The 133,121-nt window shown below is 40.8% G+C and overlaps 1 protein-coding gene and 1 non-coding gene across 3 annotated transcripts; one reads left to right on the top strand and one right to left on the bottom strand.

Annotated features, from left to right (window-relative positions):
• Positions 1 to 31,968: 31,968 nt before the first annotated feature.
• LOC134369643 (tumor necrosis factor receptor superfamily member 10B-like) lies at positions 31,969 to 92,930 on the top strand. 2 transcript variants are annotated; one of them, XM_063086232.1, is made up of 10 exons: positions 31,969 to 32,244; positions 69,429 to 69,507; positions 83,761 to 83,874; positions 84,791 to 84,902; positions 85,895 to 85,968; positions 86,063 to 86,185; positions 86,749 to 87,043; positions 87,339 to 87,413; positions 91,567 to 91,688; positions 92,854 to 92,930. In XM_063086232.1, the coding sequence occupies exons 1-7, from the start codon at positions 32,101 to 32,103 to the stop codon at positions 86,949 to 86,951; spliced, it is 849 nt and encodes a 282-aa protein (XP_062942302.1). In that variant the 5' UTR covers positions 31,969 to 32,100; the 3' UTR covers positions 86,952 to 87,043; positions 87,339 to 87,413; positions 91,567 to 91,688; positions 92,854 to 92,930. The 2 variants fall into 2 exon arrangements, with proteins under 2 accessions (XP_062942302.1, XP_062942301.1); XM_063086231.1 differs by having other exon boundaries at positions 86,749 to 87,413.
• Positions 34,761 to 34,892, bottom strand: LOC134371394 (small nucleolar RNA SNORA51). The gene has a single exon (XR_010022819.1). It is a non-coding gene; the product is annotated as a small nucleolar RNA SNORA51 (small nucleolar RNA).
• Positions 92,931 to 133,121: the final 40,191 nt, after the last annotated feature.

The following is a 133,121-nucleotide window of genomic DNA, read 5'->3' as shown; positions in this document are numbered from 1 at the left end:
CTCTGGCTAGTATTTTCTTTTTCTTTTTTTTTTTTTAAAAGATGACCGGTAAGGGGATCTTAACCCTTGACTTGGTGTTGTCAGCACCACGCTCACCCAGTGAGCTAACCGGCCATCCCTATATGGGATCCGAACCCGTGGCCTTAGTGTTATCAGCACCGCACTCACCCGAGTGAGCCACGGCCCGGCCCCTGGCTAGTATTTTCAATACTATGTTAAAAAGGATTGATGAGAGTGGGCATCCTCATCTTGTTCCCATTCTTAAGCCAAAAGCTTTCAAATTTTCCCCATTCAGGATGATATTGGCAGTAGGTTTGTAATATACTGCTTTTATTGTGCTGAGATACCATCCTTCTATATCTAATTTGCTAAATCTTTATCATAAAGGGATGTTGATTGTGTCAAATGCTTTTTCTGTGTCTATTGAGATAATCATATGGTTTTTGTCCTCAATTTTGTTGATGTGGTGTATCACATTTATTGTCTTTGCAGATGTTGAACCACCTTGCATCACTTGGTTGAATCCCATTTGATGATGGTGTGAAATTTTTTGATATGTTTTTGTATGCTATTTGCTAATATTTTATTGAGGATTTTTGTGTCTATGTTCATCAAAGATATTGGCCAATGGTTTTTTGTTGTTGTATCATTGTCTGGTTTTGGTATCAGGGTGGTGCTGGCCTCATAGAATGTGGTGTATAGTTCTTTTAATGTGCTGTTGTATTCTGTTTACTAGTATTTGGTTGAGGATTTTTGCATCAATATTCATCAGGAATATTGGCCTGTAGTTTTCTTTTCTTGAAATGTCTTTATTTGGCTTGGATATTCACATGTGAAAGAATGAAATTGGCTCCTTACCTTATACCATATACAAAAATTAACTCAATGTTGATCAAGGATCTAAATGTAAGAGTTAAAATTATAAAACTCTTGGGAGAAAAGTGATAAAGCTTCAACCATGTGCTGGATTAGGCAATGATTTCTTGGACATAACAACAAAAACACAGACAACAAAAATAAAAATAGATAAATTAGACCACATCAAAATGAAAAACTTCTTTGCAGCCAAGGACAAAATCAGCAGAATGAAAAGGCAGCCTACCCAATGGGAGAAAAGAAAGGATAAGGGGTTGATATCCAGAATATAGAAAGAATTTCTACAATTAAACAACAAAAAACAAACAACTCAATTCAAAAATGGGAAAGAACTTGAATAAGACATTTCTCCTAAGAATATATATAAATGGCCAATAAGCACGCACAGAAAATATGCTCAGCATCACCAGTCATTAGGGAAATTCAAATCAAAACCATGAGGATATTTCACCTCACACTCATCATAATGGTCAATGAAAAAGCTAGATAACGAGTTCTGATGAAGATGTGGAGAAATTGGAACTCTTGTGCCCTGTTTGTGGATATATAAAGTGTGGCAGATGCTATGGAAAACAGTATAGTGGTTCCTCAGAAAATTCAAAATAGGATTGCCATATGATCTAGCAATTCCACTTCTTGGTATATACCCCAAAGAATTGAAAGCAGAGTCTCAAAGAGATTTTGTACACCCATGTCTATGGCAGCAGTATTTACAATAGCCAAGTGTCAACAAATGAATGGAAAAAACAAATGTCGTATATATATAAAATGGAAAACTATACAGCCTCAAAAAGGAAAAGAATTCTAACACATGGCACAACATGGATGAACCATGAGGATATTATATTAAGTGAAATATACCAGTCACAAAAGATGAATATTGTATGAATTCCATTTATGTGAGGTACCTAGGATAGTCAAATTCATAGAAACAGCATAGAATGGTGGTTGTCAGGGCATGAGTGGGTGTATGGGGAGTTGTTTAGTGGGTACAGACTTTCAGTCTTTCAAGATGAAGAGAGTTCTGGAAATTAGTTGCACAACAGTGTGAATGTACTTAACACTACTGAAGTGTATATTTAAAATGGCTAAGATGGTGAATTTTATGTTATGTGTATTTTACTGCAATTTTTAAAAAGCGCTTGTGTGTGAGAGAGAGACAGAATATTCACACATATGCAGACGACTAGTTGAAGTAAATAAGACAATATATTAATGGGTGCAATTTTTGGTTGAAGGATGCGATTACTTTTATTTTTCTAAAAACTTTCCTATACTTTCCTACTATCTGGGATAAAAGCGTTTTATTTTTTAATAAGAGAAAAGAATAAAGGAGAGTTTTCCAAGTGTGCATTACTTGGCTAATCCAAAAGGCAAAGAAACTAATACAAATACAAACGAATGGTTGAGAGTTTCAGAACTGGGGGAAAGATTCAAGTTCTGTTTAGTTTTGGAGGCTGGGGGTGAGAGAAAAGAATGTGAGAATGACCTTGTGATGGGTGAAATCTAGAAGTCATTTATGCCTGTCCCTGTTTTGTTCCCATAGGTCCTTGCTGAGTCAGTCACAATCACCAGAGTTCACAATCAATCAGCTGCCCTGCAGCAATGGAAGCAAGGCTCCTTAGAAGGATTGTGTCCAACAGGTACGTTCCAAGATTGATCTCTATCCTTTACACCACCGTTTTGCCAAATCCAAATTCATGAAGATTTATCCTCAGGTTTTCTGTTGTTTTGTCATTTTAGCTTTACATTTAGGTATTTGATCCATTGTGAGTGAATTTTTTAATATGGTGTCAGATAAGGGTTCACCTTCATTCTTTTGAAGGTGGCTATCCACTTGTAGTTGTCCCAGCATTGTTTGTTAAAAAGACTTTTCTTTCCCATTGAATGCTCTTGGCACCCATGTCGAAAATCAGTTGACCACAGATAGATGGGCTTATTTTGTACTCTCAATTCTGTTCCTTGATCTGTGTCTGTCCTTTATGCAGGACCAAACTGTCTTGAATACAATTGCTTTCTAGTGAGTTTTGAAATCAGAAAGTGTGAGTCTTCCTGCTTTGTTTTCCTTTTCCAGGATTATTTTGGCTATACTTGGTCCCGTGCAATTCCATATTTTAGAATCAGATTGTCAATTTCTACAAAGAAGTCAGCTGAGTTTCTGATGGGGATTTTGTTGAATCTGTAACTCAGTTTGGAGAGTACTGTCGTCTTAACAATTTTAAGTCGTTTGATCCATGAACATAATATGTTTTTCCATTAATTTAGATCATCTTTAATTTTCTTTATGATTTATACTTTTTAGACTATAAGTTTTGCATTTACATTGTTAAATTTATTCCTAAGTATTTAATACTTTTTGGTGCTATTGTGAATGGAATTTCTTTCTTAATTTAGTATTTGGATTGTTCATTGTGGGTATGTAAAAATTTTTGTTTATTGATCTTGTGTTCTGTAATCCTGAGGAACTTGAATATTATTTTTAATGTTTTTTTAGTGAATTGCTTAGGATTTTCTCTATATAAGATTATGTCATTTGCCAATAGAGATTGTTTTACTTCTTGATTTTCAATCTGGATGTCTTTTATTTCTTTTTCTTGCATAAGTGCCCCAGCTAGAACTTCCAGTACAATGCTGAGTAATAGTGGTGAGAAAACATGTTTTTTGGGGAAAATCTTCCAGTCTTCCACCATTCAGTATGATGTTAGTTGTGGGGTTTTGTAGATGCCTTTAACCAGGTTGAGAAAGTTTACTTCTATTCTTAGTTTATTCAGTGACTTTTATCATGAAGGGATGTTGGGTTTGGTCAAAATCTTTCTCTGCCTATTTTGAGGTGATCATGTGACTTTCGGTTTTTATTTTGTTGATATGACTTTTTACATTAATTTATTTTGGACTGTTGAACCAACTTTGCATTCTTGGGATAAAATCCACTTGGTCATAGTGTATATTTATTTTTGTACATTTCTAGATTCAATTTACTCATATTTTGTTGCAGACTTTTGCATTTATAATCATAAGAATTATTGGTTTATAGTTTTCTTTTCTTGTGATGTCTTTTTCTGTTTTTGGTATTACGGTAATGCTGTCTTCATAAAATGAGTTGGGAGGTGTTCCCTCCTCTACTATTCTTTGGAAGAGTTTGTGAATAATTGGTATTAATTTTTCTTGAAATGTTGGGTAAAATTCACTGGTGAAGCCATCTGAGTCTGGGCTTTCCTTTGAGGGTAGTTTTTGATTATTAAGTCAATCTCTTTACTTGTTATAGGTTTATTCAGATTGTCTATTTCACATTTATCAGTTTCAGTAGTTTCTGTCTTTCTAGAAATTTGTCCATTTCATATGTTACCTAATTTGTTGGCATCTAGAGGTTGATAGAATTCTTTTATAACCCTTTCTTGTTCTGTGAGGTCAGTAGTAATGTCCCCCCTCTCACTTCTTCCTTCCTTCCTTTCATTTTTTTTGTTAAGTATTTTACAGAACTATGATCTCTTTTTCTTTTGCTTTTTGTTTCTTTCTTTTGTGGCTGGCCATAGGGATCAAACCATGCTCTAACCAACTGAGCTATCCAGCCAGCCCTCCCTCTCTCATTTCAGATGCTAATAATTAGAGTCTTTTCCTTATCTTCCTGGCCAGTTAGCTGTGGTCAATTTGTTGATTTTTTTCAAAGAACCAACTTTTGGTTTCATTAACTTTCTCTCTCTTTTTTTTCTCTTTTTCATTACCTTCTGATTTAATCTGTATTATTTCCTTCCTTGTTCTTTAGTTTAGTTGCTTTAGTTCCCTTAGTTTGCTCTTCTTTTTCCAGTGCCTTAAAGTGGAATATTAGGTAATCAATTTGAGATCTTTCTCCTTTTTTAATATAGATATTCACAGCTCTATGTTTCCCTGTAAGCTTCAGCTATGTTAACTGTATCCCATAAGTTTTGTTATGTTCTGTCTTCATTTTTATTCATCCCAAAGTATTTTCTGATTTTCCCTTTGATTTTTTCTTTGACTAAGTGGTTATGTAGGAGAGTGTTGTTTGATTTTTACATAGCTGTGAGGTTCCCCAATTTCTTCCTGCTATTTATTTCTAATTTCATTTCAATATTGTGAGATAGTATACTTAGTATTATTTCCATCCATTTAAGTTTATTGAGGTTTGTTTTATGGCCCAGCACAAAGTCTGTTCTGGAGAATGTTCCATGAGAAAATGCATATTTTGTTGAGGTTGGGTGGAGTATTCTGTAGATTTCTCTTAGATCTAGTTGGTTTATAGTGTTGTTCAAGCCTACTGTTTTATTTTTTATTGTAACATAGTTGATTGTACATATCTGTAGGGCACAGAGTTGAATATCATTACCTATGTGTAATATGTGATGCTCAAACTAGGGTGATTAGTATATTCAACAATGTAATCATTTTTCATGGCTCTTTACCAATTCCTCCCTTACCCCCCTTCTCCTCTCCCCTTCCCACCTCTAGTGACCTCAGTTCTGTTCTCTCCTTTTGAAAGTTCAGTGTATTATTGTAATTGTAGTTTCTTTTTTTCTATTTAACTTATTTGTTAATTTCCTTGCTTCCACTTATGAGTGAGGACATGTGGTATTTCTCTTTCTGTGCCCTGGCTTATTTGATTTAACATAATTGTCTCTAAGTTCATCCATGTTGCTGCAAATGGCAGAATTTTGTTCTTTTTTGTATTCCATATTACCACATTTTCCTTATCCAGTCATCTGACACTGGACATTTAGGTTGGTTCCAACTCTTGGCTATTGTAAACAGAGCTGTGATAAACATGGGGGTGCTGGTATCCCTTTGACACGATGATTTCTATTCATTTGTGTGTCACTCAGAAGTGGAATTGCTAAATTATATGGCAGTTCTATCCGTAGTTGTTTGAGGAAACTTCATACCACTTTCCATAATGGCTGCACCAATTTACAGTCCCACCAGCAGTGAAGGAGGGTTCTCTTTCCTCTCCATCCTTGCCAGCATTGGTTATTCTCTATCTTTTTGATAATGGCCAGTCTAACTGGCATGAGATACTACCTCAATGTGGTTTTGACTTGCATTTCTCTGATGCTGAGTGATGAGCATATTTTTCCATGTGTATGTTGGCCATTCACACATCTTCCTTTGAGAAATGCCTATTCAGTTCCTTTGCCCATTTTTTAATTGGGTTATTTGTTTTTTAGTGTTCAATTGTTTGAATTCCTTTTATATTCTGGATATTAATCCTTTATCAGATGCATAGCTTGCAAATATTTTCTCCCAATTTGTAGTTGTCTTTTTGCACTATTAATTGTTTCTTCTGCTATGCAGAAACTTTTTAGTTTGATATAATCCCATTTGTTTATTTTTCCTTTTGTCGCCTGTGCTTTTGGAGTCATATTTGTAAAGTCTTTGCTCAGTCCTACTTCCTGAAGTGTTCCTCCTATGTTTTCTTCTAGGAATTTTTTAGTAGTTTCAGATCTTATATTTAAGTCTTTAATCCACTTTGAGTTGATTTTGGTATATGGTGCAAGGTACAGGTCTAGTTTGATTTTTCTACATATGGATGTCCAATTTTCCCAGCACCATTTATTGAAGAGGATGTCTTTTCCCCACTGTGTGTTTTTGGTGCCTTTATCAAAGATTAGTTGGCTGTAAGTTTGTGGGTTGATTTTTGGGTTCTCTGTTCTGTTCTATTTGTTCAAGTGGCTGCTTTTATGGCAGTAACATGCTGTTTTTGTTTCTGTAGCTTTGTAGTGTAATTTGTAGTCAGATAGTGTTATGTCCATTGGTTTATTTATGTATTTATTGCTCAGGATTGCTTTGTCTATTTTGGGTCTTTTATTGTTTCATATGAATGTTGGGATTTTCTTTTTCTATTTCTGTGAAGAATGTCATTGATATTTTGATGAGGTCTGCATTGAATCTGTAGATTGATTCAAAATGCTATTGATTTTTATACACCACTTTTCGTATCCTGCAACTTTATTGAAATTGTTTATCAACTCTAGGACTTTTTTTTGTAGAGTCTATAGTCTTTTCTATATACAGGATCATGTCATCTTCAAACAGGGACAATTTGACTTCATCTTTTCCAATCTGGATGCCCTTTATTTCTTTCTCTTGCCTGATTGCTCTGGCTAGTATTTCCAATACTATGTTAAATAGGAGTGGTGAGAGTGGGCATCCCTGTCTTTTCCCCATTCTTAAAGGAAAAACTGAAAGGTTTTCCCCATTCAGTATGATATTGGCAGTGGGCTTGTCATATACATCTTTTATTGTGTTGCGATGTCAAGTCTACTATTTTCCTATTGATCTTTCTAGTTTTTCTTTATGAATCCCTACAGATTAAGGAAATTATTCTCTTTAGTGTGATTCATGTGGCAAGTATTTTCTTGCAGCTTGTTTCTATCGTTGTCATAATTTCTTACATGCAGAATTTTCTTTTTAATATTTATATAGTTGACTTTATGCAAGTTTTATATTTTCTCATGATACTGAGAAAATACTTCCTTCTTTGAACTTGTAAGAAAAAATTTTCATTTGTTTTTGCAGTACTTGTGTGGTTTCATGTTTTACTATTAATCCGTTGATCCACCTAGTTTATTTTCTTATAAGGAGAGCATAAGGAAGAAACTAGGATTTTTCAGCAGTCACCTCAGTTGCCCCAGCACCATTACTGAATAACCACATTTTTATCATTGATAGCAAATGCCATCATCATAATACATTGTTAAGGAAGGTTTTGTAAAAGTTGTGTTTTCTAGAGTATCTTTCAATATTGATAAATATGAATCAGAAGAGAAGGAGAGAGAGATCCTTCAGGGAAGAATGGGGTGACCCAAAAGAGCAAAGCCCTGGAGGTGAAGGTTGAGCCTCAGGACATGGGCTCCTGCTAGTGACAGTTCCTGCACATTGTCACCTCTGCCAGCAGAATGCCTCTTCTCACTTTTTGTGTTATTCTTTGGCTCTCCACAGGTAGGACTCAGTTTTCCTTCCTTTTTCCTCCCATGGCAGATGGCAAGAGCTTTACCCAAAGGCTTGTCACTCACTGTCCCATTACTTCTGCTTCTGTTGTGTCTTCCACTGACCATGAGCTCATTGAAAACAGGAATTAGGACTTTCTTCTATGAGTTTCCAGGGACCAGGTGGTGCTGGCCTCGTGTCTAGGCCCCCATGGCTCTAGAACACTTCAAACATAGCTACTCTGAATTGAGATGGGTTGTGTGTGAAAAACACACTCTGGATTTTGAATAGTAAGTATTAAAAATGTAAAATATCTCCATTTTTTATATTGATTACATGTTGAAGTGATAGTATTTTGGATATTTTAGATCAAAAATACATTGTTAAAATTAATATAACCTCATTCTTTTTACTGTTAATGTGGATACCATGAGTTTGAATTTCATGTGTATCTAGTATTATATTTCTGTCAATAGTGCTGGTGTAAGGTGTGTAGTAGATGCAGAATTGATGAACTGATCAAGCCGGGTGGAATGGATCTCCTTGTTTGGATTCCACTGAGGGCTGACAGAGGAGTCCTCCAGCCTCCATGTCCAGCCTCTGGGAATCCTGTGAAGATTCATTCACCAGCTTTTCTCTCCTTTCTCAGGATCACATGCATCAGAGGACAGCAGAGGTTGTAAGCTGTGCACATCTGGTGTGGGTTACACCAATCATTCCAATGTCCTTCCTTCGTGCATACCCTGCACGGTTTGTGAACAAGCTACAGAACAGATTGACCCCTTACTCAGAGGTGGAGTGGGATTGGTGAGGTGGGAAATGTAGCTGATATGGACCTAAACCTGTTTTCCAGCCCAACTTGGTCTTCATAATACACTGTTCCATGATTATGTCTTTGATTCGATAGCATAAGACTAAAATTAACATTAAATATATAACGCATGTCACTTTGTAGGGAAGCTATTTAAACCTCAGTTGGAAGGGGTAGAATAATAATCTGCCCCTTGTGGAGGAGGCCAGGTTCCATCGGGTGCATTTCCAGGGACGACTGCTGCTGCTTTCACTATCCCTTGATTTGTAAACTCAGCAAACATTTGCTGAGCACCTACCACAGGATACACAGAGAGTGCACTGGGGCTGGCTATGAAAAGGACGTTTCCTTAGAGGCAGACGTGAACTAGAAGTAGAACCAGGCCAAGCTGGCTTTGCAGCATGAGACAGCCTGTAGAAGAGAAGAGGACACTCGGCACAGGGAGTTGGCAAGGTGCAACAGACCAGGACATGTTTGAGCTGGACCTTAAAGAATGAATAACAGGATTTCAAGTGGTAGAGGGAGAACATTTCCTGCTGAAGGTCCAGAATGGAGGATTAAAAGGGTCTCCTCCATTCAGGAAAGTATCTGATTCAACTCTGGGTCTACAATGAGTCTTGTGGATCCTACTAGGGAGTTTAGGCCCATTGACAGATTTGAGTCACCATGTGATGTGGTCTGCTTTGTGCTGTCCTTACAAGTCAGCAGTCCACACCTATGATAACCCATAAAGCCATTAACCCTTTATTCCATGACTGGATTAATCCATTCATGAGGATACAGTCCTCACAATCCAGTCACCCCTTAAAGGCTCCACATTTCAAATACCATAATCAGATTTCCCACATCTTAAGAGTGTTACAATGAGGATTAACTTTCCAATACATTAACTTTTGGGGGACACATTCAACCCATTGCACAGGGTCTCTCAGGTGATGCCCCTGCACCTCCCTTGCTACTGACCTTGTGATCCAAAAGATTCTTCCTCCTTAATCTGGGGTAATAAATAACAAATCATGTTCCTTTTTTATGACTCTCTGTGTTGGTGACAGTGTGGCTGTCCTCCATATGCCCCATGTGTATTGACACAGAAACTGCCCTCAGATCTGCTTGGTGAACTGAGCTAAGCTGAGGGTGAGGGGATTTTTGTTGTGAAGGTTATAGAGAGACCAGGAAACACATCCCCAAACCTTATCCTTTGTCTGCAGATGAAGAGGAGAAAAGTCCTTGCAACACGACCAGAGACACAGTGTGCCAGTGCAAGCCTGGCACTTTCTGAGGAAAAGATTCCCCTGAGATGTGCCAGAAGTGCAGCACTAGGTAAGACACAGGAGCCAAGGGGACCCCCAACAGCTCAAGGGAACCCCCAGAAGACCTGAGTTTCCTTGCACCCCATCCTTGCCCCTGATCCCATGGAGGTTCCGCCTCCACAGGACGTCCCAGTGACTGTGGTCTTCTGATCCTGCAGGACCCCTCCTGGTCCATCTGCAGGTCCCAGCCCTGCCCCTACAGTGGCCCCTTCCCACCCCTTCTCAGCACGTTTTCCCCTTGGCCAGGCCGACCTGCTCAGTGGGCACAGGAGGCCAAGACTTTGGGCCATGATACTTTTAGGAGCCCATGAACTGTTATAATTTATTTTGAAACCATAAGAAAAAGAATTGCATAGAATCCAGCCTAGGTTACATTCATCTTTAAACAACTGAGTCCTAAGATGTAACTTTTAATATTTTTTTTTTCAAGAAGGGGCCCATGAAGACAAAAGTGCCCATGGCACACAAAATCATAATGAACCTGAGCATGTAGCTCCTTCTAGATTCTCATAAAGACCTGATCCAGCTCAGGCAGCCTCACCCCTGGCTCCCGATCCCTCAATAAGTCCTGTCCTTTTCCCCCGTTTTGCTATCAGAGAACAATAGTTAAGTGACTGTTTTCTGACCCCCTAGTATTTGCTGTGATTGTAGGAATGGTCAGACAGGTGGAAGACAAGAGCTTAGTTATATTTAAAGTTGACTGCAGGACATGGCTCAGCTCATGGCTACATGGGCTTTTGACTGTCACCTAACATGGGGCCTCCCCTGCGGCCCAGGGAAGCTCAGCATGTGCCCTGCAGAGAAGGCTTCTGAAAGCTCCAGCTCTGACCACTGAGCAGGGGGCCCATGGAGCTTGGGTCCTCCCACAGACTCAAAAATGGCAGTGGGGGGACCCCTGGAGACACAAGGAGCCTGTCCTTCCTCTGACAGCTTCTCAGGGATGTTGGGCAGGGAGGGGGCTCCCTCTCTAATCCCATCTGGCAGCTTCCCTCACAGAACTTGTCACTTCCCCTGTGTGTTCCCAGGTGCCCCAGTGGGATGGTTGAGAAGAGTCCCTGTTCCTCCTGAAATGACCTCGAGTGTGTCGACCCTCAAATCAGTTACAAAGGCCACTGTGGAAGCCCCAACCACTGGACATCCTGTGAACACCAGCCTGGGGACTCCTGCCCCTGCCACTCTTTTCTCAAACAATTTAACCATCTTAATTTAACCGTATTCATAGTCTTAGTTGCGGTTGTCTTTTTTTCTATACTATGGAAGAAAAATCATCTTTTTATGAAGTGGAAGTGCATCCATCCAGGTGAGTGTTGGATGAGGGAAGAGGTCTGGCACTCTCCATCCAATCCCGTCCCACTCTGTTCCCACAGACAGAAATGTCTCCCCTGTCTCCCAAATCCTAGTGTCTTCCTGGCCTGGCTCTGTCTTCTTCCCTGTCATTGCACCTCCACCGCCCACCTCATGAGCACCCTTCGGGGACCAGGGTCTCACCAGCCCCTCTCTGGGGGTCACCTCATCTCCCGGCCAGTTCCTACATCTTCAGGGCACATCCAGGGCAGAGGGGCAGGCAGCTCCTGGACTGGGGATGAGGGTCAGGATGAGAAGTGGTCAGGGGGTTTATACAGCTTTGGCCGGAGCAGGACCAGAGATTCTACACGTGATGATTTTTACTCTAGTTCCCATTCTGCTCCCCCTCCCAAGGGTGCCGAGAGTTGGCATGAACTGATCACTGTCCCCAGGCCCTGGGCTCCATGTCCAGTGTCTGAGCCCAGCTCGCCCCTGTCCTGGGAGGGAGATACTGCAGAAGACCCCTGCCCACTTGCTAAGGGGCCGTGCCTTCTCTTGCAGATTGTGGAAGGGACCCCAAGTACATGGACAGAGTAAGTGGGTTTCTTGGGACCAGGGGGCATCAGGTGCTCATGAACTGCTTCCAGCCCGTAGCGGAGCTGAGTGGACCTATTCCCGACTGGCCCTGCTCTGATGCCCAGACTTACTCTCTAAAGTGGTCTGGGGTCTCTGGGTGGACTATAATGGGCAAGGGGCCATTTTGAGCTCCCTTCAGGCTGATGGGCTATGATGTAGCCCTGTCCTTCTTTCTGCCTGGAGACAACCCCAAGTCACAGCCCTGCTCCTGGGGTGGGGGGTCTATCGGGGGGTGACTCCGCCTTAGCACAACACCAGGGTCATGGTGCCAGCAGCAGACCCTGGATGTGCTCAGCCTGTGCCCTCTGGGGAGACCCCATGGGAAGGGGCGGGGATGGCAGGACCTGCAGAACCCTACAGGGTGTCCTGGGTGTGGACTCCTGAGTTGGCTCTTTGCCTTCCCAAGGTCTTTTTCTGGAGCTTGTGTCCCCCAAGAGCTCCTGGGGTTCAGGACAATGCCCACAACGAGATCCTGAGCAGTAGACACTCGCTGTCCACCCCGGCCTCTGAGCAGGAGATGGAAAGCCAGGAGCCAGCAGAGCTGGCAGATGTTACTGTACAGTCCCCAGGGGAGGCTGATCTTCTGCTGGTGAGTTGGGATGGACTGTGTAGAACCCTGGCCCTTCTGCACACCCAGGACTTTGTAGACAGAGGGAGGGTGTGATGCCAGCAGCTGTCCTGGCCCACGGGGAGGTGGAGACTGAAGGAGACAAGGAACTGTAGGTGATGGGATGTGGCAGGAGCAGTTGCCCTGACGTGGAGAACAAGCCAGTCTGCAGAGCGTTCTGCTTCCTAGTGTTTGTCCTGTTCTCACTGTGTCCCCAGAGCCTGGAGCAGCGTAGGCACAGAGTGGGCACTGCAGTGTTTGTTGATGACTGAATGAGAGCTGCATGACAGTCACTGTATGCTTATTGCAGAACCTAGTAAGTCCTTCCTCATAACAGCATGAATTTCAAATTTACTCTAAAATTAGTATTACATTGCACGTATTTGAAAGTAAATCTTTGTCCATTTTTCTGTTCACGTTTATACCTTGGCTTTCTAGGAGAAGACTTTGGGTCAGTGTATACAGAAGTGCTGCTTTGCTCCACACACACACATCCAGTTTGGGTTCATATGAATTCATCAGTTTTGTTAGGACGTTGAGTAGTAGTTAAATCTGTATGGATGCTTAATCTTTCATCTCTTGAAAGCTTAGAAAGTCTTTTTGTGAACATAAAATAAGATGATCTTATATAATTTCTTAGGTAGTTTTTTTTTCTTTTTTTAATGATTTGATTTGTAGCCTAAACTGGTATGATCAAAGTGGGATTTTATTTTGTGCTGCAGTGTTAAGGAGGTGATCCTTGAATTGTTCTGGTCACTGTCTCCTTCTTTTGGTTCCATTTAGCAGCTCATTCTTACACTTCTTTCTGCCTTTGATCTCTTCTTTATCACTTCTCAAACGTTTATCTGACAATGATTTTCCACCTTTTCTGTTCTTTTTCTTCCTTTTATGCCACAACGTTTCTCGAATGAGGAGAAGGCATAAAAGGGTAGCAAAAAAACAAAAAAGGCCAATGATTTTATCATTCTGATTAATCACTATTGACATTTTTTAATTTTTAATTTTTATTTTTTTAAGCAGCTAAAGCACATCTACAGTGAGAAAATTTCAATAGCATGGAAAGGTACTTGGGGAATAGTGAGAGCTTCCTTTATTCCTTTCTCAGCCCCCTGGCTCTTTTTATTTCAGGTCATTACAATACACAATTTCTCATGATTTTTGCTGACCTGTTTATGCATATGCCATCTATATACATAATACACATGTGTATTTTATTTATATAACAAGGATTATATTATATACAACACACTGCCAAAGGAAGCTAAGATGTTTTAATATCTGAGCGAGCAAATACCTCTTCTGTATTTTTTAAAAATTTATTGTTTTATAGTTAAAATTTAGAATTATTTTATAAGATTTTCTCCATCCTCTCCAAAAAAAATCAATAGAATTTTTATTAACTTACCATAAAAATTTTTATTAATGTAAGAATAATCAATGTCTTGTCAATATTCAACATAATCCCTATCAAAGAAGATAGCATTTCAAGTAGGATTTTATTATAATGAAGTTGTGATATGTGTACTTGTTCAGATACATTATTCCTATTTCTTCTCATGGCTGATTGTATTTGATGTATTTGTAACCCTTATGAGTTGGATCCTTTTGTAATTCTATATTCTAATTTATTGCATCTGCTATGTTTTAACATACCTCCAGACATACATTTATATTTCAGTATTTTTTTTTAATTCTTAGGACTTTTAAATATATAATCACATTGAAAAGATTGATTGGTGTGTCTGCCCCATTCCAAGAGTCTTGCCTCTTATTTTTGTTTCCTGTCTTATTGCATAGGCTGGAACTTTCAGTATAATGTTCAGAGATGCTTACAGTCAGCAGGCATTTGAGTCCTGATTTGACTTCACGGGAAGGCTTCCAGTGTGTCCCTGTTGGGAATGATGCTGACTTTTGTTTTCATATAGAAATTCTCATCATTGTGGATGCAGCCTCCTATTTTGAGGTGTTTTGAGAAAATCAGAATTGGTGTTTAATTTTACCCTACCTTTCCAGCCAGCACAGAGACTGATGTTTTCATTTCCTTATTTAGACCTTGATATGGTACGTTATTATGGATGAAAACACCTTCACAGTCTCGGAAAGAATCCTTTCTGTGGATTTTCCTAGATGCCCTATAGTCCTTTATTGAGTCTCATCAAGAGCCCGTGGGGAAGTAACTGTCCCCTGTTGGGTTGGGTGGGAGTTGATTAGAAGGGACAGAAGGGGACTTTCTGAGGTAGTGGGAACATTCTGTGTCTTGATCAGGCGATGGTCACACAGATATGTAAATGTGAAATGGAACACTTAAGAAGTGAGCATTTACTACAAGTAATGTATGCTTCAATGAGCAAACAGGGACACAGAGCCTGTGAGCTCTACAGGGCAGGAGGTCTACCTCCGTCTCCACAGAGACCTGAAAGGGAAAGGGAGGTGCCCAAGTCTCACAGCTGCCAGCTTTTGGGGACAGGCCTGGAACCCAGGACTCCTGACTCTTACCAGGGCGTTCTCCACCGTGTGTTACAGGGACCAGCAAAAGAAGAAGAGTCTCAGATGAGCAGGGAGCTGCTGGATCCAGCCGATAGTGCTGTCTCCATTGAGAGCAAGTGTTTTGTTGGGGGCAACACAGCAGGAGTGGAGGGACTAGGGTCAGCGTCCTCACTGCCGTCCCCACAGCTGACAGGGCTCCTCCAGGGCAGTTGATGCTGGACGCAGAGGGTTTTATGCTGATGTCACTGGACCATTGGGACCCTAAATCCCCCTTTCCCGACACTTTTTCTCCCCCACTCTACCCACCCGTTCTGTCCCCTGACAACATCCCCAACTCCTCTGTCCTTCCCTCTTCCCACATCCTCACTCCTCCCTCGTTGCTCAGGGCCTGGTTCAGCCCCTGAGGCCTCCTGAGGGGCTGCACTGTCCTGCGCGGCACCCACTGGCCCCTGGAGGCTCCTGTGCACTTGACTGTGGTCAGGCTTGATTTGCGGAGCTGCAATATGAACTTCATGCAAGATTTCAAAGATGTGATACAAAACAAGTGGGAAATATCTCACTAACATTTTTGTGTATATTGATTGCATGTTAACATTATATTTTATATCTATTGAGTCAGTACCACATATTTAAAAATTAATATCAATTGTTTGTTTCTTTTTCTTTTATTTAAATGCAGCTGTTAGAAAACAGAACCTGGTATCCCGGCCCCCTCCTATTTCTAGGACGGTGGCATGCAGTGCCAATGTTTCATGCAATCCCATCACAGTCCCGTGAGCTGGGTGGTTGTGCTCTGTCTTAGGGCTGACTCGTCGCTCAGCGTCTGTTGGCCCATCCAGCTCTGCCCCAGCGTCAGGGAGTGAGGCCGAGCTGGATGTGAACCAGAGATTCCCCCACCCAGGCCTTGCCTTTCCACAGATGCAGACGTGGCCGCCCTGGGACCTGCTCTCCTGCCCAGTGCAGCCTATGGGGCTTCCCTTCTCTGAGCTCCTGCTGCGCCCACTCTCTGGGCCTCCCTCTGGCTCCTGCCACATGTCTTTTTCTGCCTCCATCCAGTTCATCTCCCGGTGGACGCCTTGTACGAAATGCTGCTGAAGTGGGTCAACAAAGCCGGGCAGACGCTTCAGTCAACACCCTGCTGGGTGCCTTGGAGATGCTGGGAGAAAGATGTGAGAGGGAGACCACTCAGGACTCAGGACTCAGGACTCTGCAATGTTCGTCTATCAAGAAAGTATGGCAGGTTCTGCAGGGTTCTTAGTGAAAAGAAATCACTTTAGGAAATCAGAACTGTTCCTAGAAAGGGACGTGTTACTGGACACCAGCCCAGAAGAAACAAAGACACAGCCCTGAAGTACTTGACCCATACTTGAACAAACTCTACTACCCAACATGGTGCAGCTGATGAAATGTCCCAGAAGCTTTTCAATGCACTCGGAGTAATTTTTATGAAATATTGGGTGAGATAAGCACACTGTGAAAATTTATGTAGTAAGATTCTTCATGGAGTATAGTTACATGATTGCATGTGTATTGTGAGTGGTTTTCGGACCTCATTATTTTAAATTTTTCCTGCTAATAGAAGTTTCTTCTTTTATTGTATTTCTTATGTTGTAAGCTCCATTGATATCGTTATATGTGCATTTAATTATGTCTCACTACAGATAGTCTTTGACTTAATGATGGTTCAACTTATGCTTTTTTGACCTTACAATGGGTTTATTGGCACATTACACGCATTTCTGACTTAGGATATTTTTCACTTAATGATGGATTTATTGGTATATAATCCCATAAAAAATCGCAGGGCTTCTGTACTTACGATGTTTGACATATGATTTTTTGACTTTATGGTGGATTTATTGGGGTATTGCATTCATTTTCAACTTCTGATATTTTAAACTTCCAGTGGGTTTATCAGCATGTAACTTCAGGTAAATGAAGAATCATCTGAACTTAGATGGTTCAAATTACGATTTTTCAATTTTGTGATAGTGCATCTGGGCCAAAAGGAGAATTGTCTAAACATTTTGGCACATTCAGGGTGTTATGTCCACATACGTTTAGGAGGGGGAGACCCCCTTGGTCTACACCGAAGTGGAAGACACTTCTGTCCTGTGCCCCTGAGCTCCCCATCCACTTCATGGAAGGCACCGGTCATTGCTGCTTCCTGGTCTTTGCTTTTGCTCTGTAGATCGCTCTGCCCTCCTGTCTCAGAGGAAGCCGGTCAGGATCCAGCTCCCTTGTCCCTCTTTCAGAAACTCCTTTAAGGTACATCTAAAGTATCAGCCTCATCAGTGTTTGTCGTGCTTGTTCTTTTAAAGTAAGTGATGTGACAGCACAAAATCATTGGGGTCGTTTTGCTTTATACCCATTACAAACAGCACAGGCACACAATAGGCTCTAAATAAAGTGTTTCATTAGTGGCTGGGGGTCCTTTCGTGCTTCTGCCCAGTGGAAGGTTCGCATTTGAAGAGTGTGTTGATGATATCAAACAATTCACGGAAGGTCATTATGTACAAAATGCTCACGTGTTTATGATTTTATGATCAAAATAAATATGAAAACATAAAAAGAAGTGTGGGCTTTTCATTTGTTTGTTTTTCACCCCATCTCCCATCCTCCCTCTGAAACAGTCCAGGGGTGTGTGTTTCTGCCGTGTGACCAGCTCCTTCCTTCCTCCCCTTTAGGCCTCCTGACTTGCCCTGCCTGGGGGTGTTTCCTGCTCTGACACCCTGGACTCCAAGTGCCAGGTTCATGCGGGACTGGAAGTCAGCACCTCCTCCCCCTCCCTCTCCTGCCTGACCTTTCCTCTGGGGACAGAGACACCAGGCTGGCCTGGCTCACCTAGGTCTCCCAGGGTGTCTTCTCTGGCTGCACCTGGGTTTGGGGGGTGTCTTGTGCAGACTTTCTCTGACAGAGGTATTGGGGAAGGTGGGCCCCTTAGGGTTGAATGGGCCTTCTTTGTTGGGGAGTTCTGTGGCCACTCTCCTGTGTCCCCTCCTACTCTCAGCTGACCTTCATTTTCTGTCCTCACTGACCTTTCTTGCATCCTCATCAGTGGACCCAGGTTACTCAGCCCCACAAGCCCCTGGAAGAACCATTTCCCCTTATCCTTGTTCTCTAGGACCCAGCTCTTGCTCTCACCTACAGTTCCTGCGAGGCTCCCTGATTCAGGTGAGCCTCTACACCATCCTCTTCCCCAGAGGGAAGGTGTGGGTGCTGCACTGTGCTCCCCACCTGCACGCTCCCCTTCTGCCCAAGGACTCCTCAACATCAGCCTTGAAGCCACCGGCTGTGAGCTCAGCTGCAGGAAGACTGACCAGCCAGTAGAGGGCAGCACAGGACTGGCCCCCCCACAGCCACCCTGGAGGACTTGGAGCAGAGGCAGCCAGAGCCTTGCAGGGTTCGGGGCTTGGACAATATGGATGAACCCCAGTACTAGACCTGCTTGCCATGCCACCACCTGCTCTTTCTCTTGATGAGGATTTGATCTCAGCTCTCTAGGTCTTGGCACCACACAACTGTTGCCTTTGTTTCTGGGTTTGCTCTGCCCCAGACCTAACCAGCATTTTGATGGTGGAGCCCACCCCCAGGCCCTGGGACCTGCAGTCAGTCCCTCTCAGGTGAGCTCTGAGCCCTGACCCTACTGTCTCCTGCCTCTGCCCCTCAGCAGTGGCACTGCATCTTTTAAATCCGAAAAACTTTGGGGTGGGCAGGATGAAACATGGACCAGGGTTAGAAAATGAGGAAGGGGTCAGCTGTGGCCCCAGGGGGGCTGCAAGGCCCTGAGTTAATCCTCTAGTCCTCTAGTCTCATCCTTCCTCCTCTCTGGACTATCTCTGCTTTTACTCCTGTTCAATTTTCTCATTTTTCTCCTTACCTTTTCCGAAAAACTATCATTAGATAAAGCTCTAAGTCTTGTGACCCTTCGTTACAGGGGACCCCTATTCAGCAGGTCACTGCCCTTTTGCCTGATCTTTGACTTTTACCCCCGCCCACCCCAGCACACACAATAAATACCCTGTGGGGTCACCCTCTGAAGGTGAGGAGGAGAGCCCACGTTCGCAGGATGGGCTGAGGGCCAAGAATTTGTGAACATATTTGAAAAGAAATCTTTGGCAAATTTCCTGACCAAATTCATGGTGTGGCTTCCTAGGAGGAGTAGAATTACTGGGTTGATGTGCAGAAGCTTTTTTCCCCTGTACACGCCTGTGCGTGCGTACACACACACACACACACACACACACACACACACACACACACACACACACACACACACACACACATACACACACACACTCTTTTGCAAACACACACGTGTACAGTTTTGTTCCAACAATAGTTCATCAGTTTTGATCTGACATCAGTGCTCTTTTGTTTCCACTTTCACAAACCAGGAAAATATTGATTAAATTTGCATTTCTTTGTTTTTTGACGTATATTTAACATGTTTACCAGTTGCTTGGATCTCTTTTCTTCAAATTGACTGCTTGTGACTTTCTTCTTGCTTGTGAAGACATGCTCTTCTCCCACGCACTTTCACAAATGCAGGTAATAGATTCCTACTTTCTTGTTTGCCGTTTAATTTTGTCTTATGTTTTAATGAGCAGACTTTTAAATGTTAAGAAATTAAATTTAATGATATTTTAATTTTGTCACTGCTTATAATCTTATTAAAGTCCTTCCCTGAACAAAAGATAAAATGAAGTTTTAAAATTTTTTAGGGAGGCTTCTTTTCTTTTTCTTTCTTTCTTTTTTTTTTTTTTTGTGACCAGTAAGGGGATCGTAACCCTCAGCACGGTGTGGTCTGCACCACGCTCAGCCAGTGAGCACGCCAGCCAGTCCTATGTAGGATCCGAACCCGCGGCCTTGGCGCTCCCAGCGCCGCACTCTCCCGAGTGAGCCACGGGGTTGGCCCAGGGAGGCTTCTTTTCAATGGTCTGATTTTTAGCGTACACTTATATGATCTCAATGCAATTTACTCTGTGATGTGGTGCAGCCTGAGGAGCTCCTTGAATTGTCTGTCTCACTGTCTTGTTCCTCCAACCCCATCTAGCCACAGAGTCTCCCTCCTACCACTGCTTTTGGTCCTTCCTCTGTTACTTGTCAAATGTTTACATAGACGTTGATTTCTTCCCACCTAGATTATTCTGTTCTCTTACCTTTCTAGCATCATACCACATTAAAAAAATAATAATAACAGAAGCTATATTTTACAAGTCCAATGATACCTCCATTCTTATTTAGAAACAAAGCTAATGAGAAATTTAAATAGTGTAGAAAAGTTCTCAAAAAACAGCAAAAGCCTCCCATGCTGCTGCACAGCCCACAGGCTCTTTTTAATTAGGCTGACTAAGAGAGTTGATTTCTCGTGATTCTTTGCGAAAATCTTCATGCATATACCATCTCTATGAGTATATATAGATGCATATGTTTTCTGTATATTTTATTTACTTGAAAGGGATGATATTATCTACAGTGCTTTTCTAAATATTCTTTATAGCCTATTTCAATATCTGAAGGTACTCCTTACTCTTCCTTTTCCCTATTCCTTTTTAAAAATTTATTTTACCCAGAAAATTTTGGCATTATTTAATAAAAAATTTTACCCTACCAATAAAAAAAAAATCATTGGATGTTTATTGAATTAACCATAAAATAATACATTAATATGGGACAAACTAAAATATTTTCAATTTTTTTATTATTGAAGAAGATAGTTATCAATTTATGTACTTTATTATAACTTAATATTTGTGTTTTTCTTCTAAGTTATTCCTGCTTCTTTTAAAGCCGTATCTTCATATTTTATTCTTTATAGTCATTAGAATGAGATTATCTTACTGTTATGCTGATTGTTGTCAGATCAATGAGACCCTAAATCTTTCTCTTCCACCCTTTTCTTCTCCCCAATACTGTACCTCACCTTGTGCCCCAAGGACATTCTGTACCTCTTTGTCTTTACCCTCTTCTATCCTCCACCTTCCTCCTTCATAGTTCAAAGCCAGGTTCAGCCCACCCTGAGGGCCTCCTGGAGCTGCACTGTTTAGTGTGGCACCCACTGGCCCCCCAAACCAACTGAGAACTTGACCTGTAGCCAGACCTGATTTGATGAGCTGCCTGAGGGTCTTACTTCTGGCCCACCTACATCTGGGAGCTGATGGGACAGATCAATTATAGACTTCTGCCAGCCTGGATGGGAGTGTGGGTACTGCCAATGTCATCTCTCCCAGGTTGCCCCAGGGATAAATCTGTGTTTACAGATTTCCTCTGGAAGGACTTTGTGCACACTTTGAGTGCTCCAACTTTTATAGCTCCTGTTTGAGTGATTGACTCCTGAATGATACAGTTCTGGGAGGTTATAAAGCTCTGCATTATTCAGTCTCTTGAGACCGCAGAGAATAAAAAGGTGGGTTTTAAATGGACACTCTTCCATTGGATATCCCCTCAGACAAACAAAAACTGAGGGAGTTTATTACCACTGGACCTGCCTTACAGGAAATTCTATAGAAGTTCTTCAAGGTGAAATAAAAGGACACTAAACAACCACACATTCTAAAGTATAAAACTCATTGGTAAAGGTAAATATAAAGGCAAAAGAATACTTTATTACTATAACAGAGGTGGGTAAATCAATTGTAATCCTATTATAAAAGCTAAAAGAAAAAAGTTTTAAAAACAGCTATCATGAAATTATCTTAATTAGTACATATTATAAACAGTTCTAAATTGTGACATCAATAGGAAATAATGTCGGGGGAGGAGAGGTAAAAGCAGAGATTCTTGCACATAAGGGAAAAGTTATATCTCTAAGATATTTTATGTAAGCTCCTTAGTAACTGCAAAGAAAATACCTTTAAAGGTATTCAAAATAAAAAGAAAAGGAACTGAAACATAGCAATACACACACACACACACACACACACACACACACACACACACACACTTTTGCAAACACACACGTGTACAGTTTTGTTCCAACAATAGTTCATCAGTTTTGATCTGACATCAGTGCTCTTTTGTTTCCACTTTCACAAACCAGGAAAATATTGATTAAATTTGCATTTCTTTGTTTTTTGACGTATATTTAACATGTTTACCAGTTGCTTGGATCTCTTTTCTTCAAATTGATTGCTTGTGACTTTCTTCTTGCTTGTGAAGACATGCTCTTCTCCCATGCACTTTCACAAATGCAGGTAATAGATTCCTACTTTCTTGTTTGCCGTTTAATTTTGTCTTATGTTTTAATGAGCAGACTTTTAAATGTTAAGAAATTAAATCTAATGATATTTTAATTTTGTCACTGCTTATAATCTTATTAAAGTCCTTCCCTGAACAAAAGATAAAATGAAGTTTTAAAATTTTTTAGGGAGGCTTCTTTTCTTTTTCTTTCTTTCTTTTTTTTTTTTTTGTGACCAGTAAGGGGATCGTAACCCTCAGCACGTTAGATTTATATCAGACAAAAGAGACTTTAAATAAAAATCTGTACTAAGAGACAAAGAAATGCGTTATATAATGATAAAGGGATCTGTAAAGTAAGAGGATAACAATTACACACCCAACACTGGAGCACATATTATATATATAAAGCAAATATTATCAGATCTAAAGGGAGAGATAAATGCAAAAACAATAGCTGGGGACCTTATACTCCCCTCTCAGCATTGGACAGATTATCAAGACATAAAATCAACAAGGAAACATTGGATTTAAATGGCACTGTAGACTAGGTGGACCTAATAAACATATACAGAGCATTTCATCCAACAGTGACAAAATACACATTCTTTTCCTCAGCACATGGATCATTCTTCAGGATTGATCATCTGTTAGGTCACAAAATGAGTCTCAAGAAGTTCAAAAAAACTGAAATCATATCAAGTATTTTTGCTAAACATAATGGAATAAAATAAAATCAATAACATGAGGAACTTGTGAAACTTCTCAAATACATAGAAATTAAACAACATGCTCTTGAGTGAAAAATGGGTCAAAGAAGAGATTAAGAAACAAAAAGTTTCTTCAAACCAACGAAGACAGAAACACAGCATACCAAAACCTATTAAATACAGCCAAGATTCTAAGTATTAAGAGGAAATTCTGTCATTTGTGACAATATGGAAAAACCTGGAGGACATTATGCTAAATGAAATAAGCCAAACACAGAAAGACAAATACCACATGATCCAACTCATAGGTGGAATCAAAAAAAGTTGAACTCATAAAAACAGAGAGTAGAATGGTGGTTACCAGGGGCTGGATCGGGTTGGGACGACTGGGTGTGGGGGAGATATTGGTCAAAGGGTACAACATTTCTGTTAGACAGGACAAATAAATTCAAGAGATCTCCTGTACGACATGATAACTATAATTAGTAACAAAGTATACCTGAAAATTCCAGAGAGTAGAATTTAAAAGTTTTTACCACAAAAAATTATAAGTATGCCAAAAATTATAAGTATGTTGATTAGGTTGATTTAACCATTCTACAATGTATATATATGAGGGTATTTTGAAAAGTTTGTGGAAATTGAATTGAAAGGTTATACAAATCCTTCTGTGAACTTTTTAAAGACCCCCTCATATACTAAAACAAGTTGTACCTCATAAATATATATAATTTTATTTTCAAATCTAAAGATTTTTTTTTTTTTTTTTAAAGAAGTGCCCAGGGATCCTTTCCTGCCCTGAACACTGCACAGGGCCTCCTGGTCTGGGAGGAGCTACCAGGCAGGACCTCCACTCAAGGCAGAGCCTGCTTCTGTCTGGGAAAATTCAGATGCAGGGCTGCAGGGGCAGAGAGCCAGGGGAGCCCTGAAATCTACATGCCAGTGCACTGTGCAGTCAACTTTTGTAAATTATTGCACAATCTCAGGATAAGAAAACCCTGCCAAGATTCCATGGGCTTTCCCTACACTAAGGAATCCCTGTGTGAGGTTAATACTCGTGAAAAGCCAGTTTACTTTATGGAGGTGATAAGAATTGAAAAGAACACTGAATTTATAAAAACTTGAATCATTAAGAAAAGATCAGTGGATTCACAGGTTTACCTTTACTTTAGAAAATTAAAGAGCTTAGAGAGTAAGACAGGCTGCTGGAAACTTTTTGCCCTGGGCATTGTTAAATGAATATTTGTTCATCAATCAGTGGATTCACAGGTTTACCTTTACTCTAGAGAATTAAAGAGCTTAGAGAATAAGACAGGCTGCTACTGGAAACTTTTTGCCCTGGGCATTTTTAAATGAGTATTTGTTCATCAATCACCAGTTTGTCATTGAATTACAAAGAAGACTTTATTTAAAAGCAAACGTAGATCACTGTATTTTCCTGTTGAGAACTCTAGGTTTTAAGGTCTTTAATTATAAGTACTGTACTAGTAAGGGTTCTCCAGAGAAACAGAACCAATAGGAGGTAGATAGACAAATGAGATTTATTAGGGGAATTGACTCACATGATTATAGTGGCTTAGAAATCCCACAACAGGCCATCTGCAAGCTCAAGACACAGGGATGCCAGTAGTATGACTCAGTCCAAGTCCAAAGGCCTCAGACCAGGGGAAGCCAATTGTGCAGTTCTCAGTCTTAAGCCAAAGGCCTCAGAACCCAGGGTGGGCAGTCGGGTAGAGGGTGCTGCTGAGAGGCTGGAGCTCTGATATCCCAGGTCGGGAAAAGAGTGTTCCAGTTCCAGTAGAGAGAGAGGAAATCACCTTTTCTGTGCCTTTTTTGTTCTTCTCAGGCCACCAGCCGATCAAATGGTGCCCACCCACATTGAGAGAAGATCTTCCCCACTCAGTCCACTAGATCATATGCCCGTCTCCGCTGGAAACACCCTCACAGGCACATATAGAAATTACGCTTTGCAAGTTCCCTGGGTCTTCCTTATTGCAGTCAGGTTGACCATCACAGGTACATATTATAGGCAAACAGCTTCTTCTTCACAATCTTCTTTTTTTTTTTTTACTAACTGTAGTGGGATCCAAGAAAAAGAAAGTGGCCTGGCTGTGATTATAGTGAAAATACTTTATTTTATAGATGAGTAACTCAGGTCCTGCTTTATCTTCATGACTCCTTGAATGGTAACAGGGACTGGATTTTATTATCTGGGACCCCATTCCCATCGGGGCAATGCCATCCTAACTGTCACCAGACTTAGAAACATACGTCCAAGTTGTCAGGACCAAATAGTTACCAAATCCTGTCCATCCCCCTCCTCAAGGTTCCCTGCATCTTCCTCTACTTTCCATTTCATCTGTCAGTATCTAGGTTGGGCATACACATCTGCGGGCTGCTGCCAGGGATTCCATATGGCTGTCCTTATCCCTTGTCACTCCTCTCTTCTTCTTGCTGGGTAGGATGGTGGGAGGCAACCTGTCCAGTGATGGGAAAGAATGTGGCAGGTGGCACTGGGATGAAAAGGCAGAATCAGTCCCTGGGTGATTCTGTGGTGCTGGGCTTTGTACCCCACAGAGTGTGTGAGGATTTGATGACACAATGTATGTACAAATATGTTGTTACAAAAGCTCTATCAAGAGTCTATTTTAGATTTGAGAATGCAAAATAAAAAGAAAGATAAGAGCCCTTATTATGAAACCCCTCTCCATGGAAAGGAAAAATCTACTGTTGGTGAGCCAGGTGCAAAGCAGGACTGCGGTTGTGCGGCAGTGAGCCTCAGCCAACATCACTGCCAAAACACACTAATGGGAGGTCTGGTGCCCTGTGTGCTGGCATGCAGGTAGGGGTTCAACGCGTGGAGGAGGGGGACAGCTGTCATGTGGCAGACCATTACAGCGATTCAGCAGGGAGGGTGAGGTGTGATCACAGGGAAGGAGGATGAAGAGATCTGAGAAACAACAGATGCACAATGTGAGATGGTAAAACCTGAATATAAGAAGTCAAAGAAAAAGCATGAAGGTGCCTCCAGATGACAGTCACCTTCAGGACAGGGTGAGTGAAATATCACTTTCCACTGTTGCAGCAATCTTTTCAGAAAATGCACTAAAAAGACCACTAATTGCCCGATCTCAAGATTTTGTGAGTTGTCAATAAAACTAAACAAAATTTTGAACATTTAATGGCATTCCATACAGTGGGCATTTTACATCCAAGCAGTGCAGTGCTGAGCACGCTTGCTATCTTCTTTACTACCTGGGCCAAGCTTTTGGCCTGCCTGATCTTCAATTTTCCTATTATAAGATGGGCGTGGTCATTTCTTTCAGACTTGCTGAATGTTTTAGAGTGAATTCAGGAGTAGTTCCTGGCATAAATGGAATACTGGGCTGGCGGGTGCAGCTATTGTTTTTGGCATCCACTGGTTGCCACATTCCTTATGACTCAGGCTTCCTGTCTAAGGGGCCGTCCTCTTTTGTCTTCTCCACTTTCCTTATTGCAACTATCTTAGTCTCCATTCCTGGCTCCATTTCATTCAAAAGCCTTCTCTGTCCTTGGAATCACAGCAGCTAGTACCCCTACTCCTCACTTGACACAAGGATTACTTACCTTCTATTCTCATTTTCCTTTGGCAGAATGCAAATGTTCTGACTTGACAATCCAGCTAAAGTGATAAATTTATCTTAACTTTAACTCCTCTCTCTTTCTCTCTCTCTCTCTCTCACACACACACAACACACACACACACACACACACACACACACACACCAGATGACTCTTTGTTTCCCAATTGTGTCTTATAGACATTGTCTAACACAAACAGTTTGATCAACAATTGTTTGTAAATCTTGGTCTTGTGGAGACATAAGCTTGGCCCAATACATTGTTTCTTTTTCTGGGACTATTTAAGCTTCCCTAAGGATCATGTTATTTCTAATTGTTCAGGTTCTTGATGAAGCTGGCCAGAGTGGTCGGGGGCAGGGGATGGGGGCAGGCAAATGGGAGACAGGGGCTAGCTCTTTCTAGGAAAAGCCAGGCCAGCATCACTCTGACTGTCTGATCCACTTCCATCCTCTGGCTTCTCTTTTAGGCTATTTATGTTTGAATGTCAGCTATGCAAAAATGAGGGTGAGTAGACCATGTTCCCTAACTTTTCTCCTTCTATTTGAAAACAGTCTGATCAATTTCTGATTAACTTTGAATCTGTCCATTTCCAGGTATTCTGGAGATTCCAAGGAGAGCTAAGTAGGGCTACCCAGCAGAGCCTTTCCCTCTCATCCATTTCTGGCTGGACTCAGGGGAAAAACCTGCCACTCTCACTCCTGTACATAGAATTGATGATAAGTTGCTGCTGCAGATAAGAATTGAGGGCTTAGGAGAGTCCAGAGCTGGCTTTGTTACTGCTGCTTCCTGATCAGTTGCCTTACCTGGAAGGCCTCAGCCTGAGGACCTGCTGTCCTGGCATCCGTATGTAGCAGGACAGCTCTATCCTCGCAGTCAAAGGGAATTCTCAGTGTTCCCAATGACAGTGGACAGTGTTCTGGACCCTCTGTGACAGCGTGCATGTGTTCCTTAGGAATATTCCAAATGTCCATGCCTAAAAGTACGAAAGCAAAGGGATTAGTCCTGTGCTATAGACTTAGGGGATCCAGCCTTTATTGAGTGCCTAATGTTTACCAGACACTGGTGTACATGCTTTACATTCACTGTCTTACTCAATTCTTACAACAGTTCTCTGAGGAGACAGTAGCACCTTATGACTGCAGATGAGGAAAACTGAGGCCCTGAAAGACAATGCAACATGCTCAGGTAAGGTCCCTGACTTTAAATGATGGAGCTGCACCTTGAATGCCTCTGGTCTGATTCCAAATCCTGCTTTATCTGCCCACTTGGTGGTTCACTGAAAAGTTTGCCCAGAGCATATGTCTCAGGCTGCATGCACTTACACGGGACACTGTCGTTTCTGTGTAGGAGGTGCCCCATCTTGTTCAATTGCCTCAGAAACTGAGGAAACCTTGCACAGTGCCTAGCTCACAGTAGGTGCTTGGTATATGTTTGCTGCATGAATGAGTGAATGACCGGCTCAATTCTTGTCTCAAAAGAGACAAGAATTCTCATTTACGTCATTCATTTTCTACTTCTTGGACATATTTAGCAGAATCTGCCATGAGGCTTCTACATACTGCGGTGCCACCTGCCTATATGAGGACAATGTAATCACCTGACATTCAGATTAATGAGAACAAAGGCCATTTGTAAAATCCTATCAATGAGAAGCACCTCATTACTATCAAACAAATAGGAAGAATTAAGTTCTCAATATTTTTTTCATCAAAGAAGGTATTGCAATTCAAGTATTTTATTACAACTAAACTTGTGATTTTCTTAGGAAGTTATTTCTGTTTTTTGTCAAGGCTGTTTCATTGTATGTTATGTGTTCTGTAACCCTCATGAAAAGAATCCTCTTGGAAATACATTTTTTTAAATGTTGTTTCTGCTAACTTTTTTGAACATTCAGTGTGCAATCATATGTAAAATAGTGATTATTTTTCCTTCTCCCTTGTAAGAGTCTTACCTTTCATTTTTGTTCTGTGTCTTGCAGTCTAGTCCTTTCAGTACAATGTTCAATGATGATTAGAGAAAGCAGGTATTTTGGTCTTGGCTTGATTTCTCTGGGGAGGCCTAGAAGACTTTCACATTAGTAAAGATACTGGCTCTTGTTTTCCTATAGAAACAACATCTTATCATTATATGAATATCCTATTCTGATCTGTTTTAAGAATCAAATAAGGGTCTTATTTTGCTAAATGTTTTTTCAGCCTCCATTGAGACTATATGGCATTGTTTTGTTTAGACTCTTGATATGGTACATTATTATTCGTCAGAACACATTCACATTCCGGGAATAAGACCATACTTTAGATTTTCCAAAGTACCCTCATATATAGTCTTCTATTGAGTTTCATAAGCCAGTAAAGGAGGGATTGTCTCTTGTTGCGGTTGGTGGAGATTGCTTAGAAAGGACAGTAGGGGACCTTCCGGAGTGGTGGAAATTTTCCACATCTCATGTGGGTGATGGTTACAGATGAGTATACAGTTGTCAAAGGTGAATGGAGCACTTCAGAACCGAGCATTTTACTGCATCTAACGTATGCCACAATGAGCAAACGGGGACACAGAGCCTGTGAGCTTTGCAAGCGTTGAAGGTTCATCTCAGTCTCCATACAGACCAACAAGGGGCGGTGATGCGCCCCGGGTCTCAAAGCCCACCAGCTGTCGGGGTCAGTCCTGGAGTCCAGGACTCCTGACTCAGATCAAGGGCGAACGCACACACCACCATGTGTTACAGAGACCGGCAGGAGCTTAAGGGTCTCAAAGGAGAAGGGTGAATCCATTGAAATAAATGTCACTAGCTTTCTTTTACTTTTGTAACGGGGCTGTTAGAAAACACAACCTGGTGTCTGGTCCCCTCCTGTTTCTAGGAAGGCTGCGTGCAGTGCACTGCGCGTGCGTCTCGTGCAATCCTGTCACAGTCCCCTGAGCTGGGTGGGTTTGCTCCGTGTCAGGGCTCACTCGCAGCGCAGAGTCTGTTGGCCCATCCAGCTCTGCCCCAGCGTCAGGGAGTGAGGCCGAGCTGGATGTGAACCAGAGATCCCCCAACCAGGCCCTGCCTTTCCATAGATGCAGACGTGGCCGCCCTGGGTCCTGCTCTCCTGCCCAAAGCATACTAAGCGTCTTCCCTCCTCTGAGCTCCGGCCATGCCCACTCTCTGAGCCTCCCTCTGCCTCCTTCCCCACGTTGTTTTCTGCCTCCATCCAGTTTATCTCCTGGAGGACGCCTTGTATGAAACGCTGGCGATGTGGATCAACCAAGTGGGGCAGGCGCCTCAGTCAACACCCTGCTGGGTGCCTTGGAGACGCTGGGGAAAGACACGCCAGGGAGACCGTTGAGGACCAGTTGCTGGGCTTCGGGAAGCTCGTCTATCAAGAAAGTGGGGCAGGCTCTGCTGTGTTCTAAATGTGAAGGAATCTCTTTAAGAAGCCAGAGCTTTCCTCTTAGCTATTAATGTTTAATTATTAATTATGTCCAATAATTTTAAAATATATACTTGTAATGAAATATTACCTTTAAGAGGCATATGTGTCAAATCGCCTGGTTTGTCCTTGAGGTGAGCACTCTGCTTGAGCCACGATCTGTTTCTTTACCTGTTACAAGTCTTGTTGGGGATAAAAGAGGATCAGAGCTGAAGGGTCGGTTGGATGAGATATCAGATCACCAATAGGTTTTATTTCATGTGCCGTTTCAGATTAATCTGAGTGCTTGTGCAGGATACCATGCTCAGACTAAGGCCCTGTACGAGTTACACATTGCTCCTTGAGAAACTACTCTAGAATGGCGACGTCAACACAGTGGTGGACCAGGAATCCCAGGACCTCAGTCTCCCACAGAAACAGCAAGTAAATAACAACATGCTAACCAATATACATAGCTGTGTGTGAACTCTAATGCTAGTTACTAACCTGTAGCAAACAAGCAAATGTCCAACCAAGGAAAAGCCACACTTAAATAGTAGGAAATCTCATAACAGTTTTTGCTCGCTTTTACTCACCCCCTCCAAGGTGTGTTGGGCTCAGGAGGAAGTTGCCCAATTCTTGGCTCCTCCTTCAAAATGGAAAGAAAAGTGGGGAACTTGTCTGCAATGTTCTGGGATGCAGTGGGGTGAGAGGACCAGGTGACTTCACTGGAGAATTCTCCCATGTGTTTAAAGAAGAATTAACACCAATCCTCCCCAAACACTTCCAAAACGTTGAAGAGGAGGGAACACTTCCAAACTCATTCCATGAGTCTAGAATTACCCTTATACTAAAGCCAGAGAATGGCACTATCGGCTGAACATCCCAAATCTGAAAACCTGAAATCCCAAAAGCTCCAAAATTTGATATGACACTCAAAGGAAATGCTCATTGGAGCATTTTGGATTTTGGATTTTCAGTCAAGCTGCGTAGGCCTCTATTCACCCCTCCCTCCATCCACTGAGCCTCAGTGCTAGAACCTATGAGGGCAGCCCAAGTACCTGTGTCCCAGCCACACAAAACTGCTCTTGCCGACTACTGGACTCACACTCAGGTTCCCTTCACTCCTACCTATTCCCAGCCCTTCAGTGGTCCTGTGGACACTGCAAAGGCAGCATCTTGACTCTTGTGCCTTTCGGCATGCTGGACTCCTAGTGCTCTGGGCCCAGCATAGTGCTGGGTGTGCAGGGACAGTTGGAAGAACCGGACCCATGTGGGGACTCACCCGAGGAACCTCAGGTTTCAAGTGGCAGGAAGTCTCCTGCTCTCCTGCTTCCCAAGTGCGTTAAAGAATCTGACAGGGAGGGAAAATCCAGAAAAAAAACAGAACTGGGATCCTCAGGCTTGCCTGTCACCAGGAACAGTTGGGTGGAGATGACAGTTAACTGGCATGGAAACTGGGAATCAAAAGATGGATGATTCACCAGCAAGGTGGTGATGGGGGTGGGGGTGTAGAATCGGTTTGATGACCCTGTTCTCAGACCCTCCTGTCTGCTCAGTGCCCGGCATCACACTACTGACTTGGGAAGATCAAGGCCCTGCTGCAGAAGCCTTGTGCTGAGACACAGCTGCTTGAGAGACTCTGGAGCTGGTGACTTCCTAGCAAGCCTGAATAAGTTCCCCGGGGGATGGGGGGAGGGGGAGAGCGCGCGGTGTGCAGGGGCAGAAGCTGAGATTTGGCAGAAGGCCAGGAGCGTTCTGGGTTTATGAACAGGAGGGCATTGGCCCAAGAAAGGGAGAGGGATCGGGACTGATCTAGATGTGGACTCTGACCCTCACCACCCTGTTTTAGACAGCGGGCACAGTGTCTGGGAGAAGCCTAGGGCCCCCACCCCTTCCCAGTGACGCAAACCAGATCCCAAAACGAGCCAGGGTCCCGGGGAGCCACATTCCAAGATTGGGCAGAGCCATGCGCTGCTGACTCAGGGAACCCAGATGTGACTACATCAAACTGTGGCTAATTTAAATACTGACTCCGATTGGTCCGCTCTGGCGATGCCTACACAAGAGTGCTATAAAAGCAGGGCGGACTGGGGTTCCCAGGAGCAGCGCGTGGGGACAGAAATTAGCCCGGTCCGCGCACCCTGCCGTCTGCGGGGACGTTTCCGCACCCACGAACTACACGGACGGTTCCTGATCGACTTTGGGGGTTGAACCCTCGGGGCCGGGGACAAGGAGCGCTGCCTAACTTATGGGACAGCGGGGACGGAGCACACTGGACGCCTCGGGGTCCCAGGCTGGGAGTGCCCCTGGCCCCAGGTGGTCGCGGAGAGCCAGGTCTCAGCTCCGGGTCCCCAAGACCCTTATGTTCCTCGTCGCCGGTGTCCTGCTGTCGGTGAGTCCCCGCCGCTATTCCTGGCTCGGGAAGAGCGCGCCTGGTGCCGGGAGGGGGTAGGGAGAGTGGGCGACACGGCGGGGGGGCCTGGCCGGGGTCACTGGGCAGGACGAACCGTCGTCGAAGTCGGGGGAAGAAAGGTGTCCCCAGGCCCGGCAGGACGGACCTGAGAGGGAGAGAGCGCGCTCCCCCTCCAGGTCCTCCGCCGCGCTGGCGGCCCTCAGCTGACCCCGGAGTAAATCCCGGAATCAAGGGATGGAGCGTGTCACGTCGGAAACTCCCCAGGAAGCCTGAAGGGACCTGATCCGTGCAGGGAGCTACAGATTGCCCACCCTACCCCCACCCGCACCTCCACCCCCACCTTTCTTTCTTGCCTATGTTTTAAATTCTGAAACGTGCTCAGTGCAAATTGCAGCCAGCGAAAAGTAACTTTCCCTCCTCTGTCTTCCTCTTATTTCAATTTAGCTCCCTGAGGGTGGGCCACGAGAAGTTTCCAACTTCCTTCCAGCCACTTTCTTGCCCAGTGACATGGACTGGGCTTGTATCCCGCCTCAATCACGCAGCTCACGCCCTCTTCGGGAGGTAGCAGGGTGTAAAGTTCTGGTGATTTCACGTTTGAAAGAGAAACAGCCAGTGGTGGGCACTGAAAGTCAGTGTGGAAATTCTTCGAATTCTTTAAATTCTTTTCCAGGTTGGTACAGGCTCAGGCCAATTGCACTTTTCCAACCTCCTTATGCATTAAAAAACAAAATTAAATGCCAAACCAAAGTTACAGGAATCACGAAATTCTAAATGTTTTCAATGCACAAATTAATACTAAATTTAAAAAAGCAATAACATTTTGTGTTCATAAAATGAACACAGACTGTATTTTTACAATACCAGTTAATATTCAGTGGGACCCACATTTAATGTGCTTCACGAATGTCTTGTTTTAGTCAGGCCAGTGTGTCTCCAGGTCAATGTGAGAATGACCTGTGTAAACAAGGTTCGAAATATGAATCTGATGGTTTGGAGATTGTGAGACCCGAGCCTTCTCAAATCCCAAATCTGCCTCTCATCCCTCTATCAGTTTTGCCTTTTCTGATGCATTTACAGGCATGATCACCTCTTTTAAATTCTGCAGGTAACAGCAAATTTTGTTAGATATTTTTGTCAGTACATTCTGATTTACCTTACCTTTTTTAACAATAGCCTAGTATTTTATTGCATGTGAACATGATTTATTTTACTGTTTTGTCTTATGGATAGGTGCATTTGTTTTTGATAATTTCAAAAGTGTTGTGGTAAATAGCCTTGTATGTATCATACATCCAGATATCCCTGTACACTCCTTATCCATGTGGGGTCAGTGGTCTAACGATTTTAGAATTCTGTTTAGATGTTGAAAAATTGTCCTCCACAGGAAGGTTGTACCAACTGTACACTCACATGAAGAGCACACAAATGTGTCCGTGTCCCTACACCCTTGCTACACTGAACTTTAATTGTTTGCTAGTGTAAGGGGTAAAAAATGGTACACTTCAAGTGTTGTATTTTTGATTCCTCAGTGCTAAACTGTAGGAATTTCAGTGTTCAGTCATGGGAGTTTTGTGATGATATTGTTGACTCCTTGGGTTGAGTTTCTAACCCCCGTTTCCCCATGTGTGCTCTTGGTCTGAGCACTGCGTGGAGGGAGGGCAGGGGCTGTCCTGGTGAAGAGGGGCTGGGTCTCCGCCTCCACCTCTTCTTCCTGCTGTGGTTTCTGGGGCTCAGGCTGCCTCTCTCACCTGGCTTCTCTGTGGGTGGTGAGTCTTTGTTCTCCAACTTCATTAAAAATTGTCTTAAACTTAACACCTATTTTCAGTAATTTGACTCTGATTTGCCTTGATTTTGTATTCTTTCTGTTCCTTCTGCATGGAATTGGTTGAATTTCCTGGATCTTTTTGGGTAGGATTTATACCCCACCTGGTAGATCTTCAACTATTTTATCTTCCCATCTAGATGGCAGGCCTCTGTATACCCTTGTGTCAGAGTGGTTGATATTCTTGCAGAGCTGTCTGAGGATCTGTTCCTCTTTCCCCGTCACTTTCTCTCTGTGTTGCACTTTGGATGGCTCCTGTTGTTTTCTCTTTAAGTTCCTTGAGCTTCTGCAGCACCGAATCTGCTATGTGTTTATTCATCTCAGAAACTGTATTTTTTTTTTTAATCTCTACAATTTCCATTTGGCCCTTTTTAATATTTTCCATCTGTCTTCTGATCATGTTCTTGGTTTTGTCTACATTCTTGAGTAAATTTGTAAGATTTATATTAGCCATTTTAAGGTTTTTATCTACTAATTCCATTATTTCTATCACTTCCTGGATTGTTTCTATTGAATGAATTGTCCTCTGGCTATGGGGATGTTTTTCTCCTTCTCCTAGTAATTTTTTATTAGATGATACACACTGTGAATTTCACTTTTTTGGATATTAAATTTATTTGTGGCCTTTAATTTATCTATGTATTTGTTATTTGCTTTTTTTTCCTTTTATTCTTTTTGTTGCCCCATTTACAGTACAAGCCAGGCACGGTGCCTGGGCTTAGGTGTATATGGGGTGGATTTACTCTGCCTCCCCTTTCTATGCAGTCAGTGCAAAAGTGCAGCCTGTGGAAAGCAACAGGAAGCCTCCTTGTGTTCTTTCTTAAAGAGTAATGGATATTGTCTGGTTACAATTAAGAAAATTGAGCATCAGTTAAGAATATTGATCCTTTGATACTAGCTTTTTAACTTTATGACTGGTCGATAGTTGCCTTATTCTGAGACTTTTTTTGTTAACTACTAAGGGTACAGTGATTAACTTCTGATGACGCTAGCACCCCTGTGATGAGTTCTGGCCAGCATGGAAATAAGAACATGAACAGTTACCTGCCCTGGGTGGGCCTCAATCCTTGTCCCTCCTCTGATGTCTGATGGTCTGTCCTCACCGGTGGCTTCCTCTCAGGCATGCACAGTCAGTATCAGCATATGCTGGCTGTGCCCACCGCAGGGCTCCAGAGTCTTTGGTGCAGCCCTTTCTCCAGGCCTCTGCCCTGCACTGTGATTATCTACCCAGAGTCCACAGAGCTCTCCAGAGTCCCCTCCTCCCTGTCTGCCAGCCTGGAGCCTGTCCTTAGGCAGGAACTGAGGCCACCACCAGGATTACCTCATATGTATCTTGGAGGGTAGGAGGCAGTTAATTCTACCATAAAGTAGAAGATGAACCACATACTCTGAGAAAGTTTGCACCTGAAGGGACAAATGAGCCCTGTGTGAATCCTGTTCCCTGGAAGCCCCCAGACTGGTAGAGGAGGTGACATCAGGACCCAAATAATTAACAAGAGGTAGCACGAAAAGGTCCTAAGAGCCCACCAACCTTGTGTCACCTACATCCAAAGAGGTTGTGACAGGTCCAGGGAATATCATTTCTCCATTTTTTGACTATGACAGAGGTGAGGCCGTGTGGTTGCAAGACCCCGTGTTATGATACTGTTGACCTGGAGGAGGTGGCTTGATTAAGTCAGCATCAAAGGTAATGATTGCACCAATCAAAGCATGTGCTGAAGTGCTCTGTTTTAAACCCTTTACATACATATTAAGACATTTCATTCTCCCAACAACCTGCCTATATAGGAACTATGATTATGCAGGGCAGCTTTAAGTGTGTGTGACCTAGAAAGGAAAGAGGAAATGGCTCAGGCTAAGTTTTGATTAGGAAATACTAGTGAGTGTGAGGCTCGAACTTGGCTGTAGAACAGTCTGAGGCACACGTGGATGAGTCAGTCACAGGACGAGGAAACTCTTCAGTCCGTGACTGGGAGGAGGCAGGGCCAGTAGAGCCAAGGCAGGAAGACAAGAACTAGAATAAGCTTCCCCCCCTCCCTTCTCATGCTTCTTGTCTCTCAACCGTGGCCACTGCCCCCACCCCCATGGGCCCAAGTCTGTGGATTGACGCATCCTCAGTTCTCTGGCTGCACCCTTTAGCTCCCTCAATCAGAAGTGACCATGAACTGCAGAGCCTCAGGCCTGCTTCACGTTTATTTACTTTCCTCCCCCATTATTTTGACTTCATACCTATCTGGGATCCTGCCAGTGTGGACTTTTCCCTCTATGTTCACCAGTGTCCCTGCCACCAATGGCATTTGTCACCTTTGTCTGGGCAGCCCCTCCAGACTCTGCACCTTTACGGATGTTGAGGTTGTTTATGTCTGAGCCTCAGTTCCCTGTGAACAGGAGTGATCCTGGGGAAAAGAACAGCCACACCTTGTCCCTGACAGTGCATTGTTCCTCGCACAGTGTGGTTGCCAGGAGCCAGACAAGGCTTCCCTGAATGAATGAACAACTTGGATTCTAGGATGCCTGCTCTAATGCTGGTATTATTCCTGTGTCCATAGACAATGTTTAGTGTAAGTGGTGGGAATTATGACGGGCAGGTGGAGGACAGAGCAGAGGGAGCTGAGTATCACGCTGAGGAACTGCCCATATCCAGAGGCACCAGCAGCCATTGTCACCAGGGACAGCCTTGATCCAATCAGCACAGTTTCAAATATTGACCTTGTGGAGGACTAGAAATTTTCCTCAGGCTATAAAGTCTCTGGTGTAAGATAAAGATTTGTAACACAGCAAGGTTGCTGGCTCAAGGACAGACTAGTTACTGATTGTTATGTAAAGATACTAGAAAATTGCTGGAGGGAGAAGTAAAATTGCTAAGATCAAGCTTTTGTTGATAGGACCACTTAATTGCCTTACTGGAATGTCATCTGGCTTGTTTCACTGAAAGTTACCAGTCTATATTGTTAAACTATAATCCCACCTATGTTCTCTTCCTGTCTGGAAAATAAATGCAGGAAGAAAACCCCAATTCGGGGTTAATTTCCCAAGGAAGGGATGCCTCTTGCCTGAGGGTTCTGGTTGGAGATTAACCACTTTGGGGCTTCTCACTGCTCAGAAGAGATGGGCTTTAAGTAATCCTTTGCATCTCCGTTACCCAGGGGAAGAAGGGTGACAAATTCATAGAGGGCAAAGCAACATCTCCTGTTTTGTTTGTGACGAGAGCTGGTGTTTTGGAGAAATCAGAATGACTTAAGTTTTGGCTATGTGGTTATAGGTGGTTGGTTGGCCTTTAGGTATTTCTAAATGGTGGCCTCCGTTTTTATTTTATTTTACATGTATGCTTTATTGTTTTTTGTATTGTACATATATATGAGGTACAGTTTGTTGTTTCAATACATGCACATATTGTATAGCGATCTAATCAAAATAGTTAGCATATCTATCACCTAAACACTTATCATTTCTTTGTGGTTATAACATTCAAGATCCTCTTTTCTGGCTATCTTGAATCAGACAATACAATATTATCAGCTATTGTCACCCTAGGGTACCAGAACTTATTTTTCCTATCCACCTTTAACTTTGTAACTTTTTATCAGTCTACCAACCTTCCCCTTTCTCCTCTCTCTCCCTTTCTGTGCTTGAGGTAACAACTATTCTACTCTCTATTTCTCTTTTTTTTTTCTCTCCTTTTAATTTATTTTTCTTAATTGGTCCATGATAATTGTACATATTTATGGAGTACAATATGATATTTGGGTACATTCATACTGTGTGCAATGATCATATCAGGGTACTTAGTTTACGTATCACCTCAAACATTTGTCACTTCTTTGTGTTAGGAACATTCAACATCATCTTTACTAGCTATTCAAAGATACAAAGCACTTTGTTGTTAACTATAGTCTCCCTATATTACTATGGAACCCAAGATCCTGTTCTTTGATCTTTCTAATATTTTGTATTCACTGACAATCCTCTCAATATCCTTCCCTTCCCTCTACAAGTCTTGGTAACCACTATTCTACTCTCTACTTCTATGAAATCAATTTTTTTGCCTTCCACATATGCGGAAGAACATGTCATATTTCTCTCTCTGTTTCCGACTTATTTTACTTAACATAATTTTCTCCAAGCTCATCCATGTTGCTGCAAATGGCAGAATTTCATTCTTTTCTTTCTTTCTTTTTTTTTTTTCGGCTGAGTAGTATTCCATTGTGGGTATAAACCATTTGTTTTTTATCCAATCATCTGTTGAAGGACATTTAGGGGCTAAATGTCAACTCTTGGCTATTGTGAATAGAGCCACAATAAACATGGGAATGCAGATGTCCCTTCGACTTGTTGATTTCTATACCTTTGTATATATATCCAGTAGTGGGATTGCTGGATTGCATGCTACTTTTATCTGTAGTTGTTTGAGAAATTGCCATACTGTTTTCCAGAGTGGCTGTACTAATTTACATTCCCACTAATAATGTATGAGTTCCCTTTTCTCACAGCCTCACCAGAATTTGTTATTTTCTCTTTTTGACAACAGCCATTCTAACTGGTGTGAGATGATATTTCTTTGTAGTTCTGCATTGCGTTTCTCTGATGATTTGTGATATTGCATATTTTTTTCATTTGCCTCTTGGCCACTTGTATGTCTTCTTTAGAAAAGTGTCTATTCAGTTCCCTTCCCCATTTTTTAATCGGATTTTTTTTTTAGTTGAGTTCTTTGTATATTTGGATATTGATCCCCTGTTGTATGCAAAATTTGCAAATACTTTCTCCCATTCTGCAGGGTTTCTTTTCACTGTATCGATTGTTTCCTTCACTCTCCAGAAGCTTTTTAGTTTGATATAATCCAATTTCTTAATTTTTGCTTTTGTTTCCCATGCTTCTGTGGTATTATTCATAAAATCTTTGCCTAGACCTATGTACTGAAATGTTTTTCCTATATTTTCTTCTAGAAGTTTTAGCATTTCAGGTCTACCATTTAAGTCTTTAGTCCATTTTGAGTTGATTTTGGTATACGGTGAGGGACAGAGGTCTAGTTTCAGTCTTCTGTACATGAATCTCCAATTTTTCTAGCACCATATGTTGAAGAGACTGTCTTTTCCCCAATGTGGGTTCTTGACTCCTTTGTCAAAGTCAGTTGGTTTTAGCTACTTGGATTTATTTCTGAATTCTCTATTCTGTTCCGTTGGTCTATTTGTCTGTTTTCTGCTGCTTTGATTACTGTAGCTTTTTAATATATTTTGAAATCAGGGAGTCTGATACCACCCCACTTTGTTCTTTTTACTGAATATTTTGTTGCCTATTTGGGGTCCTTTGTTGTTCCATATAAATTTTTGAGCTGTTTTTTCTGTTTCTGTGAAGTATGTCATTAGTTGCTTGATGGAGTTTATTGAACTGGCAGATTGCTTTGGGTAGTATGGACATTTTGACAATATTGATTCTTCCAATTCATGAGCATGAGATGTCTTTCCATTTTTGTGTGTGCCTTCTTTAATTTCTTTAATCAGTGCATTATGGTTTTCATTGTAGAGATCTTTCACCTCCTTGGTTAAATTTATTCCTAGGTGTTTTGTTGCTATTGCTAATTGAAATGGGTAGATTTCTTGAATTCTTTATCTGTGAGGTTGTTGTAGGTTATAGAAGTGCTACTGATTTTTTTATGTGTTGATTTTGTGTCCTGCTACTTTACTGAATTCGCTTATCAGGTCTAGGAGTTTTGGGATAGAGTTTTTAGGTGTCTCTCTCTATATTAATCATATCATCTGCAGCCAGAGACAATCTGAATTCTTCCTTTCCAGTATGGATGTCCTTTCTTTCTCTTGCCTAATTGCTCTGGCTAGGACTTCCAGTATTATGTTGAGTAGAAATGGTGAGAGAGGGAATACTTGTCTTGTTCCAGCTCTTAGGGGCAAAGCTTTTAGCTTGTCTCCATTCAGTATGGTGTTAGCTATAGATTAATCCTATATAGCCTTTACTGTATTAAGATACTTTCCTTCTGCATCTAACTGGTTGAGAATCTTTAACATGAAGAGTTGTTGAATTTTATCTAATACTTTTTCTGCATCTATCAAGTTGATCATACGATCATATTTTTTTTTCTTTCATTGTGTTGATGTGATGAATTACATTCACTGATTTGTATATGGTGAACCATCCTTACATCCCAGGGATAAATTACACCTGATTGTGATATATAATCTTCTTGATGTTCTGTTGGATTTGGTTTGGTAGTATTTTATTCAGGATTTTTGCATCTGTGTTCATTGGGGATATTGGCATATAGTTTTCTTTTTCTGTTGTGTCCTTGCCTGGTTTTAGTATCAGAGTCATGTTGGCCCTCATGGTATGAACTTGGAAAAATTCTGTCCACTTCAGTTTTCTTTGAAATAGGTTAAGAAGTATTAGCATTAGTTCTTTTTTAAAGGTTTGGTAGAATTCAGCAGTAAAGCCATCTGGTCCTGGGCTTCTCTTTGTTGGGAGACTTTTTATTACTGATTCAATCTATTTTTTTGTTATTGGTCTATATAGGTTTTCTATTTCTTCTTGATTCAGTCTCAGCAGGATGTGTGTGTACAGGAATTTATCCATTTCCTCTAGGTTTTTTGTATTTATTGGTATGTAGTTTTTCATAATAGTCTCTGATGATCCTTTGTATTTTGGTGCTATCTGTTGTAATGCCTCCATTTGCATTGCTAATATTATTTATTTGGGTCTTTTCTCTTTTTTTCTTGGTTAGTCTGGCTTACAGTTTGTTGATTTTGTTCATCTTTGCAGAGAACCAGCTTTTCATTTGATTAGTCTTTTGTATTGTGTTTTTATTCTCAATTTAATTTATTTTTGCTCTGATTTTTATTATTTCTTTTCCTCTCCTTATTTTGGAATTAGTTTATTCATGCTTTTCTAGTTCCTTGAGGTACATTGTTAGGCTGTTTATTTGAATCTTTCTATTTTTTGATGTACGCATTTATTGCTATAAACTTTCCTTTTAGTACTATCGTGGCTCTACATAAGTTTTAGTATATTATGTCTCTATCTTCATTAGTTTGAAGAATTTTTTTCATTTCCTTCTTAATCTGTTCTTTGACCCATTTGTCTTTCAAGAGCATGTTGTTTAATTTCCATTTATTTTTGTAGTATTGCAAGTTCCTCTTATTATTGATTTCTAGTTTTATTCCATTATGGTCATAAAAAATGCTTGATAGGATTTCAATTTACTTGAACTTGTTGAGACTTACTTTGTGGCCTTACATATGGGCAATCCTAGAAAATGTTCCATCTACTGAGGGAAAGAATGTGTATTCTACAGCTGATAGATAGAATGCTCCATATATGCCTGTTAGGTCCATCTGGTCTGTGGTGCCATTTAAATCTGATGTTTCCTTGTTGATTTTCTGTCTCAATGATCTTTCCAGTGCTGAGAGTAGTGTGTTAAAGTCCCCAACTATTATCGTGTCAGTGTTTATCTCTCTCTTTAGATCTGATAATAGTTGCTTTATATATCTTGGTGCTCCAGGGTTGGAAGCATACATATTTATAATTGTTATATCCTCTTGCTCTATTGATCATTTTATCATTATGTAATGCCTTTGTCTCTTAGTAGAGATTTTGATTTAAAGCTGTTTTATCTAAGTATAGCTAGTCCTGCTTGCATTTGTTTCCATTTGCATGGACTATTTTTTATATTTCTTCACTTTCAGTTTATGTGTGTCTTTGTAGGTAAGGTGTGTTTCTTGTAGACAGCATACCAATGGGTCATTTTTTTATTCAGCCAGACTATGTATTTTAATTGGGGAATTTAATCCACAAACATTCAAGGTTATGATTGATGTGTGAGGTCTTACACCTGTCATTGTGTTGGGTGTTTTCTGATTTTTTGTGTATACTTTGTTCCTTTCTTCCTATATTATTGTTTACCCTTGTGATTTGGTGGTTTTCTGTATTGATAAAATTTAGTTTCTTTCTCTTTCTAATTTGTGTATCTACTCTAGCAGTAAGCTTTACATCTTCAGATATTTTCATGATGGTCATTATCATTCTTTCTCTTCTAGATGTATGAGTCCCCTGAACATTTCGTGTAATGCCAGTCTTGTGGTGATAAATTCTCTTAATTTTTCCTTGTCTGAGAAAGACTATTTTCCCTCATTTCTGAAGGATAGCTTTGCTGGGTAAAGTATTTTTGGCTGGAGGTTTTGTTTTCTTTTGTTTTCTTCAGTACTTTGAATATATTGTCCCATTCTTTCCTGTCCTGTAGGGTTTCTGCTGAAATGTCTGCTGTTAGTCTAATGGGGATTCCCTTATAAGTGACAACATTTTTCTCTTGATGGTTTTAGAATTCTCTCTTTGTTTTTAACTTTGGATAGTTTGACTACAACGTGTCTTGGAGATGACCTGTTTGGGTTGAATCTATTTGGGGATCTTTGAGCTTCCTGGATTTGTGTATTCGTACCTTTTCCAAGACTAGTAGAATTTCTCAGCTATTATTTTATTAAATACATTTTCGAAATATATTTTTTCTTCTTCTGGAATGTCCATAATTCAAACACCTGTCCACTTAATAGTGTCCCCTAAATCTTTTAAGCTTTATTCAATCTTTTTTATTCTTTTTTTCTGTCTTTCAGTGTTATTTTAAAACTGCTATCTTCAAGCTTAGAAATTCTTTCTTCTACTTGATCTAGTCTATTGTTGAGATTCTCAGATGTACTTTATATCTCATTCAATGAATTCTTCTATTCCAACATTTCTGCTTGATTTGTTTTAATGATATCTATCTCTTTGTTGAATTTCTCATTAAGATTGTGAATCATTTTTTTGATTTGGTCAACCTGTTTGTATGTAGTCTCCAGTATCTCAGTGAATTCCTTTTATTTTTATTTTTTTATTTTTTAGTTTTTAAATTTTATTTTCTCGATATACATTGTGGCTGATTATTGCTCCCCATCACCAAAACCTCCCTCCCTTCTCCCTCCCCCCCTCCCCCCCAACAATGTCCTTTCTGTTTGCTTGTCGTATCAACTTCGAGTAATTGTGGTTGTTATATCTTCCTCCCGCCCCCCCGGTTTTGTGTGTGTGTGTGAATTTATTTATTAATTTTGAGCTCCCACCAATAAGTGAGAACATGTAGTATTTCTCTTTCTGTGCCTGACTTGTTTCACTTAATATAATTCTCTCAAGGTCCATCCATGTTGTTGCAAATGGCAGTATTTCATTCGTTTTTATAGCTGAGTAGTATTCCATTGTGTAGATGTACCACATTTCCCATATCCACTCATCTGATGATGGACATTTGGGCTGGTTCCAACTCTTGGCTATTGTAAAGAGTGCTGTGATGAACATTGGGGAGCAGGTATACCTTCGACTTGATGATTTCCATTCCTCTGGGTATATTCCCAACAGTGGGATAGCTGGGTCGTATGGTAGATCTATCTGCAATTGTTTGAGGAACTTCCATACCATTTTCCATAGAGGCTGCACCATTTTGCAGTCCCACCAACAGTGTATGAGAGTTCCTTTTTTTCCGCAACCTCGCCAGCATTTATCGTTCAGAGTCTTTTGGATTTTAGCCATCCTAACTGGGGTTAGATGGTATCTCAATGTGGTTTTGATTTGCATTTCCCAGATGCTGAGTGATGTTGAGCATTTTTCATATGTCTGTTGGCCATTTGTATATCTTCCTTAGAGAAATGCCTACTTAGCTCTTTTGCCCATTTCTTAATTGGGTTGCTTGTTTTCTTCTTGTGAAGTTGTTTGAGTTCCTTATATATTCTGGATATTAATCCTTTGTCAGATGTATATTTTGCAAATATTTTCTCCCACTCTGTTGGTTGTCTTTTAACTCTGTTAATTGTTTCTTTTGCTGTGCAGAAGCTTTTTAGTTTGATATAATCCCATTTGTTTATTTTTCCTCTGGTTGCCCGTGCTTTTGGGGTCGTATTCATGAAGTCTATGCCCAGTCCTATTTCCTGAAGTGTTTCTCCTATGTTTTCTTTAAGAAGTTTTATTGTTTCAGTGTGTATATTTAAATCCTTAATCCATTTTGAGTTGATTTTAGTATACGGTGAGAGGTATGGATCTAGTTTCATTCTCCTGCATATGGATATCCAGTTATTCCAGCACCATTTGCTGAAGAGGCAGTCCCTTCCCCAGTGAATAGGCTTGGTGCCTTTGTCGAAGATCAGATGGAAGTAAGTGTGTGGGTTGATTTCTGTATTCTCTATTCTATTCCATTGATCAGTGTTTCTGTTTTTATGCCAGTACCATACTGTTTTGGTTATTAAGCTTTGTAGTATAGCTTAAAGTCAGGTAGTGTTATGCCTCTAGCTTTATTTTTTTTGCTCAGCATTGCTTTGGCTATGCGTGGTCTTTTATTGTTCCATATAAATGTCTGGATAGTTTTTTCCATTTCTGAGAAAAATGTCTTTGGAATTTTGATGGGGATTGCATTGAATTTGTATATCACTTTGGGTAGTATGGACATTTTCACTATGTTGATTCTTCCAATCCAAGCACATGGGATATATTTCCATCTTCTTGTATCCTCTCTAATTTCTCTCAGAAGTGGTTTGTAGTTCTCATTATAGAGATTTTTCACATCCTTGGTTAACTCAATTCCTAAGTATTTTATTTTTTTGGTAGCTATTATAAATGAGCAGGCTTTCTTGATTTCTCGTTCTGCATGTTCACTATTGGAGAAAAGAAATGCTACTGATTTTTGTGTGTTGATTTTGTATACTGCTACTGTGCTGAAATCATTTATCAATTCCAACAGTTTTTTTGTAGAGTTTTTAGGCTCTTCGATATATAGGATCATGTCATCTGCAAACTGGGACAGTTTGACTTCATCTTTTCCAATCTGGATGCTCTTTATTTCCTTCTCTTCTCTGATTGCTCTGGCTAGTACTTCCAACACTATGTTGACTAGGAGTGGTGAGAGTGGGCATCCTTGTCTAGTTCCTGTTCTTAAAGGAAAAGCTTTCAGCTTTTCCCCATTCAGGATGATATTGGCAGTGGGTTTGTCATATATGGCTTTAATTATGTTGAGATACTTTCCCTCTATACCTAACTTATAGAGGGTCTTTGTCATGAATGAGTGCTGAACTTTATCAAATGCTTTTTCAGCATCTATAGAGATGATCATATGGTCCTTGTGTTTGACTTTATTAATATGGTGTATCACATTTATTGATTTGCATATGTTGAACCAACTTTGCATCCCTGGGATGAATCCCACTTGATCGTGATGAATAATTTTTCGTATGTGTTGCTGTATTCTGTTTGCTAGTATTTTAGTGAGGATTTTTGCATCTATATTCATCAAGGATATCGGCCTGTAGTTTTCTTTTTTGGTTATATCTTTACCTGGTTTTGGTATCAGGATGATGCTTGCTTCATAGAATGAGTTTGGGAGATTTGCGTCCGTTTCGATCTTTTGGAATAGTTTATAAAGAATCAGTTTTAATTCCTCTTTGAATGTTTGGTAAAATTCTGCTGTGAATCCATCTGGTCCTGGGCTTTTCTTTGTTGGGAGCCTTCTGATAACAGCTTCAATCTCCTTTATTGTTATTGGTCTGTTCAAATTTTCTACGTCTTCACAGTTCAGTTTTGGGAGCTTGTGTGTGTCCAGAAATTTATCCATTGCCTCCAGATTTTCAAATTTGTTGGCGTATAGCTGTTTCTAGTAGTCTCGAATGATTCCTTGTATTTCAGATGAATCAATTGTAATATCGCCTTTTTCATTTCTAATTTTTGTTATTTGAGTCTTCTCTCTTCTTTTTTTTGTTAGCCATGCTAATGGTTTGTCAATTTTATTTATCTTTTCAAAAAACCAACTTTTTGATTCTTTGATCTTTTGAATTGTTTTTTGGTTTTCAATTTCATTCATTTCTGCTCGGATCTTAATGATTTCTTTCCGTCTGCTAACTTTAGGTTTGGATTGTTCTTGTTTTTCTAGTTCTTTAAGGTGAAGTGTTAGGTTGTTCACTTGCCATCTTTCCATTCTTCTGAAGTGAGCGTTTAATGCAATAAATTTCCCCCTCAATACTGCTTTTGCAGTATCCCACAGGTTTTGGTGTGATGTATCATTGTTTTCATTAGTTTCAATAAATTTTTTGATTTCCTGCTTGATTTCTTCTTGGACCCATATGTCATTAAGTAGAATGCTGTTTAATTTCCATGTGTTTGTATAGTTTCCAGAGTTTCGTTTGTTATTAATTTCTATTTTTTAATCCATTGTTGTCTGAGAAGATACATGGGATAATTCCAAATTTATTGAGACTTGATTTGTGACCTAATATGTGATCTATCCTGGAGAATGATCCATGTGCTGATGAGAAGAATGAATATTCTGAGGTTGTTGGGTGGAATGTTCTGTAGATATCTGCCAATTCCAATTGGTCTAGAGTCTTGTTGAGATCTTGTGTTTCTCTACTGATTCTTTGCCTAGATGATCTGTCTAATATTGACAGTGGGGTGTTCAGGTCCCCTGCTATTATGGTATTAGTGTCTATTTCCTTCTATAGGTCTAATAGAGTTTGTTTTATAAATCTGGCTGCTCCAACATTGGGTGCGTACATATTTATGATTGTTATGTCTTCTTGATGGATCAGTCCTTTTATCATTAAGTAGTGTCCCTCGTTGTCTCTTTTTATGGTTTTTAGTTTAAAGTCTATTTTGTCAGATATAAGAATAGCTACTCCAGCTCGTTTTTCTTTTCTGTTTGCATGGTAAATCTTTTTCCATCCTTTCACTCTTAGTCTGTGTGAATCTTTATGGGTGAGGTGGGTCTCTTGTAGGCAGCATATAGTTGGGTCCTCCTTTTTGATCCAGTCAGCCAGTCTGTGTCTTTTGATTGGGGAATTTAAGCCTTTTACAGTAAGAGTTGTTATTGAAAAGTGTTGATTTATTCCTAGCATTTTATTGGTTGTTTGGTTGTCTTAGGTGTCTTTTGTTCCTTGCTTTCTGATTTACTGTTTGGTTTCTGTGTTTGTTGGTTCCTTAGGTTGTAGATAGCATTTTTGTTTGCTTGTTTTCTCTTCATGAATGCCATTTTTATTATACTAGTGGGTATTGATTTTTCTTGGGTTTTTATGGCAGTGGTAGTTATTTTTCAGGAACCAAACCCATACTCCCTTGAGGATTTCTTGTAAGGGTGGTCGTGTGGTAGTGAACTCCCGCAGTTTTTGTTTGTCTGAGAAATATACTATTTGCCCTTCATTTCGGAAGGATAGCCTTGCAGGGTAGAGTATTCTTGGCTGGCAATCTTTGTCTTTTAGTATTTTGAAAATATCATTCCATTCCTATCTAGCTTTTAGGGCTTGTGATGAGAAGTCTGATGTTAGCCTGATTGGGGCTCCCTTATAGGTGATTTGACGCTTCTCTCTTGCAGCTTTTAAGATTCTCTCTTTGTCTCTGAGTTTTGCCAATTTGACTATGACATGTCTTGGAGAAGGCCTTTTTGGGTTGAATACGTTTGGAGATTGTTGAGCTTCCTGGATCTGAAGATCTGTGATTTTTCCTATACCTGGGAAGTTTTCTGCCACTATTTTTTTGAATATGTTTTCAATGGAATCTCCATTTTCCTCCCCTTCTGGAATACCCATGACTCGGATATTTGAGCGCTTAAGGTTGTCTGATATCTCTCTCAGATTTTCTTCCATGTCCTTGATTCTTTTTTCTTTCTTTTTGTCTGCTTGTGTTATTTCAAACAGCCCATCTTCAAGTTCAGGGGTTCTCTCTTCAACTTCGACAAGCCTGCTGGTTAAACTCTCCGTTGTGTTTTTTATTTCGCTGAATAACTTCTTCAGTTCAGCAAGTTCTGCTACATTTTTTTTCAGGACATCGATTTCCTTGTACATTTCCTCTTTCAGATCCTGTATACTTTTCCTCATTTCATCATGATGTCTAGTTGAGTTTTCTTGTATCTCATTCAGTTTCCTTAGAATTATCACTCGAAATTCCCTGTCAGTCATTTCAAGGGCTTCTTGTTCTATCGGATCTAGAGTTTGAGATTTATTAACTTTTGGTGGTGTACTTTCTTGATTTTTTGTATTTCTGGTATCTTTTTTTTGATGTTTATTAATTGTGGCAGGGGGTTTCACAGTCCACCGGTTTGAGACTAATGACTAACTAGGATGTTGCTGTGGTTGCCAATTTCGTATGGCTCCCTCCGTGACTGCTCAGTTGGCCTCTAGTGCCTTGTGTGTGTGGTTGCCTCGGGTCTTGTGCTTCTCCGGGGAGCCACCTTTCTGGTCAGCTTGGACTCTGCTGGGCTGGTGGATCACGTACCACAGGGTGTGTGATCTCTGTTGAGCTTTCACTTCCTGTGCATGACTTCTCCCTGTTCTGTGTGCTCTGGCCCAGGCTGTTGGATCGTGCAGTGGCGACCCCACAGGGTGTGTGGTTTCTGTCGAGTCTCCGCCTCCCTGGCCACACGTCTCCCCACTCTGTGCTCACTGTGCTGGGCTGGGGCGTGTCTTCTGCAACCCTCGTCTATCAGCTGGGCCTTCAAGACCCTGCTTGGCAGCACCTTGCTCAGGAAGTCTACCAGGTTTCTGGTAGGCACAGATGACTGGTCGCTCTGGGTGCCTTTGTATCACTGTGTAGATCTTTCTCAGGACTTGTTCACCTTTGTATCCCCCCGTCATAGACTGAATCTAGCGCCCACCTGCAGCCAGCTCTCCGGCAGATTCAAGCGGACCTGGGAACTCTCCTACCACACTATTCCCGACCAGAATTTGGTTAGGCTTTTTTCCGAACTGGTGGCCCCAGAGATGGTATCTGCCTCCCAGTATCAGGAAGTTTATCGAGGGCCGGAGTCCAGGGTGTGGCGGAGTGACAGTCAGCCCGCCCGTACTTCCTTGCTCTCCCGACCCTGGCCGGCGACGCCCCACGCCACCAGCCCTGCCAGAGAACCGCAGAGGGAGTGGGAGGGGAGGCCGGCCCGCAGGCTCCGGTAAGCCCCGTGCTGGGCCAAGCAAGTGGAAGGCTCATTGACAGCTGAGCCGGGCGGAACTGCCAGCACCTGGGAAAATGGAGGCAGTCCCGGGGCGGTGAATGAACCTGTGATGCAGGCAGGAGCCGGGTGGGCGTCAGCCCCCTGAACAGGGCTGGGCCAGGGATCACTCACAGGGCTGTGCGAGGTCGGGTGCTCACTCTCTGCCTCTGGTTTGTCGCCTTCCCTGTTCTCGGCTGCTGCCGCCTCGGGCTGTTCAGTCGCGACACAGCTCAGGCGCTCCCAGGAACCTTCTTTAATGCTGGCCTGAAACCTCGAATCCTGAATAGGGCAGCTGGCCGCCTTCAGCGTGGCCCCAGCCTCCAGGCTCCTGTCTGCATCCACAGCAGCCCTGGCGCCGTGTTCCCTGTTTCAAGACTCGCTTTTGCAGCTAAGAAACAGTTCTTTTCCTGCTCCACACTTCAAAGCTGTTGCCTGTAAATGAGGCAGCCTCTCCTGCGGGGGGCGAAGTGGCGGTCAGCCCCCACGTCTGGCCAGCAGCTGCGGTCCTCCCTTAAGAGATGGCAAGAGGAAGGTCCACAAGTTTCTCGGCTGCCTGAGGCCCAGTGGCCGCCTTTTCCACCTCAGCTACTCCGTGCAAACCGCCGCAGCCGCCGCCATCTTGAAACACTTAGGGAAGGTTTTTTTAAGGTAGAATTTTTAGAGTATCTTTCAATAATGATAAAAATAAATCCAGGGACTGTTGTGAACAGCATATAGATGGATATATATATATTTATATATTTGCCCATTTTGCCAAGCTCTGCCTTTTCATTGGACAGTTTAAACCATTTAGATTTAACATAATTACTGATAAGAAAGGATTTACTTCTGCCCTTTAGCTATTTCTGTTTTTCATGACTTTTGTGTATGCTATTTCTCAATTCCTGCACTACTTCTTGCTTTCTGTATTTAGTTGTTTTTTATTTTTACTCTTTGGTAGTGTACCATTTTGACTCCCTTCTTTTTTCTTCTGTATATTTTAAAAGTTATTTTATTGTTGGTTTCCATGGAGATTACATATGTCATCTCAAACTTAATGAACTAGTTCGATTAATACCAAGGTATTTTCAATGTTATATAAACACTGTGCTCCTATACATTTTCATCCCTTCCCCTTTATATTGTTATGTCATATATCACATCTTTGTACATTGTGCACCCATTAATGTGGATTTATAATTATTAATTTCTGTGTTTGACCATTAAATCCTATATAGAGGAAAAAAAGAGTCACAAACTAGTATTTAGTATAATACTAGCATTTATATTTACTTATGTAGTTACTTTTACCAATTGCTGTGGCCTGAATATTGGCATCTCTCCAAAATTCATACATTAGAACTTAATCCCTGATGTGACAGTATTAAAAAGTTGGTCCTTTGGGATGTGATCAGGTCATGAGGACTCTTCCCTCATGAATGGGATTAGTGCCCTTATAGGAGAGGCTGAAGGGGCCTGTTTGTCCCTTCTGCCATACAAAGACACACAGAAAGCACCATCTATGAAGAATAGGTTTTCACCAGGCACTGAATCTGCTGGTGCCTTGATGTTGGACTTTCAGCCTTTCAAACTGTGAACAATAAATTCTGTAGTGTATATGAGGGTCTTCAAAAAGTTCATGGAAATATTTACATTATCTTCTAATTGCATTTTTCCGTGAACTTTTCGAAGTACCCTTGTAAATTAGTCAGTCTAAGGTATTTTATTGTAGCAGCCGAAATGAACTAAGACATCAATGTTCTTTATTTCTTCATATGGCTTCAAGTTACTGTTTGGCATCTTTCACTTCAGCCTGAGAACTTCTTTTAGTATTTCTTGTAGGGAAAGTCTACTAGTAATGAGCTCCATTAGCATTTGTTTGTAAGGAATGTCTTAATTTTTCCTTCATTCTTGAAGGATAGGTTTGTCACATAGAGAATTCTGGATGAACAGTTTTTCTTTCAGTACTTTGAATATGTTATCCCTCTACCTCTGGTCTCCATTTTTTCTGATGAAGTCAGCTGATAATCTAAATGAAGTTCATCTCAAAGAGGGAGAACAGAACTGCAATCTGATAACCCATAAGAGTATTATACTTTTCCATTTAAACATAAAATTTCTCTCTACAGTCACCCACTTTTTGATATTATTCACAAAATAAGTCTGATGTCATTAAATATGGCCTGTTTTCATAAATGCAGCAAGAATGGCAATTGACCACACAGGCATTTTAAATTTGCCTTACTGGACCTCCCAAATTAGACTTTTAAAAGCCTCTTGAGGGTAGGAAGTCAAGCCAAGAACTTGCCCCAGACTTTACCTGTAGTACCGACTGATGTGGGTGAATTCCTCTCTTCTCAAGGTCCCCAAAATATCCTAAGTCTCCTGGGCCTGTCAGGAAAGGAGCTTTCTTACTCATCTGTAAGGCCTACCCTGTAAACCAGGTACCAGTCTGGTTTTTCCAAGAGTGATTTTAGGCACTGGCTCCATAAAGCCAACCTTCTCTCTTTAAAACCATCTGGTCATATTCAAGTCCATGCATCATTCTCAAATATAACATTCCAATCAAAGCCTTGGTTATATGACCAATTTTCCCAATTATGTCCTGTTACAAGGAGGACTCTGATTGAATTCATGCAAATAACTATATTGCCATGATAATAAGGATACTGTATTAGTCTGTTTCTGTTGCTTATAGCATAAATATCTGACACTGGGTAATGTTTAAGGAAATATAATTTATTTATTACAGTTTCAGATGCTAGAAGTCCAAAATCCAGGGAACACATCTGGTGAGGGCCTTGTCCTGGTGTTACAGTGACTCAGGGTATCACACGGTGAATATAGCAGGAGCAGAGAGAGAGAGACTCTCATGCTCTCCTTTAAAGACAAAAGAACCATATCCACGACCACCATTAAACCATCAATGAATTAATCCATTCACCAGGCAGGGTCCTCGCAATCTAATCATCTCTTCGAGGCCCCACCTTTCAATTACCATAATAGGATGTCCCACCCTGTTAACACTGTCACAGTGGGGACCAAGCCTCCAACACATTTAACTTTGGAGGGACACAATTCAATCCATAATAGGTACCCAGTTAGAGTTTCCAAATTCCGGAGGGATCAGGCAGGAAGAAAAAGATGAATGTTCACTTCTGTTAACAAAAGTATAATTTACTAATTTGTTGAAAGTTATAGATAGCTTAAGAAAAAGAGGAAGAAATGGATTAAATCCAGTGGCAATATTCCGAACAAAAGTCATAGTCATTCTTTGTAATCCATTTAATCCCATGTAATTAATTTCTGTTCGGCTTGATCATGGGTCATAGTTTCATGAATCCATCAGCTTCTCTACTAGAGTTCTTGAATTCTTCACTTGTTCCAGTGAAAAGATCTCAAGGTTTTTAAAGCAATGCCATCAGAAGCCCATACCCCAGAGTACCTGGCGCAGTCTTTTTTGCTTGTATTTGAAACAGTTTTTTGTTGCTGTTAAATATTAGCACTCGGGCCTATAATTGATTGCAAATGCCTTCAGGAAAGAATCATAGTAAGATGATAATTCTCTGTGGATGAGAAAAGACATAAAATGGCTGTTGGAAGATTTGGTGAAAGTTCATTATATAAATAACTCAATTAACAGGGAAATTTGGTTGTTTCTGTGACATGACAATTTAAATAATGACTGTAATTAGGATTGACAACATTACTCTGTTGTCTAATATCAGACAACACAGTACCAAGACATATCATAGACAGTAAGGACGTTGATAAATTTCTAAGAACTTCATACAGTTTCTTAAATAATAACATTTTACATTTTACCCATACAAATATAACTTAGGTAAGGCAAAGCATCTCTTCTTATTTGCCAATGCCATTTATGTTATTTAAGCTATGAAATAAACCTAATTATCTTTAATATCTCTTTTTTACAAGGTGAGAAAACCAACTGTTTGTGATTTGTGAGGGACCCTATGGGAAATCTCCAAGTCAGTCTGAGGTCAAGATTTTATTTAGAATTTGATTTTGGGAAGGCAAAATATCAATAGCTGTCGAAATGTCAAAAGGTTTGAACACTTGATTTAATGAGATTACAAATCACTGTGAAACAATACTTATCTATTTAGCCAAAGTGTCAACAAGAAGTCTTGAAAAGTAAATATGAGGTAACTTAACTTGGCTGTAAGAAAGAACGTTTACTCTTTCAGCAGTGGAGGACTCGGTTCTCAAATGTCCAACAGGTATATGAAAAAATGCTCAACATCACTAATCATCAGGGAAATGCAAATCAAAACCACTTTGAGATATCACCTCAGCCCAATCAGTCTGGCTATCATAAAAAAGACAGAGAATAACAAATGCTGGCGTGGATGTGGAGAAAGGGGAAACTTCTGCACACTTGGTGGGACTGTAAATTGGTGCAGCCATTATGGAGAACAGTATGGAGGATCCTCAAACAACTACTGATAGAACTTCAATATGATCCAGCAATCCCACTCCTGGGACTATATCCAGAGGACTGGAAATCATCATGTCGAAGGGACACCTGCACTCTCATGTTTATCGCAACTCTATTTACAATGGCCAGGTGATGGAACCAACCTAAATGTCCATCAATGGATGACTGGATAAGGAAAATGTGGTATATATACACAATGGAATACTACTCAGCCACAAAAAAGAATGAAATCCTGCCATTTGCAGCAACATGGATGAGCCTGGAGAAAATTATCCTAAGTGAAACAACCAGGTGCAGAAAGAGAAATACTGCATGTTCTCACTCATAAGTGGGACTGAACCCCCAAATAAACAAACAAACAATAAACAGAGAGAGAGAGAGAGAGAGAGAGAGAGAGAAACAGCAATCACAATAATACGTTGAACTTTTAGGAGAGAAAAGATCTGTGGCTACTAGAGGTGAAAAAGGGGAGGGGAGGTGGAGAGGGAGATGTGTTAATGAGAAATTGGTTAACGGACACAAAGAATGATTACGTATTGTAATGATGAATAAGTTAATTATCCTGATCTAACCATCACACATTGTACACAACTATTGAAAGTCAACTTTGTACCCCACATATATGTATAATAAATTATCTTAAAATTAAAAAAATAAACAAGGACCTGACAAAGATAACAAAAAATAACAAAGAAAAACCTTTGAAACTCTCTCATTCAGGGCAGGCCAAGAATCCAAGGAAACTTTGTCATTTTAATAGAGAAAAGCAAACTCTAGATTTGCATCAGTACACTGTTAATATTGCTTAGTTTAAAAAGCAAGCCTTATCTTTGTCTCATCTAACAAATATTTTCCCACCCAAAACTCATAAAAATATACTATATTAAAGTATGTAATGCAAGGAGTAAACCAAGTAGAATTGACAGGGAGAGTAATATTGAATCCTTGAATATAAGACCTTTTAGAAGAAGTAAAACTAGTGATTGAAATAACAGGTGCTTGGGAGGAAATTGCAAATATACATGGTTGAAAGGCACAGATCATAACTGAGTTAGTGGTATCATTAACTATCCAACATAAGTTTTTATTTCTTTGAAATTTCCCTTGTTGGATAATACGAGGGAAAAATGGAATGGCTAAATGCCGAATAGATTTTTTAATGGGAGTATAATATTGATTATAGTGCACCCTTAAAAGCGGACCCACCAAACCAGGATTCCACTGAGATGATTGACCAGAATAATTAAAAGGAAGAATATAATTCCAGGCGGTATTAGAAACCAGTATCAATAAATCACATGTACCCCAATTTTCTAAAGTGCAATTATTAAACAATGTGTTTCTGTAAAATTAGTAGAATGGCAAGAAATCCAGTTAAGGTCTTGACCATTTCCAATAGATATCCAAGGATGAGAACATACAGGGATATTGAGTTTATAATGGATTTTTCCCATAATAGAATTTCCACCTACTCCTGGTGTGGAAATGAATATGTGATATTTTATAGCTAAAGCACAATTATGGTCTTTTATAATATGATTCATATACCATAGAGTTTGAAGAGGAATACGGAAATTGCTAGTAGTGAAATTATTTACAGCACATAAAGGTAATTTCTCAGTAAGAAAATACCAGTTGTAAAGAAGTTTATGCCATCCGCTATGATAGCCCCCTTAATCACAATTTAATCTGCAATCTTGTGAGGGGCCAGTAAGGGGGAGCCAGCTGCCTCCCGTGTATGTTGTATCATTGGATGAAAAAGGAGGCTCTGTATTTTGCTATGTAATTAAATCAAAAACAGGAGGATTCAGGACATGGGTCCAATAAATGTTATTACTTATGCTTATGGAAGGTTGGATAATACAGAGGAGCCCATATATTATGAGAAGACGTGTTACCTTTGGACCTTGGGAATTTATAGTTACACGAGCAAGTATGGCCAAGAATAAATTTTCAGGTGTCTTGGGTGTTCCAGTAATTTCCAACATATTTTCTGCTTGTGTGGTATGCTTTTAAAAACCATCCCAAGTTGGTCCAGAAGAAAGCATCGTAGAGGCCAATGGATCCGTCTTCCACTTCTTTTTGTTCTGCATTCCTGGAGGTGGTTGGTGCCACATGATATGGTCGAACGGCCTTAGCAGGCACCCAAAGAGGACCTGTAGGAGACAGAACAGAAGCATACCCTCTTCCCCATGTTAATAACTCAACTGGGCCCAACCACTGTGGCCCCTGTAAGGGATGTCAAGAGAAAACCAAAGGTTTAGGCCTTTCATTAGGGGGAGTAAAGTATTGATCCCCTGCTGTCAAATAATGTGAATTACAATTCAAGAAATTTAAGGTATATATTGCTTTCATTAATGGTTCTTGTGGTGTGAAATTTCCCTCCATATTCCCCCTTTTTTGTTTATGTAAATGTGCTTTGGTTAAGGCCATTAGCTCTTTTTATAATGGCTTGGCCAGTGGGGTTATAAGGTATTACCACGACATGTTTAGTATTTCATATATTATAAAATATTTGAAAAGCTTTAGAGGAGTATGCAGGTCCATTATCAGTTTTAATTTGTGTTGGAACTCCCATAGTGGCAATGGAAGAAAAAAGATGTTTTTGTATATGTTTTATAGTTTCTCCTGTTTGTGCAGTGGCATGAATAAATCCTGAGTAAGTGTCTACAGTGACATGTAAATATATAAGTTGCCAAAAAGGGTCAAAATGAGTAACATCCATTTGTCAAATTTCATTTCCTTTTAATCCACGAGTATTAATGCTACCTGGAGAGATTGTTATAGACTATCTTTGACAAACTGAACAGGCACAAATGATTTCTGGAGCTTGTCTGTAAGGAATTTGAAAGCAATGAACCAGTGCTTTAGCACCTTGATGAAAAAATTAATGAGAAGTTATAGTCTTTTGTATAGTGTTTGTGTACAATACTAACTTACCAGCTTGGTCACTACCTTCTGTAAGAGGACCTGGCTACACAGAATGAGATCTGATATGAGTTACAAAGAAAGGATCATTTTTACCTTGAATTAATTTTTGTAATTGTCTAAACATTTCAAAGAGAATAGCATCATTTCCATCATGAACTAAAACATCTTGAATAACTGGTAAAGTACTTACTACGTAAGCAGAATCAGCCACTGAGGTTAATGAGGAAAATGTTGTAGAGCTGCAATAGCAGCTGCTGGCTCAGTTCATTGTGTGAAACTATGATGAAAGGTAGGGAAATGTTTCCAAGAACCCCGTTCATGCCAGAGAACAGATCCTTTATCTGACTTTTCAGAGCCATCTATAAATTTAGTTAAAGCATCAGGAATATGAATAGGTGACAACTCTTACATTTGAAAGAAATTGGCATCCTGGGTTGTGTGGGGTGTTCAGGACAATGAAATGAACAGGTTCCCCTGGAGTAAGTAGTATAACCAAGAAGTTTTTGTAAATCATTAAGGATTAATTGATTTTTGATAGATAAAGAAATTCATTGTGGGCAAATAGTTCTTTGTGTGATAACATAACCTAAATATGTTCATGGTGCTGTTTTTTGAATTTTTTTAGGAGCTATTTGAAGCCCCCCTTTTTTGTATGAGTTAAGATACATGAGTAGATTTGAGACAGTGTATTTGAATTTGTTATTACTTATGCTTACATGGGCAACAAGTATATCATCCACATAATGATAAATTAATGCACCAGGAAAAGCCATTCGGGTAGGGCACAAAGAATGATCCACAAAATCCTGGCAAATACTAGGACTGTTGATCATTCCTTGGGGAAGAACTTTCCACTGATATCTTTGTGTAAAGGAGTCCCAGCATTAATACTGGGAAGGGAAGATGCAAATTTTTCTTTATCAACTCCATGTAAAGGAATGGTAAAAACAAAACAAAACAATATTTTAGGTCTATAATAGTATGATGATGTCCTTTTGGAATAAGTGCTGGGTTAGGGAGCCCAGGCTGTAATGCTCCCACTGGCACAATTCATGCAATAACTTGTCGGAGATCGTGTAAAAGTCTTCACTTCCCTGATTTTGGGGGGATGTAAGAAATAGTAGTATTCCATGAACTATGTATAAAGGCTTAATATGTCTTGTTTGTAATAGTTCTTGTATTAGAAGATGAGCTTGCTGTAAGTTTTCCCCTTTTAGAGGCTATTGCTCCACCCAAACAGGGGGTCCAGTAATTCATTGCAGTTTGAGTGGCGGGAGTTTGGCAGTGGCTTTTATGATAAATTTGGAGGGGAAGTTCCTATGTAAACATCCCATTGTGTAAGTAAATCTCTCCCGCATAAAGTAATAGGGAGATCCAGTATGAAAGGCACAATAATGGCAATTTGTCCTTTAGGTCCTAAACATTTTAAAGGATATTTACTTTGGTGTGGGGTTTGTGTTCCTCCCAATCCAGATATAGCCATGAAAGAGGAACAAGTTTTTCCAGAGGGAATGCAGTCTTTGGGAATAATATAGTAATATCTGTTTTTGAATCAATTAAACCTGTTATTGTTTTTTGATTTATGGTGAGCATGAGGCAGGGTCATCCATTATTTGTCTTTGTAACCCAATAAGCTTCCGTACTACCAACCCCCCTTGTTCCTTTCTTATTACTCCTATGTCCAGGGGTAATAAATGGTATTAATATTAAGTGAGCAATATGAATTCCTATGAGAATGACATGATATCCTAAACTGGTAACCATAATTTTAATTTGTCCATTGTAATCGATTTGAATCAATAAATCCTGGTATTATTTGAATACCTTGACTAGAATAACTAGATTTTTCTAAAATAAGTCTTGCTGAACCATTAGGCAAAGGCCCCCATATTTCTGTAGAAACAATTTTTTTTATTTGTCCAGCCTCACCTAAAATTAAATCTTCTGTTATAGATAAATCAAGTCCTTCACTTTTCATGATTTTTAAAGCAGTTGATAACAAACGTGGCAACATTTCAATTGCACCTACATGACTGAGTGAAAGTTTATCCTCCAGGAACTGGCCAAGCGCCCAAAGCATAACCTGTTCACCAAAACAATCGAGAGATATGCTTATCTTCTCTGGAGGGAGCCTGTCTTGAGAACTCCAGCCATTCTTCCCTTCAAGCCAAGCATGACATTCCTGGCGGTACCTAGTACAACTCCTAGTGGGCAAGGCCCCAAGGATATGTGCACCAATCATCTAAAAGGTTGTTAAATGATTAGCCACTGGAGGCAACAGGCAAAGGAGATCTCTATGAAGCCCTCAATTTTATGTGTTTTTTTTTTTTTTACAGGGGACTACTGTAAACAGTTTGCCATGGAGGTCTAGTGAATGTGCTTAGGCTCCGCTCCTTTCTAGGAGGGGATGCCTTATGGGGGGTGGTGGTGGCTGACATATCATCAATATGATGAAACATTGTAATCGTGCTGGGCCTAGTCCACTTGGCTAGGCCCCAGCTACTAAACCATGACAGCTAATTTAGCTACGTGGATAACCTTGAAGCAACATTTGAAAAGTTCATTGTCTTCCTTCCCAGACAAAGGCAAGCTGATTTTGGCGATCAGCTGAGAGAAAAAAGCATTTGCACAGTCCAGTAGCAATGACAAGTTCCCAGCTGAGTATTATTTACTTGTCTAGAGATAGCCTCTTGAAGTCCATTAACAAAATCTATGTATGCTTTGATACGCCTTTGTCTAACAGTTGCAAAAGAGCCGGTAAGGGTATTTGTTTCTGGAATTTTATTCCATGCTTTAATAGCTGTCTATGATGGTTGAGCCAACACCTGAGGGTTAAGAAAGCCCCTTCTCCTACCACCATATCTATATCTATCGGGATGTTATTTAAAATTTCCATTGAAATGGTGGTGGTGGTATCATGAAATTCCTGAAGCTAAAACTGTATTGAGCTGTTGTTAATATGGTTTTAATAAGGGTTTTCCAGTCCCATCTTGTCATATCATAACTACTGACTGTAGATTTTATTGCTCCTGTAGTAAAAGAACTTTGGGTGCCATTTTCCATTATACTTTTCTGAAATTCCTTGTAAACAGCAAAAGGAAGGCTCTCGTGTGGAGGACCTTGATTTCCACCTCAGATGACAATAAAGGCATGTAACATTTCTCCCTCAGTTTGATGTCCCTGATGGAAACATTGTTCCATGATAGGAGTAAAATCCCAGGGAGGCAAATCTCAAGGAGGTGGTGGTGGGGGGAAATCTGGGGCAGAAGAAGGAAGGGGAGAAGCCCTGCAGCGGCCACGGTGGCAGCAGCAGCAGCAGCAGCATCTTGTTTATCCAGTTTAGCTACAGTCTTAGGACTTTGTATTAACTGTTAGGCAATTCTACATAAATTCCATGCTGTAAGATGAGAAGCCTTTATGGGACCAAGAGAATTTTTTAACTGTCTACCAATATGGTTTCCAATCCTTTAAATTAAGATTCCCTTCTCAAGGATACCGAGGACATTGTTGTCTAATTATCAGTAATAGTTTTACAAGCTGGTGTTCAGTTACTTTACATCTAGCTGCTTTCAAGAGACCTTGAAGCTGTAATTTATGTTGCGCTTCTTCTGTGGATATGAAGTGCCCGTTAAAGGAACGTAAAAGAGGAAAAACAGAAAACCTCTGGGCGAAAAGACCTAACTGGACCTTCCTGTAGATGTCCTGGGCTATCTCACGGTCACCTATGTTTCCTTACCAGAATGCATGGATGTATGTTAGATGCTTCCTTTACCCTTTCAGAAGGTCAGTCTCTGTTCCATGGAGTATAGTTCCTCACATGGGGCACCACTCTTGTCACTATCCTCTCAGTGACAGAGATGCAAGGATTACTCAAGCCCAAATACTTGAAAGCAATGAGAGGCCCAGAGGGACTACCCCAAGCTACCTCCCACAAGAAAGGAGAAAGTCAGTGCAGCCTGAGCTCAGGCTTGTCTCATCTTTTATTGTAGTATCAAGACCTTGGCCATGTAACAAGCTGAGTATAGTATCAAAAGAAATACAGAAAGGAGAGTGTGAACAGGACAGAAAATGATCTCAGTGTCCCCTACTCATGAATCAGAACGTCTTCACTGTATTCAGCATGTGCTGTTTTCAGCACGTAATGTTCTGATTCTTTACACTCAAGGCTTTTGCTCTCTGTGAAGACTTTTGCCCTCTGTTCATTCCCTACACTAAACAGGCCCCTGTGTTCCCACAGGGGAATATTCATGTGTTGCTTAATGAAATGGACACATTCTGAGAGATGCGTTGTTAGGTGATTTCGTTGTTGTGTGACCATCACAGAGTGTACTTGCACTAACTTGGATGGTATAGCCTACCACACACCTAGGCTGGTACAGTCTATCAAACATGTGTAGCATGTTACTTACTGAATACTGTAGGAAATTGTAACACAACAGCATTTGTGTATTTAAACATATCTAAACATTGAAAAGGTGAAAAGGTACAGTAAAAACATTGTATAAAAGATAAAACATAATACACCTGTATAGGGTATTTACCATGAATGGAGCTTTCAGGACCAGAAGTTGCTCTGGGGAATTAGTGAGTGAGTGAGTGGTGAGTGAATTACTGTACAGTACTGTACAAACACTGTACACTTAGGCTACACTAAATTTCTTTTTAAAAAATTTCTTTCTTCAGTAATAAATTAACCTTAGCTTACTGTAACTTGATTTTATAAACTTTTAATTTTTTTTTAGCTTTTTCACTCTTTTGTAATAACACTTTGCTTAAAACTAACACGGCACACAGCTGTACAAAAATTTTTTTTCTTCATATCCTTATTCTATGGATTTTTTCTATTTTAACAATTACTATGACTTTTTTTTCTTTTTATACTTATTTGTTAAAAGCTAGGACACAAACATACACATTAGCTTAGGATTATACAGGGTCAGAATCATCAACATCACTGTCTTCCACCTTCACATCTTGTCCCACTGGGAGGTCTTCAGGGGCAATAAAATGCATGGAGCTGCTGTCTGCTGTGATAACAATACCTTCTTCTGGAATAACTCCTGAAGGACCTGCCTGGGGATGTTTAAAGTGTAACTTTTTAAATATATAAACCAAAGGACTATACTCTAAAATAATGTAAAAAGTATAGTATAGTAAATCCATAAACCAGTAACATAGTCATTTATTATCATTATCAAGTATTATGTAGTATACATAATTATATGTATTAGACCTTTATGTGATTGGCAGTGCAGTAGGCTTGCTCATACCAGCACCACTACAGACAGGTGAGTAATGCATTGTGCTACGATGTCACTAGGCAACAGAAATCTTTCAGTTCCATTATAATCTTATGGGACCACTGTTGTCATTGACCAAAATGTGGTGCGTTACTGTATTTAATCTACATAAGTACTTATCTCTTTTCTAATCCAATTAGGATAGAACTCCATTAAGAGATTTTATTAATTAATTTGATAATACCATCAGGAGGTAGGAAACTATCACATACAGTGGTACATAGCATATATGTGTACATAAACATGGAGAAAGATGCAAATAGAGGAGAGTGATATATCTAGATCGTAGAAAATGGTCAGATTTCTATACATATGTATCATCATTGTAGTCTTCTATAGCAAACATGTCTAACTTAAAATATATAATAAGTATCATTAAAAATTATACAATGCACTGCTCTGTTTGTAAAAGAAGGCTCTTTAGTATAATAAAATTTATTTTAATGTAAATATTCTCCCATCAAGCTAAATATTTACAAGCAAGCACTACTTAGAACAGGAGTATGTATTTTTTTATGTAAAGAGATGCATACATTCCTGCAAGGGAATTTCAGCTGGATTCCTGAAGGAGCAATCACTTACCTGACATTTACAGTAATTGTTATTATTCAGCAATAAAAAAAGAATTTATTCAGTGTTACCATGTACCAGGCATCCTAAAATAGGTAACATTAATTCTTATGTCATGCTTTAGAAGTAATTAGTAAACAATCACTGCCATGTTTACCATCCCCTGAACATGCCTTGCTTTGCTGTAGGAAAAAGAAAAATAATTTCCAGATTTTTTGCTTTTGTTTATTGTAGAAAAATTGCATAATTGCATTTTTCTATCTTACGGTAGGCCCACTGAGAAATGCAACCTGGCCCAGCTTTCCCACTGGGGTTGTGTTTTTGTGTATGGATGGGGGTGGGAAGGCGGGGTTCTGCAGATTCCCTGGTGCTGATGACATTCACAGGACAGAGTCATAGGGTTTAGCAAGTTCAGCTTTGGGCTGAACTGATGATGTTTTCAATTGTTAACAGGAGGTAAAATGCAAGTGTTCTGCTACCTCTTTTGGCTCTGTTACAAGCAGGAAATTCCCGATTATGCAGCATTTGACAAAACAAAGTATTTCCCAAATAGCCTTGTGCATAGAAAGCAAACTGGGCAATGGACATCTTTTTTGGTCTCTTCTTCCATTTCTAGACCAGAATAAAATAAGTACTGGGAAGAAGTGGGTAAGGCGCCCAGAGTTTGAACTAGAAGAAGATGCAGGGAGCTGGGAGGAGTGGGATGGACAGGATTTGGTACCTGCTGGGCTTTGAGAAACAGGGAGATGGGATAGTCCAGGGAGACTTGGACACCTGTCTCTCAGCCTGGTGACAGGAAGTATGGCATTACACCAATGTCAGTGGTGTCTCCAAATTGTAAAATCTGGGCCCTCCCTATGGTTATTGACAGACATTCAGAGAGTCATGAAGATAAAATAGGACTTGAGTTTATTCATCTGTAAAATAAGGAGTGTTAGCCACATAATCACAGCCAGGACATGCTCTTTTTCTGGGGTTTCACTACGTTTGGAAAAAGAAAAATAGCTGTTTAATGTGCACCAAATATTCTATGATATAAAACTAAGTTTATAAAATAATAGGGATAAATAAATTTAGAAAGGAAATTTATCAGAATATACATTTGTATTGGTAATCGAATTTCTTAAAATGTAGACTTCACAACAGGAGAATATAGTCCTTTGTTTATGAATGAATTCTTAGTAATTCAACGGTAAATTGTTCACTAATTAATGAATACTTATTTTAAAATGCCCAGGGCAAAAAATTCCACCCAGTCTGTCTTATTCACTGAGTCATTAAATTCTCTAAAGTAAAAGTGAACCTGTGAATCCACTGATTTTTTTCTTAACAATTCAAAGTTTCATAAATTCAGTTTTCTTTTCTTTTTTTAAATTTATTTTCTTATCAGTGTTCTTTTCAATCCTGATCATTTCCTTAAGGTAAACTGTCTTTTCTCCAGTACTGGTTTCAGAAAGGGATTCCTTTCTGAAAAGGAAAGAGAGAGAAAACCCCAAGAATCTTAGCAGGGTTTTCTTATCCTGAGACTGTACAGTAATTTAGAAAACCTGACTGTACAGTGCACTGGCATGTAGATTTCAAGGATCCCCTCCTCCTCTGCCCCCGCAGCCCCTCATGTGAATTTTCCCAGAAAGAAGCAGGCTCTGACTTGGGTGGAGGTCCTACCTGGAAGCTCCTCGAAGACCAGGAAGCTCTGTGCAGTGTTCACTGGAAAGAATCCCCGGACACTTCTGCCATCAGGAACAGAGCTGGAGAGAGCGGGCCCCACACTACACAGACTCCCACAGTTAGAACCCCAGCTCTCCCTCTCTGGGCTCTCCAGCCTTCACATGACGGCCGTTACTCAGTGCCCTTGTAGTTCACAGCCCACCCCAGCACTGAGAAATATGTGCAAATGTTAACAAGAGTGAGGGAGCTTTCCAAAGACGAAGATGGAAAAGCATGAAAGATATTGTTAAGTGAAGAAGCAAGACCTGCAGAACAGGTGTGAAGTGTGTGCCTCTGTTCTTTTCTATGTATTCTCTGCATATGTAGTGCATGCTGAGAAAACATTCTCTGAAAACTTCAGTTATCTTGGGGGTTCAGTTACGGGGATATTAATGCTCTAAATTGCTGACTTTGGGGTACTGAACGTGTTTATAATAAATATGTGTACATTTGTCAACAGAAGATTCTAGGGCTCTAACAAGTAAGTTCAACAAGAACCCTGTCTCTGGATTCGATTCCAAGTGTTCCGTAGGCAAGTCCTCTTCGCCCTCCCCAGCGAGCGCTTTTGGGGTCTAGGACTGCCTTCCAGCCCGTAGGGGGTGACGATGGTTCACTCCCTACAATATGTGCTGGGCACCAACTCTGGACCACATTCTGTTGCAGGCACTCTGCAGACCATCAACTGTCTCTGCCCTTGGGGGCCAAGTGTCTGAGGGCATAAAGATACTACTGTCCCGGAGGTCCTGATGACTACCATTTAATGCTGGAGGAGTCTTCCTTTGATTGTTTGGTTTTTTTGTTTTGTGTGACCAGTAAGGGGGTCGTAACCCTAGGCGTGGTGTTGCGCACACCACGCTCAGCCAGTGAGCGCACCAGCCATCCCTAAATAGGATCCGAACCCATGGCCTCAGCACTCCCAGTGCAGCACTCTCCTGAGTGAGCCACGGGGCCGGCCTGGAGTCTTCCTTTGAGACCAAGATTTTTCATCTCCTGCTGGAGCAGCAATTTGGAGCTCACAACTAGGCCCCCAAGCACCCTTTGTCCTAGGCTCCACTCCACTGGGGTGTGGCAGGTGAAAACCATGCAAGGTCAACCAAGTTCAAGCATTGACGAGAAGTGGGGTTGGGGAGGGGTGTTGGTGAGAAGTGAGTTACCTAAGGTTAGGCCAGGGGAGATCCTAGACTTGGGGTGAGGAGAATGGAGGCTGCTCTTACTCCTCCCTCCCTCCTCTGGGCCTCAGTACTAGTGCCTGCGTGGTCGGTCTTGGAGCTGCTGTACCCTGGCCAGGCAAAAGTGCATCCAGGCTGTGGCTGGAGGTGCCCTTGAGTCCCCTTTCCTCCTACCCACTTCCCAGTCCCTCCATGGCCCTGTGATCACCACAAAGGCAGGATTTTGACGTGTCCAGGATGCTGGATTGCCTGTGCCCTTGGCCTGGCACTATGCTGCGTGTGTAGGAACAGCTGGAAGGGCCTGACATACTTAGGGGCTCTGGTCTAGGGCCGTTCAGTTTCATGTGCCAAATAGTCTCACACAGTTCTGTTTCCTAAGAGCTTTCAAAAATCTAACAGGGAAGGGAAATCTAGCAGAAAGGCAGAATTGGGTTCCTCAGGCTTGTCTGACAGCAGGAGCAGTAGGGTAGAGATGACATTTAACTGGCATCAAAACTGGAGAGCAAAAGCAAAATGATTCACTCACAAGGTGGTGATGGGGGCAGGATGTGGAAGCCTTCCAGTGACCTGGGTTCATACCCATTGGACTGTGTCTGTGTCCTTCACTCTGTCCACCCAGCCGTTCATTGAGAACCAACTCGGTGCCAGACACCTGGCTACTGAGATGCTAATGTCAAACCCCTGACCCAGGATCTTCCTGCTGGGACACAGCTCAGCTGCAATGAGACCCTGGATACAGTGACATCCATGCACTCAGTGAACATGGCCCTGAGTGGGGTGGGGCTGGGGGAGCAGAAGTCAAGACCAAGGTAGTTCAGGGCTCACGAAGAGGAGGAGCAGGTGCCCTGGGAAGGGGCCGAGATCAGAACTTGCCTTCGGTGGGGACTTAGAAACTAACTACCGTGTACACAGAGGAACACGTGAGAAGTGGGCAGTGGTCACCTCCTTTCTCCCCTTCCCCCAATGGCACAGATAAGACCATGAATCAAATGACATGTCCAGGGCAAGGATTTGTGCATGCCCCCTTTCCCACCGAGGTGCACTCAGGGGTGCGTTGCTCTTAATCAAAGATGGCACCTCCCTATTAGGTAACTTCCTGGCTCTGACTCGCTGGTCCCTGTGGCAAAACACCAGGCTGTATTGCACAATACCAAAATGTTGCAGTGCAGGCAAGCCCAGCAGCACCTGAGGTTATAAATCAGCGGGTTCCGCTCACCCTGCAGTCTTCGGGAACGGTTCCTGATTGATTTTGGGGGCTGAAACCTGTGGGACTGGGGACAAGGAGCACTCCTTAGGACATGAGACAGTGCAGGCAGAGTGCACTGGCCGCTTCGGAGGCCCAGGCAGGGCGCACCCCAGGTGCCAGGCTGGCACGGGGAGCCGGGCATCTGCTCCAGCTCACCAAGGTCCTGATGTTCGTTGTCGTCCTCAGCGTCCTGCTGCCGGTGAGTCCCCACCACGGTTGCTTGGCTTGGGAAGAGCGTGCCTGGTGCTGGGAAGAAGTAGGGAGAGTGGGGGACAAGGGGCGCCTGTGGCCTGGTCGTGGCCAGGCCGAAAGAACTTGTAGGAGCTGGGGGAAGAGCGGAGACAGGGTGGAGTTCCTGAGCCTGGCAGGACTGACCTTGCTTGAGATGGAGAAGAGCGTGCTGCCCATTCTAGCCCTGGGCCAGACTGTGTTCAGTGGCCCTAGAGGTTAATTCCAGAATCCACGGAGAGAGTCAAGCTGGAAACTCCTCAGCAAGGTTTGAAGGATCCTTGCAGGGAGATACAGATCGCCTTTTCTCTTCTCCTTCCTTCCTTCTGTTTTGATTCTGTAACGTGCTCATCGTAAATTGGTTAAACAGGCAGTAACTCTCCTTCAGCTGTCTTCACCTTCCAGTTCTGACCCCTGCCTGACTGTCTGCCGTGAACAGTGTACCGAGTTTCTTCAGTCACAGCAATATGCACAGGGCTGTGTATCATCAGTCAGCAATCACACGCCCAGGCCCAGAAGGCTAATATCTTCTTTCAGGAGGCTGGTGTGTAGTTTTTGTTTTGATTTTGGGCTTGAGATCAAAACATCCAGTGGTGCACATAAAAATGAGAGTCACTGTGGAAAAAATGCGTATTTTTTAATTTCTTTTCCAGGGTGATTGGGAATCTGGCCAGTTGTCCTTTTTGAAGTTCCTTATATGTTAAAAAATAACATTCATTGCCAAACTAAGATTACAGGAATCAAGAAATTTTAAATGTTTTCCGTGAATGAATATATGCTAAATTCAGAAAAGCAGTAACATTTTGTACTCATAAATAACAGGTTATATTCTGTGGGACTGACGTTTGTTGCTGATTCATTAGTCCAGCCAGTGAATCTCTAGGTGAATTTAAGAATGACTGCATAGACAAGGCCTGAAGCCTGAGTCTGAGGGGGTTGGCCTGGTGCTGGGCTTGGCTTGGCACCGGAATCCATGGCGATAGTGACAGGTCTGGTCCTGAGTCCTTGGAGGCCAGACTGACACCAGGGTCAACTGGAGAAGGCCTGGAACCAGGGTCCAAGGGGACAGGCCTGGAGCCTGCTTGGGTCTCACACAGGCAGACCTGGAGCCTGGGTCAACCAGGGAGCCTGAGTCGGCCGGGGAGCCTAGGTCAGCAGGTTCTGGAGCTTGAGATCACTGGGGTGGGTCTGGTGCTGAGATCCAAGGTGAAGTCTGATGCTTATTTTGTTGTCCTGCCTCCATGGAGGTTGTCTCTTTCTGCCCTGTGCTGCCAGGGCTTGGCAGAGTGGTGTCTCAGGTAATTGAGTCATGAGTAATGAGAGTTTTTTCTACCCTCCCTAAAGTGTTTTATCTTATTCCTGTGCCCCACCCGGGTGTTGTAAGCTCTCACCTGGATTCTTTAGCTCTTGTGAAGGCATTTTCAGACACAAATAGGTATTCAAACTTATGTTTCTGTGGGTGGATGAGTGCTGCAAAGTCCCCTTTTGCTGTCTTGTTCATCAGAATGGATGTTACTGTCCATATTTCTGCCAAGATTCTGCTCATGATTATTTATGTATTCTCTAAGAAGATGCAAGTTCTCCTCTTTTCTTTCTGAGCTTTCACCAGGATCACATTTAAAAATCTCTTCATGGCAATTTTGGATTTTTCTAGCATGTTCCTACCTCAGAGCCCTTCCAGCATCTACCCATTACTCAGTTCCAAAGTCCTGCCACATTCCTAGGTGTTTGTTAAAGCCACACCTTACTTCCCAGTACCAGTTTCTGTTTTAGTCAGTTTGGACTGTTATAATGGAATAACATAGAACACGAAAGCAAGGAGGCTTAAAAAATACATGTTAATTTCTCACAGTTCAGGAGGCTGCAAGTCCCAGATCAAGGAGCTGGTAGAGTCAGTGTCTGGTGAGGGTCCTCTTCCTGTCTTATAGACAGCCAGTTTCTTGCTGCATTTTTCCACTGGCAAGACCAAGCAAGCTCTAGTCTCTTCTTTTCTTTCCTTTTTTTTTTTTGTAACTTAACTTTCTACTTTAAACACTCCCAAGTTAAAGGAAAGTTGTATGGTGTAAGGGTCTAAGTTCATTGTTTTGTTATAGGTCAATATTCAGTTTTTTCAAGACCATTTGTTGAAAAGATTTTCCACTAAATGGTCTTGGCACCCTTTCTCAAAAATCATTTGACCAGATATGTGAGAGTTTATTTCTGGGTTCTCTGTTCTATTCCACTGGTCTATATGTCAGGCATCTTTTAAAACCAGAAGTTCATTGTTTAATATTTGACTCTGTATCCTGATTTTTTTTAGGTTTGCATATAGTATAACCTTCATTTGTAAAAATATGTGTGTGTGGGTCTGCGAGTATATGTGAGAGAGAAACAGAGAGAGAGAGAAAATATGAGAGAATCCTCACATATGGTCAAACAGTGGAATGAAATGAGACAAAATGTTAATGGATGCTATCTCTAGTTGAGGGGATCATGTGTGGTTTTTGTATTTTATAAAACCTTTGCTTTTCTTGCCCGTATTTTCTGTAACAGACATATTTTCTTTTATAGTAAGAGAAAATGATAAAGAAGAGATTTGCAAGTGTGTGTTACTTGGCAATTAAATGTGAAGAGACAAATATAAATACAGAAAAACATTCGAGGGTTTAGAGCTGGAAGAAAGATGGAAGTTCTGTTTAGTTTTGGCATCTGGGGTGAAGGGAATGTGAGCTGGATCCTGGGAAGGGTGAAAGTCTGGAAGCCACTCATGCCCATCCCTGGTCCCTACAGGTCTCAGCTGACTCGACTGCCATCACCCAGCACGATGGAGTTCACCAGCTGACAGTTGCCCCACGGTTGTGTCCACCAGGTACATTCTAAGAAGGGTCTCTCACCCTCACTCTTCCCCCTCCCTGTCTCCATGTGTTTCCAGGCTTCTGTTTCCTGCACTTTCTGGTTCTTTATGCCACAGAGATTTGTTGGATGCCTCTGTGAATCAGGCGCTGTGCTAGGGAGGGCACAAGGCCCCTGTCCTTCTGGAGCTTTCCTGATGGGAAGATATCAAGACACATGGATGAATATGACAGAGAGGTGTGACTAAAAACTGTTATGGATGAATTGTGTTCTCCCAAAATTCATATGTGTAATTCTAACCCCTAGTTCCTCAGAATGTGACCATATTTGGAGATATGGCCTTAAAATGAGTAAATAGGTTAAAATAGGCCATTAGCACAGGCTAATCCAATATGTCTGATGTCTTCAAGAAGAGAAAATTTGGAGACACAAAGAGACTCCAGATGTGCCCATGCACAGAGGGATGACCATATGAAGAGACAGCAAGAGACTGGCCTTGTGCACACCAAGGAGAGAGGTCTCAGTGGATGGCAACCCTGCCAACACCTTGGTTTTGGACTTCCATTCTCCAGAGCTGGGAGAAAATTAATTTTTGTTGTTTAAGCCCCCTAATCATTGGTATTTGTTATGTCAGCCCTAGCAACCAAATACATTTTTTGATATCAGGAAATGAAGTGCTGCTGTAACAAATACCTAAAAATGTGGCTTTGGAACTGGGTAATAGGTAGAGGCTGGAAGAGTTTTGAGGTGCATGTTAGAAAATTTATGGATTGCATTGAAATAGAAATAGAAATATGGCTGTGAAAGGCAATTCTGGTTTTAGATGGAAGTGACGAACATGCTATTAGATACCGTAGGAAAGGTGATTCTTATTTGTAGAGCTAGACCTGGGGTCTGGAGCTCACGGACCCCTCGAGCCCATTCACAAACCCTTCACATGCAGGTCTACGAGCTAGGTAACTGGACAACAGTCCTTGGAGCCTTGGCTGAAGTAGGAATAGCCTTTGTTAGGCACACACACATCTAACAGCTAAGTAGTCCAAAGGAGAAACTCCAGAAATTCAACTGCTACTGGCAAAGTCCACTGAAAAACTGAAACTGAGCAGCTGCCAGCAGAGTAAATATGCTCTATTTTTAGACGAGAGCTCTGCCAGCCAGCTTCTGCTTCACAAACTGAAGAACACACAATAGCAATAACTAAAAAGATACATGGGTGCACATGCACACTAACTCCACCCACACACCACTTGTTTACAAAGAAATGTGCTGCAGGACACGCCAACCAGACCTAAGATGAGGGAGCCTGACTAAATTATCCTATCTTCCCCACATTGTTTTAAAGTGGCAGAGAATTTGGGTGCATTGTATTTTAGTGTTTGTAAAAGGTAGAACTTATGATGTCTACTTTAGATACTTAGCTGAAGAAATTTCTTGGCAAAATGTAGAAGACACAGCCTGGTTTCTCCTTTCTACTTACCATAAAATGGTACATTTTATGAATGGTACATTTAAGGAATTGTTAAGCAAAGAAGAACTGGAACTTGATGATTGGAAGATTCTCAGTCTGTCCATATTGCAAAAAATGAGAAATTGTGTTCTTGAGAGAACACCAAGTATGATGGAGAGTCATTTGATAAAGAGAATATGGGTGTGATTCATGGATCTAATTAGCTATCTCAGCAGAAACCAGGAATAGAGATTGGGTTATGCCATCTGAAACACTGTTAAATTGGACTAAGGGGGACAAAGATGTGACAAAATGAAGGAAGACTCTCAGACTTCTGGGATGCTATAGGATGAGACAATAGAAGTATCCAGCTATGAACATGCATTGTCCTTTCAGAAAAGGGAAGAATGACCCTGTAGTGGATTGAATTATGTTCCCCCAAACTCACTGAAGCTTGATTTGTGTCCCCCAAGTTTTATGTATTAGGAACTTAGCCCCCCTTCTGACTGTTAAGAGGGTGGGAAATCCTATCATGGTAATTGAAAGGTGGAGCCTTGAAGAAGTGATTGTATTATAGGATAACACGAGTAGTGAATAGATTAAAAATTGTGGTCATGAGCATGGTTTTGAGGGCTTTAAAAGAAGAGGAGAGTCTCTCTCTCTCTCTCTCTCTCTCTGCCCTCTTTCTTACTCTCTCTGTTTCTACCATCTTGCAATGTGAGACCCCTGGGTCACTGTTGCCACCATCAGATGGACTTTGGACTTCCCAGACTCAGAAACTGTAAGCAATAAATTTTGTTCCAAGTATTTTGTTATAAGTGATACAGCAGACTAATAAAAACCCTGAAAATGAGTCAGAGATTGGTAGGCTGACACTGCTGTCATGGGCTCAGAAGGCACAGGTTTGGAGTCAAGTGTATCTCCTCCTTGGCTCCAAAGTGTGGGGTCACCACTGGGTCTCAGTGGACTGACCTGCTTCCCAGGGCCTCAGGGCAGGCCTTCTGCCCAGTGCCAAGGAGGCAATGGTCTGCCCCAGTGGGTATGGAAGGTGGGTCTGCCACCCCGATAAGCCTGGGAGAACCAAGCATTGAGCCAAAGAGGATTATCATCAAGCCTTAAAGTTTTAATGAAATTGTCCAACTAGGTTTTGGATTTGTTTGAGATTGTTTTAGTCCATTTTGTGTTACTATAACAGAAATACCTGAAACTGGGTAATTTATAAAGAACAGAGGTTTTTTTGGCTTACGATTCTGGGACAGCTGCATCTGGCATGGGTCTCAGACTGTTTCTACTCACGGCAGAAAGTGGCAGGCAGCCAGCAGGTAAGCAGATCACATGGCAAGAGGAAACAAGAGAGAGAGAAAGGGGAGGTGTCAGGGTCTATTAAACAACCAGCTCCCATAGGAACTAATAGAGTGAGAACTCACTCATTACTCCCCCCACCTAGGGAGAGCATTAATCTATTCATGAGGGATCTGCCACCATGACTCAATCAGTTTCCAAAACTGCCACATTGGGGATCAAATTTCCACATGAGACAACACATCCAAACTCCATCAGAGATTTATGACCTCTTTATTCTTTCGAATTTCTCCCATTTGAAATGAGAATGTTTATCTTATCTCTTTTTCTGGCACTCCCACGATGCATATGTTGGTACATGTAATAGTATTACAAAGTTCTTTAGGTTCTATTCTTTTTTCTTTCTGTTTCTCACACTGTATAATTTCAATAGTTGTATCTTCATGTAATTGATTCTTCTTACTGCTGAAATCTGCTATTGAGCTTGTGTAGTCAAAGACTCAAGGATGTTATTTGAAAATATGGAAAAGGATATTCCATGCATATAGTAACCAAAGGGGAACTAAAGTGACTACATCATTATTAGAGAAAGTAGAATTTCAGTGATTGGATGTTAAAAGATAAAGAAGGACATCATGTATTGGTAAAATATTTTATTCATCAATAATATATAATAATTATAAACATATATGTACCTGCTGCTGTTTGGACATCTCTCCAGGCTCGTGTTGGAACCTAACACCCAACATGATCATGGAAGGTGGGGCCTTTAAGAGGTGATTGGATACAGGTAACTGTGCCCTTGTGAATGGATTGATCTATTCATGGAGTAATAGGTTGATGGTGTAGTGGGTTGTCATTTGCATGGTTCTATAAGGAGAACAAGTGAGAAGGTTAGCTCCCTAGCTCTTGCTAGTCTCACCATGTGAAACCCTGGTTGCCACAGAACCCCATTGAGAGTTCCACCCAGAAGGTGGCCCTCACCAGATTGCCCCCCAGACCATGGATGTGCCTCCCAGTCTCTGGAACTGTAAGAAATAAATTTTGTTTCTTTATACATTATTACCCTATTTGAGATATTCTGTTATAAGCAGCAGAAATGGACTAATACACTACTGAACATCAGTGTCCCAAAATATATGAAGCAAAAATTCACAGAATTGAAGGAAGATACAGACCATTCAACAGTAATACTCAGAGACATCAATACACCAAATTCAAAAAATTGTAGAATACCTAGATAGAGGCTCAAAAGGAAATAGAGGACTTAAATAACACTATAAACAAGCTTTGACCTGAAGGTCCTATAGAGAACACTCCACTCATTTACAGCAGAATACACATTCTTCTCAGGTGCCTATGAAACATTCTCTCCAACAGAGCAAATGTTTGACCACGAAATAAGTTTTAATAAATTTTAAGAGATTGAAACCATACAAAATATCTTCATTGACCATAATGGAATGAAGCTTGAAATCAGTAACAGAAAGAAAACTGGAAAATGCACTACTCTGTAGAAATTAAAGACCCCTCTCAATCAGTGGATCATAGAAAAAATCACAGGGAAATTAGAAAATACCTTGAGACAAATGAATACAAAAACACAGAAAACTAGAATTTACAGGAGCAGTGAAAGCAGTACTCAGAAGGAAATTTACAGCTGCAAAGACCTACATTAAGAGAAAGAAAGATTTCAAATATTAACCTGACAGTATACCTTAAGGAACTACAAAAAGAAGAGTGAATTAACTCAAAGCTAGCAGAGGATAAAAATAAAAATTAGAGCAGATATAAAAGAACAGAAAACAATAGAGAAAATGTGTGAAACCAAGAGTTGGTCCTGTGAAAAGGTGAACAAAATTAACATCTTTTAATTAGATTTAACAATATTACTAAAATCAGAAATAAAAGAGGATCATTGACTTTACAGAAATAAAAAAGGAGTCTGAGAACAATATGAATCACTGCACACCAACCAATTGGATAATTGAGATGAAATGGACGAGTTTCTAGAAACACATGAACCACCAAAATTGTCTCAAGAAGAAAGAGAAAATATGAATAGATCTAGAACAAGTTAGGAAATTAAATCAGTGATCAAAAACATCCCAACAAGGAGAAGCCCAGGACCAGATGGCTTCACCACCAAATTCTACCAAACATTAAAGAAGAATTAATGCCAATTCTTAAAATTTTTAAAAAATTAAAGAAGGAACACTTTAAAATGCAACATAGATGTAACACTTCAAGACCGTGGATTTGTCAATGGTTTCTTAAAAATGACATTAAAAGCATAGACTAGCATTTAAAAAACGAAATAAATCGAACTTGATTAAAAGTGAAATGACGAACATGTGAAATGAACAGAAATTTTTCTAAAGAACATATGCAAGTGGTCTATACATATACAAATAAACACATACAAAGTGCTCAATAGTATTGGTTACTTAAGAAATGCAAATCAAAATGACAATGATAGACCATTTTGCTCTATCAATAGGGTGTCAATAATAATAATAATAATAATAATAATAATAATAATAATAATAATAATAACAACAACAATAAGGGGAAAACAAATACTGGAGAGAATGTGGAGAAATTGGAAGTGAAATGATGAGCATTAATGAACATTGGAAATATTATTTTAAGTAAAATAAGCCAGATATAAGATGACTAATATGAATGACTTCCCTTGTATTAAATATGTAGAATAGGCAAATTCAGTAACACAGAAAATAGATGAGATTTTACCAGGGATTGAGGGAGAAAGGGAAATGCATAATTATTAATATGTATAGAATTTCTGTTTGGGGGTGATAAAAAATATTTTAAAATAGTGGTGATGGTTGCATAACATTGTAAATGTACTTAATGCCACTGAATTGTACACTTAAAAGTGGTTACAATGGGAAATTTTTTTATATATTGATGTATATATTTTTTACCACTATATAAAAAATGGTATATAATTTTCCAGTCTTCACTTTTAGTCTGTGTGTGTCTTTATAGGTGATGTGGGTCTCCTGAAGACAGTATATAGTTGGGTCTAGCTTCTTAATCCAGTCAATCTGTGTCTTTTCAATGGGGAATTTAATCCATTTAAATTTAAGGTTGTTATTGGTAAGTATTGCTTTACTCCTGTCATTATATTGCTTTTTGTTTAGATGTTTTAAATATCATTTGTTCCTTTCTTCCTCTTTTATTTTTCATCTTCAATGTTAGTTGGATTTTTGAAGTGAAATGATTTAGCTTCTTTCTCTTTCTTGTTAGCCTTTTGGTTTTAATGGCAGGTTTTGCTCTTTCTTATATGTCAGTGATAGTGATATCATTTTTCAGATTCTGAATGCAGGGCTCCCGTGAGAATTTCTTGCAGGGCCAGTTGTGTGGTAATGAACTCCCATGGTTTTTGTTTGCCTGGGAAATACACTATTTTTCCCTCATTTCTGAAGGATAACCTTGCTGGGTATAGAATTCTTGGCTGGCAAATTTTTCTTTTAGTATTTTGAATATATCATCCCATTTTCTTCTGGCCTATAAGGTTCCAATTGAGAAGTCTGCTGTTAGTCTGGTGGGGGCACCCTTATAGCTGACTTGATGCTCTTCTCTTGTTGCTTTTAGAATTCTCTCTTTGTCCTTGAGTTTTGCCAGTTTGACTATCATGTATCTTGGAGAGGATCTTTTAAATAAGCCAGACAAGGAAAGAGAAATACTGCATGTTCTCACCTATAACTGGGTGCTAAGAAAGAAGTAAAGAAAGAAAGACCACAATAATTAGTTGAATTTTCAGAAGGTGAGAACAAACCTAAGGTTACTCGAGATGAGGGAGAGAGAGGGAAGGGATATACGGAGGGTTAGGTCAGGTAAAGGGCATAAAGAAAAATCATGATTTTTAGTAATGAATATGCTAATAATAATAATAATAATAATGAATCAGGAAAGGGAACAGTTGATCCTGCAGGGAGACTGAGGTCTCTCCCTGGAGGTGTAGGTCGAGTCTCAGGATATGGGCTCCAGGTAGCGACAGCTCCTGCATGCTCTCACATCAGTGCCAGGAGAACGCCTCTGTCTTCAAGGGCAGAGTTGGGTGCACTTTGTATTATTTGTTGACCCTCCACAGGTAGGAGTCATTTTTCCTTCCATTTTCCTCCCGTGGCAGATGGCAAGAGCTTTATGTAAAGGCTTGTTGCTCATTGTTGTATTACTTCTGCTCCTATTGTGTCTTCCACTGACCATGAGCCCATTGAGGACAGGGATTAGGACTTTCTTCTGTGAGTTTCCAGGGACCAGGTGGCGCTGTCCACTACAGTAGTTTCTAGGCCCATGTGACTTTTGAAATATGCTACTCCCAGTGGAGATGTGCCATGAGTGAGAAATGCACACTGCAAATGAAAGATGTACTATGAAAAAAAGATGTAAAATATTTCAGTGTTTTACACTGAGTCATGTTAGTGATATTAACTTGGATGTATGAGGCTAAATGCATTATTAAAAATAATCTGGAGTTTCAAGATGGCGGCGGCTGCGGCGGCTGGTGCGGAGTAGCTGAGGTGGAAAAGGTGGCCACTGGGCCTCAGGCAGCCGGGAAACTTGTGGACCTTCCTCTGGCCATCTCTTAAGGGAGGACTGCTGCTGCTGGCCGGTCGTGGGGGCTCAACGCCACTTTGCCCCCGGCAGGAGAGGCTGCCTCATTTACAGGCAACAGCTTTGAAGTGTGGAGCAGGAAAAGAACTGATTCTTAGCTGCAAAAGCGAGTCTTGAAACAGGGAACACGGCGCCAGGGCTGCTGTGGATGCAGCCAGGATCCCGGAGGCTGGGGCCGCACTGAAGGCGGCCAGCTGCCCTATTCAGGATTCGAGGTTTCAGGCCGGCATTAAAGAAGATTCCTGGGAGCGCCCGAGCGGCGCCGCGACTGAACAGCCCGAGGCGGCAGCGCGGAGAACACGGAAGGCAACAAACCAGAGACAGAGCGAGCGCCCGACCTGGCACAGCACTGTGAGTGATCCCTGGCACAGCTCTGTTCGGGGGGTGGATGCCCATGCGGCTCCCGCCTGCACCACCAGGCCACTCACTGCCCCAGTGCTGCCTCCATTTTCCCAGGTGCGGGCAGCTCCGCCCTGCTCGGCCATCACTGAGCCTATTTGCTTGGCCTGGCGCGGGGCTTTCCGGACCCTGCGGGCCGGCCTCCTCTCCCACTCCCTCCGCGGTTCTCTGGCAGGGCTGGGGGTGTGGGGCGTCCCGACCAGTTTTGGGAGGTCTAGGAAGTACGGGCGGGCCGACTGTCACTCCACCACACCCTGGACTCCGGCCCCGGTAAACTTCCTGTTACTGGGAGGCAGATACCATCTCTGCGACCACCAGTTTGGAAAAAAGCCTAACGAATTTCTGGTTGGGAATAGTGTGGTAGGAGAGTTCCCAGGTCCGCTTGAACCTGCCGGAGAGCAGGCTGCAGGCGGGCACTAGACTCGGTTTATACCGGGGGGATACAAAGGTGAACAAGACCCGAGAAAGATCTACACAGTGCTACAAAGGCACCCAGAGAGACCGGTCGTCTGTGCCTAGCAGAAACCTGGTAGACTTCCTGGGCGAGGCGGTGCTGAGCAGGGTCTTGATGGCCCAGCAGATAGACGAGGGTTGCAGAAGACACGCCCCAGCCCAGCACAGTGTGCACAGAGGGGGGAGACGTGCGGCCAGGGAGGCGGAGACTCGACAGAAACCACACACCCGGTGGGGTCGCCACTGCACGATCTAACAGCCCGGGCCAGAGCACACGGAACGGGGAGAAGTCCTGTACAGAAAGTGAAAGCTCAACAGAGATCACACACCCTGTGGTACGTGATCCACCAGCCCAGCAGAGTCCAAGCTGACCAGAAAGGTGGATCCCCGGAGAAGCCCAAGACCCGAGGCAACCACACACACAAGACACTAGAGGCCAACTGAGCAGTCACGGCGGGAGCCATACCAAATTGGCAACCACAGCAACATCCTAGTTAGTCATTAGTCTCAAACCGGTGGACTGTGAAACCCCCTGCCACAATGAATAAACACCAAAAAAAAGACACCAGAAATACAAAAAATCAAGAAAGTACACCACCAAAAGTTAATAAATCTCATACTCTAGATCCTATAGAACAAGAAGCCCTTGAAATAACTGACAAGGAATTTCGAGTGATAATTCTAAGGAAACTGAATGAGATACAAGAAAACACAGCTAGACATCATGATGAAATGAGGAAAAGTATACAGGATCTGAAAGAGGAAATGTAAAAGGAAATCAATGTCCTGAAAAAAAATGTAGCAGAACTTGCTGAACTGAAGAAGTTATTCAGCGAAATAAAAAACACAATGGAGAGTTTAACCAGCAGGCTTGTCGAAGTTGAAGAGAGAACCTCTGAACTTGAAGATGGGCTGTTTGAAATAACACAAGCAGACAAAAAGAAAGAAAAAAGAATCAAGGACATGGAAGAAAATCTGAGAGAGATATCAGACAACCTCAAGCGCTCAAATATCAGAGTCATGGGTATTCCAGAAGGGGAGGAAAATGGAGATTCCATTGAAAACATATTCAACAAAATAGTGGCAGAAAACTTCCCAGGTATAGGAAAAATCACAGATCTTCAGATCCAGGAAGCTCAACGATCTCCAAACGTATTCAACCCAAAAAGGCCTTCTCCAAGACATGTCATAGTCAAATTGGCAAAACTCAGAGACAAAGAGAGAATCTTAAAAGCTGCAAGAGAGAAGCGTCAAATCACCTATAAGGGAGCCCCAATCAGGTTAACATCAGACTTTTCATCACAAACCCTAAAAGCTAGAAAGGAATGGGATGATATTTTCAAAATACTAAAAGACAAAGATTGCCAGCCAAGAATACTCTACCCTGCAAGGCTATCCTTCCGAAATGAAGGGCAAATAGTATATTTCTCAGACAAACAAAAACTGCGGGAGTTCACTACCACACGACCACCCTTACAAGAAATCCTCAAGGGAGTACTGGGTTTGGTTCCTGAAAAATAACTACCACTGCCATAAAAACCTAAGAAAAATCAATACCCGCTAGTACAATAAAAATGGCATTCATGAAGAGAAAACAAGCTAACAAAAACACTATCTACAACCTAAGGAACCAACAAACACAGAAACCAAACAGTAAATCAGAAAGCAAGGAACAAAAGACACCTAAGACAACCAAACAACCAATAAAATGCTAGGAATAAATCAACACCTTTCAATAACAACTCTTAATGTTAAAGGCTTAAATTCCCCAATTAAAAGACACAGACTGGCTGACTGGATCAAAAAGCAGGACCCAACTATATGCTGCCTACAAGAGTCCCACCTCACCCATAAAGATTCACACAGACTAAGAGTGAAAGGATGGAAAAAGATTTACCATGCAAACAGAAAAGAAAAACGAGCTGGAGTGGCTATTCTTATATCTGACAAAATAGACTTTAAACTAAAAACCATAAAAAGAGACAATGAGGGACACTACTTAATGATAAAAGGACTGATCCATCAAGAAGACATAACAATCATAAATATGTACGCACCCAATGTTGGAGCAGCCAGATTTATAAAACAAACTCTATTAGACCTAAAGAAGGAAATAGACACTAATACCATAATAGCAGGGGACCTGAACACTCCACTGTCAATATTAGACAGATCATCTAGGCAAAGAATCAGTAGAGAAACACAAGATCTAAACAAGACTCTAGACCAATTGGAATTGGCAGATATCTACAGAACATTCCACCCAACAACCTCAGAATGTTCATTCTTCTCATCAGCACATGGATCATTCTCCAGGATAGATCACATATTAGGTCACAAATCAAGTCTCAATAAATTCAAAAAAATTGGAATTATCCCATGTATCTTCTCAGACCACAATGGATTAAAACTAGAAATTAATAACAAACAAAACTCTGGAAACTATACAAACACATGGAAATTAAACAGCATTCTACCTAATGACATATGGGTCCAAGAAGAAATCAAGCAGGAAATCAAAAAGTTTATTGAAACTAATGAAAACAATGATACATCATACCAAAACCTGTGGGATACTGCAAAAGCAGTATTGAGGGGAAAATTTATTGCATTAAATGCTCACTTCAGAAGAATGGAAAGATGGCAAGTGAACAACCTAACACTTCACCTTAAAGAACTAGAAAAACAAGAACAATCCAATCCTAAAGTTAGCAGACGGAAAGAAATCATTAAGATCAGAGCAGAACTGAATGAAATTGAAAACCAAAAAACAATTCAAAAGATCAACGAATCAAAAAGTTGGTTTTTTGAAAAGATAAATAAAATTGACAAACCATTAGCATGGCTAACAAAAAAAAGAAGAGAGAAGACTCAAATAACAAAAATTATAAATGAAAAAGGCGATATTACAACTGATTCATCTGAAATACAAGGAATCATTCAAGACTACTATAAACAACTATACGCCAACAAATTTGAAAATCTGGAGGAAATAGATAAATTTCTGGACACACACAAGCTCCCAAAACTGAACCGTGAAGACGTAGAAAATTTGAACAGACCAATAACAATAAAGGAGATTGAAGCTGTTATCAGAAGGCTCCCAACAAAGAAAAGCCCAGGACCAGATGGATTCACAGCAGAATTTTACCAAACATTCAAAGAGGAATTGACACCGATTCTTTACAAACTATTCCAAAAGATTGAAACGGACGCAAATCTCCCAAACTCATTCTATGAAGCAAACATCATCCTGATACCAAAACCAGGTAAAGATATAACCAAAAAAGAAAACTACAGGCCGATATCCTTGATGAATATAGATGCAAAAATCCTCACTAAAATACTAGCAAACAGAATACAGCAACACATACGAAAAATTATTCATCACGATCAAGTGGGATTCATCCCAGGGATGCAAGGTTGGTTCAACATACGCAAATCAATAAATGTGATACACCATATTAATAAACTCAAACACAAGGACCATATGATCATCTCTATAGATGCTGAAAAAGCATTTGATAAAGTTCAGCACTCATTCATGACAAAGACCCTCTATAAGTTAGGTATAGAGGGAAAGTATCTCAACATAATTAAAGCCATATATGACAAACCCACTGCCAATATCATCCTGAATGGGGAAAAGCTGAAAGCTTTTCCTTTAAGAACAGGCACTAGACAAGGATGCCCACTCTCACCACTCCTATTCAACATAGTGTTGGAAGTACTAGCCAGAGCAATCAGAGAAGAGAAGGAAATAAAGGGCATCCAGATTGGAAAAGATGAAGTCAAACTGTCCCTGTTTGCAGATGACATGATCCTATATATCGAACAGCCTAAAACCTCTACAAAAAAACTCTTGGAATTGATAAATGATTTCAGCACAGTAGCAGGATACAAAATCAACACACAAAAATCAGTAGCATTTCTTTTCTCCAATAGTGAACATGCAGAAGGAGAAATCAAGAAAGCCTGCCCATTTACAATAGCCACCAAAAAAATAAAATACTTAGGAATTGAGTTAACCAAGGAGGTGAAAAATCTCTATAATGAGAACTACAAAACACTGCTCAGAGAAATTAGAGAGGATACAAGAAGATGGAAAGATATTCCATGCTCTTGGATTGGAAGAATCAACATAGTGAAAATGTCCATACTACCCAAAGTGATATACAAATTCAATGCAATCCTCATCAAAATTCCAAAGACATTTTTCTCAGAAATGGAAAAAACTATTCAGACATTTATATGGAACAATAGAAGACCACGAATAGCCAAAGCAATGCTCAGCAAAAAAAATAAAGCTGGAGGCATAACACTACCTGACTTTAAGCTATACTACAAAGCAATAATAACCAAAACAGTATGGTACTGGCATAAAAACAGACACACTGACCAATGGAATAGAATAGAGAATCCAGAAATCAACCCACACACTTACTGCCATCTGATCTTTGACAAAGGCACCAAGCCTATTCACTGGGGAAGGGACTGCCTCTTCAGCAAGTGGTGCTGGGATAACTGGATATCGATATGCAGGAGAATGAAACTAGATCCATACCTCTCACCGTATACTAAAATCAACTCAAAATGGATTAAGGATTTAAATATACACCCTGAGACAATAAAACTTCTTAAAGAAAACATAGGGGAAACACTTCAGGAAATAGGACTGGGCACAGACTTCATGAATACGACCCCAAAAGCACGGGCAACCAAAGGAAAAATAAACAAATGGGATTATATCAAACTAAAAAGCTTCTGCACAGCAAAAGAAACAATTAAAAGAGTTAAAAGACAACCAACAGAGTGGGAGAAAATATTTGCAAAATATACATCTGACAAAGGATTAATATCCAGAATATATAAGGAACTCAAACAACTTTACAAGAAGAAAACAAGCAACCCAATTAAAAAATGGGCAAAAGAGCTAAGTAGGCATTTCTCTAAGGAAGATATCCAAATGGCCAATAGACATATGAAAAAATGCTCAACATCACTCAGCATCCGGGAAATGCAAATCAAAACCACATTGAGATACCATCTAACCCCAGTTAGGATAGCTAAAATCCAAAAGACTATGAACGATAAATGCTGGCGAGGCTGCGGAGAAAAAGGAACTCTCATACATTGTTGGTGGGACTGCAAAATGGTGCAGCCTCTATGGAAAATGGTATGGAGGTTCCTTAAACAATTGCAAATAGATCTACCATACGACCCAGCCATCCCACTGTTGGGAATATACCCAGAGGAATGGAAATCATCAAGTCGAAGGTATACCTGTTCACCAATGTTCATCGCAGCACTCTTTACAATAGCCAAGAGTTGGAACCAGCCCAAATGCCCATCATCAGATGAGTGGATTCGGAAAATGTGGTATATCTACACAATGGAATACTACTCAGCTATAAAAATGAATGAAATACTGCCATTTGCAACAACATGGATGGACCTTGAGAGAATTATATTAAGTGAAACAAGTCAGGCACAGAAAGAGAAATACCACATGTTCTCACTTATTGGAGGGAGCTAAAAATTAATATATAAATTCACACACACACATACACACACACACACACAAACTGGGGCGGGGGGGGAAGAAGATATAACAACCACAATTATTTGAAGTTGATACAACAAACAAACAGAAAGGACATTGTTGGGGGGGAGGGGGGGAGGGAGAAGGGAGGGAGGTTTTGGTGATGGGGAGCATTAATCAGCTACAATGTATATCGACAAAATAAAATTAAAAAAAAAAATAATAATAATCTGACCTTTTTCTTTTTACGTTGTCAATGCAGCAACTATAAATTTGATTTCATGTGTGGCTTGTATTGTATTTCTTTTGGCAGTGCTGGTCTAAGGTGTGTAGTAGATGCAGAATTGATGAACTGACCAAGGCCAGAGTGGATTTCCCTGTTTGGATTCCACTGATGGTTCAAAGTGACATCTCTGACCACCACAGTCAGCCTCTGGGAATTTGGTGGAGATTCATTCCCTGGTTTTTCTCTCCACTCGCAGGATCCCATTTATCAGAAGAGAGTGGAGATTGTCTGTCATGCACATATGGTGTGGACTACACTGCTTATTCCAACACCCTCCCTCTCTGCGTACTCTGCACGGTTTGTAAATCAGGTACAGACCGTATTGACCCCTTGTCTAGAGTTAGGGTGGGGAGTGATGAGTTAAGAATTGTAATCACCATGGAATCAGGAGACCTGAGTTCCAGTCCAACATGGTCTTCATCATACTCTGTTCCATGATTATGTCTTTGAGCCAATAACATAAAGAAAAACAGAAACTATATTTATAATGCATGACACCTTATAGGGATATCTTATAGTCATCAGGTGGAAGAGGAGTTATATTCTCTCTTAGAGAGGAGTCAGGGGGCCGAGCCCGTGGCGCACTTGGTAGAGTGCTGCGCTGGCAGCGCAGCGACGCTCCCGCCGCGGGTTCGGATCCTATATAGGACTGACCGGTGCACTCACTAGCTGAGTGCCGGTCATGAAAAAAAAAAAAAAAAAAAAGAGAGAGGAGTCAGTATAGCAACAGCATAGAGAAGGCATGGCTGAGTGGAAAGGGCTGTGTCTCGGCTGTGACATGGGCCTGGTCCTGAACTAGGCTGTCTTTCCCTGTGCTCTGTGCTCCTGGAAGGTTCTCAGCCTCTCTGAACCATCATGTCCTAAGGCCCCTCCCTCCTCTTCAGTAGGACCAGGCTTTTGGGAAGTCACCCAAGGGCTCCTCTCCTTCCAGGGTCTCTCAGGTGATACCTCTATGCCTTCCTCGCTACTGACTTTGTTATCTAAAATATTTGTCCTACTTAATCTGATGTAATAAATAACGAATAGTGATCCTTTTATATGACTCTGTGTATTGGTGACAGCTGAAGTGTGGCTGTCCTCTACGTACTTTGTGTCTGTTGACACAGAAACTGCCCTCAGATCTCAGTGAACTGAGCTGAGTTGAGTGGGAGGGGCTTTGGGTTTTGAGGAAGGATTGAGGGACATGTCAGAGAAACACGTCCCCAAACCTTATCCTTTGTCACCAGATGAAGAGGAGAAAAGTCCCTGCACCACGACCAGAAACACAGTGTGCCAATGCAAGCCTGGCACTTTCCGAGGAAAAGATTCCCCTGAGATGTGCCAGAAGTGCAGCACTAGGTAAGATACGGGAACCAAGGGGATTCCCAGAAGACCCGAGTCTCCTTGCACCCCGTCCTCGCCCCTGAGCCCGTGGAGGCTCCATCTCCACAGGACGTCCCAGTGACTGTGGTCTTCTGATCCTGCAGGGTCCCTTCTGGTCCATCTGCAGGTCCCATGCCTGCCCCTGCAGTGGCCCCTTCCCACACCTTCTCAGCACGTTTTCCCCTTGGCCAGGCCGACCTGCTCAGTGGGCACAGGAGACCAAGACATAGGGCCATGAACTTTTAGGAGTCCATGAACTGTTTAATTTATTTTGAAATCATAAGAAAAAGAACTGCATAGAATCCAGTCTAGGTTACATTCATCTTTAAAACAATTGAGTCCTACTATTTAACTTTAATTTTTTTTTTTTCAAGAAGGGGCCTGTGAAAACAAAAGTGCCCATGGCTCATAAAGTCATAATGAGCCTGAGTTTGTAGTTCCTTCTAGATTCTTATGAAGACCTGATCCAGCTCAGGCAGCCTTACCCCTGGCTCTTAGTCCCTCAATAAGGCCTATTCTTTCCCCAGTTTTGCTATTAGAGGTCCATAGTTAAGTGACTGTTCTCTGACCCCTAGCATTTGATGCAATTGTAGGAATGGTCAGACAGGTGGCAAACAAGAGCTTAGTTCTATTTAAGGTTGACCTTGGACATGGCTCAGCTCATGGCCACATTGGTTTGTGACTGTCCCCTAACACGGGGTCTGCCCTCAGCCTAGGGAAGCTCAGGGTGTGCCCTGCAGAGAAGGCTCCTAATTGCCACAGCTCTGACCACTGAGCATGGAGCCCAGGGAGCTCAGATCCTCTCACAAACTCAACAAAGCTCAGTGAGGTGACCCCTGGAGACACGAGGAGCCTGTCCTTCCTCTGACAGCTTCTCAGGGATGTTGGGCAGGGAAGGGGCTCCCTCTCTAATCCCATATGGCCAGCTTTCCCTCACAGAACTTGTCACTTCCCCTGTGTGTTCCCAGGTGCCCCAACTGGATGGTCAAGAAGAGTCCCTGTACCTCCTCAAGAGACCTTGAGTGCGTCCCCAAAGAATCAGGTACAAAGGCCAGCCACTGTGGAAGCCCCAACCACTGGAGAGCCAGTGACCACCACCAGCCTGGGGACTCCCGCCTGTCTGTGTCTTTCCTCAGGGAATAAAAACAGATTCAACAAGATCACAGTCCTACTACCCTCATTACTGTTTGTGGCCTTCGTTGTTTGGAAAATTTTACCAAGGAAGAAAATACTTCCTTACCTGAAAAACATCTGTGCAGGTGAGTGTTGGCTGAGGTAAGAGGTCTGGCACTCTCTGTCTCTCCCATTTCTGTCCCACAGATAGAAATGCCTCCTCTGTCTCCCAAATCCTGGTGTCTTCCCGGCCTGGCTCTATCTTCTTCCCTGTGATTTCTCCTCCACCACCCGCCTCATGCGCACCCCATGGGGACCAGGGTCTCACCAGCCCTTTCTCTCAGGGCTAATGGCCGCCACATCTCCCGGCCAGCTCCTCTGTCTTCCAGGCTTAGTCAGGGCAGAGGGGCAGTCAGCTCCTGGACTTGGGACAAGGTTCAGGACAAGGAATGGTCGTGGGGGTTATTTACACAGCTTTGGCCGGAGCAGGATCAGGGATTCTACACGTGATGATTTTTACTCCATTTCCCCTTCTGCTCCCCCTCCCGAGGGTGCCAAGAATTGGCATGACCTGATCACTGTCCCCAGGCACAGGACTCTGTGTCCAGAGTCTGAGTCCTGCCCACCCCCGCCCCAGCCCTGCTTCAGGGAGGGAGGTGCTGTGGGAGGCCCCTGCCCACTTGCTGAGGAGCCACACCTTCTCTTGCAGGGTGTTATGGATGTGTCTCCAAGTGGATGAACAGAGTAAGTGGGTTTCTCCAGGACCTGCGGGAACTGGGTGCTCAGGAACTGCTTCCAGCCTGCAGCAGAACTGGGTGGATCCATCCCAGACTGGTCTTGGTTCATTGCCCAGGCTCTCTCAAGTGGCCTGGGGGCTCAGGGTGGACTGTAAGGGGCAAGTGGCCATTTTGAGCCCCCCATAGACTGGTGGACCATGCTGTAGCCCTGACCTTCCTGCTGCCTGAAGACACCCCCAGGCCACAGCCCTGCACCCTGGGGTGGAGGTCAGTTGGGGGGTGGTGACCCCTCCTTAGCTCAGCATCAGGATCATGGTGCCAGCAGCAGACACTGGACATGCTGAGCCTCCCTGGGTGACCCTATGGGAGGGGCTGGAGACAGCAGGACCTGGGGGGCCTTGCAGGGAGCCCTGGATGTGGACCCCAAATTCTGCTCCTTGCCTTCCCAAGGTCTTTTCCTGGTGCTCATGTCTCCTAAGAGGTTCTGTCTTGTGGGACAATGCCCACAAGATCCTGAGCAGCACAAACTCACCATCCATCTCACCTGCTTCTCTCTGAGTAGGAGATAGAAGGCCAGGAGCCAGCAGAGCTGGAAGATGTCACTGTAGTGTCCCCAGGGGAGGCCAATCATCAGCTGGTGAGTGGGGCATGGGCCTTGGGGAGCCCTGGGCCTTCTGCTTGCCCAGTACTTTGTAGAAAGAGGGAGGTGTGATGCTGGCAGCTATCCTGGCCCAGGGGGAGGTGGAGACTGAAGGAGACAAGGGACTTCAGGGGATGGGGCTGCATGTGGCAGGAACAGCTGCCCTGACCTAGAGACCAAGCCAGTGTGCGGCGCATTTTGCTTCCTAGTGTCTGTCCTGTTCTCCTTGTGTCTCCAGAACCTGGAGCAGCGCAGGCACAAAGTGGGCACTGCAGTGTTTGTTTATGACTGAATGAGGGCTGCATGACAGTTACTGTGTGCTTGTTATGGAACCTAGTAAGCCCTTGCTCATAATAACAGGAATTTCAAATTTACTCCAAAATTAGTATTACATTGCACATATTTGAAAATAAATCTTTGTCCGTTTTTCTGTTCTTATTTATACCTTGGCTTTCTAGGAGAGTTAGGGTCAGTGTATAGAAGTGCTGCTTTACTACACACACACGCACACATTTTGGTCATATCAGTTCATAAGTCTTCATCTGTCATTGAGTGCTTTTCTGTTTTCATTTTGCTAACTGAGGAAAAGTTGGCTTAAACTTGCATTTCCTTGTTTTGAACTTTTTCATACGATTATTGTTTTGTTTATTAGAGTCTTTCTAGGAAGACATGGTTTAGTACCCATACATTTTCTCAAATATGGGTCGTAGAATCTTAATTTCTTGTTTGCTCTTTCAGTCGGTCTAATGTTTCATGTGTAGAATTATTAACTTTTAAGTAGTTAAACCTATAGATACATTTACTTTTTCAGTGCTCATAAGCTAAGAAAGTTCTTCACTCCAACATAAGATGAGAAGAACTTCTCTAATTTCTCAGGGATTTGTATTTTTTTTTTGGTTTTCGTTTTGTTTGTAGTAATCTGATTTTTACCACATAGCTATAGAATTTAAATGGAATTTTTTTATGACACAGTATTAAGTGAGGAGCTACTGAATTGCTCTGAGTTACTGTCTTTCCTGAAACCCCATTTAGCAACCGAGTTTCCTATTTTTTTGTTATCGTTCCTTCCTTTATCACTTTTCAAATGTTTATACAGAAAATAATTTTTCCACCTACAGTGTTCTTTCCTGTTCTTTTCTTGTGTCAATGATACTTTTTTAAGTAAAGAAAAGATATAAAAAGGAATAAAAACAGACAAAAAGACCAATACTTACCTCCATCTGATTAATCACTTTCCACAGTTTAAAACAGTGATTAATACATATCCACACTGAGAAGAGTAAATAGTATATAAAGGCAGTCAGTGAACACTGAGAGCTCACCTCCTCTTCTCCAGCCCCCTTGCTCTTTTTTTTAGGTGACTACAATAGATAACTTCTTGCTGAAATTTTTATATATATGGCATATATGCATACACACATGCATATATGCACACACACATAAATATGAATATTTCCTTTCTATGAAATTTATTATCTTATATACAATATTCTGCTAAATGAAAGTTTCTAATATGTTTTAATATCTGATAGAATAATGCTTCTTTCTTACTGTTTTAAATTTTATCTTTTCTGTAATGAAATTTAGAATTATTTTACATGATTTCTCCTACCCCCTAGAAAATCAGTGAAATTGTTTATATTACTTTAAGTTAATAAATTAATTTAGGAAGAATTGAGATCTTTTCAATATTCAGCATAATATTTTCTATAAAAGAAGATAGTATTTGATTTGGGGTTTCTGGTCTAGCTGTAAGTAGTTTAAAAGTTGCCACTTGTTCTAAGAACAACTTAAAACCTGTACAAACTTGGGCCAACCCTGTGGCGCCCTTGGGAGAGTGTGGCGCTGGGAGCGCAGTGGCGCTCCAGCTGTGGGTTCAGATCCTATACAGGGATGGCCGGTGCACTCACTGGCTAAGCGCGGTGCGGCCGGTCACAAAAAAGACAAAAAAAAAAAAAAAACCTGTACAAACTTAAATATCAACAACTCTTTTTACATCAGTCAAGTGAGGTCACAAGGCAAACTGCTTTCTCGAAAAGTGGAGAGACAGGCAGGTGGATACAGAGACTCACAACGTATCACAGCAGAAACCCACAAGCAGAAACAAGAAAGAGAACAAGAAATAAACAATAAGAAAACAAACAACTCAGTTAAAAAGTGGGCAAAAGACCTGAACAGACACCTCACTAAAGAAGAAAGATATATAGCAAAAAGCATGTAAAAGATGCCCCAAATCACGTACCATTATGGAAATGCAAATTAGAACTACATTGAGATGCTCTATATATCTGTTAGAATGCCCAAAATCTAGTACATGACAACAGCAAGTGCTGACAAGGATGTGGAGCAACAGGACGTCTCATTCACTGATGTTGGGAATGCAAAATGGTATACCTACTTTGCAAAACAGTTTGGCAGGTTTTTATAAAACCAAACATGTCCTTACCATACAATCCCCCAACCACTGTCCTTGTTATTTACCCTGATGAATTGAAAACTTATGTCCATGTAAAAACATGCACTTGATTTTTATATCAGCCTTATTGATAATTGCCAAAACTTGGAAGCAACCAAGATGTCCTTCAGTAGATGAATGGATAAATAGACTGCGGTACATTCAGCCAGTGGAAAATTCTTCAGTGCTAAAAAGAAGTTAGTTATTAAGCATTAAAGGACTTGGAGGAACTTCAAATTTTGGAAAGGGCACAACTATGGAGATAGTAAAAAGATCAGTGATTGGAGGGAGAAGGGAGGAAGGAATTAACAGGCAGAATACAGAGGTTATTTTTAGGTCAGGAAAACTATTTTATGTGATAATATAATGTGGAGACATGTCATTCAATATTTGTAAAAACCCACAGAATGTACACCAGGAAGGAACCCTAACATAAACTCTAGGCTTTGATGTATCGATGTAGGTTCATCGCTGGTGGGGGATGTTGATGGGGGGAGGCTGTGCATGTGTGGGGGCAGGGGCTATATCAGAACTTCCTACTTTCTCCTTAATTTTGCTGTGACCTAAAACTGCTGTAAAAAATAAAGACTACTTAAAAGGGAGAATAAAAGTAGATAATATTTCAGTTTTATTACAACCCAATAGCAATTTCTGGGGTTTTTTACAGATAAGTTACATCTATTTCTTGTCAAGACCATTTCTTTGTATTTTATGTGTTTCGTAACCCTTAACGACTTGGACTCTCTTGTAATTCCATTTTCTGATTTATGGTTTCTGCTACACTTTTTACATTCATCCAGACTTACATTCATTTTTATTTTTTATTTTTTTTTATTAGGTCAATATTTAATGTTTATATTATTATAACTGTTACAACTGAGCTATACTGTAGACTATGACTACATTTCCTTTCTTACATCATTCTATGTCTTCTCTAAAATTAATAATTTATTTTTCACTTACTTTGTCTTTTATGTATCTGTCACTAATTTAGCCCCCGAATACCTTCATACATATATCCGTGTGTATGTGTATATATATATATATATATATATATATATATATTTTTTTTTTTTTCCCCACGACTCTGCAGTCCTCAGTCCTGGAGTCCTCCGTCCTCCTACCCCACTATGAGCTAGTAGCTGTCTAGGTCTGTCACACAACTATGACCTGGGATCTTCTTTTACCTGCATCCTAGGAGTTCCTTGCAGTGCTCTCCTACGTTGGTTACATTGTTTCCTGGGTCCCATGCCTTTCTCTTTCTCGGTTTATTTCCTTGTTTGGGTTACATTCATTTTTAAGTAATGTAGTTTAACAACAGGCTTTTAAAAATATGCAATCATATCTAAAATAATGACTGATTTTTCTGCTTTCTTCCCAGAGTCCTGCCCCTTGTTTCTGTTTATGGGAACTTTTGGGCTGGTGGTAATATTCTGTTTTGCTTGGGTAATACATACGTGTATACTTGATATGGAACACTTAAGATCTGAGCATTTATTGCATGGAACTAATGCCTCAATGAGCAAACAGGGACAAAGAGCCTGTGAGCTCTGCAGGGCAGGATGTCTAACCCCCCTCCATGGACCCGAGACGGGAAGTGACATGTCCGGGTCTCACAGCTGCCAGCTGTCAGGGGCAGGACTGGAATCCAGGGCTCCTGACTCTGACCAGGGCGTTCTCCACTGTGTGTTACAGGAACCTGCAGAAGCTGAAGGGTCTGAGACGAGTAGGAGGCTTCTGGATCCAGCCGATGGTGCCGACTCCGTTGAGAGCAAGCGTTTGGTTGGGGATGACGCAGCAGGAATGGAGGGGCTAGGGTCAGTGTCCTCACTGCTGTCCCCACAGCTGACAATGCTCCTCCAGGGCAGTCGATGCTGGACACAGGGGATCCTATGCTGATGTCACTGGACCATTGGGACCCTAAATCCCCCTCTCCCACCACTTCTCACCCACTCTACCCATCCACTCTGTCCCCTGACAATGTCCCCAACTCCTATGCCCTTCCCTCTTCCACCATCCTCCTCGTCCCTTTTTGCTCAGGTCCTGGTTCAGCCCCTGAGGCCTCCTGAGGGGCTGCGCTGTCCTGCGTGGCACCCATTGCCCCCTGGGGGCTCCTGAGCACTTGACTGTGGCCAGGCCCAATTTGCTGAGCTGCGTATGAACTTCATGCCAGACATCAAGGACATAATAAAAAGCAAAGGGAAACGATCTCATTGATAATCTTTTGAGTATTGATTGCATGTTGAAAAGATAATATTTTGTACATAATTGAAGCAAAATATATTATGAAAATGAAGATCAACTATATCTTTTTACTTTACTTTTGTAAAGGGGCTGTTAGAAAACACAACCTGGTGTCTGGTCCCCTCCTGTTTCTAGGAAGGCTGCGTGCAGTGCACTGCTCATGCGTCTCGTGCAATCCCGTCACAGTCCCCTGAGCTGGGTGGGTTTGTTCCGTGTCAGGGCTCACTCGCAGCGCAGAGTCTGTTGGCCCATCCAGCTCTGCCCCAGCGTCAGGAAGTGAGGCCGAGCTGGATGTGAACCAGAGGTCCCCCAACCAGGCCCTGCCTTTCCATAGATGCAGACGTGGCCGCCCTGGGTCCTGCTCTTCTGCCCAGCGCCGCCTACAGGGCTTCCCTCCTCTCAGCTCCTGCTGCGCCCACTCTCTGGCCCACACTGTGGCTCCTTCCCCACGTTGTTTTCTGCCTCCATTACGTCCATCCATCCCCCCTGGTGGGCTATCAACCGCCCTTTGGGACAGGACTCTGTGGGCCTGGACTCCCTGCCATGTCTTGGGAGCAGGTGACACCCAGGTAGTATGGCCTGCTTCTCTGTGGATGGGAAGCAGGTAGGGACACTGGGGCAACAGGTTCACCAGCATCGGGAGTCCATTCGGCTCCACCCTTGGGGTCTAGGACCCTCAACCCTTCCTGAAGCGCATCCCCACTCAGGTGACCGTCTCTGTGTGTTTTCTTTACCTAGGTCTAAGGCTGTGCTTCCATAGCTTTCCCGACATCGTGCCCTTTACGTCCTGGAACCTGCTCATGCGGCTGGTGGGCCTCACCGAAAATGAGATCCATGTGGCCAGAGCTCGTGCTGCAGACCCACGGGACGCCTTGTATGAAATGCTGGTGACGTGGGTCAACAAAACGGGGCGGGGCGCCTCTGTCAACACCCTGCTGGACGCCTTGGAGACGATGGGAGAAAGACATGCAAGGGAGACCATTGAGGACCAGCTGGTGGGCTCCAGAAGGTTCGTCTATCGAGAGAGTGGGGCAGGCTCTGCTGCGACCTGAGTGTGAAGGAATCTCTTTAGGAAGCCAGAGCTTCCCTAGTTTAACTTTTCTCTTAGAAACGGAAGCATAACTGGACAACAATCCAGAAGAAACAGTCAGTACTGGACCTGTACTTGACCCATACTTGGAAAATAATCTACTATCAATAGGTGTAGGTGATGAAATGTCCATGAACTTTTTCAATGCACTTGGAGTAATTTTTATTAAAATACAGTTTTGATAAGCACATTGTGGAAATTTATATAGTAGGATTTATTTTTGTGGAGTACACTTATATGCTTGTGAGTGCATTGAGAGTGATTTTAGGACATTGTTCTTTTAGTTCAGGACTCTTTTTCATCCCAATAGAAAATTTTTTTATTTACTTGTTATTGTCATACTGTAAACTTCCCTCATTCATATTTGTATGTGCACATTTAATTATGTCTAAATATGGCTTACTATGACGTTGGTATATATGCATCGTTCTCTTTTTTATATTTTTTGTATCTGATTACGTGAGAATGAAAAAGCTTTTGGAAATTTAAATGCTGGGTTGTTTACAAAGGTTACCTGGATGGAATAAGCAAGCAAATATGGAGTGGAAATACAAAGGTGGCGGAGGGGAAGGAAAAAAACCCTATCTTTGTGGGGGTACTGTTTAGGTTCCAGTTCTCCCCCATATACACTTTGGTTTGATCATGTTTGGATGACTGGCAACTCTGAAAGAGGCTTTTGAACTTGGTAATTTTGTACTCGTGTGAATATTCATTTATTTATAGGTAAGTATTTACAGTGAGCAGAGAGTGGGAACTGTATCTACGTGAAGCTTTGCGTGTGGTTGGTTGATCTGTAACCGCGGAAGTCGTGCTTGGGCCTCCATCCCCTCATCTGTGCACAGGGTCGGGAGGGTGACAGATGGGTTAGATCAGAATTGGTAAATAGGTTCCATGCCATGTGCCATTTTGGATCATGCTAGTGACCCCTGAGCCCTCTCTGGGCTCGGGAGAGAGAGGACAGGGATCTGTCCCCAATGTCTGGCAGGGTCTCAGAAAGGAAGAATAGATGCTGCTCACAAATGGTGTGAAATGTTTAACTCAGGACTAGATGATAAAATCTGTTCAATTTCAATTTTTTTTCTTCCCGAAACAATATTCATCAATTTTTGTACTTTATTACAACTCAGTATTTCTGTTTTTCATGTGATAAATTATTCCTGCTTCACTTGACTGAATCTTCTTATTTTATTCTTTGTAATCATTAAAATGGAATTAGTTTACAGTTGTGATGATTGTTATCAGACCAATGGGGCCCTAAATCCTCTGTTTCCACTCTTTTCTTCTCCCACCTTTGTACCCCACATTATCCACTAACAACATTCTGTACCTCTCTCTTCCCCTGCTCTGTCATCCTCCCTGTAGTTCAGGGCTGGGTTCAGCCCACCCTGGGATCCCCCTGGAGGGCTGAGCTGTCCACCATGGCACCCACTGGTCCCAGAAGGTGACAGAGCACTTAAGCTGTGGCCAGGCCAAATTTCATGAGCTTTAGAGCCCTGACAAAGACTCAGTCCTTCGACCAAAACTTGTCAGGATCCTCTGAGTCCTCTACTTGACTGGCCTGAACTTGGGCTTCATTCTCTGTCCTTGTAGAATCCAGTGTGAGCAAGAATCATGCTAAGTCAGTTTATCAAAGAATCCCCCACCCTCAGTAGCTGATCACCCTTGATATCTTATCACCCTGGCCTGCCTTCAGCAAGGATCTATCAAGTCAGTTTAGCCACAAACCCCTTGTCCTTGATGTTTCCTCTTAGTAATTTGCCATGCACTGACACCCATCCTGCTCCTTGGCTATACATACCCCTGCTTGTCTGAGCTGGAGTTGAGGCCAGTCTCCCTCCCTACTGGGAGACCCCGGGCAAGTGGTCCCTGTACCTATAGCCATGGCCCCCCTTGAATAAAGTCTGCTAAGTCTGCTATACCATTGTTAACAAGTGGATGATTTTTTTAACATCACAAATTATTTCAAAACTTAGTACCAAAAAAGAATGTGAAATGTCTCAATAATTTTTTGTGTACTGATTATATCTCGATAATATTTTGTATATATTGAATTGAATTAAATGTTATAAAAATTAACGTCACCTATTTCTTTTTACTTCTTAAAATGGGGCTCTTAGAAAACAACAACCCGGTATCCCGACCCCCTCCCTGTTTCTAGGACTGCAGTGTACAGTGCATTACACATGCGTCTCCCTCAGTCCCACAGCAGTAGTATGAGCTGGTTGGGTTTGCTCTGTATTCGTTGCTCAGAGTCTGTTGGCCCATCTAGCTCTGCCCCAGCCTCAAGGAGTGAGGATGAGCAGGTGTGAACCAGAGATCCTCCTGCCAGGCCCTGACTTTTCATAGATGCAGATGTAGCTGCCCTGGGACCTGCAGTCCTGCCCGGCACAGTCAGTGTGGCTTCCCGCCTCTGAGCTCCTGCTGCACCCACTCTCTGTGCCAGCCTCTGGCTCCTTCCACCCATTGATTTCTTCCTCCATCACGTCCATCTCCAAGAGGACGCCTTGTATGAAATGCTGGTGACATGAGTCAACAAAGTGGGGTGGGATGTCTTGGTCATCAGCCCACTGCGTGCCTTGGAGACACTGGGAGAAAGGATTGCAAGGGAAACTGCTCAGGATCAGCTGGTGGGTTCTGGAAGGTTCATCTCTTAAGAAAGTGGGGCAGTGTATCTTGTGCATTTGAGTAAAAGGATCTTTCTATTTATATATTTATTTATTTTTTTGGCTGGCCACTACCTAGATCCAAGCCCTTGGCTTTGGTGTTATAAGGCTGTGCTCAAACCAACTGAGCCAAATGGTCAGCCCTGAAAGAATCTTTTCAGGAAACGAGTTTTCCACTTAGATATTACCATATAATTATTTATTTGTAATTATTCCAAAATAAATAGTTAAAAAAAGACGTTGTCTATATGAGACCGTGTATGGAATCACTTGGTTTAATCCCTGATCCAGGTAGTCTGTTTTGATCTCCGTCTATTTCCTTACCTGGGAAGAGTTTTGTTGGGGGATTTGGGGTATTAGGGCATGAGAAAGGGTTGGGTAACATATCGAATGGTGAATAAATTTTTTTTCATGTGCTATTACTGATTGATCTGGGTAGTTCTGCAGGGCACCATGCTCTGACCTAAGGCCCCATATTAGTTATTTATTGATTCATAAGAAATTACTCTAAAACTTAGTGGCTTCAAAGCACCGTCTTTATAACTGCACAGCTTCCATGGGTCAGGAATCCAGACCCAGCTTGGCACGTTCTCTGGTCCAGGGTCTCACAAGGCTGTGATCCACAGGAGGCTGAGGCTCCAGTCACTTCCAGGCCTGAATGTGGAAGGAAGCTTTTCCGTCCTAATAGAATTGGTCTCCAAGCTCACACACAAGGTGGTGGCATGATTCAGCACCTTGTGGGCTCTTGGCAAGGGGATGCCCTCAGTCCTTGCACTGTGACCTCTCCATAGGGTGGCTCACATATACGAGCTTGTTTCATCAGAGCAACAAGTAGGGAGAGGCAGAGAGAGTGGAAGAGTAACTGAAGTCACAATCCTTTATAACTTGATCTCAGCAGTGACATCCAATTACTTCTGCCTATTGCATTTGCTACTGTCTTATCTCAAACTCTGATGGGTCTGAGATTCTTCTGCAAGTTACCAAGTCCTTAGTTTGTACTGAAACTGGATAATTTATATTAAAAAAGTAAATTTATTTCTCACAGTTCAGGAGACTGGGAAGTTCGAGATCAAGGTGCTGGCAGGTTTGATGCCTGGTGAAGGCCCAGTCCCTGCTTCTCAGATGGTGCCTTGTTGCTGTGTCGACATGGCAGAAAGCGGAAGAGTAAAAGGGGCCTACTTAGCTCTTTGCAGGTTTATAAGAGCACTAATCTATTCATGAGGGCAGAGCACTCATTATGTAATCACCTCCCAAAGGTGACACCTCTTAATACTGTTGCATTGGGGATTAAATTTTAAAAAGGATTTTGGAGAGAACACAGACAATCAAACTATGGCACTAAATGAACTTGTCCAGTTACATATATATGCTTGAACATATGTGTGTATGGGTGTGTGTGTATACATATGTTGCATGTATGTAATTTATATATGTATATGTGTGTGTGTGTATGGACACACACACACAATAGCAGGCTATACAAAAACCATCACACTATGATGTCTCTGGATCAAGGATCAAGTCATTTAGTCACGGAGAAGCTTAGTCACAGTCACCCATGTGTCAACCCTCACTGGGCAATATGCTGAGATGTACCTGTTTATGTACTGGGGTTTGAACCACTGGAGAAGAACTCTGACGTTATGAAACTCAAAGATTATATAGGATGGTTGACACATCTTCCCCTACTTCCCTCCTCAGTGAAAGACACCTTATATTTTACTCTTCCGGGGGAGGAGTAAATCCTAGAATGAGAGCAAATGGCTCTGTGGGAGAGGAGACAACCTCCAAATCTCTGCATAGCAAAACTTAATCTCCAGCTTTTAAGGCATTTCTACGACGCAAACATCCTTTTGCCCAAGTTTCCAGCAATCTGCTCAGAAAACTTGAACATAAAGCATGTCTGAATGAAAGTATCAAGACCAAGTTATAATAGGAAAATAATAATATAACAGGCCAAAACTTGGTCCCAGGTAGTGAAGAAGGTAACCAGTGTTCATACAGCTTCACTGCCTGGATGTTAAACATTCACAATATGGAATTCTAAAATGTTTACATTAAATGTTGCTTGAGTTTTTTGACAATGCACAGTATCTTGAGATTTGGTAAATAGTGGTGTTTCTAGTCCATTTTCTGAATATATTACCACAAACGTGCTAAGTGATGTTTCACCCCTCACCCTTTTCTGCAGGTGGACATCACCTGTTATCCTCTGTGGCTATTTTACTTTTCTCAGTGTATTCAAGTTTTATTTTCTCTCAACACTTAGTCTGCTGTTTCTCAGAGTTCCTCTTTATCCTCCATCCCTGTGGGCATACCTCACCCTTCTGCTGTTGAGTCACTGTAAGCTTTGACATTTGGACAGTAGTCCCAGTCCCTCTTCTCTACTCACACTGATGATCCTGTATGAGCTCTGGAATCTGCCCAATTGAAACCATTTCCCAGGATTTCCACCCCTCCCCATATGCTTTTCCTAGAAGAGTGTCATGCAATGTCCCATGAGGTGGCATTTGCTCTGTATCTCTGTGTTGCCGAAACCCTTCCCACCCTAATGACCATTTTCATCTATTAACCTGACGAACTAACCAAAGGAAATAATGATAGATTATATGAACATCTATGTACAGAAATGTTTCTTGCAGCATTTCTTAAAATGTCAAAAACTTCAAAAGAATATTAATGTACCCAATAAGATTCTGGTTAATGGTGGGACACCCATATGGTGTAATATCAGAATTATTAAAAGTAATGTTGTAGCAAAATAATTAATGACACAAAAAATAATCAAATCATAACTAGAAAAAATCAGATAATTAAATAGCATGCTATGCACATGTGGTAGTTTTAAAACATGTCCACAGAATTTTTATACTTCTATCTTCAAGAGATGCTTGTATAGCTGAACATGACCTTCAGTTAGTAACCCTCTTCTAATGAATGCAACTTGGCAGAAGTGGCAGCATATAACTTTCGAGACTATATCATAGTGGCAGTGAGGCTTCCTCCTTCCTCTCTCTAGGAACATGCATTTTAGGGGAAGCCAGCAGCCGTGCCATGAGAACACTCAAGCAGTCCTCTACAGAAGTCCTTGCATTAAGGAACTGAGGCCTCCTGCCCATGGCCAGCAATGGACTCAGGCTTCTGCAATAACTGTGTGATTGATCCACGTGGGCAGGCGGCCACAGATGAGTCCCACAGTGAGTCCCACAGATGACTGAAGCTCAGTCACATCTGGACCACAATCTTATGAAAGACCCTGAGCTTGACCTCCCAGCTAAACTGCTTCCAAATCCTGACCCACCTAAATAGGTAGATTATAAGTGCTGGTGGCTTTAAACTGCAACTTACTCAGGTAATGTGTAAACAACAATAGATAAACTACCTGATGCACTGAGCACCAGCCACCACCGAGTCACCCCAAACCCATTTCTCCCTCTCTCCCTTCTTTCCATTCATCCAACGGGTCTAATGAAATGCACTAAAATGTTGAGGGTGATTTATCTACATGGTGGGAAAACAGTGAGTTTTTCTGGAAATATGTATCATTTTTATGTGTCATTTGTAGCAAACATGTCTAACTTTAAATAGTCATGCACTGTATCATGACGTTTTGGTCAATGATGGACTGCACATACAACGGTGGTTCTACAAGACCATAATGTAGCTGCAAATTTTCTGTTGCCTAGTGACATTGTAGCTTCATTACATCATACACTGCAGAATGCAACACTCATGTGTTTGTGGTCATGCTGGTGTAAACAAACCTACTACGCTGCCAGTAGTTATATAAAAGTATAGCACACACAGTTATGGACAGTGCATAATACCTGATAATAAATGACTATGATTCTGGTTTATATATTTAATGTACTGTACTTTTTATCACTGTTTTAGAATGCACACTTTGTACTTAAAAAGAAATCGTTAATTGTAAAACAGCCCCAGGCAGGTCCTTAGGTAGATATTCCAGAAGAAGGCATTGTTACCATAGAATACAACAGCTCCACGCATGTTACTGCTCCTGAAGACCTTCCAGTGGGACCAGATGTGGACATGAAAGACAGTTATATTAATGATCCTGACCCTGCGTAGGCCTAAGCTAATGTGTGTTTGTGTCTCAGTTTTTAACAAATAAGTTTAAAATTAAAAAAAAAATTAAAAAATAAAAATGCTTATAGAATAAGAATATAAAAATACTTTTGTACAGCTGTAAAATGTGTTTGTGTTTTGAGATCCTGTTATCACAAGAGTCAAAAAGTTTTTAAAAATTAAAGTTTATAAAGTCAAAAAGTTACAGTAAGCTTAGTTTATTGTCAAAAAAAGAAAAATATTTAAAACATAAATTTAGTGTAGCCTAAGTGTACAGTGTTTATAAAATTTACGGTAGTATACTGTAATGTCCTAGTCCTTCACATTCATTTACCACTCACTCACTGACTCACTGAAAGCAACTTCCAATCCTGTAAGCTCCATTCATAAGTTCCTTATACAGATATATCGTTTTTAATCTTTTATACCATATTTTTACTGTATCTTTTCTATGTTTAAATATGCTTAGATGCACAAATACTTGCCTTTGTATTACAATTGGCTACAGTATTCAATACAGTAACGTACTGTACAGGTTTGTAGCCTAGGAGCAATAGGTTATATGATATAGACTAGGTGTGTAGTAGGCTCTATCATATAGGTTTGTGTAAGTATGCTTTATGATCACACAATAAAGAAATTGCCTAGCAGTACATTTCTCAGAACATATCCCCATTGTTAAGCAGTGCATGGGTATATATAATAAATAATTTTTAAAAATATAATGTGTTCTGTGTAAGAGAAGACTTTCTAGTATGAGAAAAATTATTTCAATACAAATACTTTTCCCAATAAATCAAATACTAAAAAGCAAGCACTAAATAAATAGAAGAACATAAGACACTTCTTTAGATCACAGGACACACCCATTCCTGACAGGATAATTTCCAGCTGATACCTAAAGAAAGAATCACTTGCTTTTGCAGCATGTCAGACAGCTATTGTTGTAACCCACACCACCATTGTTGCAAGCCCTTCCCTCTGTTGAAAGACTTCAAGGGGACTTGAATGGTCAGTTCCTTTTTCCCCCTTTATTATTTTCTTTTTTCCCTTTTGAGAGTCAGACATTTAAAGACTAGAACACTCAAAAGCAACTACATACATGGTGAAATTTAGACAGTCACTGTGCATGCCCAAGCAATGGCACAGGCTCAGAAAAGACATGAGAAAACCTTTAGTTTACATGTCAAGTTAATTTTCATCATACAGACCACACTCTACAACATTTTTTAACAAAAGTACATCCTGGGAAAGTAGGAAAATCTGATATCTAGAGTTACTACATATGGAGGGAATGGCTGTGCCTTCCAAAATTCGTGCATTGAGGCCCTACCTTCAATTTCATGATATGTAAAAGTGGGGCCTTTGAGAGGTAATTATGTGAGTGGATTATTACCCTTATAAGAAGAGACATGAGATTTCTCTCTCTCTCTCTCTCTGCCATACGAAAAGATGACTTTCTGCAAGCCAAGAGAAAGCTCTCACCAGAAACCAAATCAGCTGACACCTTGATTTTGGACTTCCTAGCCTCTGGGACTTTGAGAAATAATTTTCTGTGTTTAAGCCACCCAGTCTATGATATTTTGTTATAGCAACTCAAGCAAAGACACCACACAATAAGATTTAAATATTCAGTTTTCAGTTTAAAAAATCACAGGATGTATAAAGACACAAGAAAGTTTCAACTTTTCAAAGGAAAATAATAAATCAACAGAAAGTTTCTAATGCAGACTAGATGTCAGACTTACTAGACAAATACTTTAAAACAACTATTCTAATGATGTACAGATAGCTAAGAGAAGACATGGACAAAGTCAAGAAAAAGATGCATGAGCAAAATAGAAATATCAATAAAGATACAGATATCATGAGAAGGACCAAAAAGAAATTTTGAAGCTGAAAATTAAATTAACTGGAAAAAAAAATTCACTGGAGTGATTTAGAGAATATTTGAGTAGGAAGAAAAAAATATTTGGTGAACTTGAATATATATCATTTTAAATTATTGAATCAGGCCAGCCAGTTAGCTCAGTTGGTTAGAGCGTAGTGTCAATAACACCAAAGTCAAGAGTACAAATCCCCTTACCAGCCAGCCACCAAATTATTGAATCTGAGGAGCAAAAAGAAAAAAAGAAAGCAAAGTGAGCAGAGCCTAAGAATTTTCTGGGACTCCATCAATCAGACCAATATACACGTTTTGAAATCCCAGAAGGAGAAGAGGGAGATAAAGAGGCCAAGACATTACTTAAGGAAATAATTACTGAAAGCTTCCCAAATTTAAGGAAAGATATAAATCTATGTATTCAGAAAGTTCAATCAACTGCAAGCAGGAAAATTCCAAAGATACACACACTGAGACACATTACAATGAAATTGTCAAAAGATGAAGAGATAATATTAAACGCAGTAAGAGAGAAGTGACTTATCATGTACAAGAAATCCAGTATAAGGTTATGAGAAGATTTATCAGCAGAACCTTTGTGGGCCAGAAGGCAGTAGGATGACATATTTAAAGTGCAGAGGAAAATAACTGTCAACTGAGAATTCTATGTCTGATGAAACTCTACTTTAAAAACGAGAGAGAAATGAAGACATAGGCAGATTAACAAAACTGAGGAGATTCATTACCGCTAGAACTTCCCTATAAGAAATCCTAATAGATTCATCTAAGTTGAAATTAAAGAACACTAGAGAGTAAGTAGAAGCCATATGAAAATCTAAAGATCTTCAGTAAACACTAATAAATGTACCAATATAAAAACCAGTGTTACTTCAATTTTGGATTGTAACTCAACTTTTTATTTTGTACAGTATTTAAAAGAGAAATGCATGGAATAATTATAAATCAGTTTTAATGTATGCACAATAAAGATATAATTTTTGACATCAACAGCATAAATGAGGGGGTGGAGCTGTAAAAAAGTGGAAATTTTGTAAGTGATTGAAGTTAAGTTGGTATCAATTTAAAATAGATTTGTTTAACTATATGATGTTATATGTGATCCCAATGTGGAATGGGCATATGCACCCTATGTAAGTCCCATCATTACATCTTAGAAGTAGATAACTTGTTTTGATTTCTCAGGTGGGACTTTGGACTTTGGACTTTTGAGTTGATGCTGGGACAAATTAAGACTTTGAGGATATTTGTATGAGAGAAGGGTATGAGGTTTGGGAAGCCAAGGGCAGAATGTTATGGTTCAAATGTTTATCCCCTCCAAAGCTCAAGTTGGAACTTAATCCCCAATATTGTATTTGAAAGGTAAGTCCTTTAAGAAGTGATTGGATTAATGGGTAATGAATTAATGGATTAATGGGCAAGGAATTAATGGGTTATCATAAGTGTGGACTGGTGGCTTTATAAGAAGAGCACATGAATGTGCTCTAGCCATTCTTGCCATGTCATTCCCAGCACCACCTCAGAACTCTGCAGAAACTCCCCACCAGGAAGAATGCTCTAGACAGATGTGCCCCCTTGCCTTTGGATTTTCAGCCTCCTGAACTGCAACAAATAAATTATGTTTCTTTATAAACTACCCAGTTTCAGGCATTCTGTTATAAGTGACAGAAAACTTAATAACACATCATGTCAACTACAAAGAAAATTTCTATAGAATAAGAACAGAAGTAAATTAGATGGCAATAAACATGTCATAAAAAATAACTAAGCAGAAAGGAAAGCAGTAATAAAAGAAATGAAGAATGAAAGAAACTATAGGCACCAGCACCCTAAACCAACACCAAGCAGGTGAGCCCGCTGGTGCCAGCCAGCCAGCGAACTGCATGGCTCCATGTGACCCACTAACCCACTGCCTTGGACCCAGGCGGTGGGGAGCTCCAGGACCCACCCTGGCACCCTGAACCAGCACCATGCAGGTGAGCCCACCAGCACCAGCCAGCCAGCGGAACTGTGCAGCTCCATGTGACCCCCTCAACCATCATCTTGGACCCAGGCAGGGGGAAGCTCCAGGCTTTGCCCTGGCACCCCAAACCGGCACTGCACAGGTGAGCCTGCCAGTGCCAGCCAGCAGAACCGCATGGCTCCATGTGGCCCCTCATCCTGCCTCTGACCCAGGGAGGAGCACCAGCCTACAGATCCAACCTACCGAGTTTATCCCAGCAGAACTCCATGTGCTAGGGGCTCATTCTACAACCACAGAGTCTAAAACAGGAGCCAAGTTGGTTTAACATAACCACCACTGCACTTACTGTCAAGCAAAGACAGTTTACCCCCCATAGTAGCAACCAAGGCCGCTCCACAGCCAACCTCAGTTTAATAGAAGAAGGAAACCCCCTACTAAATGACCAAGCATCAGCAAAAAAAAAAAAAAAAAGAAAGAAAGAAAAGAAAAATAGAAGTACAAACAATCAAGAAGACATGACACCACCAAAAGGATATGGTAATGCCCCAAAGTCAGACTCCATGGAACAGGGAATCCTTGAAATGTCTGAAAAAGAATTTTGAGCAATGATCTTAGGAAAACTTGAAGAAATAAAGGAAGACTCAATTAGAGAACACAATGAAACAAGAAAAAACATCCAGAATATGAAGGAGGAAATCTATGAAGAGATTAATACCATAAAAAAGAGTGTAGCAGAACTTCTAGAAATGAAAACTCACTCAACAAAATAAAAAACATGACTGAGAGCTTGAGCAGCAGGGTAGAGCAAGCAAAAGAGAATTTCAGAGCTTGAAGATGGTCTTTTAGAAATAACTCAGGCAGACAAAAGGAAAAAAGAATTTAAAATAATGAGGAAAACCTAAGAGAGATAGCAGATAATCTCAAGCACTCTAACATCTGAATTGTGGGTATTCCTCAAGGGCAGGAGAAGGAAAAAGGTATCAAAAACCTACCCAAGGAAATAGTAACAGAAAACTTCCCAGGTGTAGGGCGAGATACAGACCTTCATATCCAGGAAGCTTAAAGGTCCCCAAACAGTTTCAACCCAAAAAGATCCTCCCCAAGATATATCATAGTTAAATTTGCAAAGCTCAAAGACAAAGAGATAATTCTACAAGCAGGAAGAGAAAAGCATCAGGTCACTTATAGGGGAACCCCCATCAAACCAACAGCAGAATTCTAAACCAAAACCCTACAGGTCAGAAGAAAGTGGAATGATATATTCAAAATACTAAAAGAAAAAAACTGCCAGCCAAGAATTCTTTACCCAGCAAGGATCTCCTTCAGAAATGAGGGAGAAATAGTGTATTTCCCAGACAAACAAAAGTTGTGGGAGTTTGCCACCACATGACCAGCCCTGCAAGAAATTCTCAAGGGAGTCATTCATCTGGAATCTGAATAATAGAGACCATCATCATGAATACACAAGAAAGAGCAAAACCCACAGTTAAAACAAAAATGCCAGCAAGAAAGAGAAAGAAGCTAAATCATTCCATCTTAAATCCCCAACTCACACTGAAGAAGAGAAATAAAAGGGGAAATAATGATCAAAAAATATTTAAACCATCTAAAGAAGTAGCAATTAAGTGACAGGAATTAAACAACACTTCTCAATAACTACTCTAAATGTGAATGGACTAAACTCTCCATTCAAAAGACACAGACTAACTGATGGGATTAAAAAGATAGACCCATTTATACGCTGTCTTCAAGAGACCCACCTCACCTGTAAAGACACTCATAGACTAAAAGTGAAGGGATGGAAAAAGATATACCATGCAAATGGAAACCAAAAATGAGCAGGAGTAGCTATTCTTATATAGGACAAAATAGACTTTAAAACAAAAAGCATTAAAAAAGACAAAGAAAGCCATTATATAATGATAAAGGGAACTCTCCAGCTAGAAGACATAACAATCCTAAACATGTATGCACCCAATACTGGATCACCAAGATATATCAAGCAAACACTCTTAGACCTAAAGAAGGAGATGGGTCCTAATAAATTAATAGTGGGTGATCTGAACACCCCTCTCTCAGTATGGGACAGGACTTCCAAGCAACAAGTCAACAAAGAGACACAGGTTTTAATCTGTACCCTAGACCTACTGGACTTTGCAGATATATACAGAACATTTCACCGAACAGCTAAAGAATACACTTTCTTCTCATCAGCTCCTGGTACATTCTCCAGGATAGACCACATATTAGGTCACAAATCTAGTCTCAGCAAATTTTTAAGAATTGAAATCATTACAACAATCTTTTCAGACCACAATGGACTAAAACTGGGGATAAACAATAGCAAATCACTGGAAGCTATACAAATACATGGAAAATAAATAATAGGCTCCTGAATGACCTATGGGTCCAGAAGAAATTAAACAGGAAATCAAAAAATTTCTAGAAGGTAATGAAAATAAAGGTACATCATACCCAAACTTGTGGGATACTGCAAAAGCAGTACTAAGAGGCAATTTATTGCAGTAAATGCTTATATCAAAAAAATGGAAAGACTCCAAATAAATGACCTAATGCTATGCTTCAAAGAACTTGAAAACAACAACAATCCAAACCTAAAGATAGTAGATGGAAAGAAATAATTAAGTTCAGAGTAGAAATAAATGAAATATAGATCCAAAAAACAATAGAAAAGATCAACAAAACTAAAAGTTGGTTTTTTGAGAAGATAAACAAAATAGACACATCATTAGCTAGATTAACAAAAAAAAGGAGAGAGAAGACCCAAGTAACAAAAATCAGAAATGAAAAGGGAGACATTACAACTGACACCACAGAAATACAAAGAAACATTAGAGACTATTATAAACAACTATATGACAACAAGTTTGAAAATCTGGAAGATATGGATAAGTTTCTAGACACATACAAATTACCAAGATTGAACCAAGAAGAGATAGAAAACCTGAACAGACCAATAACAAGCAAGGAGATTGCAGCAGTAATTAGCAATCTTCTAACAAAAAAAGTCCAGGTCCGGATGGCTTTACAGCTTAATTCTATCAAACTTTTAAAGAGGAGTTAATACCAATTCTCATGAAACCATTCCAAACAATTGAAACAGATGCTACTCTCCCAAACTCATTCTATGAGGACAACATAACTCTGATAACAAAACCAGATAAAGACACAACAAAAAAAGAAAATTACAGGCCAATATCCTTGATGAACCTAGAAGCTAAAATCCTCAACAAAATATTAGCAATTAGAATACAGCAATATATTAAAAAAATTATACACTATGATCAAGTGGGATTCATCCCAGGGATGCACGGATGGTTCAACATATGAAAGTCAATCAACGTGATACATCACATCAACAGGCTCAAGAACAAAGACCATATGATTATCTCAATAGATGCTGAAAAAGCATTTGACAAAATTCATCATTGCATCATCACAAAGACTCTCAACAAATTAGGTATAGAAGGAAAATATCTTAATACAATAAAAGCCATTTATGACAAGCCTACCACCAGTATTACACTGAATGGGGAAAAATTGAAGGCCTTCCCCTTAAGGACAGGAATAAGACAAGGATGTCCACTCTCACCACTTCTATTCAACATAGTACTCGAGGTACTAGCCAGAGCAATCAGGCAAGAGAAAGAAATAAAGGGAATCCAAACTGGAGAAGATGAAGTCAAACTTTCCCTATTTGCAGATGACATGATACTATATATAGAAAAGCCTAAAGACTCTATCAAAAAACTCCTAGAGCTGGTTAATAACTTCAGTAATGTTGCAGGATACAAAATAAATGCCCCCAAATCAGTAGCATTTATATACTCAAATAATGAATTAACAGAAAGAGAAATAATGTAAGCCTATTTACAATTGTCACCAAAAAATTATGATATCTAGAGATCAATTTAACCAAGGAGATGAAAGACCTCTACAATGAGAATTACAAATCACTTCTGAAAGAAATTAAAGAAGACACAAAAAGATGGAAAGATATTCATGCTTTTGGATTGGAAGAATTAACATTGTGAAAATGTCTATACTACCCAAAGTGATCTACAGATTCAATGCAATCCCCATCAAAATACCAATGACATTCTTCACAGAAATGGCAAAAACAATCTTACCTTTCATATGGAAAAACAAAGACCCCGAATAGCGAAAGCAATCCTGAGCAAAAACAAACAAACAAAAAAAAAAAAACAAAGCCGGAGGCATAATTCTACCTGACTTCAAATTATACTATAAAGCTGTTGTAACGAAAACAGCATGGTACTGGTATAAAAATATACATTCAGACCAGTGGAGTAGAATAGAGAACCCAGAAATCACGCCTCAGGCTTATAGCCATTGATATTAGACAAAGGCAACAAAAATCTACATTGTGGAAAAGATTGCCTCTTCAACAAGTGGTGCTGGGAAAACTGTATATCCATATGCAGAAGAATGAAACTCGATATGCATCTCTCACCATACACTAAAATCAACTCAAAATGGATTAAAGACCTAGTTATAAGACCCAAGGCTGTAAAATTACTAAGGGAAAATATAGGTGAAACACTTCAGCAGTTAGGTCAGGGCACAGGCTTTATGAACATGAGCCCAAAAGCACAAGCAGCAAAAGAAAAAATAAACAAATGGGACTATATTAAACTAAAAAGTTTCTGCACAGCAAAAGAAACAATCAACAGAGTGAAAAGACAACCTACAGAGTGGGAGAAAATTTTTGCCAACTGTGCATCTGACAAGGGACTAATATCCAGAATATACAGAGAACTCAAGCAATTATACAGTACAAAAATGAATGACCCAATTAAAAAATGGGCAAAGGAACTGAGTAGACATTTTTCAAAGGAAGACATACTAATGTTAAACAGATACATGAAAAAATGCTCAACATCACTAGTCATCAGGGAAATGCAAATTAAAACCACATTGAGACACCACCTCACTCCAGTTAGACTGGCTATGATCAAAAAGATGGTGAATAACAAATGCTGGTGAGGGTGTGGAGAGAAGGGAACACTACTGCACTGTTGGTGGGAAAGTAAATTAGTACAACCACTTTGGAAAACAATTACACATAGATCTTCCATATAATCCAGCAATCCCTCTTCTGGGTATATATCCAGAGGAATGGAAAGCATCGTGTCAAAGAGACACCTGTACTCCTATGTTTATTGCAGCTGTGTTTACAATACCCTAGATATGGAGCCAACCTAAATGTCCATTAGTAGATGATTGGATAAGGAAACTGTGGTATATGTACACTATGGAGTACTACTCTGCCATAAAAAAGAATGAAATACTCCCATTTGCAACAACATGGATGAACCTGGAGAAACTTATGTTGAGTGAAACAAGCAAATCACAGAGGGATAAATACCACATGTGCTCACTCATATGTGGGAGCTAAGAGAGAAAGAAGGCAGGAAAGAAAGACCACAGTGTGCCATGATCCAGCAGAGGGAGGGAACATTCCTAGGGCTACAAATTGGAGTTGAGGGGAGAGGGTGAAGGGAAGAAAGTTTGGGAGATAATTGGAAGGGGACAAAGAGTACAAAAGTAATTTCTGGTAATGGGTATGCCCCCAGTATGAATCTGGCCCCCACATCATGGGCAGGAGGGACAATCTGCTTTGTATCTCATGAATATTTGTAGTAAATAAATTTTTTAAAAAAGAAAGAAGTTACGAAAAATCAGAAAACATACAACTAAAGGCAAATGTAAGTCCATCCCTATCAGTAATTCTTTAAATGTAAATGTATTAAGGTCTCCAAAACCAAACCAAAACAAAAAACCCCTACAAAAACTTAGATTGGCAGAATAGATTTTTAAAAATAACAGGACATATGCAGTCTGTAAGAGACTTACTTTAGATCTAAGTACACACATAGGTTGAAAGTCAAAGCATGGGAAATCATATTCCATCCAAATAGTAACCAAAAGATAAGAGGGGTGCCTACACAAATATCAGCCCAAGTTGACTTTATGTCAAAAACTGGTACAAGAGACAAGGGTCTTATATATTGAAAAGGTCAATTCACCAGAAAGATATAACAATTATAAATATAATGTGCACCAAATATCAAAGCTCCAAGTAATACGAAACAAATTTCAGAAGAGAGAAATAAACAGCTCTACAGTAATAGTAGGAGTCTTCATGTCTTATTTTCAATAATAAATATAATATCCAGAATGGCAATCAATAAGCAAATAGAGAAATTAAACAACACTGTAGACACAATTGGGCTTAACAAACACACACAGCACACTATACCCAACAATAACAGTATACTTATCTAAAGTTCATTTAGAACATTCTGGAACATATGCAATATAGGAAACAATTCTTAAAAATGTCAAAATGATTGAAATCATACAAAGTGTCTTTTTCTAGCACAATGAAATTTGTCCAGAAAATAATAGAAGAAAAAAAAAACTCAAAAAATAAGAAATCTATGAAAATTAACCCACATACACTTAAACTGCACTGGATCAATGAAGAGATAATGAGAAATTAGAAAATAACTTGAAACAAATAAAAATGATAATACAACATGGCAAATTTTGGGGGATGTGGTGAAAGCAGTACTAAGAGGTAAATTTATAACTATAAATGCTTACATAAAAAAAAGAGAGATCTCAAATCAACAATCTAACTTTACATTTAAGGAACCAGGAAAAGAAGTACATACTAAACCCAAAGCTAGCAGAATGAAGGAAATAAATATTAGAGCAGAAATAAATAAAATAGAACATATAATATAATAGACAAAATTAATGAAAGAAAGAGTTGGCTCATTGAAAAGATCAATAGAATTGACAATTAGCTGGACTGACTAAAATAAGAGGTAAGAAGACTCATATAACTAAAATTGTAAATGAAAAGGGGGCTTCTCTCTATCAATTGTACAGAAACAAAGGTTTTTCTAAGGGGGTATTATATTATGAATAATCATATGCCAACAAATTGGATAACCTAGATGAAATGAAAAAATACGTAGAAACACAAAATCTACCAAGACCAAATCATGAAGTAACAGAAAATCTAAATAGACCCATAACCAGTAAGGAGATAAAATTTGTAATGAATGCATTTCAGCAATAAAATGGCCTGGACCAGATGGCTTCATTGGGGAATTATAGGAAACTTTTCAGAGGACTTACGCCATTCTCAAACTTTTCCAACAATTGAGGAGGAAATACTTCCTAACTTATTCTATAAAGCCAGGATTACCATAATTCCAAAGACAGACATTAATACTACAAGAAAAAAAAATGACAGTCCAATATTCCTAATTAATACAGATGAAAATATTCTCTACAAAATACTAGGAAACCAAATTCAACACCATATTGAGAGAATTATGTACCATGACCAAGTGAGATTTATTTGTGAAATGCAAAGATGGTTCAACATACAAATATCAAATAATGTAATACACCATATTAACAGAATAACCCCCCGTGTGATCATTTCAATTGATGTAGAAAAATTATTTCACTAAATGCAACACATTTTCATGATAAAAATACACAGCAAAGTAGTAATAGAAGGAAGCTTCCTCAATATAGTGAAGAAAACACAACTAACATTACATTCAGTGTTAAAAACTGAAAGTTTTCTAAGATTATGAACAAGATGAGGAAGATTGTTTCTGCCATTTTTATTCAGTACAATATTGGAAGTTCTATCCAGAGCAATTAGTCAAGTAAAAAAAAAAAAAGCAGTCATCCAACTAAGAATAGAAAAAGTAAGATTATCTCTGTTAGCAGATGATATAATCTTATATGGAAACATCTTTTTAAAACTACACAGAAAAAGCTGTTAGAACTAATAAACAATGTTAGCAAATTTGCTGGGTGTAAAATCAACACCCCAAATGTATTGCATTTCTATACAATAACAATAAAAAATTCAAAAAGAAATTTAAGAAAATGATTTCTTCTGTCATAGCATCAAATATAATAAAATACTTAGGAATAGACATAACTAAGGAGGCAAAAGACTTGTACATGTACAGCTACAAAATATTGCTGATATACATTAAAGAAGACACAAATAAATAGAAAGACATCCCATGTTCATGAATTGGAAGACTTATTATTAAGATGTCAACACCTTTTGAAGCAATCTGTATATACAATGCAATCCCGATAGAAATTGCAATGACATTTTTTTTAAGAAATAGCAAAGTCCATCCTTAAGTTTATATGAAATCTCAAGGGATCCCAAATTGTCAGAACAATTGAAAATAAGAATAAATTTGAAGCTCTCCAGTCCATGATATTATAATTTACTACAAAATTACAGTAATCAAAACAATGTGATACTGGCATAAGAACAGGCATATACCAATGGAACAAAATAGAAAGTCCAGAAATAAATCTTCACATATGTGGCTGAATGATTTTCAACAAGGAGGAAGGACGATTTGATGGGGAAAGAACTATTTTTTTAACATATGGTATTGAAAAAAACTGAATATCCACATGCAAAAGAATTAAATTGGAGCCTTACCTTACACCTTATACAAAATTAATTCAAAATGGCCTAAAAACCTAAAAGTAAGAGCTAAGGCTATAAAACTCTTGGAAGAAAATATAAGGGAAAAGCTTCATGACATTTATTTGACATTGATTCATTACATATTACACCAAAAGCATAGTGAACACCAGATTAAACCAGGAAAAGAATAGGTGAACTTCAAGACAGGTCATCTGAAATTATCAAGTGTGAGGAGCAGAAATAAAAAGAATAAAGAAAAGTAAACAGAGCTTAAGGGATTTATGGAACATCATCAACCTGATCAATATACACATAATAGAAATCTCAGAATGAAAAGAGAGAGAAAAAGGCAGAGAGATTACTTTAAGAAACAATGGCTCCAAACTCCCCGCACTTGATGAAATACATAAACATAAACCATCAAGAATCTCAACAAATGCCATAGAGGAGAAAATGAGAGAACCATGCCAAGACGCATTATTACAGTTAAAAGCCAAATACAAAGAGATAATTTTGAAAGCAGCAAGAAAAAAGCAACATATCACAAGCCACATTTCATTTGCAAAGTGAACACAATAACATTATCAGTCAATTTCCCAGAACTCTTGGAAGCCAGAAGGCACTCAGATGATAATATATTGATATATATTTAAAGTGCTGAAAGATAAAAAAGTGTCACTCAAGGATTATGTATCTGGTAAAATTGTCCTTCAAAAAATGAGGTTAAAATGAAAACATACTCAGATAAACAAATGCTGAGGGAGTTCATTAGCACTATACTTGCTCTACAAAAGAATGCTAGTGGGAGTCCTTCAGGTTTAAATTGAAGATCTCTAGACAATAATATCAAAACATAAGAAGATGTAAAGATCTCTAGTAAATATAAATACATGGGTGATTATAATGCCAGTATTATCATTTTGGGTTTTAATTCCCCTTTTATTTTCTACATAATTCAAAAGAGAAATGCATGAAAGTAATTTTGAATTTATATTGAATGATACACAATACTAAAGATGTAATTTGTGACATTAACAAAATAACATGATCTAGAATGCAATGACAAAGCAGTAGTGTTTTTTTAAACGAGATTAGAAGTAAATTAGTATTGATGAACAGAGTAATGTCAAGACATTACAGAGCAAGACAAAGGAATAGGAGGACCTGGACTTTCTTCCCCCCATAGACACAATGATTTCACATCAAAATATAAACCGATTCCCTTTGGTGAGAAATCCAGAAGCTAGTCAAGAAACAGTTGCATCATGGATAAGCATGAAACCAGCCACATTAAACCCAGTAAAAGGGACCTGGAAGTCTTCTTCACAAGAACCCTACTGCTAGTGTGTCACAATATTATCGGGAGGTATCTCCTGCTTCAAGCTTCTATCTGGGAAGGGAAAGGAAGAATGATACATACATCCAACACTTTACTTTTTTGTAGGCTTCTTAAGGCACTGACTTTTTTCTTGCCTGCCTTACAGGACTCACAGTATCAGGAAAATATAGCTGCCCAGGGCTACCAAAAACAAAGTGAGTGTTTATAAACAAAATGCTAATACATGCCACAGACCTGGTGATAGAGTTTGGATGTTATTGTCTCCCCAAAACTCATGGAAATCTGATTCCCAATGTGGCAGTGTTGGGAGCTGTTTGAGTCATGAGGGCAGATCCCTCATTAATGGGTTAATGCTCTCCCTGAGGTTTGGGGACAGTGAGTGAGTTCTTGCTTATCAGTTCCTGTGAGAGCTCATTGTTTAAAAGACCCTGGCACCTCCCCTCTCTCTCTCTCTTGCTTCCTCTTGTCATGTGATCTGCTTGTACCAGCTGCCTGCTGCTTTCTGCCATGAGCAGAAGCATCCTGAGGCCTGTGCCAGATGCAGCTAACCCAGAGTTGTGAGCCAGATAAACCTCTTTTCTTTACAAATTACCCAGTTTCGGGTATTCTGTTATAGCAACACAAAAATAGACTAACAAACCTGGCTTAGCACAACATGAATGAATAGGATAATCTCCAGCTTCCATATTCTTCCAGGGAAGGAAAAGAAACAGAAACAAACATCTAAAACTTGGATATTTGGGGGGAGAGGGGATGACTGAGGCACTAGCTTCTGTCTTGCGTGCATTAGAGGGATGATGGGACCCAGTAAAATGGAGCTGCCTAGGGCTGATAAGAGCAAATACTGTGGTTTAAAGTAGCAAGCAAACACACACAAGAGCCCCCTTCCACCCACTTAGCTCAATACAAAGTGAGTAGGCAGAAAATTCCCCAGCTCCCAGCTTCTTCCTGGTGAGGGAAGAAAAAGACTAAACCATACATCAATAATATGATTGACCTAGGGGCTGCCTGAGGCATTTGGCATCTGTATCAACTGTCTAGAGTGCTGACTGGACCTGGCATACTCAAGATGTCTGGGTACCATCAAGAACAATGACAAGAGTTTGATCTAGCACAAAGATTTGAGGAACCCCTAGAATCTCTGGCCAGGCTAACTGGTGAGAATCCTCTCTTATGCAAAGCCGGTTTGTGAACATGGGGAGAAGTGGCTCTTTTGCCTAATGTGCTGACACCAATACAAAGAGTTAAGGAGAATAAAAATACAGGGAGATGTGTTACAAAAAAGAAACAAAGTAAATTTCCAGAAACCGATCTAAATGAAGTATAGATATATAATTTACCTGATAGAGAATTCAAAATAACCATCATAAAGATGCTCAATGAAGTAAAGAGAACAATGCATGAACAAAGTGTGAATTTAAACAAAGAAATAGAAAACATTAAAAACTACCAAACAGAAATCATACAGTTGAAGAATATAATTCTTGACCTAAAAAATCCACTAGAGAGTTCAACAGCAGACCAGACAAGCAGAAAAAAGGATCAGTAAACTCAAAGTCCAGTCATTGAAAATTATCCAGTCAGTGGAGTGAAAAGAAAAACAAGAATAAAGAAGATTAAAGAAAGCTTAAGGTACATATGGGACACCATCATGAAGACCAAATATGAATTAGAAGAGTGACAAAGGAGAAGATAGAAAGAAAGGTCAGACAATGTATTCAAAGAAAGAATAGATGAAAACCTTCCAAATCAGGGGAAAGAAATGGAGATCTAGATCCAGAAAGCTCAACATCCCAAATAAGATAAACCCACAAACATTTACACAGAGAGACATTACAATCAAATTGGTAAAAATTGAAGGTAAAGAGAGAATTTTGAAATCAGTAAGAGAAAAGAAACCTGTCATATACAAGGAAACTCCTATAAGCCTATCACATTTCTCAGCAGAAACATTTCAAGTCAGCAGGAAGTGGGATAATATGTTCAAATTGATGAATGAAAACAAAGGCAAACAAAAATACTATACCAAGCAAAACTGTTTTTCAGAAATGAAGGATGATAAAGCCTTTCCCTGACAAACAAAAGCTGACAGAGTTTATGATCACTAGACCTGCCTTAGAAGAAATGCTAAAAGAAGCCCTCCAAGTTGAAATAAAAAGATGCTAAACATCAATACAAAAACTTGTGACAGTATGAAACCTATGCTAACAGAAAATATATGGACAAACACAGAATACTGTAATACTGTAATGGTGGTAGAAAAATCACTTTTAATTATAGTATAAAAGATAAATGACAAAACTATTAAACTATAAAATATGTTAATTGATACACAATATAAAAGGTATACATTGTGATTCAATAACATAAAGGAGAGAGAGAAATAAAAGTGTAGAGTTTTTGTACACAATTGAAGTTAAGTTGCTATCAGCTTAAAATACATTGTTATAATTATAAGTTGCTTGATAACAACTTAGTAAGCCCATTTAAACCCATGGCAACCACAAAGAAAACACATAGAAATTGCACAATAGAAAAAGATAAAGGGATCATAGTATAACAATACAAAATGATGGAACAGCAAGAAATGAAATGAGGGAAAAACTACAAGGCAGTCAGAAAACAATTTAAAAAACGGCAATAGTAACTCCATTTCTATCAAAATTACTTCAAATGTAAATGGATTAAAGTTCGCAATCAAAAGACAGAGTAGTTAAATGTATTAAAAAACCCAACTGTATGTTGCCTGCAAGACACTTACTTTAGATATGAAGACACACATAAGCTAAAAGTAAAGGCATAAAAAAAATATGTGTTCCATGTAAAAGGAAACCAAAAGAAAGCAAGGAGGTTGTCCTTATATTTGACAGCATAGACTTTAAGTAAAAGGTTAACATGAGAGACAAAGAAGGATATTACATAGTGATAAAAAGGTCTATCCACTGGGAAGATATAACAGTTATAAAAAAATATAAATTGAACATCAGCACACCTAAATAGGTAAAGCAATATTAACAGAGCTAAAGGTAGAAATGAATAAATGTTCAGTCAGAAAATAAATAAGAAAAGGGAGGCCCTAAAAAAAATAGATGAAATGGACTTAACAGGCACATCTACAAAACATTCTACCCAAATGACAACAAAATATATATTTTTCTCAAGAGCACACAGAATGTTCTCCAGAATACATCACATGTTAGGTCAAAAAACAAGTCTTAACAAGTTCAAGAAGATTGAAATCATTCCAAGTATCTTTTCTGATAATAATGCAGTAAAACTAGAAATTAATAACAAAAGGAAAACTAGAAATTTTACAAATATGTGGAGAATAAACAACTCCCTCTTGAGCAACAACTGGGTCAAAGAGAAATCAGAAATTATTTTGAGACAAATGAAAACAAAAAGACAATGTGCTAAAACTTATGGGATGCAGCAAAAGTAGTACTAAGAGGGAGTTTTATAGCAAAAACCAGCATTAAAAGAGAAGAAAGATCTATATTTACACCTGAAATAACTGGGAAAAAAACTAAGCTAAAAGTTAGTGGAAGGAAATAACTAATAAACATTCAAGCAGAAATAAATGAAAGAGAGGATAGAAAAACAGCAAAAAACAATCAATAAAAATAAAAATTTGTTTTTGAAAGAATAAACAAAGACAAATAGCTGTACTAACAAAAGAAGACAGGAGTCTCAAATAAGACATTAAAGAGGAGACATTACAACTGATGCCACAGAGGACTGGCTGGTAGGTCAAGTGGTTAGAGCATGATGCTGATAACACCAAGCTTCAAGGTTTGATCCCTGTACTGGTCAGCCACCAAAAACAAAACAAAACAAAACAAAACAAAACAAACAAACAAAAAAACCCCAGCTGATGCCACAGAAATAAAAACGATTATGAGAGTATACTATGAGGAACTATGTGCCAATAAATTGGATAACCTTGCAAAAATGAATAAATTCTAAAACTATATATATACCAAGACTAAATCATAAATGAATAAAAATTCTAAACAGACCTGTTACTAACATGAAGATAGAATCAGAAATCAAAAATCTCCCAAACAAGAAAAGCTCAGGAATTAATGGTTCCACAGAATTCTACCAAGCATTCAAAAAATAATTAATGTTGACTCTATTCAATCTCTTCCAAAGAATTGAAGATGATGGAACATTTCCAAATTCACTTTTTGATGCCAGGCTTACCCAGATATCAAAGCAATATAAAACTGCCACTATAAAAGAAAACTACAAGCCAATATTTCTAAAGAATGTGGATACATTAAACCTCAACAAAATGTTAGCAAACCCTTAACAGCACATTAAAAGGATTATACACCATGACCAAATAGGATTTATCACTGGGATGCAAATATGGTTCAACATGAAAATCAATTAATGTTATATACTATACTACCAGAATGAGGGATAAAAATCAAATAAATACCTCAATAGATGCAGAAATATCATTTTATAAAAACCAACAAAAATTCATTTTAAAAACTCTCAACAAAGTAGTAGTAGAGGAAAATTGCTTTAGCATAATAAAGGCTACCTACAATAAGCCACACGTACTATCATACTCAATAGGAGAAACTAAAAGCATTTCCTCTAAGGTCAGAAACAAGGCAAGAATGCCCACTGCTGCCACTAGAGAAACTAAGCAAGAAGGAGAAATAAAAGTCGTCCATGTTAGAAAGGCAGAAATAAAATTGTACCTATTTGCAGATAACATGAGATCTTACATATAGAACACCTAAGGATTCCACCAGAAATCTGTTACAATTAGTAAATGAATTTAGCAAAGTAGCAGGATACAAAATCAACATAAAAAAATCAGTTGCATTTCTATACACTAACAATGAGCCATTTGAAAAGGAACTTAGTAAGACAGTTCCATTTACAATAGCATGGAAAAGAATAAAATGCATAGTAATAAACTTAACTTAGGAGGTGAAAGAGTTATACACTAAAAACTATAAAATTTCCGGGAGTTTCAAGATGGCGGTGGCTGCGGCGGTTGGCGCGGAGTAGCTGAGGTGGAAAAGGCGGCCACTGGGCCTCAGGCAGCCGGGAAACTTGTGGACCTTCCTCTTGCCATCTCTTAAGGGAGGACCGCAGCTGCTGGCCGGTTGTGGGGGCTGAACGCCACTTTGCTCCCGGCAGGAGAGGCTGCCTCGTTTACAGGCAACAGCTTTGAAGTGTGGAGCAGGAAAAGAACTGTTTCTTAGCTGCAAAAGCGAGTCTCGAAACAGGGAACACAGCGCCAGGGCTGCTGTGGATGCAGACAGGAGCCTGGAGGCTGGGGCCACGCTGAAGGCGGCCAGCTGCCCTATTCAGGATTCGAAGTTTCAGGCCGACATTAAAGAAGATTCCTGGGAGCGCCCGAGCCGCACCGCGACTGAACAGCCCGAGGCGGCAGCGGCTGAGAATAGGGAAGGCGACAAACCAGAGACAGAGAGTGAACACCCGACCTGGCACAACCCTGTGAGTGACCCTTGGTCCAGCTCTGTTCGGGGAGATTACGCCCACCCGGCTCCCGCCTGCATCACCAGGCCACTCACCGCCCCGGGGTTGCCTCCATTTTCCCAGGTAGGGGCAGCTCCGCCTGGCTCGGCCGTCACTGAGCCTTCCCACTTGCTTGGCCCGGTGCGGGGCTTTCTGGAGCCTGCGGGCCCGCCTCCCCTCCCACTCCCTCCGCGGTTCTCTGGTGGGGCTTTTGGCGGGGGTGTCCCCGGCCACTGTTGGGAGGGCAAGGAAGTACGAGCAGCCGACTGTCACTCCCCCACACCCTGGACTCCTGCCCCCAGTAAACTTCCTGTTACTGGGAGGCAGATACCATCTCTGCAGCCACCAGTTCGGAAAAAAGCCTAACCAATGTCTGGTTGGGAATAGCGTGGTAGGAGAGTTCCCAGGTCCACTTGAACCTGCCGGAGAGCAGGCTGCAGGTGGGCGCTAGATTCGGTCTATGCCAGGGGGATACAAAGGTGAACAAGACCCGAGAAAGATCTACACAGTGCTACAAAGGCACCCAGAGAGACCGGTCGTCTGTGCCTACCAGAAACCTGGTAGACTTCCTGGGCGAGGCGGTGCCAAGCAGGGTCTTGAAGGCCCAGCTGATAGAAGAGGTGCGCAGAAGACACACCCCAGCCCAGCACAGTGAGCACAGAGTGGGGAGACGTGCGGCCTGGGAGGCGGAGACGCGACAGAAACCACACACCCGGTGGGGTCGCCACTGCACGATCCAACAGCCTGGGCCAGAGCACACGGAACAGGGAGAAGTCCTGCACAGGAAGTGAAAGCTCAACAGAGATCACACACCCTGTGGTACGTGATCCACCAGCCCAGCAGAGTCCAAGCTGACCAGAAAGGTGGCTCCCCGGAGAAGCCCAAGACCTGAGGCAACCACACACACAAGGCACTAGAGGCCAACTGAGCAGTCACAGAGGGAGCCATACGAAATTGGCAACCACAGCAACATCCTAGTTAGTCATTAGTCTCAAACCGGTGGTCTGTGAAACCCCCTGCCACAATGAATAAACACCAAAAAAAAGATACCAGAAATACAAAAAATCAAGAAAGTACACCACCAAAAGTTAATAAATTTCAAACTCTAGATCCTATAGAACAAGAAGCCACTGAAATAACTGACAAGGAATTTCGAGTGATAATTCTAAGGAAACTGAATGAGATACAAGAAAACTCAGTTAGACATCATGATGAAACAAGGAAAAGTATACAGGATCTGAAAGAGGAAATGTACAAGGAAATCAATGTCCTGAAAAAAAATGTAGCAGAACTTGCTGAACTGAAGAAGTTATTCAGCGAAATAAAAAACACAATAGAGAGTTTAACCAGCAGGCTTGTCGAAGTTGAAGAGAGAATCTCTGAACTTGAAGATGGGCTGTTTGAAATAACACAAGCAGACAAAAAGAAACAAAAAAGAATCAAGGACATTGAAGAAAATCTGAGAGAGATATCAGACCACCTCAAGCGCTTAAATATCCGAGTCATGGGTATTCCAGAAGGGGAGGAAAATGGAGATTCCATTGAAAACATATTCAAAAAAATAGTGGCAGAAAACTTCCCAGGTATAGGGAAAATCACAGATCTTCAGATCCAGGAAGCTCAACGATCTCCAAACGTATTCAACCCAAAAAGGCCTTCTCCAAGACATGTCATAGTCAAATTGGCAAAACTCAGAGACAAAGAGAGAATCTTAAAAGCTGCAAGAGAGAGGCGTCAAATCACCTATAAGGGAGCCCCAATCAGGCTAACATCAGACTTCTCATCACAAACTCTAAAAGCTAGAAAGGAATGGAATGATATTTTCAAAATACTAAAAGACAAAGATTGCCAGCCAAGAATACTCTACCCTGCAAGGCTATCCTTCCAAAATGAAGGGAAAATAGTATATTTCTCAGACAAACAAAAACTGCGGGAGTTCACTACCACACGACCACCCTTACAAGAAATCCTCAAGGGAGTACTGGATTTGTTTCCTGAAAAACAACTACCACTGCCATAAAAACCCAAGAAAAATCAATACCCACTAGTATAATAAAAATGGCATCCATGAAGAGAAAACAAGCAAACAAAAACACTATCTACAACCTAAGGAACCAACAAACACAGAAACCAAACAGTAAATCAGAAAGCAAGGAACAAAAGACACCTAAGACAACCAAACAACCAATAAAATGCTAGGAATAAATCAACACCTTTCAATAACAACTCTTAATGTAAAAGGCTTAAATTCCCCAATCAAAAGACACAGACTGGCTGACTGGATCAAAAAGGAGGACCCAACTATATGCTGCCTACAAGAGACCCACCTCACCCATAAAGATTCACACAGACTAAGAGTGAAAGGATGGAAAAAGATTTACCATGCAAACAGAAAAGAAAAACGAGCTGGAGTAGCTATTCTTATATCTGACAAAATAGACTTTAAACTAAAAACCATAAAAAGAGACAATGAGGGACACTACTTAATGATAAAAGGACTGATCCATCAAGAAGACATAACAATCATAAATATGTACGCACCCAATGTTGGAGCAGCCAGATTTATAAAACAAACGCTATTAGACCTAAGGAAGGAAATAGACACTAATACCATAATAGCAGGGGACCTGAACACCCCACTGTCAATATTAGACAGATCATCTAGGCAAAGAATCAGTAGAGAAACACAAGATCTAAACAAGACTCTAGACCAATTGGAATTGGCAGATTATCTACAGAACATTCCACCCAACAACCTCAGAATATTCATTCTTCTCATCAGCACATGGATCATTCTCCAGGATAGATCACATATTAGGTCACAAATCAAGTCTCAATAAATTCAAAAAAATTGGAATTATCCCATGTCCTTTAGCTTTTTAAATACTATTACAATTGATTTACTCATCTCTGTTATGTAATAAAATACTCATTTACCTTTATCTTTACTTTTTGCCAATGAGTTTTATACTTTAAAATGTGTGGTTGTTTAGTGTCCTTTTATTTCACCTTGAAGAACTTCTCTAGCATTTGCAGTAGGGCAGGTCTAGTGGTAAAAACCTCTCAGCTTTTGTTTGTTTGAGAAACTTTTTATCATTTCTGAAGAACAGGATTGCTGGCTATAGTATTCCTGGTTAGAAATTATTTTCTTCTATCACTTTGACTATATCATCCCACTCCCTTTTTGTCTGCAAGTTTTCTGCTGAAAAATTTGCTGATATTATGACAGTGTGTGGATGGTGGGGTGGGGTCGGTGGGGGGTGTTCCTTTACATGCAACAAGTCACTTTTCTTTGGCTACTATAAAAATTTTCTTTTTGACTTTAAATTTGGACAATTTGATCATAACATGTCTCACTGTGGGTCTCTTTAGATTTATCATATTAGATGTCCTTGGGCTTCCTGAATCTGGATTTCTATTTCCTTCCCCAGATGTGGGATGTTTTTAACCATTATTTCTTTGAATATGTTTTCTGTCCCTTTCTCTCTCTCTGTGTTTCTTCTGATACTCTGATAATGTGTACATTAATCTTCTTGTTGTCAATAAGTAATTTAAGCTATCCTCACTCTTTCATTCTTTTTTTTCTTTTTGGTCCTCAGATTGGATGATTTTTTTATGGCCTGCATTCATTATTTATGATCATGTCTTCCATTTGATCTAGTTTGCTATTAAACTCCTCCATTAAATTTTTTAATTTTAGTTATTGTATTCTTCAGTTATATGATATCTATTTCTTTGTTGAAATTTTTAGTTGTTCGTGCATTACTCTCCTGACCTCAGTGAGCACCTTTATCATGATTCTTTTGAATTATCAGTTGTGCAAATCGTGTAATTTTATTTCTTTAGGGTCTTTTTCTAGAAATTTATCTTGTTCTTTCATTTGGAACATACTTCTGTTTCTTCCTTTTCTTTGACACTCTGCATTGGTTTCATTTTCCCTGACACTCTGTGTTAGTTTATCCACATTAGATAAGACAACTGCCTCTGCATGTCTTGTCAGACTGACCTCATACAGGAGATAAATCTCACCAGTCAACCCAGCCAGAGACTCTAGGTGACTCTCAAATCTTTGTGCTTGTCCAAACCACAGTCTTTGTTCTTAGTGGCTCCTAGATTAGAGTGTGCCAAATCCCATCTGTGCCCTGATAAAGGTAAGACAGAAGCCAGTCCTTCGAGATACAGCTGGAAAGAATGGGATATTAGATGTGTGTTCAGTTCTTTTTATCCTCATGGAGAAGCTGAGAGCTTGAGTTTATCTCCCATTCAGTCTGTACTAAGCCAAAGAGAGGATCTGTGGGAAATGCTTACACTGCTCTTAAGACTGCACAATCTAAGCCTGGCGGACATCCATTGTAAGGGTGCCCATTTAAAACCATGTTTTTATTCTCTTTGGTCTAGGAAGACTAAAGAATGCAGAGCCTTATAAACTCCCAGAGCTAGGTGACTTAGGACTCAGCCACTCAAGTAGGAACAGTAAAAGTTGAGGCACTCAACGTGTACATAAACTCCTTCTAGGGAGAATCTGTAGACCTGGATTTATCCCTGGAGCAAGCTGGGGGAGATGACATTGGCAGTACCAACACTCCTGTCCAGGCTGGCAGAAGTCTATAATTGATCTGCCCTATCAGTTCCCATATGTAGGCTAGCGAAAAGTCTGACCCTCAGGCAGCAGCTGGAAGTGTGCATACAGAGCACTTCCAGAGTGAAAGTGGGAGTTGAGAATTTTAGCTCATTCAGTCTGGACTGATCCCAGGGGCTGCAGCCACAGGAAGTGCTCTAGCACTCATTCAAAACCACCTCTTTTTCTGTCTGAGTTCCAGAGAAATTCTTTAATGCCTAGTCCTTGTGCTTCCAGAGCTAGTAGAATTAAATGCCAAACCCTGCAGGGGAAGAGTAAAAGTGAGGTACTTTTTGTGTGGTCCAAACACTTCACTGCTCAGGGAGAAGCTGGGAGTTGGGGATACCTTCCTGACTGCACAGCACTGTGCATGGGGTGGTGTTTGTGTGGGAACGTGTCTCAGCTTTTCCTCCCCATTTTGATGTGGATATTTTCTCAGTTGGTTGGTGTATCTCTCAACTAGTTTCTGGCTTTCTCTAAGAAGGAATTGAAACACTTGTAAATGTTTATTTGGTGCTTCCAGGGGAGAGGAAAAATCAGGAGTCTCCTATTCTTCCATCTCGTTGATGACGGGAACTCTGGTTTTACACCCAACTCAGCCTCACTCACGGACACTGTGGCAGAGGTAGATGGGGCAAACAGACTCTGAGGAACAATTTAACTTGTAAAATGGAGCAAACACCACCAGCTCATGAGACTATAATGGGAATTAAATGAAATGTATGTGAAATGTATTACACATGCTACCCAATGAAATATAAGGGGAGTCAGGAATACAAGTTTATATTTTCTAATATCTTAATTAAAAAAGTAAAAAGAAACAGGTGACATTAATTTTTATAACATTCTACTCAATTCAACATATCCAAAATATTCTCATTTCAACATTGTGGTGGATTGAATTACGTCCCCCTTAAACTCACTGAAGCTTGAATTGTGTTCCCCAAGTTTTATGTACTAGAAACTTAGCCCCCACTGCGACTGTTAAGAGGGTGGGAAAGTCTATTATGGTAATTGAAAAGTGGAACCTTGAAGAGGTAATTAAATTGTAGGACCATGCGGTAGTGAATGGATTAAAAATGGTAGTCAGGGGCATGGTTCCGACAGCTTTAAAAGAAGGGGAGAGTCTGTCTGCCTGTCTCTCTCTGCTCTCTCTGCTTCCACCATCTTGCAATGTGAGACCCCTGTGTCACTGTCGCGACCATCAGATGGACTTTGGACTTCCTAGCCTCAGAAACTGTAAGCAAATAAATTTCATTTTCTTTATAAATTACCCACTTCCAAGTGTTTTGTTATAAGCAACACAAAATGGACTAATACAAACATGTAACCAATATTCAGAAAAATTATCACTGACACATTTTATATATATTTTTTTTGTACAAAGTTTTTGAAATAAAATTTGTGGTTTATACCCCAGCTCATCAGATTGAGCCTGGTCACAGGTTAAGTGCTCAGTTGCTTTTTGGGGTCAGTGGGTGCCACACTGAACAGTGCAGCCCCCAGGCAGCCTGAATAGTGTGCTGATCCTGGCCCTGAACTAGAAGGGAGGAGGGAGAAAAATAGAGAGGGGAAAGACAAAGAGGTACAGAATGTCACTGGTGGACGAGGTGAGGTACAGTATAGGGGAGAAGAAAAAGGTGGAAGAGAAAGATTTAGGGTCCTGTTGATCTGTTGACAATCAGCATAACTGTAAGATAATCCCATTCCAATGACTATAAAGAAGAAAATATAAAGATATGGCCTTAATGGAAGCAGGAACAATTTGTTAGAAGAAAAACACATATATTAAGTTATAATAAAGTACATAAATTGATGAATATCTTCCTCAATAAAAAAAGTTGAAGATTGTCCCAGATGAATCTATTATTTTATGTTTAATTCAATCAACCTCCAATAACTTTTTGTTTGTTTTTATTGGTGGGGTAAAAATTTTCATTAAATAATTGCAACATTTCCTGTGTAAAATAAATTTTTAAAAAGGAATAAGGAAAAGGAAGAGTAAGGAATATCTTCAGATATTGAAATAGGTTACAAAGTATATTTAGAAAAGCTGCATATGTAATATAATCCCCTTCAAGAAAATAAAATATACAGAAAACATATGCATGTATATATACTCGTAGAGATGATATATGCATGATGATTTGGGCAAAGAATCACAAGAAATCTACTCTCTTAGCCTAATTAAAAAGAGCCAGTGGGCTGGGGAGAAGTATGGGAGGCTTTTATTGTTTGTTGAGAACTTTTCTATATTATTTAAATTTCTCACTATGGATATACATTAGCCTTGTTTTAAAAATGTCAAAAGTGGTTAATAAGAATGGAGAGATTATTGGACTTGTAAAATATAGCTTCTCTTTATATATATATTTTAATGTGATATGATGCTAGAAAGGTAAGAGAACAGAATAATTTAGGTGGGAAGAAATCAACGTCTATGTAAACATTTGACAAGTAACAGAAGAAGGACCAAAAGCAGTGGTAGGAGGGAGACTCTGTGGCTAGATGGGGTTGGAGGAACAAGACAGTGAGACAGACAATTCAAGGAGCTCCTCAGGCTGCACCACATCACAGAGTAAATTGCATTGAGATCATAGAAGTGTACGCTAAAAATGAGACCATCGAAAAGAAGCCTCCCTAAAAAATTTTTAAACTTCATTTTATCTTTTGTTCAGGGAAGGACTTTAATAAGATTATAAGCAGTGACAAAACTACAATATCATTAGATGTAATTTCTTAACATTTAGAAGTCTGTTCATTAAAACATAAGACAAAATTAAACGGCAAACAAGAAAGTAGGAATCTATTACCTGCATTTGTAAAAGTGCGTGGGAGAAGAGCATGTCTTCACAAGCAAGAAGAAAGTCACAAGCAGTCAATTTGAAGAAAAGAGATCCAAGCAACTGGTAAACATGTTAAATATACGTCGGAAAACAAAGAAATGCAAATTTAATTTATATTTTCCTAATTTGGGAAGATGGAAATAAAAGAGCACTGATGTCAGATCAAAACTGATGAACTATTGCTGGAACAAAACTGTACACGTGTGTTTGCAAAAGTGTGTGTGTGTGTGTGTGTGTGTGTGCACACACGTGTGCGCGTACAGGGGAAGAAAGCTTCTGCACATCAACCCAGTAATTCTACTCCTCCTAGGAAGCCACACCATGAACTTGGTCAGAAAATTTGCCAAAGATTTCTTTTCAAATATGTTCACAAATTCTTGGCCCTCAGCCCATCCTGCGAACGTGGGCTCTCCTCCTCACCTTCAGAGGGTGACTCCACAGGGTGTTTATTGTGTGTGCTGGGGTGGGCGGGGGTAAAAGTCAAAGATCAGGCAAAAGGGCAGTGACCTGCTGAATAGGGGTCTCTTGTAATGAAGGGTCACAGGACTTAGAGCCTTACCTAGTGATGGTTTTTGATGAAAGAGAAAAAGAAAAAGTGAGAACTGGCAGGACAAAAAGCAAGGTCACCCCAGAGAGGAGGAAGGATGAGACTAGAGGACTGGAGGATTAACTCAGGGCCTTGCAGCCCCCCTGGGGCCACAGCTGACCCCTCCCCCATTTTCTAACCCTGGTCCATGTTTCATCCTGCCCACCCCAAACTTTTTTGGATTTAAAAGATGCAGTGCCACTGCTCAACGAGAGAGGCAGGAGGCAGTGGGGTCAGGGCTCAGAGTTCACCTGAGAGTGACTGACTGCAGGTCCCAGAGTGCTGGGTGGGCTCCACCACCAAAATACTGGTTAGGTCTGGGGCAGAGCAAACCCAGAAACAAAGGCAATGGTCGTGCGATGCCAAGACCTAGAGAGCTGAAGTCAAATCCTCATCGAGAGAGAGCAGGCGGTGACAGGACAAGCAGGTCTAGTGTTGGGGTTCACCCATGTTGTCCAAGCCCCGAACCCTGCAAGGCTCTGGCTGCCTCTGCTCCAAGTCCTCCAGGGTGGCTGTCGGGGAGCCAGTCGTGTGCTGCCCTCTACTGGCTGGTCAGTCTTCCTGCAGCTGAGCTCACAGCCGGTGGCTTCAAGGCTGATGTTGAAGAGCCCTTGGGCAGAAGGGGAGCGTCCAGGTGGGGAGCACAGTGCAGCACCCACACCTTCCCTCTGGGGAAGAGGATGGTGTAGAGGCTCACCTGAATCAGGGGGCTTCGCAGGAACTGTAGGTGAGAGCAAGAGCTGGGTCCTAGAGAACAAGGGGAAGGAGAAATGGGTCTCCTAGGAACTTGCAGGGAATGAGGGTGCAGGAAAGCCTTGGGGAGAGAAAGAGTAGGAGAGGACACAGGAGAGTGGCCACAGAACTCCCCAGCAGCCTGGGCCTGCTCAGACTCCTCAATGACCGCTTCCCTTTCCTCAGCAGCCCTGTTGGAGCCCATCTGTGCCAGGCTGGACCCCCCAGCCTGAGGTGCAGCCCAGAGAAGCCGCTCTACCCTGGGAGGTGTGGGTGAGCCAGGCCAGCCTGGTGGCCTTGTGTCCCTGTCCCCAGAGGGAAGGGCAGGCAGGAGAGGGAAGGGAGGAGGTGCTGAATTCCAGTCCCCCATGAACCTGAACTTTGGATTCCAGGGAGTCAGAGCAGGAAACACCCCCTGGCAGGGCAAGTCTGGAAGGGAGGAAGGAAGGAGTGGGTCACGTGGCAGAAACACCAGACTGTTTCAGAGGGAGGATGGGAGATGGGGTGAACAACAATCAAACAAAAACACACACCTCTTTTATATAAGGTTTTGTACTTAATTTGGTCAAGAACTCATAAACACATGAGCATTCTGTACCTAATGGTCTTCCTTTTATTATTTGGTATTACTAACACACTCTTCAAATAAGGACCTTCCTCTGGCAAGAACGGACCCCCAATTACCAGAGAAAGACTTTATTAAGTGCGTACCATGTGCCACTGCTGTTTGGACTGGGTATAAAGATAACAAAAACATCCAAACAAACCAATTTCATACTATCATGAATAAACATGAGAAACCCTGATAAGGCTACTTTAGATGGCCTTCAAGGAAGTCCTCTGAGAGAGGGACAAGGAGCTGGAATCTGACTGATTTCCTTTGAGACCCAAGGGCAGAGCATCCTGTGCAGCAAAGGCAGGACCATCCTGTGCCTTTAGGAAGTGGAGGAGGCAGCTTGGGGACCCCAACGGAAGTGGGAGAGGAATGTAAGGGTATAGACTGAGGTTCTTTCCCTCCTAAAATACCCTTGACACAGTTCTCTGAATGTGCCTAAATCTTGAGGCCATTCTAGCTTCGGCCCAAACACACCAGCCCTGGGAAAAGACAACACACGATGCCTTGAGATGGAAAAGACCAAAAACCCTGAGTGCTACTGGCATACTATGGGGAAGGGTTTGCTGGAAGGAGGCTGAAATTGTTACTAAGGTTTTAAAAAAATAACTGAAAGTGGCACAAGAACAAAACCCTAATGTGTCAGCCATTCTAGGCCTCCTGGTCACGTATTCAAGAATTGTTATGTCTGTGTTGGGTGTTTTCCATGGAAGTCAGATGCTTACAGAGGAGCTAAGCTCCTCAAAGAGAGAATCTCTCCAAAATGAAGCTCTGGGGCTCAGTGTCACAGATCACCAGAAGTGAGAGGGACCCTCTAGTCCCGAGTTAGCAAACAGTTCACACTATTCATGAGCATCATCCACTCTTCTTCCCTGAGACCATGGCAGACACTGGGGACAGATCCCTGTCCTCTCTCCCCATTGGAAATGGTGCATGGCCTGGAACCTATTTGCCACTTGTGATCTAACCCATCAGTCACCTTCCCATCCCGTCCATGGATGAGGACAATCTGGTCATGAGCCAACCTCACACGGGGTTTCACGTGGATGTGGTTCTCCCCAAGTGCCCGCTCACCTGTAAACACATACCTACAAATAAATTAACATTCGACACCTAGAAAGCTGTCAAGTTTAAAAGACTGGCCCCTGTAGAAGTTGCCAGTGATCCAAACACAACTGAATTGAAGTGCGTATGAGAGAGAACTGGAATCCAGAGTGAGACCTTACAGAGGGTGGGGTTTCCTCTCCCTCCCACTCTGTATTTTCACTCATTTTGTGGTTGCCTAATCCATCAAGGTAACCTATGTAAATAACTTACTAAGTACACTTACAAACATGTTTGCATTCTCATATAATCATATACAAAAATATAAATATAGAAACTCATGTATCCTATAGTATCAAGAGATAGCTGGACATAAGTGCACACATATAACATGGATGGATCTTACAATGTAACAAACATAAGTAAAGAGAAATTCCTACTAGGATGAAAAAGTGCATGAACGGAAAAGAATGACATCCTAACACAACTCTCCATACATACACAAACATGTTAATTCACACACCAAGAATCATATGCATGTTTCCATGTTTGCTTATCACGACCATTTCATAAAAATTACTCCAAGTCCACCGAGAACATTCTAGGACTTTCCCTCCACTGGAATATACTGGATGGTAGAGTTTCTTCAAGCACCAGTCATGTGAAATTTTTGACTGCTTCCTACAGGCTGATGTCTAATTGATATTTTTTCCAGAAGAAAAGATAAGTTAGGGGACCTCTGGCTTCCTAAAAAGATTCCTTTACACTCAGGTCGCAGCAGAGCCTGCCCCACTTTCTTCGGAACGGCGCTCGCCCATCTCTCAGGACCGACTGACCCATGTTCATGGACGCCTCGCGGCGACCATCTCCACCACTCCGGATTCGGGGATCTGAACCCGACTCCCTTTCGATCGGCTGAGGGCAACGGAGGCCATCGCCCGTCCCTACTGCCCCACTTTCTTAAGAGATGAACCTTCCAGAACCCACCAGCTGATCCTGAGCAGTTTCCCTTGCAATCCTTTCTCCCAGTGTCTCCAAGGCACGCAGTGGGCTGATGACCAAGACATCCCACCCCACTTTGTTGACTCATGTCACCAGCATTTCATACAAGGCGTCCTCTTGGAGATGGACGTGATGGAGGAAGAAATCAATGGGTGGAAGGAGCCAGAGGCTGGCACAGAGAGTGGGTGCAGCAGGAGCTCAGAGGCGGGAAGCCACACTGACTGTGCCGGGCAGGACTGCAGGTCCCAGGGCAGCTACATCTGCATCTATGAAAAGTCAGGGCCTGGCAGGAGGATCTCTGGTTCACACCTGCTCATCCTCACTCCTTGAGGCTGGGGCAGAGCTAGATGGGCCAACAGACTCTGAGCAACGAATACAGAGCAAACCCAACCAGCTCATACTACTGCTGTGGGACTGAGGGAGACGCATGTGTAATGCACTGTACACTGCAGTCCTAGAAACAGGGAGGGGGTCGGGATACCGGGTTGTTGTTTTCTAAGAGCCCCATTTTAAGAAGTAAAAAGAAATAGGTGACGTTAATTTTTATAACATTTAATTCAATTCAATATATACAAAATATTATCGAGATATAATCAGTACACAAAAAATTATTGAGACATTTCACATTCTTTTTTGGTACTAAGTTTTGAAATAATTTGTGATGTTAAAAAAATCATCCACTTGTTAACAATGGTATAGCAGACTTAGCAGACTTTATTCAAGGGGGGCCATGGCTATAGGTACAGGGACCACTTGCACGGGGTCTCCCAGTAGGGAGGGAGACTGGCCTCAACTCCAGCTCAGACAAGCAGGGGTATGTATAGCCAAGGAGCAGGATGGGTGTCAGTGCATGGCAAATTACTAAGAGGAAACATCAAGGACAAGGGGTTCGTGGCTAAACTGACTTGATAGGATCCTTGCTGAAGGCAGGCCAGGGTGATAAGATATCAAGGGTGATCAGCTACTGAGGGTGGGGGATTCTTTGATAAACTGACTTAGCATGATTCTTGCTCACACTGGATTCTACAAGGACAGAGAATGAAGCCCAAGTTCAGGCCAGTCAAGTAGAGGACTCAGAGGATCCTGACAAGTTTTGGTCGAAGGACTGAGTCTTTGTCAGGGCTCTAAAGCTCATGAAATTTGGCCTGGTCACAGCTTAAGTGCTCTGTCACCTGCTGGGACCAGTGGGTGCCATGGTGGACAGCTCAGCCCTCCAGGGGGATCCCAGGGTGGGCTGAACCCAGCCCTGAACTACAGGGAGGATGACAGAGCAGGGGAAGAGAGAGATACAGAATGTTGTTAGTGGATAATGTGGGGTACAAAGGTGGGAGAAGAAAAGAGTGGAAACAGAGGATTTAGGGCCCCATTGGTCTGATAACAATCATCACAACTGTAAACTAATTCCATTTTAATGATTACAAAGAATAAAATAAGAAGATTCAGTCAAGTGAAGCAGGAATAATTTATCACATGAAAAACAGAAATACTGAGTTGTAATAAAGTACAAAAATTGATGAATATTGTTTCGGGAAGAAAAAAAATTGAAATTGAACAGATTTTATCATCTAGTCCTGAGTTAAACATTTCACACCATTTGTGAGCAGCATCTATTCTTCCTTTCTGAGACCCTGCCAGACATTGGGGACAGATCCCTGTCCTCTCTCTCCCGAGCCCAGAGAGGGCTCAGGGGTCACTAGCGTGATCCAAAATGGCACATGGCATGGAACCTATTTACCAATTCTGATCTAACCCATCTGTCACCCTCCCGACCCCGTGCACAGATGAGGGGATGGAGGCCCAAGCACGACTTCCGTGGTTACAGATCAACCAACCACACGCAAAGCTTCACGTAGATACAGTTCCCACTCTCTGCTCACTGTAAATACTTACCTATAAATAAATGAATATTCACACGAGTACAAAATTACCAAGTTCAAAAGCCTCTTTCAGAGTTGCCAGTCATCCAAACATGATCAAACCAAAGTGTATATGGGGGAGAACTGGAACCTAAACAGTACCCCCACAAAGATAGGGTTTTTTTCCTTCCCCTCCTCCACCTTTGTATTTCCACTCCATATTTGCTTGCTTATTCCATCCAGGTAACCTTTGTAAACAACCCAGCATTTAAATTTCCAAAAGCTTTTTCATTCTCACGTAATCAGATACAAAAAATATAAAAAAGAGAACGATGCATATATACCAACGTCATAGTAAGCCATATTTAGACATAATTAAATGTGCACATACAAATATGAATGAGGGAAGTTTACAGTATGACAATAACAAGTAAATAAAAAAATTTTCTATTGGGATGAAAAAGAGTCCTGAACTAAAAGAACAATGTCCTAAAATCACTCTCAATGCACTCACAAACATATAAGTGTACTCCACAAAAATAAATCCTACTATATAAATTTCCACAATGTGCTTATCAAAACTGTATTTTAATAAAAATTACTCCAAGTGCATTGAAAAAG

The sequence above is a fragment of the Cynocephalus volans genome, chromosome 2 (genome assembly GCF_027409185.1).
Source record: "Cynocephalus volans isolate mCynVol1 chromosome 2, mCynVol1.pri, whole genome shotgun sequence".
In the NCBI taxonomy this organism is placed as follows: Eukaryota; Metazoa; Chordata; class Mammalia; order Dermoptera; family Cynocephalidae; genus Cynocephalus; species Cynocephalus volans.
The sequence above is the reverse complement of the archived record's forward strand: the minus strand, read 5'-3'. Positions and strand labels throughout refer to the sequence as shown.

What these genes read in the sequence shown, in the direction of transcription:
- LOC134369643 (XM_063086232.1), top strand. Translation starts at nt 32,101, where the DNA reads ATGGGACAGCGGGGACGGAGCACACTGGACGCCTCGGGGTCCCAGGCT. An exon ending in CTGCACGGTTTGTAAATCAG is followed by an intron (nt 83,875 to 84,790) that starts GTACAGACCGTA and finishes CTTTGTCACCAG; the next exon opens with ATGAAGAGGAGAAAAGTCCC. An exon ending in GTGCGTCCCCAAAGAATCAG is followed by an intron (nt 85,969 to 86,062) that starts GTACAAAGGCCA and finishes GTCTTTCCTCAG; the next exon opens with GGAATAAAAACAGATTCAAC.